The sequence below is a fragment of the Euprymna scolopes genome, chromosome 9 (assembly GCF_053919585.1).
Source record: "Euprymna scolopes isolate OS-2025 chromosome 9, ASM5391958v1, whole genome shotgun sequence".
In the NCBI taxonomy this organism is placed as follows: Eukaryota; Metazoa; Mollusca; class Cephalopoda; order Sepiida; family Sepiolidae; genus Euprymna; species Euprymna scolopes.
In genome coordinates, this window is record NC_136490.1 from 74210464 (window position 1) to 74354642 (window position 144179).

A 144179-nucleotide genomic window follows, 5' to 3' on the forward strand; every position below is an offset into this window, starting at 1 on the left:
AAGTTGTAGTCCGGAGGGAAGCAGGCAGACGGAACAGAGTTCCACAGGCGTGCAGTTCTAAGAAAGAAGCTTTGCTCATGAAATCCGCGTTTTGATTTAGGCACAGATATAGAGTGGGGGAAATTTTTCACAGTGGATTCAGCTAGACGGGTGATTTTCGTGAAAGTTTGGCGAGGGGGGACCAGGGATTGGAGTTCAGACGAGCACCTGCCATGAAAATAACGATAAAACAAGGATAGGCCCGCAACGTCTCTTCTGTGGGAGAGGGGTTGCAGGGTAGAGAAAAGGGCATCCCCCACTAAACCACTAAGTCTATTTTGTACTCTGTCAAGGCATGATAGGCTGTTTTTGGCAGCTCCTGCCCAGATATGGCAACAGTATTCTATCCTTGGCCGTACTTGGCTTTTATATAGATAGAGAATTGAATCAGTAGTGAGATATCTTCTGGAGCGGTAGAAGGATCCCACCATCTTTCCTGCGACCTTGGCAACAGACTTGATGTACGTGTTCCATTTCAGATCAGGAGTAAAGGTCAAACCCAGAAGCTTGTCAAAACACGGGGCCTCACCCAGACGAGAGCCATCCATCACAATTGATGCCAGCTGGGGATCAGAGCGTTGATGATGTAAGGATAGGAGTTTGGTTTTAGATGCATTAAAGGTAACTAGCCACATCTTCCCCCACTGAACCACGCGCTCGAGATCAGAGGAGAGAGAATCCGAGAGAACTTCGTCATTTACAGCCTTTGATGTGTTGCCGTAGATGGTCGTGTCATCAGCATAGATGTCAACGAATGATTTAAGTATGTGTTTAGGGAGGTCATTGATGTAGATCAGGAAGAGAGTTGGGCCGAGGATTGACCCCTGAGGGACTCCAGCATTTATATTGCAGGCCTCCGATTTTTGTCCATCTACCACTACTCTTATGAGCCTATCGGAGAGAAATGATTTAATGATTGAGAAAAGATTTCCAGTTATACCGTAGCTGGAAATCTTGTGAAGTAGACCCTTATGCCATACTTTGTCAAAGGCCTTTGATATGTCAAGAGCAATTGCCCTAGAAAGGAAGCCTTTGTCAAGAGATTCACTAATCCTGTGGGATATAACCGTCAGCACATCTGCGGTAGATCTTGCAGAGCGGAAACCATATTGTGTGTCACTAAGAAGGTTGTTTCTGCTGAGGTGGTTGACTATTTCTCTATTTAATATTGATTCCAGTAACTTACTCATAACACAGAGAAGACTTATTGGTCTGTATTGAGAGGGAGATGACTTATCACCCGAATTCTTAAATACAGGGCAAACTGATGAGGTCTTCCAGGGGATCGGAAAGCACTTCTCCTTAAGGCAGCGCTTAAATAGTTTCGTAAGTATGGGAGCAAGTTCTGGTTGAAGCTTTTTTAACACTATAATTGGGATGCCATCAGGGCCAGTTGCTTTACTGGAATCTAGATTTGACTTGAAGCTGACTATGTTGAAGTCAAATTGGGAACAATCCTGCAGTATTGTGTTTTGCACACTAAATGTATTTGGAAATAAATAATAAATAAAAGTAAAAATTATTTTCAATGATTATAGCAAGACAAGAGATAAAAAATTAACGCATTTCAAAAATAATTTAAACAGTGTTTTCCATTTTTCTACAGCGTAAAGATTCAGTTCATAGTTGGTATTAAAAAATGCCACTTTTAATTGAAACAAATGCAACCTGATTTGACTTTACGGTTTAAGGTACTTATGATTGTAAGCAGTAAACCTAATCTTCTCCCCGAATAAAGTACACAAAGAGAGTAACTACGTCATTTCTCCTAAAAGAGGAAGTAATGCATGTGAGAATTGTCGACTGATTGAAGAACAAATGTTATTAGCAAAGTTTTTGAGAGATTGCTCAACGGAAATCTTGTCCATTTTTTGGAAATTTTGGACTTCTTTAGTGAAGAGGCTTTTATGGTTTTCGTAAAACAGCTGATTTATTTACTTTTATAACTGAACAGATCTGCAAGTTTATGGATACTGTAACGGTTTTTGAGACTAGCTCAGAGGTTTGACGTATATTGGGATTCCGGATGGAAATCCCATGTACCGGTAGCCCAAGGTTAGGAATTTTAAGGATAAATTCTCTTCCCAAACGCACGTTGTAAGATAAAAAAAAGATATGCGGTGTATCACAACCAAATCGCACTTGCCGAGGTTCGAACAAGCATTATCGCCATGAAACACCTTAATGACATTCACGGTTAATAATTAGAATAAGGCAATAAAAATGACAATGACACAATAGGGTATGAACATACTAGAAATACATTCATTTATTTACATGAGTGTAATGCAGGTGAATGCAAAAAAAGATAAAACAACAATAATGCAAATGGGGGTGCAAACAACATTACGGGTTGAGATGAGGAGGTGAGCCGAGCGATAATAAGGTTTATTCGTGGAGACGTATTGTCTCTTTCCCCCTATTTTTTGAACGAAAATCGAGTCACAGTTATTGCTCGGAATCAGAAGGTAATATGTTTTCTTCTTTCTTTATGCATGGCAAAAAGTCAATTTATGTATAGCAAGAATAACATTTGAGCATAAGGACATGGGTTTGGGTTGAGCGGATTGGGGAGAATGAAAATTGTAAGATATTTAGCTCTGTTAGTGAATATCCATTCCCGTCGAGCGTGCGTTGTTAACGTAAATGTCCTGTCTTTCCTTCTTCGCCGTTTTTTTCCAACATTATCCCTGACGCGTGGTTTTCGGTATATAAGTCTTCCATTGAAAGGATATTCATCTCCAAGAATAATATTCGGCCGAGGTAAATCCAAGCTTTGAGTTGATTTTCCTTTTCGATCCGTTGGCAATCCGGTTTGAGTGGGCTGTATTTTATTCACCTCTGCGACTTTCTACGCGGGTGGTCAACTCTATTTTTCTCAGGAGCGATGATTTCACGAAGTGTCCTCGTTGCTTACAGCAGCCAAACTGAATTTCCCGCTCAAGTCTTCTGTCCACGTGTTTCCTTCTGAGATGGGTGTGGGTTGGGTTTTTGTCTGTCTCACATCCGTTCACATTCACCATCTCCTAGCAAGCCGATGAGATTGGTCGGAAGATCTTGTCTCAGTGACGTTCTTTGCGTGGGTGTAATGAAAAGACTTTGGGGTGGGTTTTCTATTTCGACTTGGTTTTTCAATCATCGCTGCTCGACGGGTGTAGGTTGGGGAATGGGGTGTCTGCTTATTATGACATAAAGAGAAGGGGCGTATATAGTCTTTTCTTATAACAACACTTCAGAGGAGCGTAGGGGCATTGCGTTAGGGAGAGTAGGGTCATGGCATTCGACAGAGTGTTACATCCCAAACTTCTTGTCTTTCTTTCTCATCAAATCTTTCTTAAAGTTCATATTTATTAAATCCAATACTCTTTCTGCTTCTCGCAAAAACGGTTCTCTCTATCACTGTAAACACTTTTACACACCAAAGGCCATTTTCTATTTCTATAAAAGTCTACTATCCAACTATGTATGAAGTACTGTTGTTACATTTGGTTGATTTATCTCCATCCCATATGAAGCTTCTTGATAAATTGCAGAAACGTATCTGCAATTTGATTGTTCCACCCTTTCTTTTTCACTGCAACCTCATGCTCACAGACGTGTTGTTGCTAGTCTCAGTCTTTTTTATAAATGTTATAATAGCATGTATTCTTTCAGAATTGTCTGATTTATTTCCTGCTTTCTTTTGTTCAAGCTCGTTTGACTCGTGGATCACGGGGTCTTAATCAATTCGCTGTTTTAATGCAGCTTCCTATTCTAGTAGCTACTTTTTCAAGACTTGCAAAATTCCTGAACTTTCTTCCTGCTCACTTTTTTCCATCTACCTACAGCTTTGGCATTTTCAAGACTAAGGTCACTAGCTAGTTAGCTCCTTACATTAAGTGGTTTTATGACTTGTTTCAAGCGATTTCTATAAAAACTACTCTATTTGTCCGCTCTAAAAAAAATGGAAGTCTAGTAAAAGAAAAATGCTATAAACGACCTCTATTGGCATTTGCATTCTACCTGTCCGCACAATTATTATCTTATCAACAACATTTCGTACGTATGAAATAGAGAAATCAGGTATTTTTAATATAAAAGTTCAAATTGAAGGGAAAACAACAAGAATTTCAATTATACTAACTTTATGCAGTTATCAAGAGGATCTGACAAAAAGCATTTATGATCACGTGGAGAGCTGGATAAAAACAATTTCTACTTATACGGGCTTTTACTTTCAATTTAAGATAAACTACTAATATTCAATTTTTGTGGTTAAGGTTTCTGGAAAATAGCGAGAACACTCTATCTCCCCCCCCCAAATACCTGACCCCTAATATTATACTGTTTCTATATAAGTCTCGATTATATCGAATATGTGCTGCCGTACTGAGCAATTTTTCCTGATTTTACAGAATACAAAACTGATTTACCAATAATCCCATTTCTCGCAGAAGAGACGTTCTACTTTTTTCTCTACTTTATCGTTATTTTCATGGAAAGTGCTCCACTGAGTTCCAATATCTGGTTCTTTCTTATGGAAGATGTACAACAAGACCTCGTAATTCATCGTGTGTCTAGTACCAAGCAGAATTAAGTTCTTTTCCATGAATGACGACTCTATAAAATACGATAACACGACACTGCTTCACTACTTATTGCAACATGGTCGTCTTCAAAGTCAAAGTAAACAAATACCTGTCATACATGCTTCACATGGGTAATTAAATTTTATTCATTCCATTCACAATTTTCACTGTGCTTATAATAGTTTTCCTCGTCCAATTAACAATCTGCACATCTCATTTACCTTTATCCTTTAATGTATTTTGGCTTTGATAACTTGTGATTCACTACTATTAAAGAACCGTGCATTTTCAATCATAGATGTGAAATATAAAAAATATATATATTTCATCAAAATGTGAAGTATGTCGATTTAATATATGTTTGCGGTTTTCTAACTTATAGGAAAACAGATTTGTTTTATTATTACTTTTCTTTTAAACAACTTTGTATTTTTATAAAGTATTGTGAAAACATCTTGATAATAAAAACATCCCTGAAAAGCAAAACATATTTTGGGCCATTGATATGACAAACAAATTCAAATTCGTTTTGCTTTATTGTCTTACTAGGAAAACTAAAGTATCTACCATATCCATATCCACGCCCATGTTAAGGATTTTAGCAGACTATCGTTCCATTGCACATGATCTTTTTTCAATTACAGTTTCGTTCATAGCCTTTCATCATCGTTGCAAATCTATGCATTTTACAAATAGTACAGTTTCTTCTTCTATAACTAGTCAGCTAATTTAATGCTTCATCAACTACAGGTGCGAGTTTTTACATTTAAGGCAAGTGTGAAATTGCATCACTTATTTTATGACACCTATTGCATCTATAATCTAAAATGTATATATGTTTGTATGTCTGCCTAAAACTTTCGACAGGGGCGACGGTTTTTCACGAAATTGGTGTCCTTTTGAAGATCGGCCATTCGGACGACAAATATCGAAAAATTGGCTAAAACATTAATTCCATCACCCTCAACTGGACACTTTTCTACAGGACGGGGTCGCTTTTTTTCGCCTATATTTTCGAAAGTTATCTCCTCTTTTCGATTGACAAGCCTTAATTTTAACATTCGTTACTTCCGGTTTGGCGAAGGGGGCAACAGCAAATACGTCACTTTTTTCATGTTCTTTTCATCCTTTTCAGTACGGGTTCGAGCCTACCTACTACCACTTTTTTTTTTTTTTTTTTGCTCAACGCACACTTCGAAACAGCCGGGCAACGCCGCGCACCCAGGCTAGTAGAACATGAAAGTATGAAAACGTTTCATCTAATTATTTTATAATAGTGTTCATATTATTTGGATTCTTCGGACTACTATTCTTATCTTGAGTGTCATTTTCAGAACGTTTTAGTCGATGACATTCTTCAGGTATGTCTTGTCGAATTTGGGAATGTTTCTGTCAAACATTTGAACGGAATTTCGAATGGAACTCTCACGGCGCAGTAGTTCGTAGTACTTAGAAAAATCAATTGTAAAAGTCATATTCTCCTGAAGGTTGAAGGTTCAATTCTCAGAGTGGGCGACCGAAATATACATTTACAAATTACTTGGGTCCTCTATCCAATCATGGCTGACGAAACAAGAGCACGCTACCCCCGTGAAGTAAATAAAGGGTTCCGTTCGAAATTCCGTCCAAACTCCCGAATTCAACAGAAACATTCCCGAGTTCAACAAGATATACCCGAAGAAGGTCGGAGGTTATATTGCCTGAAACGTTGTAAAAATAACAATCAAGATGAGAACAGTAGTCTGAAAATTACAAATAATACGAATAATCAATCGTCATCTCAAAAATTCAGAAACGAAATTTAAGGTTAATCTTCAAAATTTGTGAATTTTCAACCATAATTCTTCTCACTTTTTAATCGGCGTTGTTTTTTTTTTTTTTTTTTTTTTTTTTACTCAGGTTCAACAGAAAGCTATATCATATGTTAGTCAAATCGCTGACGGAGAAAAATCACGCTTGTTATTTTTTAGAACTATGGGCAAGATTTCCGGTGTTTCACTAAAACTGCAAGTATCGATGCACGATCGAATTAATCTATAGTTTTATTTGAAAAAAAATATGTGCACTTACATATATAAATGAGCACTCCGACCATTTCTTCAATACAAGAACACAACATAACACTCTTAAGGAAACATAAACAGCTATGCCTTTACAAATCGTCTTCACGCGAAAGCGCCAGGACACAAAATGTTTTCTACTACTTTTTTCTGTCTAATCTAAAAAGTGCGTTCGTTTTGCGAGTTCATCACTATCTGTCTCTTAAATTTCTCTCGTGTTTGAATGATTTTAATTTTTATCTCGATTTTGCTCGTCATGTACCGAACATATTTTTAATGAAACCCATACAAGATCGCTTTATTTCACTTTAAACATTTTTCTTCTTTAGTAAATAAAAAATGTTGCTTTAAAACAAATTTATTTTAAATTTTATTTTGAAAATTTATTTTATTTTTTATTTTTACATTACATACATTGAGATAGCTGCTTAGTGTCAGTAACAGGAGAAATACAGATAGATAGATAAACAAACAGCGAGAGAGAGGGGAGAGGGGAGAGAAAATTAAAAAAAATAATGTTATATTAAAACTTAGTATCTACTTATAACGATGTTTGTTTTTCACGTTATTTGAGGACATATTTTACTATCTAATAAAACAGACAGGGAGGGGATTAGAAACTTGGTTTTAATAGTCGTCTGGAGGTTTCCTTATTTTTATTTAGTGCTTTTAGTAGCGCTCTGGAGGCATTCTGATATTTATTTTTTTTACTGCTTACTTATGAAATTGTTTTTGTATTAATATATTTTGCTTGAAAGTGAAAGATAAACAGGTGAAAATATTACTACGTACTTACGTGTCATGTCAAAATTAGTATAAACTCTAAAAAATACGTAAAATGATTCAGTAGCAAAAATAATTACAATAAAGAATAGGTTATTGTGTGGATTGTTGATCGTTTAAATAAACGCATTTCAGGTGAAAATATTACTTTTCTACATATATAGATAAGTTATTTTGTGTTGTTTTTGTCTAACAATAAAAATAGAGTACAATACCTTATTGTTACCAAAGATAAGATAAGTTACTCTTAAATGCGAAAATAAAGTACTTGTACAGATGGCTATACATATGAAAAAAAAAACAACAACAACAGAATCTTACCCGGCCTTCTTACTTTTATTTAGTGATTTAAGTAGCGCTCTGGATGTCTATCGAGTTTTTTTCACTGCTCACTTAAAAATAATTCATATTCTGGGAGGAGACTGTTTTAGTAGTTTTATGGAGACCTTCTTACTTTTACGTAGTGCTTTCAGAAGCGATCTGGAGGTCTGCTCACTTAATTTCTCGTTTAGCGTGAGGGTAAAAATTGGTTTTACTAGTGTTTTTCTGCCTTCTTTATTTTATTTAATGCTTTCATGACAGTATGAAGGCCTCCTGAGTTTTAAGTTTTCCCTGCTCAATTAAAAATAATAATTTCTCGTCTAGGGATGCAGTTAGAAGATTAGTTTTATCAATGCTCTGGTATCTCCCTTAAACTCAATCAATAAATCAATAAATTATTAAACTCAATCAATAAATCAATAAATTATTAATATAGTTGCTAAAAAATTAACTAAATCTATTATTTAGCAATTAATGATATATATTTATAATTTTCAAAAAAATTTTAACGTGCAACAAAATGTACATAACATCACATAAATCCAAAGTAATTTTTAGATTTAATTTAAATTACATTTTTATACTATGTCAAATTTATAAAAATGCATTTTTAAATTGATAAATTTCGAATTTAATCTTTTCCCTTAATTTTTAAAGTTTTAAGTATTTTAAGCATTTTAAAGTATTTTAACAGGCATAATAGTTCCGCTACATTGATTTCTTAATTTTGCGACTTAAATTTGTCAACATATTTCAGAATTAAAATTATATAACGAATTTTGATTAAAATGAGAATACATATTATAGACATAAAGTTTAGTTTAACTATATTCTGATTTTAATACCAGTAAGGAAAAGAAAGTTACGTCCTAGGACAAGCATTTTTCTAATATATATATATATATATACTTATATATATATATATATATAATCATGGTTAAATATATGGAGCAACAATGAAAAAATCGAAACTATGATTCCAACCTTTATATTCCAAGGTTAAGAATAGTGGAGTAAACATTAAAAATCTATTCTAACAGCATTAAATATTTGGTGTGTCCTACTTTTGCCTCCATAAATTAACTTTTATTCATCATTACATATTATTTACCAAATTGTTGCAGGTTGTAGTTTGTATTCTCTGCCACTCTTCATGAAGTTTTGCTTCTAATTCTTTTTTTGATGAACAAGGAGGAAAACATGATGAACATGAAGGAGAGAAAATAGTGAGAATGCTCTCACTATTTTCCCTAAATGGGATCACAAAGTTTCAATGGGATTTAGGTCATAGTATTGAGGGGGATCACTTCATCACTGTAATCCCCTTTTCCTCAAACTAACCCATTAAAACTTTTGACTAGGGCATGGAGAATTGTCTTTGTGAAAAATTACATCACTTGGAATGTTATTATTAAATATTTTCGTCAAAAAGGTTTTGTAAACCTAGTTCAGCATGTTAGTATAAATTGTGGAGTTCATTCTGCCCTCACATGTGTACAACAATCCAGCAATGCAGCCCCAAACCATTGTGTTTCCTCCTCCAAATTTGACAGTTGAAACTACACAGTCAGGATGAGATGCCTCTCCTTCCCTAGAGCGAACATAAACCGCTCCAGAGGCGCCAAAAACCTGGTGAAAAGTAAAAGAATTTGTTACAATTTTGGAATGGATGTTATGAATGTGTATTCACATAAAAAATTTTAATTGTTTCTTCCAATGTTTAGGAAATAAAATCAGTTAACTTACTTCAAAGTTACTTTCGTCAAAAAAAACAAGTTTAGCCCAACCATCAGTTGTCCAATATTCATGATTTTTTAATTTTTAGTTCCTTTTTTTTTCTTGTAGATCTGGCTTCTTTCTTGCTTTGCAGTCTTTTAATCCCACTTTTTCTTCTTTTTGCTGTTCGAGTCGAAGAACTTTTCTTTCTATCTGCAAATGGTGCTCTTCTTAAAGATCTGTTTTCCCTGGCAAGTGTAGAATTTTAACGGCCTTGTGTTTCTATGTTTTTGAAAGACTTTGTTTCCTTGTACCGTTGTTTGAACTCACTTTCTGGAATATTCCATCTCCCTGGCAATTTTTACCTGAGAATATAGATACCAGATAAAGCAATAATGCGTGCCCTTTTAATCTCTGAAAGCTGCTTCTTTGAAGGCATTTTCAATTAAATATGCTATTATAGCACTTATAGAAATAAGATATTACCTGAAAAATAAGAAACAGCCTTTAGTATGACAATGAGTCATTTTGAATATTGGAATGAATTTAGGACGAAACTCAACTAAAACAATTAAGAGGCTTTAATGCAAAACAAATATTACTACAATCTACTGTTAAATATTTTACATTTTCTTTTAATTGTCCACTGTACAATTTTTCTTAATACTGTACTGGAGTTATCTATATTCGATATTTTTCGGGCGAAGGATGGGGCTTCAATATGATACCAAGTTTGTGTATTTTTGTTCTGTCTGTCGAAAGTTTTTAGCGGAGACACAAACACACATACATACATGCAAACATACATACACACATTTTCGCTTTTATATTTATAGATTAGCTCAAATATTCGACCAAAACCGATTAAAAGCTTGTCCTATCTCTGAATACCCTTTATCTTTTATGTTTAGACCAGAAATTGTCTGAGTAATTTGTAGAGACCCCAGTGATCATTTTTTTAAACTCTGACACCTATTATGACCCCTTAACATTTATTGTTTTTGGCTCAAATCAAGTTATTAAGTTAGATCCATGTCAAAGGAACCAATATCTAAAATTTCAAATCTTTAGACACAATATTGGTGGAGGAGTTTGGTAGAGTTCGCAAAGGTCACATCGTTGAACTTTGATTCTTTAACAGCCACATTTCTGGCCGAAAAGAAATTACATGCCCCAAATCTCAGTACCTTGTATATCAAATTTCGAGTCTGTAGACTGAAAATTAACAGAGTTATTGAATAGGGAAATGCACACACACACACACACACACACACACACACACACACACACACACACACACACACACTACAAAGACACGTTAACTTTTATAGATATACCAACATGGGTGCCCGGCGTTTCCCGGGTGTTTGGAGGTGTATGCTGAGCAAAAATGAAAATAAAAACGGTCAATTTTTTAAAAATTGGACCCTATTATGAGCCCTTAACATTTATTGTTTTGAAGTCATATCAAGTTACTAAGTTAGATCCTTGTCCAAGTGTTTAGACCCAAAATTGTCGGAGGAGTTTGGTAGAGTTCTCAAAGGTCAAAACTTTGAACTTTGACTCCTTAACAGCCAAATTTTGGCAGAAAACCGATCACAGATTTTTCCAAATCTCTGTACCGTGTATATCAAATTTCGAGTCTGTAGACTAAAATAAAAGATTGAGTTATTGCGTTGAGAAATGTACACAGACACACAGACAGACAAACACACACAGACACGTTTACTTTTATAGATAGATAGACTAGCATGGGTGCCCAGCGTTGCCCTGGCGTTTGGAGGTGTATGCTGAGCAAAACAAAAAAAACAAACAAAAAAAGGGTCAATATTTTAAATTTGACCCCTATTATGACCCCTTAACATTTATTGTTTTGGGCTCACATCGAATTATTAAATTAGATCTCTGTCCAAGGAACCTATATCTAAAATTTCAAGTGTTTAGACCCAAAATAGTCGGAGGAGTTTGGTAGAGTTCTCAAAGGTCTTTTGACCCAAATTTCTGGCCGAAAATAGATCACATCGATTTTCCCAAATCTCAGTACCCTGTATATCAAATATCGAGTCTGTAGACTTAAAATTGACAGAGCTATAGCGTAGGGAAATGTACACACACATATCCATATACAGACACGTTTCCTTTTATAGATATAATAGCATTGGTGCCCGGTGTTGCCCGATTATTTTGGGGGAGTATGTTGAGCAAAAAAAATATAAAATAAAAAAAATAGCGGATAATGTTTTTAACTTTGACCCCTATTATTACCCTTCACAAATTGATTGTTTTAGTCTCCTATCAAGTTATTAATTGACATCCATGTTCAAGGAACCTATATCTAAAATTTCAAGTGTTTAGACCCAAAATTGTCGGAGGAGTTTAGTAGAGTTCTCAAAGGTCAAATCGTTGAACATTGACCCCCTTCATCGCCATATTTCTGGCCGAAACCGATCACATCGATTTTCCAAATCTCAGTACCCTGCATATCAAATTTCGAGTCTGTAGACTAAAAATTGACAGAGTTATTGTGTAGGGAAATGTACACACACAGACACACAAACACAGATACTCAGTCAGACAGATACACAGACACGTTCACTTTTATAGATATACTAGCATGGGTGCCCGGAGGTGTATGTTGAGCAAAAAAAAGAAACGCGTTCAATTTTTTAAAATTTGACCCCTATTATGACCTCTTAAAATTCACATCGATTTTCCCAAATCTCAGTACCCTGTATATCAAATTTCGACTCCGTAGACTAAAAATTGACAGTTATTGCGTAGAGAAATGTACACCCCCAACACACACACGGATAGATAGATAGATAAAACAAAAATATATACGTATACATAAATATATATGGAAACAATATTTTGTGTCCTGTAAACTTTTTACGCAAATGTTTTGCAAGTATAATTCATGTAGAATATCTGCATGAATATAATCATATGTAATAGTTAACTAAAGATGACCACCCCATAAGAAAACCGAAAAAAAAACTAATAGGGAATTAATTAAAATGACTGTTTAAAAGAATATGCAAATTTGCTAGATCTTTTGCAGATACATTCAATTCCATGACCCATATATAAGAACATTGTATTTTCTTTTTAAATAAATAGAAATGCGGTTTTTTGATATGAATATCAATACACACAAAATAAACATGAATTTATAGGAGTATAGATAGATAGATGGATAGACTAACATGGGTGCCCAGCGTTACCCGGGTATGAGGTGTATGTTATGCTAAAAAAAAGGTCAATTTTTTAAAGCTTTGACCCCTATCATGGCCCCTCAACATTTATTGTTTTGGCCCCCAATCAAGTTATTAAGTTAGATCCATGTCCAAGGAACCTATATCTAAAATTTCAAATATGTAAATCCAAAATTATCGGAGGAGTTTGGTAGAGTTCTCAAAGTCAAATCGTTGAACGTTGACCTCCTAACAGCCAAAATTTCTGACCAAAAACCGATCACATCGATTTTCTCAAATCTCAGTACCCTGTATATCAAATTTCGAGTCTGTAGATTAAAAATTGACATAGCTATTGCGTAGGGAAATGTACCCAGACAAACATACAGACAGATGCACAGACGCGTTTATTTTTATAGATATATTAGCAGTTCCGCCCGGCTTTGCTCGGGTCTATGTACTGTTCATAATTTTATGTGCATATGTATATATTAAAAAGTGTGAATATGTAAAGTAATGCCTTTATTCATAATAGTCTTTCTTAACTACCACAGATAAAAGACAGACATTTTCACTTTTATAGATGTGCAGATAGATTTGATGCAATATATAGTAATGATTTAAAAAGTATTTAAAAAAAAAGACTCATGCGCCACCACCGAGAATCGAAACCAAAACGTTCAGCTCACGATTTATTTTGCCTCTGTCGTCAATGACTGGGCTATAAAAGGATGTTTACTGTAAGGCTAAAAATTAAAACATGAACCAATAGCTACTACGTTATGCATTATTAATGCCGGCGTTCGACCTTCACCTGTCAAATTTCATTTTTAAAAAATTTTCACACTTTTGCACGGATTTTTCCGGGCTAAAACCCAATATAAAGTTTTGTATGGATTCAAGTAACTTATATATGAAGTTTCTTGTTTGTAGACCAAAAACTCTAGGAGGATTTGTAGGCAAAATTTGTTAAACAAAAATATATACGTATACATAAATATATATGGAAACAATTTTGTGTTTACTATGAACGTTTTACGCAAATATTATGCAAGTATAAATCATGTAGAATATCTGCATGAATATAAGGACACGCAATAGTTTACTAAAGATGATTATTCCATTAGAAAACCGAAGCAACTAATAGGGAATTAATTAAAATAAACGTTTAAAAGAATATGCAAATTAGCTAGTGACTGCAATTCCATAATCCATATATAAGAATATTGTATTTTCTTTTTAAATAAAGAGAAAAGAGGGTTTTTAATATAAATATCAATACACGTAAAAGAAAAACGAATTTATAGGAGTGTAGATAGACTGGCATGGGTGTCCAGCGTTGTCCGGATGTTAGGTGTATGATTAGCAAAAAAAAACAAAAAAAAACAAACAAAAAAAGCTCAATTTTTTTTACAATTTTGACCCCTATTATGACCCCTTAACATTTATTGTTTAGGGCTCCAATCAAGATATTAAGTTAGATCCATGTCCAAGGAACCTATATCTAAAATTTCAAGTGTTTAGACCCAAAATTGACGGAAAAGTTTGGTAGAGTTCTCAAAGGTCAAATCGTTGAACGTTGACCCATTAACAGAAAAATATCTGGCCGAAAACCGATCACATAGATTCTCCCAAATCTCAGTACCGTGTATATCAAATTTCGAGTCTGTAGACTAACAATTGAGAGAGTTATTGCGTAGAGAAATGTGCACACACACACACAGACAGATACACAGACACGTTCACTTTTATAGATATACTAGCATTTCATGCCGACGTTGCCCGGGTGTTTGGAGGTGTATGCTGAGCAAAAAAACAAAAACAAACAAAAAAACAAACAAAAACGGGAGAATTTTTTAAACTTTGACCCCTATTATGACTCCTTAAAATTTATTGTTTTGGGCTCAAATCAAGTTATTAGGTTAGATCCATGCCCAAAGAACCTATATCTAAAATTTCAAGTGTTTAGATCGCAAATTCTGCTAGGAGTTTGGTAGAGTTCTCAAAGGACAACTCATTGAACTTTGGCCCCTAAACAACGAAATTTCTGGCCGAAAACCAATCACCTCGATTTTCCCAAATCCCAATACTCTGTATATCAAATTTCGAGTCCGTAGACTTAAAATTGACAGGGTAGGGAAATGTACACAGACATACACACACACAGACATACAGACAGACACACAGACACGTTCACTTTTATAGATAGATATATAGATAGACAGATAGATAGATAGATAGATAGATAGATATACTAGCAGTACCGCCCGGTTGTGCTCGGGCCCTATGTACTCTTCATAAGGTTATGTGCATATATATATATATATATATATATATATATATATATATATATATATTTATATATATTTATATATATATATTAAAAAGTGTGAATATGTAAAGTAATGCCTTTCTGCATAATAGTCTTCTTTAACTTCCAGACAGACATTTTCACTTTTATAGATGTATATATATATATATATATATATATATATATATATATATATATATATATATATATATAGATACATAGATAGATTGGATGCAATTTATGTAGTCATAATTTAAAAAGTATTAAAAAAAAGACTCATGCGGCAACACCGAGAATCGAAACTAAAACGATTCATTTTGCCTCTGCCGACTGGGCTATGAAAATATGTTTACCACAAGGCTAAAAATTAAAATATTAACCAATAGCTATTATGTTATGCATTCGCAATGCCGGCGTTCGACTTTCACCTGTCAATTTTTTCTTTTTTTTTTAATTTTCACACTTTTGCACCGATTTTCCGGGCTAAAACCCAAATATAAAGTTTTGCATTGATTCATATACCTTGTATATGAAGTTTCCTGTCTGTGGATCAAAAACTCTAGGAGAAGTTTTTTAGACAAAATTTGTTAAACAAAAATATATACGTATATATAAATATACTAGAATTTCAGCCCAGCGTTGCCCGGGTGTTTGGATGTGTATGAGACAAAAAAAAAAGTGGTGGTAGGAAGGCAGGCTCGACCCCGTACCCCGAAGAGGGAAAAGAACGACGAAAAAACGTGACGTCTTTGCTGTTACGACCACCGCCAAACCGGAAGTGATGTAGGTTTTTATTAAGGCTAGTCAATCGAAAGGAGAGGATGACTTTCAAAAATATCGACGAAGAAAGCGACCCCTCCCTGTAGAAAAGTGGCCTGTTGCAGGTGAAGATATTAATGTTTTTAGCCAATTTTTCGATATTTGTCGTCTGAACGGTCGACCTTCCAAACGATACTGATTTTGTAAAAATCGATTACTTCTTTCGAACATGCAAACATACATTTATATATATTGTTAACTAAAAATTTTCGACCCAAACCGATTAAAAAGTTTGTCCTATCTCTGAATACCCTTTATGTAAAATTCCAAATGTTTAGACCCGAAAGTGTCTGAGTAATTTGGTAGAAACTGCAGAGGTCAATTTTTTTTTAAAACTTTGACCCCTATCATGACCCATTAATATTTATTGATTTGGGCTCAAATTAAGTTATTAAGTTAGATCCATGTCCAAGGAACCTATATCTAAAATTTCAAGTGTTTACATCCAAAATTGGCGGAGGAGTTTGGTAGAGTTCTCAAACGTCAAATACTTTGACCCCTTAATAGCCAAATTTGTGGCCGAAAACGAATTACACAGATTTTCCCAAATCTCAGTCCCCTGTATATCAAATTTGAAGTTTGTAGATTTTAAATTGTCAAAGTTATTGCGTAGAGAAAATGTACACAGACACACAGACACACAGAGAGACACACACAGACACGTTCACTTTTATAGATATACTAGCATGGGTGCTCGGCATTGCCTGGATGTTTAGAGGTGTATGCTGAGCAAAAGAAAAAAGGTAAATTTTTTTAAACTTCGACTCCTATTATGACTACTTAACATTTATTGTTTTAGACTCCAATTAAGTTATTAAGTTAGATCCATGTCCAAAGAACCTATATCTAAAATTTCAAATGTTTAGACCCAAAACTATCGGAGGAGTTTGGTAGAGTTCTCAAAGGTAAAATCGTTGAACTTTGACCCTTTAACAGACAAATTTCTGGCCCAAAACCGATCACATCGATTTTCCCAAATCTCCATACCCTGTATATCAAATTTCGAGTTTGTAGACTAAAAGTTGACAGAGTTATGGCGTAGGAAAATGTAACAGAGAGACACACAGACAGACACACATACACGTTCACTTTTATAGATATACTAGCATGGGTGCATGGAGTTGCCCGGGTATTTGGAGGTGCATGTTTAGCAAAAGAACTTTCCCCAAATGTCAGTACCCTGTATATCAAATTTCGTGTCTGTAGCCTAAAAATTGACAGAGTTATTGCGTAGGGAAATGTACACAGACAGACAGATACGAAGATACACAGACACGTTCACTTTTATAGATATACTAGCATTTCGGCTCGGCGTTCCCGCGTGTTTGGAGGTATATGCTGAGCAAAAAAAAAAGCCACCCCTCCAGAAAGGGAGAAACCAAGTCTGAAACCCAGCAACATCCTGGTAATAAAAACTTCAGCAGAGGCAACTCCTGTAAGTAGTAGACCACAGCAGGTGGCTCCCAGGAGTCAACAACCCTCTCCCAGGAAGAAGAAGAAAGAAACCCAGGAAGCAGGGACCGGCAGATTGGCAACACCCTACACTGATTGGCCTGCTCTCATCCCATTAGGCAAACCATCAACCCCAGGTCAGCAGCAGCAGCAGCAGCAACATCCAAGCCAGACGATAGTGTCCTGGACCCTCATTGCCAGTGAGGAAGACACAGAATGGGGTCCACAAACCCAAATGTCCCCTCAGGAATACTGGGGTCACTTTAAGTCCACTTACAAGGACCTCACGGAAGGGAACGTCATAAAACCCCTCCCAGGCACTGCAAAGGACCTTAAGAAGAGGATAGTGTCTTTTATAACCTCGGACACAAAGAAAAGAGGCATCACAGGTGTAGACAAGGACAACATGGTAGACCTCCTCCTGGATCTGAAGACCCCAGCCAAATACATATGCAAGAGGAGCTACGCCATATGGGACGTCCTGCTCCCAAACCAAAGAGAGGCCGAAGAGACAGCCAAGAAGACTAATCTGCGCTGGAAAAACATCAAACTCCAGCCAGAATACCTTAGTCAAACGGTCACCAACGTTACCGTACTGAACGTCCCCTGTCTCCTAGGAGGAAAACAACTAGGAGCGGTCTTCAGCCAGTACGGGGGCGTGGTGTCTGTGGCCCCAACAAGCAAGAAGAGGGACATCCTGAGTGGGGACTACAGACTCCAGATGCGCCTCAACAAAGCTGGCTTCAACTAAATACCAGCGACACTGAGGTGCGAGGAAGCGACACTGTCCGTCATAGCACTGTCAGCAGAAGGGACACATGTCCAAGGATTGCCCCAAAAGAAATTCGACCAAAGCCCTTATAGCTGCCAAAAAGCTTTGTGCCCCAGAGAAGACAACCGACATATCCCCCCAGCATTGGATGGGTCACAGTCATTCGAAAGAGGAAAACAAACAATTCTGGCCAGCAAGCGGACGGAAAATCAAGCGCCGCAGCAACAACAGCCGCTGCGACCAGAGCAAAATTACCAGCAACAGCCACAGCCAAAGATGCCACAAACTAAACAGAAGCAGCAGCAACAGCAGCAGATGCAGCAGCAGAAGCATCATCAACAACAGCAAGAAGAGCAGAACAAACCACTCCAAGAACAACGACTGGCCCCACGGCTGTCGTGTAAGTCAACAGAAAGTGCTCGAAACCATTTATTATCTCTCGGTCGGTTTGTCAGGGTTGTCCGCTATCACCCCTGCTTTACCTCCTGGCCTTGGAGCTTCTGCTCCACAAGCTGAGACGTAGGGAGGCAAATTTGGCCCTGCGTGGAATAGCTCTGCCTGGCGGCCCAGCTGTCAAGGTATCCCCGTTGAAGGAAATCAAATCAAACACCGTCAATTTTTTCTTTTATCCCCTATTTAGGACACAACCATTTAGAGACTGCCCGCGAAACCCTGGTTCCTTTACAAACCAGAGTGAAATAGGTGGTCTAGCATTTCAGACAGGGTTGGGAGAACCTTACTAACCTGTTATATTTTGTTTTTTTTCCCGACACAAATGAAATTTTATTAATATTCTCATGTTTTTTGTATTTTTTTATATAAATAAAAAATGTTTTAAACCTCCCACCACACACACATAAATACAAATTTAAAAGGGTAACCATGATAAAAAATGCTGGCCGAGAGAAAAATCCTTTAACATTTCCAATAGAGACGAAATGGATCAACCAACCTCACCATCTTTTTGAGTTGACCTTGTGCCTAAGTTGTTTTTTTCCTATGAATAAAAAATTTAAAATCTCAAAGTGTAGTATCTGTTTCGGCAGGTACACCAAGCAAAGACCATATGTGGGGGCAACCCACATCTAAGTTATTGGTCAATGTAGGGGAAACCCTTCATATCAATTGTCACTATACAGCTCCCCTACTCCCCGGGGAGCTGGTCCCCATTTCCCCAATCTCTCCACATTAAAAAAAAACGTGTCCACTTTGCTCAGTGGCGAAGCAAATAAATACACCATTGTTCTTGGCCTTCGGGCCGGGATCAAAGTGTAGTATATGTTCTACAGATGCTGCACTTAAGGTAATTAGTCCTGGTCAATGGAGGTGAAACCCTCTATACTGGGATAATTATTATTTTTAGTCCCAACCAGAGTGCGCCTTTTGCCTTTTTTTCGGGGAGCTGGTTTAACCCCACATTAAAAACGACCTTGTGTCACATTTCGCTTTGGTGGGAAAGCAAATAAATACTAGTAAATAGAAAAGAGGGTTTTTAATATGAATATCAATACACACAAAAGAAAAACGAATTTATAGGAGTATAGATATGTATTATTTTATTTTATTTTATATGTGTATATAAATTAATTTATATATGTATATATATATGTATAGGTGTATTTACACGTACGTTCAGAGTTTTAAAAGCCTAAATTCGAGTCGAAAATGTAATCACTATACCGTTTGCTGCGGTGGACTTCCATCGCTTTCATGTCGATCAGACAATCGAAAATCCCAAATTGCCACTTTTCTCACCTGTTGCTTTGAATAGAGCTGAAAAGAAAGCGAAGAGAAGCACCCATATCGACGTGTCATCATTGTTTTGGGCACATAAAGGCACTGTCAAGTCAAAGGGTGGGAGCAGATAATGTTTACTTACATGAAAGATCACCGCACTGTTCACACACAAAAAGGTGGACACAGATGTTTAGTTGCTAGTATGTAATTTAACACTCAATACCAACGCGCAATCACTTGTACATATTTGATAAGTGATACGATATAGTAATAATTCGATTCGTTATATTTCAACCAGCGGTTTCAAATGGTTGCAGATAATGCAGTCTGTTGCGCGAGGAAAATCGCTACAATGAGGAATATACAAACATTGTTAAAAGTTCACTGACTTATATGCGCATACAGATGGACCACTAAAACCGTGGTGTATTGGCTTAAGAAACATTAATGAGAGGGACAAATTAAAATATATGTATAATAGTTAAAATACCACACATAAAAGCATTCGGATATGATAAAAATTAAATAAAAAAATTATAATTCAAAATAATAAAATGTATGTAAATGCAATATAAGTAAAAAAAAATGTTGAATTAAATAAAGTAAATGTAGGAAATAATAGTAAGAGAGAATAATCACCCATTGAATACAATGAAAGGACCAAGTTTTAAAAAAGTGGGGGGCATAAGTGGAATAAGAAGCTAAGGAAGAGTTCAGAGAGTAGTACTGGGACAATGATTCAGTCCAGTCAGTCAGTGCACAAAACGTTTTCAAGAATAAAAGCAGAACTATTGTGTAGTGTGTAGAAAACGCATCGCCACATTAATTGGAATCTTCAATTTTGTCCACTACTCTAATAACCTCTCTGCGCCTCCACTACATTACTTAATTATTACTTGACCCCAGTATATTCTGACACCATTTTCTTTTTTAAAGAAACTGTAATTAATGTAGATGAATTTTTATTTCATATTTATATACTAAAGCTTTTAATTTTCAAATGCTTACTCATCTTAAATTTAATCTTTCATTTAATTTCTGATATATATAGATCTGTACTTCAAAGCAACGTCTTTTTGGACTATTTAATTAATGAGTCAAACGCCTATAGATAGATAGATAGATAGATAGATAGATCTGTCTTATATGTGAAGTAATGTCATCTACATTGTTACTCAATAGATTCCGTAAAAAGTTATATTCATGAATCTGCTGCAGATTTATCTATCATTTTAGAAAATAAAATTTTAATTTGATCGCTTTCTTTAATTTTAATATTTAGCCCTGCTCAATATTTGATCGTTTCTTTTTATTACTAAAAGAAGTGGAAGTGCTCTTCACTCACTTTTTCATATGTACTCCTTCCTCTCCTCATGGGTGAAATGCAGTAAAAAAGAGTAAGACTTCACCAGGATTTTTTTATGCGGTGACAAGCGAGGTATATTGCATTGTTTGAGTGAGTTTATTTGCCAGATGTTTTAGGAATAAGATCTGATCCTAACGTTTATGTAAGATGGCGACGAAAGAACGATTATATCGTTCTCGATGCATTTGTGGCGTAGGATAGAGAATTCAGTTTTACGAAGGGTACCGTTTGTAAAGTCAAAATTATGCGTTAGTGTGAGTACTGTGTTTGAGGCCTCGTTTATGCGGGATTTATTTTTTAAATTCCATAAAAAAACCTCCCAATTCTAGATAAACTACTTCATTTTTTTACTGGATTTCACTCATGATCCATTTTCCTTTATTCTTTATTCTTGTTTCTCTACCGTTTACCATTTTAACGTCGTTATCGTACTCGATGCATAATTCTTTTTTTTTTTCAAATCGTTACGCACATGCGTTTTCTTTTTTCTTTTTCTTTTTTGTTTTTGCCGCTAATTGAATAAATTAAAATTTTTCACTTTTTCTGTAGACACTCGTTGATCCGAACAAAACCAGTGAAGGTTTTGATTTTTTAATGATATATTCCTGTGTTTAATTTGTTTTTCCTCAATTATATATCTGGATTGTATTAGGTTGATGCAAAAATAATGTCGTTTTTATATATTGTTGAACGTCAAAAACTGACATTATTTTTGCACCAATCTAATGTATTGTTTTGATCACATAGTACCAATGCGTTCAATCCAGTGTAAAGGGTATTTAGAGAGCTGATAGATAACACACGATAAAAGTGTGTAACGCATTTAATGTCTACTGCATATTAATACTTGAAATGGATTAAACACATCAAATTTTGATAATTATGAATGGCGCAAAGCAGTATCCATTATACTTGATATTAAAATGACAAATGACAGCACTTTTTTTTACAGTAACATGAGATAGAAGACTCGAAAAACTATAATACCTTATTCAGCAGGGTATAATAGAAGTATTTAATGGTAACTAGTTTAAAAGCTGTGATTCGAAACTTCAACGTTGGGTATATTTAGCGGCTGTCATTAACAAGGATTAAAACAAATAAGCGTTTAGATGATAAGCGTTTCCAGGCAAAGACAGAGAGCCTCTCTAAACATCGAAATAATTAAAAACTAGCTAATCGAATGAGCGTTACCAAAACTAAGTCGCCAAGTTTGGATTAATGGGAGTTCAACAAAACCATGAATTTTGACATGATGGCGTGTAAGCAAGAGTCTCGTTACCGTTCGTAATCGATACATTCGGAAAGTCAAGTCTCTGGATGGAGTGACCCATTTACTGACGCGAGAGATTTGTGAAAGCTTCCAGAAGCACTATTATGGGCGCTTGAATCAACTACGCATGCATCTCCGTAAGAGTTTATTAAATATTTAACTGGCTCTCCTCGTCTTTAAGCGGCTTAGGCATTATTATGAAACATGGTTATAGAGTGTGAAATCCTGGTTGCTGTGAAACAAATCAATTACAACAAACTTCCAAATGCCTTCCCTCCAAATTGTTCATAAATATCCCTACAGGTTTACAACTCTTTTTACGAATATGTTCAACAATTGATCTAACAATATAATGACATGCTGAGATACCAGCATTCATGGCTCAAACCTTAACTATACGTGTTGAACTGTGTTTGAGTCTGTTCTTCAAACACAACATCACTATTTCAGAAGAGCGCTGCTTTAAACTATGCTATATACAAGATAGCAAACGGCATTTTCTCGGTCCAGTGATATTTAATAGTAAAAAAAAAAAAATAGAATGTACGGAGAAAGTATCATACCACTTGAAATGTAGCTTGGAGGAGAGTATCTGCGCTAAACATTGAGTTTTCCTTAACTTGGCGGCTAACTCGAAATGTGCTATACCTTAATGGCGTAGGTTTCAGTACGACTCTAACGGAGATTCCCAAGATATTTCAGTATTGACAACGCGAATATATCATAGTCTATTTTGAAATCGAGAATCGTATTGTAGACAACAGGTCTGAGCGAACTCTATGGGTTTAAGTGTTTTGTTCTCATTAAGATCTAATTTGACACTTTAAGTATAAGTTTAAAATTGAAATCAGAATGGTTACATTCCACGAGATATGTGTAAAGGCCGCGTGTTTCCTCATATGTAAAGAAATCAAATGGAAATACATGTTTTTAGCTAAATAACGAAACTTACAGTCTTTAGACTCCAGAGTTTATCTCATTTATGGTTAGCGTTTTTTCCCCCCTAATTAGTTGAATTAATGTATTCTGTCCTCATTTCTTTTTGTCACTTGATCCAAGACTTCTACTCCCTAATTAAGGCCGTACTTAATAATCTCATCTTAGGAAGGTACTATTTCTGTTCATCTGCAATCTTCTATTCATTTTTAAAATCCCACTTACGAAATCAATGATGTTAGGGGATCGTGTGATTGTTTTCTCTTATAAAAACTCGGAAAAATTAGGTGGTCTCCACTTAGAGAAGGCTGAAAGCATCTCATTAATCCACTCGCAACATTTATTGCATTAGATTTGTTACTTTTCATTTTGTCATGCATACATTCTAACTGGCATCATTAATGTATGAACATCATATGGGATATTTGCTCGATAAAATGTGATATTACGGTATTTGCGCTGCGTGAAACTCGACTTGTAGAAGAATTCCAGTAGATTAAATGTATCATTTAGGTGTCTAGTTGGACAGTGCACCAGAAAACCTACGCTCCGACCGCTTAGAGAATAGTAACGCAATTGTCTCCTATACGTGAGGAGGTATAATGATAAGCTTACGCTGAAAGGTTTACTAAGCGTATGCATATATAACATTAGTTATGCATGGCCAGTTATTTAATCGTAATGATAACTAATCAGTGTTGCTTAGACAAAGCCAGCATACTAACATCGAGATGCGAACTCGTAACCACGAGCATTGGAAGTCAAGTTGTATCAACATACATATTCGCGCACCTATAGAAATGGAGAGTGGTTAGATATAGTAGATACAATAGAACCCCGGGATACGGTGATCCTGAGATACGTTTGTGAAATACGATGTTTTTCCGGCCTCTGTATTTTCCCCGCTTTATGGTTTTATTTTAATTTTATTTGATCATATACCTGTGTATTATATACTGTGCTCTATTTTGTTACTAATTTTTAATGCCATATCCTGGGGTTCTACTGTAGTTTGATATTTTCTTTATGCAAACACGGCTGTGTGTATTCATGCTGATAATTGAAGAAGCTTGTGTCTGTTTCTATAAAATTGTTTGCATAAAAATTGGGCATGCCTATGCTGACATCTATACATTAGTATACATAAAACATATTTTTACTCATACACGTGTTCATGCGTGAGCGTGGTAGAGAACCGAATCATTTTCTTTGTGCTAGTTTGCGGTTTGACAAAGCAAGATTATCATTTTTACTTTTATCCCCCTGCCTTTCCCCATTTTTCCCTCACTCACTTTTTAATATGATCCTTGTCAAACGACGATTAATTTCAAGTTATTTTTCACAAATAAAAAGGAGAAACCTCAACATTACGCCACTAGTGTTTTCTAAAGTAAGTGCCAAATGACTACGACTACTTGAAAAACATGTCTCAATTGTGCTCATTGTTCTCCTCTCTTACTCAACTCGCGACTATGCCGATCGTTTCAATATCTTCAATGCTATTGCTTCAAATTCAAATACATTCAAATGAAGTCCGCCCTTTTCTTAGGCAATGCCATTCTAACAAATTCCGGGTGAGAACACAGACGGCATTGTAATTACTTTTCTTTTACAGATTTGCATATCTCTTTTCTATGGGGGAACATACATTTATTAATATATATATATATATATATATATATATATATTAATAAATAAATATATATATATTAATAAATATATATATATGTATATATATATATGAAAATTTATTTATAATTATATATATGTGTGTGTATATATATATATATATATATATGAAAATATGAAAATGTATTTATAATTTATAATTATATATATATATATATGTATATATATATATGAAAATTTATTTATAATTTATAATTATATATATGTGTGGATATATATATATATATATATATATATATATATATATATATTAATATATAGACCGAACATAGTCATATAAACAGTAATATAGTTAAACACAGACATATACAAACATAGGCATACACATACATAACAGCGAGTATACTAAAAAGAGCTCTTGGTTGGTTTCAATAAAAAGCAGGGCAATGTTGGCAGTTGGATTGGCTGTCCCATACCCAGCATTACAATCTTCAAAGGATGAAAATTAAAAAAAATAAATATATATTCTAATCAATAACATGTAAAATATTGTGTTTTGATTGTGTATAATTCATCTATCTATCTATCTATCTATCTATCTATCTATCTATCTATACACACATATGTGTGTGTGTGTGTGTGTGTGTTATAAATATACACGTACGTATAAAATACATATACTTTCGATGCATAAAAATGTTCTAATTTTCCGATTCGAAATCAAGGAAATTTTGTACCTATTGTTCGATGCCAAAACCGATTCCTTTAATTATCTTTTTTTATTTGACTTTGTTTAAAACAAAATCTTTCACTGTTGGTAATAATAATAAAATAAAAATATTTATTGATTTTAAACTATCAATAAAACAAAAATCTAATATTTCAGCTGTTTTCATAATTGTTGTTCGTTGTATTTTTCCAGTCATTCCTTTGATTCCAATTTCTCCCATTCTTTTTTCAAAGTTTTTTGGGATTGTTCCTAGTGCCCTACTATTATAGGTATTATTTTGATTTTCTTCATCTTCCATGTCCCTTTCAGCTCTCTGGCTAACTCTGTGTATTTGCTCCGTTTCTCCTTTTCTTTGTGGTCAGCTGGAACAGCAAAGTCTACGATTTACAGGATTTTTCTTTCGTGTTAATTATTACGACATCCGGTCTTCTTGCTTGGATGGGTTTATCCGTTTGTAGTCCATGTCCCATAGGACTTTGTGATTCTTGTTTTCAAGTACTGTTGCTGGCTTATGTTTATATCACTTGTCTGTGCATTCAAGATGCATAATTCCTAGTGTACTACCCTTCCCGCTAGATCGTGTCTGTTCTTGTATTCCTTTTGAGCCAGTTTGCTGCATTCACTTACTATATGGCCTATCGTCTCGTCTCTTTGTCCACAGAGTCTGCATTTTCTGTTTTATTGTGTTTTGTCGATCTTTTCTTTGATGTGGTTGGTTCTTATCGAGTTGCCTTGTGCTGCAGTTATTAGGGATTCAGTTTCTCGGCTTATGTGTCCTTTTCACATCCATGCCCAGGTATTTTAGTTATTTTCACCTTTTGTCATCCTTCTGAATCTTCCGTGTAGTTGTTTCTCTTTCCACTTTTCTTTTCTTGTCTTATCCTTTGTCTACCTGTTTTCTGTTTTATTGATTTTTTCCGTGTCTCTCGCTGCCATGATTATCCTTTCACTGTTTTGTATTAAGTATTTTTCTAGTTCTTTTTTGCTCTCATTCACACAGTCTTCTATATTAACCAGTCTCTCACTGCTGTCTTTTCTTTTTACATAGAGTCAGTCAACATCATCCTTCAGATGTAGTGGATTGTGCATGGCCATGCGTTTCCTGGTCTTCTGATCGAGTTATCTCAGTTCATCTTTAGTCCACCCTATGAACGATCCAGAGTATCTTACTAATGATACTGCTTATGTATTTATGCCTTTTATTCGGTTTATGCTGTATAAATTGGTTTCTAGAAGGTTTTTTGTTCTCCTAAGGTATTCCTTTCCAATTCTCTTTTTCATTTTTGTTGCTTTGATAGTGTCTGCTTCCAGAACTACTAGATATTTATAGGCGTCTTGTTGCCCTAGTGCCCTAATCTCCGTTTGGTTGGGTAGTTCCATGCCTTCGGTCGTCTCTAGTTTTCCCTTTCTTATAACTAGTAGTGCGCACTTTTCCATACCAAACTCCATTTTGATATCCTGGCTAAAGATCCTGGTGGTATTTATTTATGTCTCTAGTTCATTTTTTATCCTTATGAAGAGTTTCTGATCGTCCATGTACATCAAGTGGTTCATTTTTTCCTCCGTGTTAGAGAACTTGTATCCGACTTGGCACTTTCTTAGTATATTGTTCAGAGCCTTCATGGCTATGATAAACAGTAATGGTGATAGTGAATCTCCTTGGAAGATGCCTCTTTGTATGTTAACTTCTGTTATATGTTGTCCATCAGCTATCTGTTCCAGTATTCAAGTTCTCATCGCATTTTCTATCACGTTGATGATCCTGTTTGGTATTTTATACATTTTTAAGCATTCTATTATCCATGCTTGAGGAATTCTGTCATAAGCCTTTTTGTAATCGATCCATACCATGGCTAAATTCTTTCTTCTTCTTTTGCCCTCTTTGGGATCTTTTGGTCTATGTATAGCAAATCATGTGTTCCTGTTTATCCTTTCTGTCATTCTTTCTGTTCCTTGGGGAGAAGTTCCTGATTATTCAGGGAGTGGTAAATTTGTTTCCTCAGTTGTGCTGTCAGTATTTACCACATAGTGGGTAAGCACGGGATACGCCTTTAGTTGCTGGGGGCGGTTTTTTGATCTGTGTCCTTCTGTATCATCGTAGTTCTGCCTTTTGTCATCCAAGTTGCTACGTTTGTTTCTCGTATACATCTTTTCATGTTTTGAGCTAGTCTTTCGTGTAAAGCTGTAAATTTTTTGAATCAGTATGCATGTATCCCGTCGTGTCCTGTTTGCCATTTTTCCTATGGTTTTCTTTATGGTTTATTTGCTGATTTCATTCACTGTTCCTGCTTCGATTTGTTGTGTGCACACTATACATAAAGGGCCTGTCCAAAAATATTTAAAAAATATGCTGTCCATATGACACCAGAACAATATTCAAGAGTGATTCCACTTTAAAAACCACCTAGTACGAGTCAAACTCCCGACTGAATGTCTCATGACAAAAACTGTTTATATGAGATTTAATGTAAATGTAGGAAACTATACAAGGTGAGACCGGTCGCCCCCCACGGGAAATGGTAGGAGAACACCGTAAAGCCGTGGCATGGGAAGAGATAAAAAAGTCAGAACTAGCTGATCATATCTGGAAAAAAAGCACTACCATTTGTGGAATGAGATCAAAATAATTAATAGGGATTCGAGGAGGCAGCACATATGCTAAAAAAAGAAAAATTACTCAACCGACCAAGTCTAGATTTTAGTAACATTTGGGAGCCTCTAATTAAAGAAAAACAAACATTGTATACCCTTAAAATTTTGGTGATGAAAGGCAGATAATCCCCTATCGATTTTGAAAAAATTGGTTGACAAAGAGGGAGGCAATTCTTATTGCCTGCCTTTTGTCAAACTATTTTTTCACAAATACGAAACTAAATCCAGAAAATAGAGACTAACTCACAGAACACGAAACTACCTACTGAGCCAGTAACTTTTCTTTTATCCCTTTTTACATGCCTGAAGACGATAGAAGGATAATCCGACCGAAACATTGCACTAATAACACTCAAGATGAGAACAATAGTCTGATCAATACAAGTAATATAAACAATCGGCTCTAATCTAAAATTTTCAGAACTTTAATAATAATTAATGTTAAAATAACAGAGATCTTAGAGAAATTTCGTCTAAGTTACTACCGCGTTTCTGCTTATATTCATCAAGGAATATTATTTGATAATCAGATGGTAAATGGAAACTTGTATCAAAATCTCGCACTCTTTTCTGATATTATTAACGTATAAAAACAATCATGGAAACAAGTGTCCAAGAGTGGCACGTGTGACACTCAAACTCGAAACCCGACCAATAGGAAACGAAAAGTTATGCATGTACTGCTTTATAAAATGTTAAGGAGTATCATCGGCACGGATGTGTTTGTGGTTAGAAGCTAAGAAAAAACAAGTCTTACCGTGGGTGCTCAGCGAGTGAGTTCAGGCCGAGCAAAGGAAAAACAAAGATGGCGTCCAGCATTTTATTACGCGCGTTCTCGCATAATCTTGTATGCGCATGAAGCTGGAAACTACAAAATGAGCTTTATGTCTTGGTGCTGAGGAATTCCAGATCGGACAGGAGAGTACACGCTTCGGCAGTATATAGACTGAAATTATAATCCTTTTTTGTGTGTAAGAAGTGCCCCCACCCCATTTCAGAGGTCCGCCTGTTTTGAGACTGCTTTATTCTCCAAGCTATTTCGACGATGGCAAACGCTGGCTTAAGCAACATGATTAAGCCTTTTAATGGCGACGGTGATGTGGTTGCGTGGCTTAAAAAAGTGGACCTTGTGGCAAGGATTCAAAAGTTGGACGATGTGACCGCAGCAATACCACTGTTTCTAGAAGGGGATGCGCTGGCACTCTATTTGGGGCTCAGCGAGCAAGAACAGGGTGACGTGGGCGCCATCAAGGGTCAACTGATCGAAGCTTTTGCAGAGGGACCTTTCGAGGCCTTTAATAAGTTGAAGAAGAAGAGGTGGACTGGTGAATTTGTTGATGTCTACGCGAATGAGATAAGGAGATTGGTTGAGTTGTTGGGCATCAGGAGACATGCCACGAGTCACGTAGTCAAAATGACATTCGTTACCGGGTTCCCGGAAGAGATATCGAAACGTTTCCAGCTGGTCCCGGGAGTGGATGTGAGTGAGCTGCTCAAAACTGCAAAGATCTTGGTGAGCACCCAGCCCACAGAGTCTGGAGGGATAACAGCAACGGTACAGCAGGATGTGGGCAGGAGTCTGCCGAACCCGAGGGTGGCATGCTTCGAATGTGGGGGATAACACATGAGAAGAGACTACAGGAAGGTCTTACAACGGACAGTATGTTACAAATGCAATCGAAGAGGCCATTTAGCGGTGAAATGCACAAGTTCAGGAAACTGGCAAGGGGAAGCCGAAGCACCAGCGGCCGCCCCGATTTTGGAATAGTGGCGCACTCGCAGCAGATGCCCAAACAGAAGATAGTGGTGGAAGGACGGGGAGTTATGGCCCTGATCGACACTGGCTGTACCACTACCATGGTGCACACAACCCTGGTCGGAAGATACGAAGGGAAGGGTGAAGTAGTGGCATTCGATGGGTCGCGAGTGAAGTGTCGAGGGAGGAAGACCGTCACTATTGATATTGCTGAACACCGGATGACAGTCCATGCAATTGTCACCGATCATCTGGTGCCTGGAGTCCAAACCATCATTGGAATGGATGTTATATGCCGACTTAGATGCGTTACCATCACATGCAACAACGTGAGGTTCGGACTAGTTGAGTGCACAGTGACAGAGCAAGCTCCCGGAGGGACCAACTTGGCCGGGGAGGAAAGAAAAATGTTGATCAAAGATCAGGACTTCCGAGCCGAATTCGACGGAGAGCAGTGGACAGTGGAGTGGGCATGGAAACATCAAGCGCCATCGCTGACAAACAGGGTGGCATGCTACACTAATTCACTTAGAGGAGGGGCGAGAAAGGAGTTTGAACAAGAAGTGAACCGATGGATTGAGGAGGGTATACTGCTGCCTTGGACGGATGACGTTGAATCCGGCATTTTGCCGTTGATGGCTGTTCTGCAATCAACTAAATGGAAAGTAAGACCGGTCCTTGATTTCCGAGAGCTGAACCAACATGTTGAGTGCAATACTGGAGGCGACACCGTAGATGTGTGCAGCGAGACCATTAGAGAATGGAGGCAGCATGTCTGGGTCTCGCCTCCTATCGTGGTGACTTTGATCTACGTTGGTAGATCTAAAATCTGTCTATTTGCAACTCCACATCGCTAAGTTCTGGAAATACCAGTTAGGTACAAAGCCAAAACCTACTGCCTTACACGAGTGGGGTTCGGGTTGAATTCGGCACCCAAGATCATGTCAAATATCCTCAGGATGATGCTGGAGACAATGGGAAAAAGAGATGGGGCAGTGAGTTCATATATAGACGACATTCTTGTGAATGAGACTCTGGTAACTGCCAAGGAGGTTGTGGCTCATTTGAAGAGGTTTGGGTTGGTCGCCAAAGCGCCTGAAAAATTAGACGGAGGGGCTGCTTTGGGGATAAGGCTGAAACGAGGTGCGTCGGGAAGCCTAGAGTTTTGCAGGGGGAACGAGATCCCGCAACTGAAGCAAGAGTTCAACAGACGGGAACTTTTTTCCCTATGCGGAAAGTTGATCGGACATTACCCCGTTGCTAGCTGGCTTAGACCAGCATGCAGCTACAAAAAGAGGCATGAAGAAGGAAGAGGATGGAATGATAAAGTGGGGGGAAGAACGGTCGCCATGATGGAAGAGCTCCTAAAAGAAGCAGAACGGCAAGACCCTGTTCTGAGACTGCTTTATTCTTCAGTGTTCAATTTCCAACTCGACAGATTTCTAAAACAGCCGTATAGAGAAGAATTTTTAATCACTCAGAGTCATTTTGTACGTACGGTTAATTCGCGTGTCAGTGGAAAAAAAAGAACGACAGATTTTTTATGCATGACATGGGAGACATTGTAGCAATGCTGAAGAAGCTAAGTTTGGTAGCGAAACTCCCCCCCCAAAATAGATGCTGTGGCAAGCCTACTGCCATTGTATCAGGAGTTTCGCTACCAACCTTACTTGAAGATGAGCGAGATTGACCAACTGGACATCGAGCAGATAGATTCGATTAAAGGAAGCATTCACACCTGCTGGGTTTGTAACGTGCATCCAGGAGATAAGCGCCCGCGTGTTTGCGTGTTGTGTGGGTACGTGGGAGAGACGGATGAGGGGAAAAAGACTTACCTCGAGACCAGCTCAGCGTTACCGACCAAAAATAGAAAAGAGGGACCAAGATGGCGACCGCCGTCTTTTGTAAAGTATGATGTCTCGCAAAGTCACACGAATTCTCGGAATATGCAAATTTAGCCGGCCTAGAACGACGATAAAAGCGGGTGAGGGGAAAGACGTGGGGGAGTGACGATTGAGTTGGCTGGGGAATCGTGTGGCTGTTGCTTCTTGTGCCGTGTTGAGGATATCTTACCGTGTTAAAGAGAGAGTCGGCGCCATCTTGAATTTTTCCTTACATTTTTTTTCTTACAAGCTATTCCGGCCATTTGGCCTCTAGAACTATGACCGAGTCGAAATTTGACTTAAAGCTCATACCCGAGTTTGACGGGACCACGTCCATCGTCGACTGGGTTGAAAGGGTCGAGCTGACGTGCGACCTTTGTGAGGTGAAAAGGGTACACACTGTAATTCCCCTGAGATTGGCTGGGGGTGCCTTGAGTGTATATCAGCAACTCAGTGCTGCCGAAAAGGGAGATGTCACCGCAATTAAAGCTGCGCTGTACAAGGCATTTGCCATGGATCCTTGTACGGCCTATGAAAAATTTGCTTCCCGAAAACTTCTACCGGAGGAAAGCGTGGACGTTTTCTTCGCTGAGTTAAAGAAACTCGCAGTTCTGTTCGGTGGAGGGGTGTCGGAGCGGACGCTTGCGTACGCGTTTGTGGCGGGCCTTCCCACTCGGGTGAAGCAGCTACTGAGAGCCTCAACCAGCGTTTCAACAACGACCATGGAACACTTGATGGAACGTGCTCGAGCCATCATCAAAGATGAGGAGGACCTGGGGGAACCAGTTGTGATGGCGACACAGACAGGCCAGATTGGCGCTCGGGAGATTCCGAATCAGAACCCTGCAAGCAATGGGAAATGTTTTCGCTGCGGCCGACGCGGACATTTTGCAAGGAATTGCACCAACAGGGGGCGTGTGCGCTGTTTTAAGTGTGGCGGTTTGGGGCATCTAGCCCAAAACTGTGCGGGAAACGTATCAGGGGAGAGGACGTCAGCGCCGCCCTGCTCCCCGAGCAAAATTTGAACAAGGCGCAACCAGTAATAACCGTCTACGTAAACAGGATACCCTGCTCAGCACTTCTCGACTCAGGCTGTTCGCATACTATAGTGAGCACCAGGCTGTGTCCAAGTTGGACTAAGAGGAAGATCAAAGTCACCACGATAGGAGGCGAGACCCAGACATGCTGTGGAGCTGGAACTGTCAAGATCTTCACGGACACCGGTGCAGCCACTAAGATCAATGTGCTCGTGACCCAAGGAAATCTCCTGGGGTTTGACCTGTTGCTCGGATACGATGCCATCAAGGCGCTGGGGGGAGTCGCAATTCATCGGGATGGAAAGGTGCGATTCTTAGAGGCCCCAGTGTGTGCAGCGCTCCATATCGATCGGCCGGATTTTACAGTGGACTACGACTCGCGCAAGAGGGCCTGGATTGCATCTTGGAAGTGGACCGAGGGAATGGCACCGACTAAACTCAAGAATGGGGTTGCAGAGTACCCTATACCCAGTGAGGCCCGAGCAGAATACGAAAGGGAACTAAAGGCGTGGATCCAAGATGGCTGGTTAATCCCCTACCCTGAGGACAAGCTTGGGCCTCCGAAGGGTTTAATACCCTTGATGGCAGTAGTCCAGCATAACAAGTCGAAAGTACGGCCCGTGCTGGACTATAGGGAGCTTAACAAGCATATTGAAGCCTACACTGCCGATGCTGACGTATGCGCCAGTAAGTTGAGGGAATGGCGTCAGAAAGGCACTAATGTCTCAATATTGGATTTACGAAAAGCCTATTTACAGGTGCGAGTTGATGAGACGTTGTGGCCGTTCCAGACAGTTTGGTTCCAGGGGAAGAGGTACTGCCTTACACGCCTTGGCTTCGGCCTAAATGTGGCACCACAGATCATGAAGACTATTGTCAACACAGTATTGTCCCAAGAAAAGCCCATGAGGGACTCAACGTCAGCTTACATTGATGACGTATACATCAATGAAGATGTACAGTCTGCGTCGTGTGTCAAAGAAAAGTTGGCTCAGTTTGGTCTGGAATGCAAGAATCCCGAACGTTTAAGGGAAGGAGCACGTGTATTGGGATTGGATGTTTATGAAGAGGATGGCACCCTACAATGGAGGCGTGGCAGTGAAATTCCAAGCATCCCCAACCTCGTTACAAGGCGGACCGTTTTTTCTTGGTGTGGAAAACTTGTTGGTCACTTACCGGTCTGTGGCTGGCTCCGCGCAGCTGTTGGTGTGATTAAACGCAGAGCAAATTTAACAACCACGGGTTGGGATGACATATCCGATGATGTCCTACTAACTCTGATGATTAAAGAGACACTGGAGAGAGTGAACAAGAAGGACCCTGCCTGTGGGCGGTGGTGTGTTAACGGAGACAACGTAGGTGTGTGGGTTGATGCCAGTTCTTTGGCGTTGGGAGTATCGTTGGAGCAAGGAGGAAACGTGTTCGAGGATGCGTGTTGGCTGCGGCCCGTAACAGATTCTCAGCATATCAACCTGGCAGAGCTGGACGCTGTTGTAAAGGGGGTAAATCTGGCCCTGCAGTGGCAGTCTAAGAAGTTGACCTTGTACACAGATTCTCTCTGTGTCTACCACTGGGTGTCTGACACATTTTCAGGACGGACACGAATCCGTACCAAGGCAGCAAGCGAAATGTTAATACGGAGAAGGCTAGACACGCTAAAAAACCTGGTATCTGAGTATGGGCTATCACTGAGCGTCACTCTGGTGCCATCACATTGTAATCGTGCTGACCAACTGACCCGTGTACCTCACAAATGGTATGAAGCCGCGAAGATGGGAATGGAGATTACTGCTCGATCTTGTGCAGTTGCAATCGACCCATGTCAAATACAAAAAATTCATGCACAGAGCGGACATCCGGGTATCAAGAGGACCCTTTATTTTGTGAGGCGTGCATACCCAGCAGTGACCAAGATGGATGTCAGACAGATCGTCAGAAATTGTGAGGCTTGCCAGTCTATTGATCCTGCACATGAGCGATGGCAGAAGGGTCGCTTGGAAGTTGAGAGTGTGTGGCAGCGGCTGGCCATGGATATTACCCATTACAGTGGCAAGCCCTTTCTAACTCTCATTGATTGCGGGCCTACGAGATTTGCGGTGTGGCGGCAGATGACCAGACAGGATTCAGCAAATGTTGTTCGCCACCTATCATCCATTTTTTTTTGAGCGAGGTGCGCCGGAAGAGCTCCTGACTGACAATGATGCAGCGTTTTGTAGCCAGCAAGTCCGGCAGTTGTTAGATGAGTGGGGCGTCCGTCTACGGTTGCGATGTGCGCATGTGCCATCAGGAAATGGCATTGCTGAAAGAAGCCATCGCAGCATCAAGAGAATTGCTGCCAGGAAGCGATGTACTATTGCGGAAGCAACATATTGGTACAACATTACGCCAAAGGACGGGACGTCCCCTTCAACCGCACCTGCGAATGCTATTTACACGTACCAAGTCGGAGTGAAGGGAATCAACACTACGCAGCCAACCGACAAGGGAACATATAACAGATATGAAGTGGGAGATCCAGTGTGGGTGCGGCCTCCAGGAAATCGGTGCACCGACAAGTTTAAGCGAGGACACATATCTGGAGTGATTAGCCAGCAGTCTGTTTTGGTCGATGGAACCCCACGACATGTGCGAGATCTTCGCCCAGCTACCGAGGTGCGTCATACAACTACAGAAGAAAGCAGTGAAGCGTCTAGCGATGAGCTGCCGATGCACGGATTCAGTGAGCCCCTTCCAGAGACTGATAGCGATACTTCATCTGATGAGGCGGAACCAGATCCAGAGCCCGAATCTGAAACAGTGAATGTACCTCTTCGCAGAAGCACACGCACTAAAAGCCCCCCCCCCAGTGCTCTCTATGTGATCATCAGATCAGGGGGGAGTGTAACGTGCATCCAGGAGATAAGCGCCCGCGTGTTTGCGTGTTGTGTGGGTACGTGGGAGAGACGGATGAGGGGAAAAAGACTTACCTCGAGACCAGCTCAGCGTTATCGACCAAAAATAGAAAAGAGGGACCAAGATGGCGACCGCCGTCTTTTGTAAAGTATGATGTCTCGCAAAGTCACACGAATTCTCGGAATATGCAAATTTAGCCGGCCTAGAACGACGATAAAAGCGGGCGAGGGGAAAGACGTGGGGGAGTGACGATTGAGTTGGCTGGGGAATCGTGTGGCTGTTGCTTCTTGTGCCGTGTTGAGGATATCTTACCGTGTTAAAGAGAGAGTCGGCGCCATCTTGAATTTTTCCTTACATTTTTTTTCTTACAGGGTTCACAGCCAACAGGAAGTTAATTATGGTAAAATGGATTGGCCAGCAGGTGGACGTTTATGCGAACAATATCAGACGGTTGATTGTATAGCACTGTCACTTCCACGGGGAGAGTTACTTGGTTAAGGAACGTCCTGGCCACACAACCTGCTCCCCGGATGAATAAACGATATCCCAACGATAAAGACATGGTTAGATTCTTAGTAACGGTCACATGAAGATCGGCCAGTCATTAAGGTCTGTGTATCAAGAAGAAAAACATACCTGAGATGTTGGATGGGGGTGTTTGGCTCCTTCATTCTCTCAAGATGACATCTTCACCCTGATGGCATTCTGGTCTGAATCTTCTTCCTTCGTCCTCCGGACCGCTTCATTGTTTAATGGAGATATTTATGGCAGACAGAAGAAAGCATACTATACGACACAACGTAATGTATATGAAATATAATGAACTATTTTATTTTATATTATGGATACAATGTATATTACAATACTTTTACAATTTACATACCCTACAATTGATTTTTCAACATTGCTTAAATCAACCTAAACTAGTGTTGAGGCTGGGGGGGATGTCCACTCTTGTTCATGGAGAGACAGAAATATGCGTGCTTACCCCATGCTGTCCGGACAAAAAGAGGTCGGTAGAAGAAAGGGAATTATTGGGCTGCAATTCTGTGTATCCTTCCGCCTACAGCCAAAATTACTACCTGGCCATGCAGGAGGAGGGTACATAAGTAACTACCAACCATGGCACAATTGAACTGGATGGTTGTGAGGGAGTCGGACTAGAACAACTTGTCAAACTCGTGTTTGTCATAGGGTTCCCTGATGCTATTTCCATCGATCTCTAGCAGCCACGAAAAATTAAGATCTTTATCATGTTTATCTAATAGCAAGAGCAAGGGTTTTTGACGTCAACCAGGGACTAGTAAATCTGCTGTTCCTCCCAGAAATAGTTCTGGCGCAGGAGTAAACAGTTTCAAATGTGGTCTCAATGGTCATATAGTGAGCAATTGCCGAACACATGGAACCCATAGTTACCATTGCGGCAAGACTAGATACTGAACCCAAGACCGTTCAGGAAACGAACAAATGGACAAACCATAAATGCTAACCTACTCCTCCACCAAGATGTTAATGCGACGCTCCTGGAGATTATCATCTACGTTGATGGAATGTGGTGTTCGACATTAATTGATACAGGTTGCTCACATTCAATAATAGATGCGGAACAACTTGAGGACGGCACACGTGCTGGGACTTGACAGTCTTAAGAGAACACGGTGTCCTGCGCTAGAAACACGGGAAGACAATCCCAGAAATGTTCAATATCATAACACGACGGACTGTATTTTTCTTGTCTGGAAAACTCGTAAGGTACCTCCCAGTTTGTGAATGACTGTGTGTGGCATGTGGAGTAATAAAGAGAAGATTGTGTTCAATCACAAATGGCTGAGATTGAGATGACAAGGTGACAGACTCCCTACTCCGGAGTATGATGTTGAGACTGTGGATGCAGTAAAACGGAATGATCCATCTTGTGGGGACTGGTGCGTGGACAGCTGGGAACTGAATGCCTGCGTCGATGCCAGCATGCTAGCAACTGGAGTGGCATTAGAAAGAGATGGAACCACGGTGAAGGACGCTGGTTGCTGCGACCTGAGAACGATACACAGCATATTAATCTGGCTGATTTGGATGCCGTGTTGAGGGTAATTAACTTGCTCCAGTTGCAAACCAAGGTGCTGCACTTAAATGCTGACTCTGCGTGTGTACACAACTGGGTGTCAGATACTCTCAGTGGAAAAGCACGAGTTCACAGCTAGCCTGTAAGTAAGATGCTCATTGGAAGATGACTGAATACCCTCAAAGAATTAGTAAAGGAATATGAGCTCTCGATAGACGTAACACTGGTTGCATCAATTTACAGCATGGCCGATAAATTGACGTGCATCCCACAACGATGGTTCAATAATATGAAGAAGGATGCGGAATCCGAGCCACTGATCATCAAGGAAAATTATTTGATAATCGGATAGTAAAACTGAGCTGAACGTGGCTCAGATTATGTCCATTCATAGAGACAGTGGACATATAGGAGTGCATCGCACGGCTTATTTCGCTCGAAGAGTTTTCCCTGCGACAAAAAAAGCAACAGTCAAATTAACAATAGGAACGTGCGTGGAACGTGCGTGGAATGGCAATATGTTGATCCAGTGCCAGTTCACTGGGAGAAAAGAAAGCTGGAGATGAGCAATGATTGGCAATGGCCATAACACACTATCATGGATTGTTGGCCATCGCGGTTTTCAGTGTGGAGGCAATTATCACAGCAGGACTCGGCAACTATAATTCGCCAACTGTAAGTGGTCTTTTTTTAACGTGGTCCATCTCGCGAACTACTGACAGATAATGACACAGCCTTCTGCAGCAACGAATTCAAGACGTTTGCAGATGAATGGAACTTTGGATTTCGCTGCGCATATTCCCTGGCCGAGAATGGCATAGCAGAGTGATGCCATCGCATTGAAAAACAGATCGTGGCTAGAATACACTGCTCTATACCAAAGACGGTCTACTGGTACAACGTGACTCCAAAAGACGACAAGTCATCTTTGACCTTACCACTCAATGCTATATACCAATATAAGGTCCGATCGAAAGGAATCGATGTTATGCTTCCAGTGGCAGGCCCAGATTATCGTTGATTGGTTGGTTGGTTTTGTTTTACGGCATATCAGCCCTTTTCGGGTTATTTAATGCCGAATCCAAAGATTTTGAAGAAAAACTTTTTAATAGAATATATTTGTTGTTTTCACATCGGTTTTTATTTAACCCATAGTTGGGACCCTAACAGGTACTACCACTCCGGGTCAGAGTGGACCTGGGGGCAATGGTAATTAAAGGGTGGCTCCACACTCCTCACAGCCCACAAGCTGGGGCCTCACCACTGGATATAGTTTAAGGTCATATCCAGGACCCCCATTGAGGGACTTTTACCCTCTGCAGGGGGGAAGTCAGCGTATTCTAATGCCCCACCGACAGGGTCAGATTATCGTTGAACCCGAGATTTGGCCAGGGTCGGGTAACCGAGATAATCAGTCCACAGTCTGTCTTGTTGTATAGGATGCCCCGACACGTGAAGGACTTACACTCTGATACTGTATACTCTCATCAGAAGAAGATCCCGACAGCATCATATCTTCTTGGAGAACAGGTCAGAAAGTTTGATACCCGATGAGGAAACAAACTCAGAAGATGGTTATGAGGCAGAAGTAGAAGATGCGCATGCTTCTGGTGAAGCCCACGGTTTTGAAGAGGTCCTACAATTGCGAAGAAGCACATGACAAAGATGACCACCGCCGGGATGCAGCTTGCATGATCATGAGATCAGGAGGAGTGTGACAACATCATGGGAAGAAGCGTCCAAGAGTTGCATGTGCGACATTCAAACTCAAAACTCGATCAACAAGTTATGTATGTACTCTTCCAATGGTAAGACAAGTGACTATAGTTTTTACAATGAATACAAATGTGCTTTATAAAATGTTAGGGAATACCATCGGCACGGATGTGTTTAATTTCCAACTCGACAGATTTCTAAAACCGCCGCATAGAGAAGATTTTTTATTCACTCAGAGTCATTTTGTACGTACGGTTAATTCGCGTGTCAGTGGGGGAAAAAGAACGACGGATTTTTAATACATGAAACGCTATTCGTCAGTTTAAAACTTTAATTTCAACATTTTATAGCGTTCATCAGTAGTTATGATATATTTTCCAGTTTAATTGACTTATAGTTTACGATTATCTTGATTTTCGTTATAATGTTTGATTAATACAGTTGACTCGTTGAATTTGTGTAACTTACAAAGGATTTAAAATGGATCCACTATAAGTCGTTTAATATACTAAATAATTCCAAAGAATAAGAGCTCTTCTTAGCACCACTAAAAATAATAGTAAAAAATATTTTTTTGCTCCAAATGCTGCGCCCGATTTTAGTATCAATCAAATCAAAACGTATTCTTACAAACATGAGATTTTTTCTATGTAAAATTTGTAAATGTTTTAATCTGTTTTTTGTGAAGAATTGTCCAGAGTAAATGTAATGGTGATATTTTTGTTCTTAAGTGATAAGGTAATAGAAAGAAGTATGAAATGGTTTAATGAAAAGATAGGGAGGGGACTCGGTTTTACGAATACCTAAAACATCTGGTCATTTTGGAAATGAACATCATTAAACAACAAAGATGAAAAAGGCGATTAAAAGAGAATGCCTGGGAAAAACAAGAAATATTCTTGAAACTCGATTATATAGTAAAAACCTAATAAAGAGAATAGATACATGAGACAATATCGTGAAATGATGAACTAGGAAAAAGAAGAATTCATGGACCTGGACCAACGAATTACAACATCAATGCATAACGCATTACACTCAAAGGTTGATACTGACAAGAACTAATCATTATTAAAAACTAATAAAAACTAATTAATTATTAACAATTAATACAGAAAGGCTGATCAACGCCGCCGACACAAAGTACCGTGAAGAGGAACAATGTAGCATAACAGAAAACAAACAGGTCAAAAGCAATGTAGGAATAGAAGGAGCAACGTAGACGATTGATAACAATGACTAATACAATGCCACATGGGATGACTAGCAAACGGCACTTGAACATAGAAATGGAATCGCTATTAAAACCCACACAAAACATTGCGATCAGAACGAATTATCCAAAAACTATGACAAACAATAACGAGGAAATAGAAAATGTAGAATCAGTAGACAATGAGAAAAATTAACAACTCACATCATAAGTGAATGCAGAAAAGTAGATAAAAAAGAATATAAAACTTAGACATTATTGAATCGGGAAATCTGTAGAATGATTATACTTTAATAATGCACACAGATGATACAGGCAGAAATCGGAACCAGTATTGGAAACATTCAAAATCATAAAATCGAATGGGTCATGGAAATGCAAACTCTCCAAAGCAAGAGGACCAGGCGTGATAATAGTCAATAAAAATAATAGTCAATAAAAATAATAGTCAATAAAAATAATAGTCAATAAAATAATAGTCAATAAAATAATAGTCAATAAAAATAATAGTCAATAAAAATAATAGTCAATAAAAATAATAGTCAATAAAAATAATAGTAAAAAAAATAATAGTCAATAAAAATAATAGACAATAAAAATAATAGTCAATAAAAATAATAGTCAATAAAAATAATAGTCAATAAAAATAATAGTCAATAAAATAATAGTCAAAAAATAATAGTCAATAAAAATAATAGTCAATAAAAATAATAGTCAATAAAAATACTAGTCAATAAAATAATAGTCAATAAAAATAATAGTCAATAAAAATAATAGTCAATAAAATAATAGTCAATAAAAATAATAGTCAATAAAAATAATAGTCAATAAAAATAATAGTCAATACAAATAATAGTCAATAAAATAATAGTCAATAAAATAATAGTCAATAAAAATAGTAGTCAATAAAAATAATAGTCAATAAAAATAATAGTCAATAAAAATAATAGTAAAAAAAAAATAATAGTCAATAAAAATAATAGACAATAAAAATAATAGTCAATAAAAATAATAGTCAATAAAATAATAGTCAATAAAAATAATAGTCAATAAAATAATAGTCAAAAAATAATAGTCAATAAAAATAATAGTCAATAAAAATAATAGTCAATAAAATAATAGTCAATAAAATAATAGTCAATAAAAATAATAGTCAATAAAAATAATAGTCAATAAAATAATAGTCAATAAAAATAATAGTCAATAAAAATAATAGTCAATAAAAATAATAGTCAATAAAAATAATAGTCAATAAAATAATAGTCAATAAAATAATAGTCAATAAAAATAGTAGTCAATAAAAATAATAGTCAATAAAAATAATAGTCAATAAAAATAATAGGCAATAAAAATAATAGTCAATAAAATAATAGTCAATAAAATAATAGTCAATAAAAATAATAGTCAATAAAAATAATAGTCAATAAAATAATAGTCAATAAAAATAATAGTCAATAAAAATAATAGTCAATAAAATAATAGTCAATAAAAATAATAGTCAATAAAATAATAGTCAATAAAAATAATAGTCAATAAAAATAATAGTCAATAAAATAATAGTCAATAAAATAATAGTCAATAAAAATAATAGTCAATAAAAATAATAGTCAATAAAAATAATAGTCAATAAAATAATAGTCAATAAAATAATAGTCAATAAAAATAATAGTCAATAAAAATAATAGTCAATAAAAATAATAGGCAATAAAGATAATAGTCAATAAAAGTAGTAGTCAATAAAAATAATAGTCAATAAAAATAATAGTCAATAAAAATAATAGGCAATAAAGATAATAGTCAATAAAAGTAGTAGTCAATAAAAATAATAGTCAATAAAAATAATAGTCAATAAAAATGATAGTCAATAAAAATAATAGTCAATAAAAATGAAAACAAAAACGTCAAATGTTAGATGTTGTCGTCCTAGCAAATCACAAAGTACAAACAAAGGCTACAGAAAAACTAAACAAATACAGATTTTTTGCTAGCATGGAACAGAAAGAAAATATTGTCAACAGAAATCTGTCATGTTCTATATACGTTGCATGTTTTATGTTTATGTTCGATTTCTAAAATATGTAATAGTATATCGTACACTACATTGGCATTTACAGCAAATGTATTTTTCATAGAAACCTTTTATCATATTTATTATAGGAGTGTTATTATTTACATTAAATAAATCATACGATAAAACGTCGTTGGTTTCATCGGTAAAACCAAGAAAAAAAATAAAATAAAGACTTGCCATAAATGCCAATGTACCGTATGATATATTAATTTATTCAGGTTAAATTTGAAGAAATCGAACATAAACGAACACAAGATGGTATGTTTCAAGGAGTTTTCAAACAAGTTATTGTTAGTGATTTCTCACCGGGAATAACGAGTGGTGTTCCCTGAAGTCTGAGTGACAAGTCTCCCCGCTTCTTACAATAATCGTTGCAAATAGACAGACGTTTACCATTCATTTTTTCATGATAACAATCAGTGGTTTTCGTTGGAATTGGAGTCACAATAAGCCTTTAAAAAAATTAAAGGTTTATGCTTTTCCAGTAGAAGTCTGGATAACACTCTTCATAATCGGTCTTTCCATACTCCTTGACTCTTCTAGACTATTTTGAGTGGTACCATTCGAAGTGTGTGGCATTATTTTTGGAGGGGATGATGTCTGATTATATGATTTCTGGCATTGTCAAGTTTCTTTAGACTCACTTTTTTATATTGTTAGTTCTAGTTCACTTTTAACTTAACCATGGTTACTTAGTTATGTAGTTTTCCGCAATTGAAGATTATTATTATTATTATTATTATTATTATTATTATTATTATTATTATTATTATTATAGCTTGTTCTGATCGACAACTTTAGTATGTCGTATGCGGGCAAGGATAGAGTAATTATCAGGGTGGTGCGCGGCGAGAGATGAAACTTTTAGTTAACAACGACTCTCAGTTGATTCTTCTTTTTCCCCTTCTTCAGCGGAGGATCCGCCCTGTTCTTGGATGCAATCGTCTATGCTAGTTGCTTAACGCCTTAATTGGTTCGTTCCGTATAACAGATATCTCCTTTCCTTTTTTCTCTTCCGTTCTTAATTTTTGCTTAACCTTGCAAAGGACGGCCATTATTAAACCCTGATGCTGATGGAATGAAAATAAGAAGCGATTAGAACCTTTAAGTGAGTTTGGCATTTTCATTTGCCGAAATATTTCGGGAAAATTAATGATTCTCCAATTTCGTAGCGGATTTTTTTCATCCCAGTTTCATTTTACCTACGAACAGAAAATCAATGATGAATCCAGGTTTAATACACAAAGAGGAATGTTTAATTTTGCCAAAGAAATTTTCCCGTTCTTTAACGTCAGAAACCACAAATACACTGATAACAATTGATTAATGAATGCACACACATACGCACATGCACACATACACACACGCATATATATATATATATATATATATATATATATATATATATATATATATATATATATATATATACGTCTGTGTGTAAATGTATTTGTATTTAGTATTGCTTATTCTAATCAAATGAGAAAATGATTATGAACAGTTATCGATTTTGTACAGTACCACACAAACAACGTGCACGTGTTGAGGCTGGATTGTCTATTTTACAACATATCCTCAGTTGTTGGCCTATTTAATAACGAAGCACTATAAACTATTGTAAATGGTTTATTGCATACGATTAATCAGACACTGCTAAGGTGAAAATTGTGGGTTCATACCTTTTTCTAAGATTCTTAATGATCACAATAGATTGAATAGGATTTGAACTAGGTTTTAAGCAGGTTTCGTTCTCCTTGACTACATCGTCGGTTTGTATTTCCCCAATTATTATTTCCGATATGTAGACATCATTTTTATGTTATACCAGAAATGTGGCACAGTGTTGATTGAATTGGCATGCACAATAAATAACACCAGAACATGGAAAACTATGCAATATTATAAACTTATTGTTTGTTGTATTTCCTGGCATACCAACACTTGTTTGTCACTTTATACTGAAAAGTACATTTATATTGGAATAAAAAAGTAAAAGGCTACAGTCTATAATGGTTTCTCCTTCACTGATCCTCGACATAAGAGATAAAGTGTAGCAATAGTCAAATACTTTGTTCCAAACTAAAAGGCCAAGAAGTTTGTAGGTTAATCTTTTGTAATAAAGTCTACAAACGATCGATTCTATTTAATTTATTGAGGAGACCCTGACTGATACGAGCTTTCCCGGTCACAATGACATGAGTGTTATAGCAATTATGCAGTGATTCCACATTCTCCAAATCTCCAAAATGATCACCCGATATTTTAAGGCTCCATTCAAGACTTAATATAGATTCCTAATTCGTTTATAACTATCCACATTCATTTTATAATGAAATAGTTTTAATCGTATATAAAACATGTCTTAATTGCGTTGTTTGTATTATGAGAAACGCATTTTATTTTTAAATGTTTAAATAATACAATAACTATTGGAAATGATTTATTGTAAAAAAATATATGAAGCACAAGTTACTATGTTACGTATATCTGGCGAAGTAAGCTTTAGCAATAGTGTCAGAAAATAGTCACGATAGGCTACACAAGATTTCGTAGTTCATGTTAGGCTTATCATGCAGCCGTAATGCAATTGGCAACGCGAATCTTATCATTTCGTTCTTTTTTAAATATTTCACGCGTTTCAATATCTTTTCAAACAAAACAATTATTTAGAAGGCGTTTTCAGCAACAAAATAAAATCGACGACGAAACATTGCGAAATTGTAATAGAAAAAGCGTATTTATGATAAAAAAATATATATTCGTATTCTCGAGTAGCGAGAGGTATGAAACGTGTGTAATGATCAGACAAAATGGAATAAAACATTTTTTATCAGAGTATGCGTTCATCTGAGACCTCCACCCAATCGCCATGCGTTAGTTATCGTCTGTTTTCCATCGTTGATTGTGGGTCACATTCTACCGCCACATCCTGTACTTTTTTTATCACAGAATGTTGCAAGTCATTGAACAATGGAAAGACATGTGTAAATCACCGAGCACAAAACTGGATAAAAACGAAAAAACGAAACGTTATTAACGATGAGAGTTTGAGTCAGTGATCAGATTATCTGTGAAGCATCAATACAACTTGTATTACAGAAAATTCCTTACGCAGACACTTCATATCTGTGTTGAATATTCTATAAGAATTTTGTCTGAGTTCTGATAAAAATCGGACTACGGTTATTTCACAAAGCTTGTTTTGTGGATAAACAAGTCAATTTCAGGATCAAACTAGGGATTTTAAACCGTTGTCAGCTTCACGTAGACGCAAAGAAAATCTGTTTAAAGAGTGGAGATTTAAAGCGTATGTTAAGATCAACTCTAAGCGGGCACTTTGTCGACTTTCTCAACTAAATCTCATTAACTGACTTTAAAAAAGTTTAATAATAATATACAGTGCCCCGTTTACAATACACATTTGAAACTGTCAGTTTTTATATTGCTAGCTTCCAAATGGTAATGAAACTTTTTATAAACATTTATGGTAGCACATCTAAGACAGTAAACGACCAAGTTCTCTCCAATTCTCTCTCCTCTGATCTTGAGCATGTAGTACAATGGGGAAAGGAGTGGCTGGTTACTTTTAATGCATCTAAAACCAAGCTTCTCTCCTTACATCATCAACATTCTAATCCACATTTGGCATCAATTGAAATGAATGGCTCTCGTCTTCTGGAGGCCTCAAGTTTTGACAAGCTTCTGGGCTTGACCATTACTCCTGATCTTAAATGGAACACGTACATCAAATCTGTTGCCAAGGCCGCTGGGAAAATGGTGGGATCTTTCTATCGATCCGGTAAATATCTCACTGCTGATGCTATTCTCTATCTATATAAGAGCCAGATACGTCCAAGGATGGAATACTGTTGCCACATCTGGGCAGGAGCTGCTAGAAAGGACTTGTCCTGCCTTGATAGAGTTCAAAATAGACTTCGTAGCCTCGTAGGAGATGTCCTTTTCTCCTCCTTGCAACCTCTATCTCACAGAAGAGATGTTGCGAGTTTTTCTCTGATGTATCGTTATTTTCATGGAAAGTGTTCGACTGAGCTTCAATCTATGGTCCCCCCTCGCCAAACTTTCACAAGAAACACTCGTCTAGCTGTAAACACTATCAATAATTTCCCCCACTCTTTATCTGTGCCTAAACCTAAACGTAGATTCCATGAACAAAGCTTCTTTCTTAGAACTACACGCCTGTGGAATTGTCTTCCGTTTTCCTGCTTGCCGGCTGACTACAATATGGTTGTGTTCAAGTCTAAAGTAAATAAGTTCTTGATGAGCCGTTCCATATAAGTTATCAAATTTACCAAATTTTCATTACCAATGATTACTATATTGTCCAATTTCTACTGTACACTCTTTAACCCTTATCCTTGAGTGGCCTCTGGGCCTTGATAATGTGGTGATGCCTTTGTAAAAAACAAAAAAAACAAAAAAAAACATAGAAAATGTATTGAAACTAAGATAGGGACAGTGGGGAAAAAAATTAACACAACTCGAAGAGAAAACTCAACAATTTGCACTGCAAAAGTTTACAACACATTAAATTCATTAGAATATGCAACAGTGTTGTGAGACCGGATCTCACCCGATAATGAACTCGTCCAGATCCTATATAATCAGCTCCTAAGGCTGGTACGGTGGAGCGAAATCTCAGCGGATATTGTACCTCGGGGAGAGAGATATTACTGATAACTGCAACTAGTACTATTCTCTTTATCTTTATCTATATCCTAGTATCTTTCCTTAATACACTTGTAAACCACCAACTACCTATTTTCCCGTGTCGTTCTTGTAGACCCAACTGAGCTCCATAACAAATAGACATCGAAGTAAGCAATTAGTAAAAGCATTTATATATATTATTCCTTAATTGGAATTCATTTTTGAGATGAGCATTATATATTAATTTGTTTTTATTTCGGACTATTATTCTCATCTTTATTAGTTGTTGTTTTTGATCTTTTATTGGTTTTGTTTATTCACAACGTTTCGGGCAACTATTTTCTGGCCTTCGTCAGGTAGTAACCGCGACGGATAGGATGGCAGTGATGGCTGAGAATGCAGTTAAGAGATTCGAAGTTCCTATCCGTCGCGGTTACCACCTAACGAAGGCCAGAGGAATAGTTGGCCGAAACGTTGTGAATAAACAAAACCAATAAAAAAATCAAAAACAACAACTAATAAACATGAGAATAATAGTCCGAAATAAAAATAACTTAATAGTAAAAGCATTGCTTAATTCTTTATCTAATAACCGTATTGTAACCAACTACACCATGGGAAAGAATAAACAGATTTGTCAAGAGCTCAGAAAACGAATTGTAAGTCTTCATCAAAGTGGATTGGGATACAGAACAATATCCAAACAGTTGATGGTTCCATAGAATTCCGTTGGAACAATAATTCGACACTGGAAAGTTCACAAATCAACCCTACCTTTGACCAGATCAGGTATTCCTAAAAAAATAACCAAACGTGCTGAAAGGTTATTAACAAGGAAGGTTATGAATTCGCCTAGAAATACTATTGGAGAGCTGCAGAAAGACTTAGAAAACAGTGAAATTAAAGTTAGCAAGGACGCAATCAGTAGAACCCTTCACATTAAAGACGTCTTCTCGAAATCAGCAAGGAAAACTCCCATTCTGAAGCCAAAGCTAGGCTTGATTTTGAAAATTAGTATGCAAGCAAGCGTCTAGAGTTTTGGTATGACGTGCTTTGGTTAGATGAGACCAAAATTTGCTTATTTAGCATTCCAAAAACACCGAAAGTTTTGAGAAAAAAGGTACTGAATACCAGTCAAAAACACCACTCCAACAGTAAAATTTGGAGGACGATCCATTAAGATATAGGGTTGTTTTAGTGCAGGAGGTGTAGGAAAAGTGGAAATAATAAAAGGGAAAATGAATGGAGCACTTTCTAGGATTATCTTGGAGAAAAACCTTAAAGAAAGTATGAAGTTGATCAAATTGAAATCAGACTGTATCTTTCAACGTGATAACGATTCAAAACACACTGCGGAACTCACACAAAATTGGTTTAATTCAAATAAAGTGAATGTTTTAAAGTGGCCTAGCCAATCACCCGATTTTATGGAGAATTTATAGGGAGAATTGAAATTACGGATCCATAGAAGAGAACCTTCAAATCTGCGAGAATTGGAGAGAATCTGTGTGGAAGAATGGAATAAAATAACACAAGGCACATGTAAGAAGTTTGTAGGAGATTACTAAAAACGTCTGCATGCTGTAACAATAATGGTTATGCTACAAAATATTAGATATTATTTTGTAAATGTGCTGTAAACTTTTGCGTTGCTAATTATTGAGTTTTTTTTTTTCGCGTTGTGTTAAATTATTATTTTTTATTTTATCCACTGTTCCTATCTTTGTTTCAATACATTTTCTATGTTTATAAAAAATTTCATTACCATTTGGAAGCTAGAAATACAAAAAATGACAGTTTAAAATGTGTATTGTAAACTTTTGCGGGGCACTGTATCTACATATTAATAGGATAGCGTGTGTGCTGTTTATTTTGTGTGTCACGCTTACATCCGAGTGACTGTCGTTTAATTGTTATAGACTTCTATTTCTTTTAATATTAATTTTACCTAGAATTCTTCATTAGTTTTGGTTTCGATTTCGATTAAAGCTGATGGAACCCCAGTAATCTATTTTATTATAAATAATTTTATCAAGAATTCTTCATAAGTTTTGGTTTCAGTTTCGATTATAGCTGAAGCAACTCAAGTTTATATTTATAGTTTTATATTTTTTCGCGAAGGAGGAAAAGAAAGGGGGGGAAAAACGTGACGTCTTTGCGGTTACGACCACCACCAAACCGGAAGTGACTCATGTTTAAATTAAGGCTAGACAAGGATAACTTTTAAAAATATCTGCGAAAAAAGCGACCCCCCCCCTCTGTAAAAAAGTTCCCAGTTGACGGTGAAGAAATCAATGTTTTTAGCCAATTTTTCGATATTTGTCGTCTGAAAGGTCGGACTTTAAAACGATACTGATCTCGGTAAAATCCGTCGCCTTTGTCGAAAGTTTAAGGCAGACATGCAAACATAACATACATACATTTATATATTGGTAACTAAAAATTTTCAACCCAAACCGATTAAAAAGTTTGCCCTATCTCTGAATACCCTTTACGTCAAATTTCAAATGTTTAGACCAGAAATTGTCTGAGTGATTTGGTAGAAACCGCAGAGGTCGATTTTTTTAAAAATTTTGATCCCAGTTATGACCCTTTAACAATTATTGTTTTGGGCTCAAATCAAGTTATCCATGTCCAAGGAACCTATATCTAAAATTTCAAATTGCGGAGAAGTTTGGTAGAGTTCACAAAAGTCAAATCGTTGAACTTTGACGCATTAACAGCCAAATTTCTGGCCGAAAACGGATCACAAACATATATATGTATATCAAATTTCGAGTCTGTAGCCTAAAAATTTAAGAGTTATTGCGTAGGGATATGTACACAGACAGACACACAGACACGTTCACTTTTATAGATATACTAGCATGGGTGCCCGGCGTAGCCCGGGTGTTTGTAGGTGTATGCTGAGCAACAAAAAAAAAAAACGATCACAAAGATTTTTCCAAATCTCAGTACACTGTATATCAAATTTCGAGTCTGTAGACTTTAAATTGACTGAATTATTTCATATGAAAATGTACACAGACAGACAGACAGAAACACATATACACAGACACGTTCACTGTTACAGGTATATATAATACCATTTCAGCCCGGCCTTGCCCGGGTGTTTGGAGGTGTATGTTGAGCAAAAAAAAAAAAAAAAAGCGGTCAATTTTTTTAACTTTGACCGCTACTATAACCCATCCACATTTATTGTTTTGGGCTCAAATCAAATAATTAATTTAGATCCATATCCAAGGAACCTATATCTAAAATTTCAAGTGTTTAGACCCAAAATTATCGGAGGAGTTTAGTAGAGTTCTCAAAGGTCAAATCGTTGAACTTTTACCCTTAACAGGCAAATTTCTGGCCGAAAACCGATCACAATGATTTCCCCAAATCTCAGTAGCCTGTATATCAAATTTCGAGTCTGTAGACTTAAAATTGAGAGACTTATTTCGTAGGGAAATGTACACACCCAGACAGAAACTTTCAAATGATCTGAAATAACAACAATGGGAGACTTGTTTCCTAATATTTCTCATATGTTACTTACCCCCCCCCCTCTTTAAAGTAAATTTCGTAGTATATAAAGATTATTTGATAGTGGAGATATTCATAATTGTACCCTATTTTCTAAAGAGGGGAGATATAACATATGAGAAATATTTGGAATCAAGTTTCCCTTTGTTATTTCAGATCATTTGTACCCATAGCAGCAAGTTTTAGTCCCTCTCCATCAAGGTCAGAGGTTTGAGGATATATATATATATATATATATATAGAGAGAGAGAGAGAGAGAGAGAGAGAGAGCGAGGGAGAGAGAGAAGTAGATAGATAGCTGTTCTCTTAAAATAATTGATTACATTAAAGTCTTTTCACTGCATAGCAACCGAAATCAAAAGAGAAAATGGAAAAAGTCAGCAGTTTTATTTACGCATTTAAGATAAAGTAATTAAAAAGTGTAGTTGTTTTTGTTGTAACCTAGTTACGAGTTAATGTTTGAATGGTACTGATTACAACGGTTTATTTTCTGAACTCATCGAAAAGGACATTATTTTATTTATCTAAATAGCACCCGTCACGTAGTTGAGTGTATGCATGCCTATATGTTTTATACATAGGATCCATCACTAAATGTTTTAACCCATGGTTAAGGATTTTGGAACACAACTGCTAGATGTAAGGAGTCCAAATGATATGAAAATTAAAGTAGAACCGATTTTTTTTAAATGTTCACAATAGACATTGATTGGTAAATACTCTCCAAATGTAATTAAAGTACTTTAAAGGGTCGTAGGGTATGACATTGACACAGAACATTAACAATATTTGCATTGAATGTTATCCAAAGTGAATAGACATGAATAAATCAAGATTCCGTGAATTTTAAATTTCTTCGTATAACTGCTAAAGCGTAAGATTTATATTTTAAAGATTTTCTAGAATCAAAATGATGTAATGGATTTCATTAAAATATGGAAAATTCAGATCAAACATATATTTTATCATGCTAATATATTAATTAACATACAAATAAAGGTGGCATGACGTCATTTTATCTATAAGGTAATTAAGACTGTTAAGATATTAAGGCGAGAAATGATTAAGCTGAAAAAATGTGGTTCCTTCTGATTTGTCGGAAAATAACAAAAGAGTCTCAAAGAGAAAACAAGAATAATTCATATTACAATTTTCTTATTTGTACTTTTCTTCAAACTGAATTCATTTCTTATGTTTATTCCAAGTTCATCGAGTAAATGAATAAGTCCAACCTGAGTTGTCAGTTTCTAAAGACAAAATAACCGGCATCATAGCCCGAGAATTAGGAAAAAAGTTGAGCAAATAATTGATCCTACTGAAGAGAACTAATGGCACTCTTTAGTTCCTCTAGACATTAGGGTAGACCAGTCTCATCTAATTGGGATCTTAATGGAATTATTCTTAGCTAGTGCGCTTAAGGAATTGAATGCTGGTGGTTAAGCCTTGTTCAGGTGTGATATGTCTTTATTGTTATTTCTTCTACAAATCCACGCAGCAAATATCTTACTATTTCCTAGTAATATATCTTACTATCTCAGATCAAATTTCCCTGATGTTCAGTCCTTTCTCTGGGATAAATCTACTCACATTCCTGCTGTTCATGAGACTAATTTAGATGCTTCTATTGATAAGAAAACTCTACATGTGAATGGTTATTTACATCTTGTTTCCTTTCATGGTCTTGCTCTGCCTTGTTAACTATGTATAGCACGTCTAGAATCTCCTTGGTGTTCATTCGTCTAATCTGAGGCTGTTTCTTTTTTATATTCCACTTCCTATTTGTTCTATTTGTACATTTTGGTAATATTTTCTGTTGTTGATTCTTGTTGAACATCATTCATGATAATGATTTGGTTGGCGTTTCCTTAATATATATATATATATATATATATATATATATATATATATATATATATATATATATATATATTAAGAGTGTTTTAGAATATATACGGAAGGGACTTCGTGAATATTGCCAACGTCTCAAAGGGAGAGTTTTTCTGTGGAATTAACTGTGTTTGAACTTGGCGCACCCAGATTGTATGTCCACATCGTTAACTACTGAGCCACCGTCACCTCCCTGTTATCTATTCTGTATCTAGAAGTATTGATAACGCATTGCCACTTAATTCGTAAAGTTTTACCTCTTTTTTAGTGACTTCAGTGCTCATCATTCTTATTAGTTTCCTTTCTCTAATCTCACAAGTGAAATTTATTTGAACTTATCTCTTCTCCAAACCTACAACTTCCCTAGAGACTTTCTTGATAATGATTTTCATCAACCATCATTAGTTGATCCTTTTTTCACTTCTATTCCTGACTCATGCTCTATTTCCTTTTGTCTTCAATTTGGTTCTTCTAATCATGCTGTTGTTAATGTTTAGGTTTATATTTGTAAATATTCCTATTGACCGAGGCGTTTACAGGAAGGCTGATGGCAAGTGGCTTCACAATTTTTTATGTGTTCTTCCATAGGGTTCCATCTTTGATATGTCTCTGAATGATGCTACTAAGCAGGTTACTGACTGGCTTCTGGTTGGAATAAACACTTCTATTCCTCATCATATGCTCCAAACCATTCTCCTCCCCGATTTTCATCTGCTTGTGCTTCTGCCATTGCCCACCATAACCATTAATTTTAACCAGTATCTTGGGATGGTTCAGAGAAGAGACAATATTCATAAAAAACAACACTTCATTCTTGCCTGTTATCATGTTGACAAGAGCCAACATAAATGTAGACTATGTTGATAAATAGACAAAATAGTAAACCTACCATAACTGAATAAAATACATTTATTCAAAAGGTATTCCTTTCAAGCTATATTTTTGCATTCACCTGGCCAAATATAGAAATAGACATGACTAGATTGTGAAGGCAGCTCACTGGGAACTGTGATAACGACTGCACTTTGCATATATATATACATATTGTATCGACACAACGTAGGGCAAGTATTACAAAAAGAAATGCATAAAATTCTATGGCAAAATAATAGTCCAAACGAACAAAGTCCACCAAGCAAAAGAAAACATAAAACAGACATAATAATAGTTAATAATGATAATAGTCAACAATAATAATCAATAATAATAACAGTCAACAATAATAATAGTCAATAATAATAATAGTCAATAAATTATTATTATAATAGTCAACAGCAATAATAGTCAATAAAAAGAATACTCAATAACAATAGTAAACAATATTAGTTAATAATAATAATAGTTAACAATAATAGTCAATAATAATAATAGTCAACAATAATAATAGTCAATAATAGTCAATAGTAATAGTCATTAATAATAATAGTCAATAGTAATAGTCAATAATAATAGTCAATAATAATAATAGTCAACAATAATAGTCAGTAGTAATAGTCAATAATATTAATAGTCAATAATAATAATAGTTAATAATAATAGTCAATAACAATAATAGTCAATAACAATAATAGTCAATATCAATAGTCAATAACAATAATAGTCAATAATAATAGTTTACAATAATAATAGTAATTATGATAATAGTCAACAATAATAGTCAATAATATTAATAGTCAATAGTAATAATAGTCAATAACAATAATAGTCAATAATAATTGTCAATAATAATAGTCAATAATAATGGTCAACAATAATAATGAATATTAATAGTCAATAACAATAATAGTCAATAACAATATTAGTCAATATTAATAGTCAATAACAATAATAGTCAATAATAATAGTTAACAATAATAGTAATTATAATAATAGTCAACAATAATAGTCAATAATATTTATAGTCAATAGTAATAATAGTCAATAACAATAATAGTCAATAATAATAATAGTCAATAACAATAATAGTCAATAACAATAATAGTCAATAATAATAATAGTCTATAACAATAAAAGTCAATAATAATAGTCAATAATAATAATAGTCAATAATAATGATAGTTAACAAGATGAAAGATCTGTCAAATAGTAAATGTTCATGTTCTTGGATTAACGTCAAGAAAATAGAATAATAAGCAAATATATAAAGATAGCCAGAGTGTTGCAAGAATATAGAATAAAAAAAAAAACTACATTAAGCCAATAATTCTTGCAGCACTAGGAACAATTTAGAAGGCTCAAGGAAATATGCGTGAAAATTTAGAGATTAAAGCAAGGATTGAAACCATACAAAACAGCTCCGATGAAAAGAGCTGCAATATTGATAAAGTTTTTCGATTGTGGAGGCTAACCCAAATATTTCTGTTAAAAAAGAACAATGCTGTGCAAGACTACTAGAAATACAAGAAAAAATTACATAAAACAAAAGGAAAAGAAACTTCCAAGCAACATACGAGAAAAAAAAATTCCACACGATGACACATCTATTCTGCTCTATGTATTAGCGTCGTTTAGTAAAAGAGGACATAATCGTAAAGGATTTAGGATGCTGGGAAGAATGAGGAGGGGTGTATGATTTAAACCTTTACTGAAACATCACGGAGAATATTGGAACTCTGATACAGTTTATTGGAACTCAGATTTCAGATGAGAGCCAAATGCTATAGGCGAACACCCAATGATGAACGGCTGTTGCGAGAACGCAAAGTTTAGCAACGATAAGTACCGGGGAGATTTTTGTCACTCAGACCCCAGAGAACACAACCTGTTGTTGTCAGTAAATAATCACTTTCAATGACTAGTTTTAGAACTTCTAGAAATAATAATAATAATAATAATAATAATAATAATAATAAAATAATAATAATAATAATAATAATAATAATAATAATAATAATAATAATAATAATAATAATAATAATAATAATAATAATAATAATACATCAATTAATTACTTTTTCTTTATGAAAACGTCGCAAACGAAATGGGCTAATCAGTCAAAACGAAATGAATTTTTAATCAACTCAAAAAATTCATCATCCAAACGATGGGTAATAATTTTTTATTTTCCCTCTGCTGCTTGTTTTACTGTCATTCGCAAATGAAGCTAAAGCACTGGTTGACCTTTTGAAATTAATGTTCAGCTTAGTGAACACACCATCCTTCACCAACTCCTCGTCTGCCTCCTCCTTTCTTTAGTCATGTGATCGATTCATGCATTTCTTTCCACGATGGTCACGTGACTTTGATTACATTAAAAAGCAAATCTCTCGATTAACTGAGCAGTCTATACATCGTTCTTTTCTTGGCATTTCAGATTTGCCCACTTGTTTTCGATGTTCACTGGATGTTATACGTTTTAACCGTTTTCCATTGGGATAGAATTCCGAGTTTAATTTTGCTACATTTTTAGAATATAAATTCAATTTAGAACTTTGCACTGGAGCCGCCATTGTCAAGCTTAACATTAGGATCGAGGATTGGAATAATAGGAAAAATTCAAACTAACCAAAACTAAATTTTGTAACTGTTGTTGGTTTCGATTGGTTTGTCTGTTTCACGAGAATGCACCAGTTTTTAAGGCATTCGATTAATTTAATAATATTCCAACACAATTTCTAGTGCATACAATGATTTTTATGCAATTAATGGAAGACATTTGCAATTTGGTTTTACATAATTGAAGAGAGATTTGTGCATTTGATAATATGATTTCAAAATGACGTTGCCAATTTCATAGATTGAGATGTTATTTTTTAAACAAATAACGCACATCTTCCCCACGAAGAAATTAAAATGATTAGTTCAGGGTAATTTCTTATGACAATTCAACTGAACAATGATTATTCATTTAGTTTTAGAAATTGTAACCATCAATGAGTTGATATAAGCATGTTAAGCTATGTTTGCCAAGCTTGAACCAAATCTAGTATGCCTTATTGCATTCATTGCAAAGGAATGAATCAACAACTTCTCCACATATAAAAGTTAAAAGAGCAACTTAATTTACGAAAGCTATTGTGTTTTGGCGTAATAATTAGTAAAGTGTATATATGTCTGAAAATCGGCAAACCAAAACCAAATTAACAAGTGATCAATGTTTTTTTTATCAAGATCACCACTTCTCAATGCCAAGAGTCATTCGAAAATTCGATGGGATGAGTTTCTCGTATATAGTATAGACGTATAAAAAAGGGTGAACGGAATGAACAAACGTTATTACTCATGTTAACGTTTTATGACAAGTATTTTTGACATTGGATTTGAAGACGGTCATGTTGTAATCTGTAAGAGAAACCTTACAAAGAATCTCTTTTAAATAAATTGTTATGGATTTGTATCTTCATTGGACAGACACTATTTCTTTTTTAAGACAATAAATTCATATCAATCCTAAAATTAAAAGCTTTCACATGAGCTCAACTGCTAATGGTGAGTAAAACGTGAATATTTCGGCAGCGTCGTCACCCTGGCTTTCTCATACTTTGTCCTTAGGTCATCAAATTCAATAAGCCATATTTCTGATAAGGAGGAAGTATTGCTATTTTCTGGGTCGGCTTTTGTTTCAAATGAATCGTAATTAAAGATTTCGAATCCTCTCATAACATCCATCATTATTTAACTGTTAACATATTAATTTCATTAATCTTTATCCTCGAGTTATTATTGACCTTGATAAGTGGTGACTCATGTGTAAAAAGAAGTTACATATCATCTACTTTCATATCCGGCCACTGTTGACCTAAAATGTTACACCTTTTCATTAAAGTAATAACTTTATAATCCGTCAAATCGTAGGCAGACGTTTAACCTTTAAACTCTCTATCATTTATTTCACTTCATAAGTAAGAATTCATAAAAAAAAATTACAATCTAAGAAGGAAAGTCCAAAGTTTTAAAATCTATTATAAATAATATAATCTTAAGATACTGACAAAATTCAACTGGTGGGGAAAATAAAGATGGACATTAATGAACGAAATGATAAAGAAAACCAAACCATACTAATCATCCCCTAATTTTTTAACTTTAAAATATGGAGGCAAAGTTGAAAAAAACTTTAACCACATGATCTTTTTCAAGAGTTCTGTGGTGCAAGAATGCATTCTTCACGTAATATAAGCAAACAGAATTAGAATTAAAAATGCAAATTTGAAGAGCGACAACCAATTAGAGAAAATACAAATCCTCTGAGCAGACGTTAAAAAATGGCCGCCGGCAATTAGACAAAGAAAAGTGTTTTTATGCCTTGCAATTGGTTGGCAGAAAATCAATAGTTAATTAAGAAACAATCACAGAAAGATGCCAAAAAGCCGAACAAGATGGAGAGATAAATATTTAGAAGGTAAGGTGAGAGTGTACGATTAGAGTTAAACATCGCTTCATGTAAGGAAACCAGTGGAGATCTTAAACGGCTCCTGGGGCCCATTGATCGCTAATAACTTGTTACTTGCGGCCAGCCGATATTCAAATGAATTGGCAATCTTTCAATTAAAAACACGAAATGTATATATATATTTGCGGTGTGTGTGTGTGTGTGTGTGTGTGTGTGTGTGTGTGTGTGTGTGGCGTCAACGTTTGTATGAATATCCTTAATCTACATGCCCCTTAGAAATTGCGTTGGAAGCTTTTAAGAGCTAATTTTAATCGGAACATTTATTTAAATATAAGTTTCACATCGATGATAAAACAAGCACAAATATAAAACAAAATAAAATGTAAATAATTAATGTCATCAATTATCATTGGATTTTAAAACTAAATTCTCCAATTTAATTTTGCAGAATCATTTTTACTTAGATAGCATCTTTCTTCAGTTAACAGGCGCATTCTAAGGTTTACGTCGAAATTTAATCCTTTTCAATATAAAATTATAAATACTGCATATATATAATTTAATGCTCCGCTAATCATCAGCATCAACGTTATTATTATTATTATTATTATTATTATTATTATTATTATTAGCAGTAGTAGTAGTAGTAGAAGTAGTAGTGTTAGTAGTATTAGTATTTACTCACTATGAGTCATTACCAGTGATGACTAATTGACAGAAATAGGTGGTTTTCCCTGGAGTTAGAATGACAAAATGTGTTACCGATTTCCTGTACTCTCTTCTTTCTATAACCGTTACAAATAACTTAGCATTTTCGCAACTGCTGTTAAAATATTTTTGCTGATAACGCTCATTAGGTTTTACTTGAGTTGCAATAAGCCTTCTCGGGATTCCAGTGGAGGTCTTCATTGCACTCTCTCTCCTCGTCTTTCCCATCTTATTACTCGACTTGTTTATATGTAATGATTGTCAACGAATAAAGAAAGAAATAAAAGATCCTCAGAGTATACTCATATTTCAAATTTAGGATTAATAGATTGGGTGAGTGTTCAAGAAAGTTACAGATTATTAAGGGCGTTCGTAACTGAACGAATTACATTATATATTTCATAAATAAATGCTTAATATTTTGTTTCTAACATGGTTAGTTGTTGGTTTTTATCATTAACATGCAGTAAAGCTACAATGCATAATATAATAAGAAAAGGAATTTCTATTTTGTATACTTAAATATAAAGCAGATAAAAAGGGTTATTTTAACAGTAAAAGGGATTTAGTTTTAGCGTGTGACACACATATATATTGGCTATATATTGGCTCGCTGTTAGTTTGCGACATTATTATTTATTAAATAAACATTCGCCGATCGCTTTTACAATGCTAGAGTTACTAGTTTATTTACTAGTAACTCGAGCACTATAAAAGCCTTCAGCGAATGTTTATTTAATAAATAATAATAATGTCGCAAGCACATAAAGTTAATCTTGTACCCACAATATATTTATTAGATATTGCAAGTAAGAAAAAGCTTCAATTCTTATAGTATCCAGTTAAAATAAAAGATTGGAAATAAATTACAACACTTTATTATATCGCTTCCTCTTTTCTCTTTCCCTCTCTCTCTCTCTCTCTCTCTCTCTCTCTCTCTATATATATATATATATATATATATATATATATTAAGAGGTATATTTGGTAAAAAATAAAAATAAAAAGTGCCTAATACGTTAGTAGAGCTAAATGCTTAAACCTCGGGTGTATTAGCTTACTTCATCACAAGTTTTTCAAAAGAAAGGATAAAGATTTTCAGCCTATATCATCAGATGATTAAAGTTAAAGTGTGACTTTTATAATCTGGTGATATAGGCGGAAAATCTTTATCCTGTTTTTTGAAACAACTTGTAATGAATTGAACTGAAGGTTGAAATAATAAAGCACACACATACACCCCCCCACACACAAACACACACACACATATATATTGATTATTTATATATATATATAAACATATATTTTGGCTCGCTGTTTGTTTATAAATAAACTATAAACTCGAGCACTGTAAAAGCGATCGGCGAATGTTTATTCAATGGACATTTGATGAAATCGTTTACGAGCATCGATCCATGGTCCAGTGGTCAGAACTGCCGACTATCAACGCGATGGTTGTAGGTTTTATCCACGGCTAGGAAAAGGTGCTGCTCTAGCCGCACTGATGAGTATTGTATGTGGATGACTCTTTATATATATATATATATATATATATATATATATATATATATATATAATCACCCAGTGGTTGACCTTGTTTCCTGCTGACTAAGGCAATCAACGCCGCTTTTCCCCGCTCCCGCCATATCCCATCCCCCTAAACTGGACACAGTGGGGTGCTTCAGTTCCATATATGTCGGTGCAGTTGGACTGGGCTGGCTTTGCCTAATGGATTGAAAGGTACCGGATTGACAGTTCCTGGCTGCTGTTTCCGACTGATATTACAGGAGTCCTAACTCTTTGGTAGCGCTTAGAACGGCTGCTCATTCAACAGTTGTAAAATATCGGGATGTTTGTAGTGCCATGTGGCGCATGGAAAGGGACTCTGCTCTCATCCCCGGTGCGCTTTCCTGAGGCCACAATCCTGTGGGTGAGGACAGCTGATTGTCTACTTGTATTGCATGTCTGGTATTCTGCACAACTACTTGTCCAGCACCCCCTCACTCACTCACCCTAACTGAAACTTTTAAATAAAATAAAATGAAATGACAGCTCAAGCAAAAGTTACGTTTAAACCAGGACCAAACTCAAAGAAAACCAACCTGCCTCCTCCCTTGAGGCTTGCACTTACTAATATCCGCGGGCTTAGAACTAACTTAGATGATGTTGAGTCATTTCTCCTTGTAAACACCCCGGATACCTTAGCATTAAGTGAAACTAACCTTCACTTCTCCATTCCCTCTAATCACTTTAACATGCCTGGTTATCTCCCACTCTACCGTAAGGACTCGGACAGACATATGCATGGGCTTGGAGTCTATATTCGTAACACCCTCCACCTGACTAGAGAAATAAAACTAGAATCAGACGATCAGGCCTTTATGTGCTTCAGACTTAATATGCAACACAATATCAGCTACTTGTATTTTCTCTACTGCTCTCCCTCAAACCAAGACTGTACCCTAATAAACAAAGTCTCAGGCAGCATAGATATAGCACTCTCCCTCGATACTAGCGCACAAATACATGTATTTGGTGACTTCAATGTCCATCAGAGTAACTGGCTAGGATTCTCTAATCACACAGACGTAGCTGGTAGCACAACACATAGCTTCTCTATACCCCATTCCCTATCTCAGTTGGTTACATTTCCGACACGTTTCCCAGACCAGCAAGATCAACATGCCTCACTTCTAGATCTCTTTCTGACAACGGTTCCCAATGAGTGTACAACAAATGCCCACAGCCCATTCGGGAATGCTGATCACGCTGTGATAATGGTAGAAATCAGCCTAAATTCTCGCCCTAAAACTGAAGACCCACTACTCAAAACAACGAGGTATTACAAAAAGGCTGATTGGGAAGCCATCAGGGAGCTCATCAGAGATGCCCCATGGCAAAATATCTTTACTCTTCCAGCGGAATAGTGTGCAAATGAGACCACTGAATGGTTCAAAACTGCAATTGAAGCACATCTTCCCGCACGGAAATTCTATAGCAAGCCCCACTCTCCCCAATGGTTTACTTCTGCCATTTGTCAAAGGCAGCATGCGTTCCGCAGATTCAACCGACATAAGTCCAGCTCAAATAAACAGAAGTTTATAGAAGCTAGAAATAATTTTAAGAGAGTTATACAGACAGCTAAGACAGATTACTCTGAAACCACCAGAAAACGCATCGAAGCACAGAAATTAGGAACCCGAAATTTTTGGAAAATTTACAACAGCGTAGTAAATAATGGACAGTCAACTATTCCCCCACTATCAAACAATCATGAGGTTGCTTGCACGGCAACTGACAAGGCTAATCTGCTTGCCAGTAAGTTTGCCTCAAACTCTACACTGAACTCGGTACACCACTCCCTCCCTGATTTTCCTCTGCGAACAGACGCCACACTAGACGATTTGAAAATCACCCCTTCTCAGGTACATGCTATTATAAAAAACCTAGACACCTCAAAAGCATGTGGACCAGATCTCATCCCGGCTGTGCTATTAAAAAAATGCTCTGCCGAGGTTGCTCCAATTCTCTCCAAACTTTACAATAAATGCCTTAACGAATCTTGCTTTCCCGACTGCTGGAAAACCGCCTCTGTGGTACCAGTCTTCAAGAATTCTCGTGAAAGAACTGACCCACTAAATTATCGCCCCATTAGCCTCCTTCCGCTTTTCGCCATAATATTTGAGTCCTTAGTTAATCAAGCCCTAGTCCAGCACCTAACAGCTGCTAAACTCCTGACTGACAAACAATATGGATTCAGGCAAGGCCGTTCAACAGCAGATATCTTAACTGTAGTTTCTGAACGTATATACCGTTCATTGGACAAAATAGGGGAGGGTAGAGCGGTGGCCCTTGATATATCTAAGGCTTTTGACAGGGTATGGCACGATGGTCTTCTAAGGAAAATTAGATCATATGGAATCACTGGAAGAATTCATAATGTAATTAAATCCTTCTTAAGTAATAGAAAAATCAAAGTTGTCCTCGACGGTCGTACATCTAAACAATATGACATAAATGCGGGAGTACCTCAGGGGTCTATCCTTGGACCTTTATTATTCCTGATATTCATAAATTACCTCCCTGATAAAATTGTTTCGGGGATGGGTATATTTGCCGATGACACCACTCTCTATAACAGATATGAGGGGAAAACAAATGAACACATATCCAAGGAAATGGCAGAAACACTAGAGAATGACCTCCAATCTGTAGTGGAATGGCGGCAAAAATGGTTGGTCACATTCAATGATGCTAAGACTAAGCTTGTTTCCTTCAATAACTACAAGAAACCTCCTCTACCACCAATAGCAATGGCCAAGAACACATTGCCTGAAAGTACTTCTTTTAAACTCCTCGGCCTAACGTTTACAGGGAATATTAACTGGAATAGATACATTTAGAGCATTGCCAAGGCTGCTGCAAGGAAGGTTAGCTCTCTCTACCGTGCTAGAAAACTACTTACGCCTGACAGTATCCTATACCTCTATAAGGCCACCATTCGCCCATATGGAGTACTGTTGTCACATCTGGGCTGGTGCATCTGCTGCTTGTCTCTCGCTCCTGGACAGGGTTCAAAAGAGAGTCGCCAACCTGATAGGTTCTGAACTGTCATCTAGGCTTCAGCCTCTGTGCCATCAACGAGATGTTGCATCCCTCTGCCTGTTCTACAAATACTTTAATGGTGAATGCTCTGACGAACTGCAAACACTTGTACCTCCCCGACGTAACAACCCCCGACAAACCCGACAAGCTACTAAATCTCATCGATTTACAGTAGAGATCCCTAGGTGCAAGAAAACCTTTTACTCCAATAGTTTCTTCCCCAGAACTGCGGGTCTTTGGAACTCCCTTCCGGGATTCTGCTTTCCCAACTGAACTGATATGCAGAAATTCAAGTGTAATGTTAACAAACATCTTTCTACTCATCTCCCTTCATAATGACTCCGCTAATTAAGTCCCTGATAGTAGCCCCCTGCTTCAAAGTGGCACTGTACCTTGTTTGGGGTTAAAATTGAATAAAAAACAAAAAAAAACTACTTAATTTACTCACATAAAATTAATACACGAAAGTATAGATTTATGCGTAAACTTTAAGTATTTACTTCAAAAGTGCTCAATACGTAGGTAGAGCTAGTTAGTAATTTATAAAATATATATGGCGATTAAGCTACACTGAATATTCCGCGTTACATCCACTCTAGGACTCTTCAGGCTTATGCATAAGCCTGAAGAGTCCTAAAGTGGATGCAACGCGGAATATTCAGTGTAGCTTAATCGTCATATATATTTTATATATATATATATATATATATTGTGTACAGAAAGTTGTTAGATGAGACAAGTCATTGGTACCGTCGGTTTTAAGCCCGATAATTAGGACCGTTTAAGATATCCTTATCAAGCTCCCTTCAGCCAATCATGTTAGCAAATAGTATACAAAATCTGAAAAAAAAATGTGCTGGAACAGATTAGTTAACAATGCTCGTCACATGTCAAGAATGAGTTTCTGCATAATAATTTTACTATCTATAAAAACAATTCTTAACACTCTTAGCAATCGCTATCTACTTTTCCTCTCTAAAAATATTCATATCGATGTGACTTTAACAGGGAAAAACTGATTCCATAATCTGTATCTGTTATGCCAGTTAAGCACATTTCAATTTTAATTGTTTGAAACGTATTCTTTCACACTATGCATCTATATTCAATCACATGAAACTATTTGAAGCATTATTTCGCATGCAATAAATGATTTCATATTCCTCTCATCGTGTTCACTCCTGTCTGTGATTGTCTTTCAATTAATCCAACAAAGTCATTTACGACAATCACACTAACACATTTTTAGCTGTTCATCTCACCACATGAAAAACAAGAACACTAATTAATTCAAAGAAAACACAATTCGGATTTAAACAATAAATTCTTGAATAATTACCTAATTACCTACGCATGCATGTCCAAGTGCACATTAGACTCCTCGATTTGTCATCTATTTCCATAAGTTTATTACCGATTAATCATAAATTATCGAAGAAAAGAGATATAAATGAGCTTGCATGTGTGTATTATTAGGCATTAATTTGTATTCAATTTTGTATTAATTTGCAAGAATTAATTCTTACTTTGCATACAATTAGATAAGTAATTATATGTAATGCCTAATTCTTTGCTGGTTCATTTTCCTTAACAGCACGACGCCAAAAAGCAATGCACATAATTGCTCAATATTTAATCAATGGCAACGATTGAAATTACTCTTTGGATGAAAACGAGGTATTCATGCCTTATCAAAATCTGTTTTACTTATCGTTATTTACGCATTAAAAACGATGACTGATTTCAAGTAAACTACCTTATAGAATTAAATTGTACAGAAATCAGGTTTATGAGATAAAATACGATTATTATGCTTCATATTTTCTTTCTATTTTTGGACAATGTTTTCGTTCTGAACTGCTGCTGTAGTTGGCTGATTGGTTTTTGAAATAATCTATGGTCAGCTCAAAACTTTCAACACAAATAGCATGGTTATTTACGATCTAATAACGTTGAAATAATGTTCGGCTAATTGTATACAATAAATTGTTGACAATAGAATTCGGTATAAAATTGTCGCCCTAAAGAAAACAACCCTACAGCTTTATTTTAAAACTTTTATTAAAAAAAAGTCAATTCAGGTAACTTGATTATGTAGTAAAGCTGACATCTATTCAATGTAGCCGCCTTTAGTCTCAATCAACGCCTCGATACAGATCCGGAACTGGAAGCATGCCGTTTCCACAAGCGTCGGCGGGAGCTTGGCAAATACTCAGCAGATGGCTGGGATCAGGCTAATTTTGGTGTTGTGGGAGGTATGTTGGTGATATTATCCACGTATGACAAAACGAAGTAGTCCTGTAGGTTCAGGTCGCCGGAGGAGAGGGACACTAAGAGAAGAGTACAAAGTCATAGCACATCACACTCAGGTACACTTTGGTGTTGACTTTCAACCCGACTTCGAAGATTTGAGGTGACATGATGTGGCCCTCACTTAAAAACACATCAAAGACTACAACCGTGGGTCGTCCGATGCGTTGAGCTGTATTCTCAAGCGTTGAACCGCCTTGATTTGCATTTTGAGGGTGCTGGTAATGGTCCTATTGTCATAACTTGGATCGGTAAAGAGCATGAGTTGTACAGTAGCGCATTTCCTATCTCGCTCGTTAAACATTGTTTCAGACATGATAGAAGACTCCCATCGCTCGTGGGATTTGTACACAACTGGCCGACTAGTAGAAGTCAGCAACAAAAACAAAGAAAACCGATTTTCATCAAAACGGAAATGGAATCATGTCGTTTTTTCTATGGCGATAATTTTATCGTTCTCTCTGTATACAGACCACTAGAATAGATTTATATGCCAAAAACCAAACAAGTCAAATCTAAATTGATGCTAATTATGCGATATTAGAGGATAGCAAAAATTATGAGTGTAACTTTTCAACGCAATATGTAACAACCATTAATATAATTCAAACAGTAGAAAGACATTTTGACATATGTATATATGTAACCATAGATCAAGAGAAATCTAGATTCATACCCCTTCAGCCATACTAGTGTGGTAATGAACTGAACTAGGTTGGACCTGTGTACATTGATCATCACTACGTAATCAGTTCGGCATATTTGTTTATACTGCTCTGATTGGACATGAACTAAATTTGGTGATAGTGTATAGATGAGCTGTAAACGCACCAACTGAAGTGAATTTTTAGTGATTCATTTTCATTGCTAAAATTTTAGTGAATTTTTAGTGATTCATTTTCATTGTTAAAAATTTTTAGTGATTCATTTTCATTGTTAAAAATTTTTAGTGATTCATTTTCATTGTTAAAAATTTTTAGTGATTCATTTTCATTGTTAAAAATTTTTTAGTGATTCATTTTCATTGTTAAAAGTTTTTAGTGATTCATTTTCATTGTTAAAAATTTTTTAGTGATTCATTTTCATTGTTAAAAATTTTTTAGTGATTCATTTTCATTGTTAAAAATTTTTAGTGATTCATTTTCATTGTTAAAAATTTTTTAGTGATTCATTTTCATTGTTAAAAAATTTTAGTGATTCATTTTTATTGTTAAAAATTTTTTAGTGATTCATTTTCATTGTTAAAAATTTTTAGTGATTCATTTTCATTGTTAAAAATTTTTTAGTGATTCATTTTCATTGTTAAAAATTTTTTAGTGATTCATTTTCATTGTTAAAAATTGTTTAGTCATTCATTTTCATTGTTAAAAATTTTTTAGTGATTCATTTTTATTGTTAAAAATTTTTTAGTGATTCATTTTCATTGTTAAAAAATTTTTTAGTGATTCATTTTCATTGCTAAAAAATCTTTTAGTGATTCATTTTCATTGCTAAAACAGTTTCTCTGTATGATCCACACACAATGAATTACTCTCAAAAATATGCTATCAACGATTACCAAATATAACATGATCATTTTAGTGTAGTGAAATTATGTTAACTTTGTATCCTAGGAATCATACAACAGTCAGTTATTATTATTTGCAAACTTTCAAACCCTGTCCAAGTCCACAGACATCAATTGTTACTTTCAGTTCACGGTCTTACCAAATATAACGTTGAGACCAGTCGTTTATGTAGTTCTTTAGTATTCGGCGTCAGGTATTTATCGTGACCTTCGTGACAAGACCATATTGTGTTAGTTAGATCGGCGTCACAAATCACTGGGGATATGACGCCTACAGGTTCGCTTGACCAGACAATTCATATTATTAGTCGTCTCTGTGGTCAAAAATGATCAATCTTTTCGTTACATTATGCGGCGTCTCTATCATACAAAAACATTCCGTAGTCGGTGCTGAACAACTATTGCATATAAGACTACTGTAAAAGATATTCACAATATTCTAACAAAAGGACAGGGAAGAAAGAATACAGTATAACAATAGGGACAGGAAAAGAAAGGGCAAACAACACATCCTCCTTGGTCCGTGTTAGGCATATATATTGTAAACAACTATCAACAAAGCTGTACAAATGTTCTGTTCGACAAAAAATATAAAAATGATGAAATAATGAAAGAATAACAAAAAAATTATAATGATGAAACAACAAAAATAATAATGATAAAAGGAAAACAAAAGAATTATGAAACTAACAAAAACAATAATTATAGAACACTATAAAACAATGATAAAACTATAACAAAAATATGAATGATAAAACATTAACAAAACATGATGAAACAATAACAAAAAACTGATGAAAAGATAAAAAAATAATAATTAAAAAGCCTAAAAAGTAATGACAAAACAATATTAAAAATTATCATGAAAGACTATCAAAAACTAATGATGAAACAATAACAAATAAATAATAACAATAAACAATATAAAAATATAATGACGAAACAATATAAAAATAATGATAAAAAGAATACCACAAAATAATGATGAAACAATAACAAAAATAATAAAAAATAACAAAAAATAATAATGATGAAGCATAAACAAAAAATAATAATGATGAAACTATAACAAGAAAGTAATAATGATGAAACACTAACAGAAAATGATGAAAAAAGTGCAAAAGTAATACGATGAAACAATAAGAAAAACTATAATGATGAAAAAATAAAAAATAATGATGACACAATAAAGAAATAATGATGAAACAATAAAAGAAATAATGATGAAAGAATAAGAAAAAAGATGAAAGAAGAACAAAAATAATGAAACAATAACAAAAAATAATAATAAAACAATAACAAAAAATAACAATGAAACAATAACAAAGATGGAAGAATAACAAAAATGAAAACGCTGTAACAATAACAAAGCATGATGATCAGGAATAATAATGAAACAATAACAAAAAATGATAAAATAAAACAAAAAATAAAAATTATGAAACAATAGCTAATAATGATAAAACAATAACTAAAATGATAAAACAATAACTACAATGATTGAATAATTACAAAAATATGATTAGACAATACAAAACAAAATATGATGAAACATAACACAACAATAATAATGATGAAACAATAACAAAAATACTAATGATGAAATAATTACAAAAATAATAATGAAACAATAACAAAATGTAATAATGATGAAGCGATAAATAAAAATAATAATGTTGAACAATAACAAAAAATAATAATGATGTAAAAATAAAAATATAATGAAACAATAAAAAATACTAATAACACAATAACAAAAAATAATGATAGAACAATAAAAAATCAAATGATGAAAGAATTACAAAAATAATGATGAAACAATTAAAAAATGATAAAACGATAATAAAAATGATGAAACAATAACAAAAAATGATGAAAGAATAACAAAAAATAAAGATAAAAAATAATTAAAAATAATGATGAATGATTTACATTAAAATAATGTATATTATTCAATTGGAATTTATTATTGAGATGGGTATTATTTATTTATGGCGGACTATTATCCTTATCTTTTTTAGTTGTCGTCTCACGATCGTATCCCGTCGCGATTACCACCTGACGAAGGCCAGGGGAATTTGTAGCCGAAACGTCGTGAGACAAGAACTAAAAAGATGAGGATGAGACTGCAATAAATTAAAAAAAAAAATGATGAAAAACTTACAAACAAACAATGATAAAACAATAACAAAAAATAATGATGAAGAAATAACAAAAAATACTGATAAAATAATTAAAAAATGATGACAAATATATTAATAAAATAATAAATATGATAAAACAATTACAAAAATGATGAAACAATAACAAAAATGATGAAACAAAAAATGATGAAACAATGACAAAATAATGATGAAGCAATAACAAAAAATGATGAAACAATAAAAAATACAAATGATAAACAATAAAAAATTATGAAGCAAATAAAGATGAATAAAATAATGATGAAACACTAATAAAAAATAATGATAAAACAATATTTTTAAAATAATAATGAAGAAATAACAAAAATATGATGAGACAATAAAAATAAAAATGATGAAACAATAAAAAAGTTGTAATGATGTGACAATTTAAAAAAAATAATGATAATACAATAAAAATTAATGATAATACAATAAAAATTAATAATAATACAATAAAAAATGATGAAGCAAATTCAAAAATACAATGATGATGAAACAATAAAAAATAACAATCACAAAACAATAACAAATAATGCAGATGAAACAATAATAAATAATAATAAACAACAACAAAAATTAAAAAAAGAAGAAAAATCAAAATAATGTTTAAACAATAACAGAAAACAAATTAAACAATAACAAAAAATGATAACGAAATAACAAAGAATAATGATGGAACAATAACAAGATAATTTGGAAACAAAAACATATAATAACAAAAAAATAAAACATAAAACAATTAAAAATATTATAATGATGAAAGAAAACACAAAAAAATTATAAATAAAACACACAAATGATTATACAATAAGAAAAAATAATACTGATGAAACAATAAAAAAATGTTGCCATAATATCAAAAAATGTTGAAACAATAATAGAAAATGATGAAAAATTTTAAAACAATACCACACATAAAATGATGAAACATTAACAAAAAATGATGATGAAACAAAAAAAATATATAAATATAAATGATGAAACAATAACAAAAAATGAGGAAACAATAAAAAATATAATGATTAAACAATAAAAAACATGACGAAGCAATAGCAAAACATAACACAATAATAGCAAAAAATGATGAAACAATAACAAAACTACTGATGAAAAAAATAATAATGATGGAATGATAACAAAAAATAATGACTAAACAATAACAGAAAAATAATGATTAAACAATAACAAAACTATTAATGAAAAACATAATAATGATGGAATAATAAAACAAAATAAGGATTAAACAATAACAAAAAATAATGATTAAACAATAACAAAAATTAATGATTAAACAATAATAACAATAATGATTAAACAATTACAAAAATAATGATCAAACAATAACAACAATAATGATTAAACAATTACAAAAATAATGATTGAACAATAACAAAAAATAATGATTAAACAATAACAAAACATAATGATTAAACAATAACAAAAGATACTGATTAAACAATAACAAAAAATACTGATAAAAGAATAATGTTCAAGTAATAACAAGGAATAATAATGAGGAAACAATAATAAAAAATAATGAAACAATAACAAAAAATGATTGAACTATACACCAAAAATGATAATGATTAGACAATAAAATAATAATGATGAAATAATAATAATAATGATGATGAAACAATAAAAATAATAATAATGAAACAACAACAAAAATATGATGAAACAATAAAAAATTAAAATATGAAATTATAACATAAAATAATGAAACTATAACAAATTTATAATGATGAAACAATGAAAAATTAAACAACGAAAAAAACTAAAACAAAGTAAATTGTTCTCGTGTTCTTTTTCTTTCTTTCCCTCGCTTACCAAGCCCGCACATCAATAACTGTTAGTCACGAGTTCGAGAGAAGGGGGGAGGAATTTACTTACTCTCTCTCTCACTACTTATTAACAAAGTCGTCGTACCTTGCACAGTACAACTACCTTTTTTCTTCTTTTGTTCGCTGCAAACATAACGTATACATTTTTTTTACTTAAAAAGGGTCCTAATCAAACTTTTTCGGGTATTTTTAATCATTGGCTTGTTAATTTTCGTACAGGAACGGGTTAGTCTGTCAGTTCATCGATCCTCATATTTCAAGGATTTTATAATGAGTTTTACAATTTTCAAATTATTAGCTTTGCTTTCGTCTTTATATTCATTCGTACAGGCTTTTAATCAGAATGCGGATTTTCGAGTTATCTTTAACAGAATCGAGGATGTGGTAGGCTTTTCATTATGATGGTTCTTGTTTCTACCTAGAGCTGTCTGCTCATCTCTCTGCCATTGGCTGCAATTGGACTGAGATTCTATCTTTAATCTCGAGCTCGGCTGAACTGAAACTGAACTGGGACTCAACTAGAACTCTCTGAAACTCCCTAAAAATATCGGGAACTGACTAAAAATGTGCGTGCAATCTTTTTTTTTTATCGAGAGCGTGCATAGGTTGGTGACGAATCAAAGTTTACCAGGCGACTCTCCACTGGAGAACGATTCGTCAAGTGCCAATTTCATGCTCCTCGCATTTATATTAGGCTTCAAGGACTTTTTGCTCTCATGACTTGTCGACAGTTCGAGGTCACCTAAGATCATTCTTTAATTCAGCCGCAATTGGCATGTTAGCTCAACCGAACTGATATTTTATAAAACAATTGTGCTCAAATCCTCACTTCTAAGCAAAACAATTGTTATTCTTAACTTTTAATTGTCCATACAACACAGTTCGTAATATTGTATTAACTTCTAGAAGCTGAATTTTACTGTACTAGCCACGTACATGAGACATCTTTCATGGTGACCTGGACGACTCCAGCGCTCCGCCGAAGTGGTCACGCTACAACATTAGCTAAATTTCGAAGTGCAGAAGGTGAATGTTAATCTGAGTAAGTGTATTTAAAATAAATTGAAAACGTGAACTAAATTAATAATGTGGCTGTTAGAATTAAGTACAAATTATCCCTGCGTGTTGATGCATTTTAGTTTCAAATTTTGATTTATGTGTACATTTTCTAAAACTTATACAGAAAAAGTAAGAAATTTCAGTTGCAAATGAGACGTTTTTGTTTTTAATATTTTACAATAAATGAATGTCTTATCCTCATTGAGGATTTTGGTTTATTTTTCGCTTTGGTTTCAATTTCTAATATTCTGGACGGGGTTACTTGTTTTTTTTTGTATAAGGAGTAAGAAAGTACGTTATTATAATGTAAATAACATGGCACAACGAAAATAAATTGAATCAAATTAAATAAAATTAGAATCAAATTAAATAAAATTAGAATCAAATTAAAATAAATTGAATCAAATTAAATAAAATTGAATCAAATAAAAGACTATTTAAGTCCAATTTTTAAAACATCACCTACTACTACTACTACTACTACAATAATAACAACACTATTTACTACTAGTAGTAGTCTATTACTACTGCCAATAATACTACTACTACTACTACTACTACTACTAATAATAATAATAATAATAATAATGATAATATCTAGAAGACCAGGTAAGCTTTTAAGAAACCACAAATGGTTTCTTAAAAGGCCTTAAGTTCAAAATGAGTGAATAATAAAAAAAAAAAAATACAGTACTTTAATACTAGCAAAATATATCGGATACTATACTTTTATCGTGGATAAAAACCCAAGAAAATGTATTTTAGTCCGAATTCCAAATCGAAGACAACAACAACAACAACAACAACAGTCGATTCGTTGCATTTTGGTGATCAGGTGATTTTCTTACAGAAGGCCGAAAGGCGGTGTAAGGGTGCATATCGACCGACCGTACAACGAATAAAGTAGACACAAGGCAAAGACGAAATGGCAACAACAAAAAAGATGACAAACATGGATGTCAGGTTAAAGATGATAGAATATCGGGTTTTAGTGTTTGCCAATAAAAGGGTAAAATGTACGACAATGGATTATGGATCAATTAGAGCGAGAATCGGAGTCTCGTAAAGCTAAGACTCTTGGGTCGTTGAGGTAGGACATGATAACTGGATGTCACTGGACACTGGTACGGGTAGCTGAGGGTCAGTGGGTACTGGTACGACTAACCGGACGTTAGCGTGCACTGGTAGCTGGTGACTGGGAGTGCTAGAGTTGTATGAATGATCTGGAGGCTGCAGGAAGTGAGTTGGAATAAGCTGGAGAACCGCTTGAGTGAACTAAAACGGCCGGTCGCTGCAGGAGTATTCTGGAGTCGTTGGAAGCTGTAGGAGTAACCTGGACTCACGGGAAGCTGCAGAAACTGGTGTGTATAGGCTGTAAAAGGGTGGTTTGTGACTCGCATAATTAATTTGTTGAGTAGCCCTGAACAGCACTAGTTGGATACTGCTGCTACCCCTGGTCACCACATTGATGAGAATCAAGTTTGGATTTGAGAGACTTCTAGCTTGCGAGTCGAGTTGGGGAGTTGCTGTAAAAACCACCTTTTTCATGGAGAGGTGTTCATGCTATAGTCGACTAGCGCGAGAAACAGTGCTGTAATTAATTTTAGACGGGATTTCTTACCAGCAAAAATATATGTGGCGTTTATTGCCAGTATTTATTTTATAATCGGTTTAAAAGTAAAAGGTGTGTTATTTTGTTTCGTTGCGAAAAAAATGAATTTTGTGTTTTTTCTTTGTTGTTTGAGAAAAGTCGTAGCTATTCATGGCAAACTTGGTCGTGCCGTATTTCTGAGAATGTTCAGTTTCAGCCGACGGCGTGTTTGTTTACAAAAATAGGAGTGGTTATCTGGCTAACCATAACAATCTCATCATTTAATAAATTGGTTGAAACTGATAACGCCTATACAACCATAAATTTGCTTTTGTGAATAATTATATAGATAAGCCTAAAAATCAAACATAATCCCAAAATATGAAATAGAATATATTAAAACAGAATTAAGAGAACTGAATCTACCTTGGTAAAATCTGACGGTAAGTAAAAAAGGATTACAACTTTCCTCTTTTCCCTAAAGCATCAAAAAATAAAAACGCAATAGTTCCTAAATGTACACGAATAACCAGAGAAGATAGAAATATCAAGAATACATATACACACCCAGTCTGTAATACAATTGAAAGGTAACCGAGAGTCTTATTGTCAATCAGATTCTAAGAAAATAAAGATACACAGTCAATAAATTAGGAAAATTATTAGTAAATAATTAACTTCCACAGAAAATGAATTAGTGATACGATAATAGCAATTTTTACTTGGTAAAATTTCACTTATTTCGAAATACTTCCGCTATAAATGAATCCATCTTAAATTAAAATTACTATTCGTGTTTCGAACCACAACGAAACAAATTAAATAGAACATTCCTATAAAACACCGACGAATAAAAACGTAAGAAAAAATGTTCGTTTTCAGATTGGTCTCTCCTCGGCATTTAAAACCCACCACCCTACCAACTGGGCTAAACATGCACACATTCATCAACGCAAGGAAATGCAGCGCGGTAACGTAACGATTAAAAAAACACATTACCTTAATTGAACAATTTCTCGAGCAAAGGGAAATGGTGGTAAAAAGTTAGTGAAATCAATAAGATTTAATAAAACGAAAATGAATTCCTTAAATTAACATGCAAAGAAAGACATACATGTACAAATGTTCAGATGGGCACTTTCGCATGTACAGGCACCAAAGTGGGCGTATGTAATAATTCACAGAACCACCGCCAATAATAGAATCATAGATTATTTGCGTTACATTCATATCTACACAAATGACTGGAACGTATATACAGACCGAAATAAAACGAGTCGACAATATTCGTTAGACTTTAATATTTTCCGACGAATCAACACACGTGGATCATAGCTGGTTAAAATTTGCACATGGTATTATAAGGCAAACGAGTGTATATTCATCATCAGAAATGATGGAAAATAATTGTGCTTCATCAGTGTTGGCACTAATATTTATATAAAACTAGCTGTATCCGCTAACCGGTAGAAGCATCCTCCTCGAATAAATTAAATTACGGTTGTTGTTGTTGTTGTTGTTGTTGTTGTTGTTGCTGCTGCTGCTGCCCAACCCTCAACCTCCTCATGTTACGAACGGTTTTAGTAAGACACTCCAAGCTCCTCATGGTAAGAACGGCTATCGGAATGGATACCCCCAAAACCCCCATGGCAAAAACGGGCGTAAAGAGATGGTGTAGTAAGGGTATTGAACAAGGCACAGCCGAAAAAATAGCAGCGAGGAGAGAAAGAAAAGAAATTAGACGCAATAGGCAACCCGGGTGGATATAGGTATAATAAAATAAAATACAAAATAGTAGGCAAGCAGGCTCGAATCTGTAAAGGAAAAAATAGCCCCCCCCCAAAAAAAAAACCCAACCATCGCATCCACAGGAATAGGAAAAAAGGTTTTTCATCTCAAGGCATATGTTCACTTTTGAGATGGATCGAGCGAGCGAGAGAGCGAGAGAGAGAGCGAGAGAGAGAGCGAGAGAGAAAGGGAGAGAGAGAGAGAGAGAGAGAGAGAGAGGGGGAGGAGAGTCGGTAATTTGTGACGGAAGAAATTCGTCGTGTTTTCAATAAAGAAAATAAGGCAAAAGTTAATCGGACATTTAAAACTCTTGTAGCTTACAAAAAGATGTGCCTCATTAGTTTGGCGTGTTTTTAATAAATCAAAACATAAAAAGAAAGCAACGAAGTTTATTATTTGCTGTAATAAAGTCGATGAGAGTAGTAACACAAAAAGCGAGAGAGAGAGAGAGAGAGAGAGAGAGAGTTAGAAAGAATAAGAGAGAGAGAATAGAAACTGGCATCCAATGAGAATAGGTGGAATTTGCGTAGGGAGAAATCATTGCTTCCTGAATCTGTGAATCTGAAGTGAACGTTATTTATATGAGTTTATGATTCAGTTGACAGGGGAGACGGGGTAAAGTCTACTATGTGTAATTTTACGCGGTGTACAGGAGCAGTTATGAATTAGAGGTAAAATAGGAAGTACTTTCTCTAATGAAAATGGCGATAATGATGATTTTTCTCCCAGGATGAATTGTAGGACTTTATCATAGGACCTAAATCTGTTTGTAATGAAGTTGTAAAGTTACATAATGTAGTGGGTAATAGTCTAGACACAATCAATTTTAATGTGGCATCTTTTATTACAAACTTACGGTAATTTGGTCCAGAGTGGAATTTCTGCAATCAAAATATTATGTACAGGATAATGTTTATATAGGTAAAGTTAGAAAAGAAAGAAAAAGAAGGACCTCCAAAACTAAACTAAAGCTAAAAGAAAAGGGGAAGAAACAACATATCAAGTGATAAAGAAACAAGAAAACAAACATCTTATTATGGCAATCAAATGAAGGATTTTTTTCAAATACATTTCAGACAGCGGATGTTGTTTAACTTGCTATTCTTTCTCTCTTTTTTCTTTCTTTTTTTCTCTCTCTCTTTCTGTCTATCTATCTATCTATCTATCTCTCCCTCTAAACACGTGAAATGGTCCCATCCCGATTTTTACCCAGCCTACTTATTGTCAAGTACATACATACATGATGATTGCAACGGCTTGTCAGACGAGTGTCACTCCCTTAGACACTGAAAGTCCATGAGCGCGAAAATGACTTATTTAATCCTGCGACGAATTCACACGGTCAATCAAACATGACACTTAAGACGGTTATTGGTATACATACATATATATGTACATACAGGCATACATACATATATACACATACATACACATACACACATATATATCTATAAAAATACACACATATATACATACATGCATACACAATACATAATACACATGCATACACATGCGTATGCATACATATACATACACACATGCATACATACACATATACATATGTATACACATATATACACACATATACAAATACAAACACACTGCTCCACTGCTTGCGATCATACGCTAGGGACTCCCAACTGTCAACAGGAATATGAAAGCTCACCAGACTCTCCTTGATGCTATCACGAAAACGTTTTTTGGGCTTGTGCTGGGGTCTTTTTCCAAGAAAGAGCTCACCATAGAACAATTGTTTTGGGAGACGATAGACTTCAAACCGGATGAGATGACCCGCCCAACGCAACTGGTTTTTAATAACAATGGTAGCAATACTGGTTGTTTTGGCCTTTTTAAGACATATGTATCAGGGACAAAGCTATACCACTTTAAACCAAGAATGTGTCTAAGGCAGTGCTGATGGAACCTCTCGAGCAATTCTATATGTGACCGGTACAAGGTCCAAGTTTCAGATGCGTAGAGTAGGGATGGTACTACACATGCTTGATATACTGAAATTTTAGTTGTCAGAGTCAGATCACCGTTAGACCAGACTCTATCTTGTAAGCTTCCAAAAGCATTAGATGCCTTGCTGATTCTCTGTCTTATTTCCGCATTAAGAGTGCCATCATTTGATAAGGCACTCCCAAGGTAGACAAACTTTTTTACGACTTCAAGGCGCTTTCCACAGACGAAGATATCAGGTTCCACATACAGATCATTGGGAGCGGGAGTGTACATGACTTTAGTTTTCTTAATGCTAACTGTCAATCCGAAGCAGGTACAAGCATTTGTAAAGAGATCCATCACTATTTGCATATCTACTGGGGAGTGTGTTACCAGGTCAGCATCATCAGCATACAACAGTTCCCTAACAAGTCCATCACTAACAAGTGTTTTGGCTTGGAATCTTCTTAGGTTGAACACCTTTCCAGTCGTTCGGAATCTAATATAAACACCCATATCACAATCGTGGAAACCATACCAGAGCACAGCAGTCAAATAGAGCGAAAACAATGTTGGTGCAGCTATATCACCTTGCTTCACACCATTGTCAATGGGGAATTCTTCAGAAAGCTGACCATTGAAGTTGACGCGACCTTTCATACTATGATGAAGTTGCTTGAACTTGTCTGTAAAAGCAGGTGTACAGCCAAATTTTTCCAGCACTTTCCAGAGAGCCTCACGGTTGACTGTGTCAAACGCCTTGGTTAAGTTCACAAACACCTGGCAAAGAGGCATATGCTGTTCAATACATTTTTCCAATAGCTGTCTAGCAGAAAACACCATATCCACAGTTCCTCGCCCACCTCTAAAACCAGACTGGGATTCCGGAAGGATATTAGGACATACATACTTTTCCAATCGGTTTAGCAAGAGCCGGTGCAAATACCTTTCCAACCGCACTCAGCAGCGAGATACCTCGATAATTTCCACAATCAGATCTTATACCTTTTCCTTTGTACAACATAACCAAGATCGCATCTACCCAATCTTGGGCAATCGGGTCACCCTGCCATACTGACAGTATCAAAGAGTGGACCACACAATGTACAATTGACACCACCATGTATCAACAGCTCAACAGGGATGCCATCCAACCCAGGGGCTTTGTTCGAGTTTATCTGTTTTATGCAGTCAACTTTTTTCTACAAGAGTCGGTTCAACATCAAGTTCCGGACAAAAGGAACATTGAGGGATACTTTCTATTGCAGCAACATCAACATCGGATGGGTTATGAAAAAGATCATGAAAGTGTTCATGCCATCGATGCTTAATTTCATGAGGTTTTCAGCAAGGTTTTCCCGTCCTTCGCCAGGAGTGGTGTAGTTGAAGAGGATTTCGAACCATAAGCCCGATGAAGCAAAGTGTAGAATGTCTTGACATCTCTATGATCGTAGGCAGTCTGTATCTCCCTGGAGAGGTTAGACCACCATTTGTTTTTTATTTGGCGCACACAACACTGAACCTCACTCCGAACAGAAGAAAAGTGGGCAGCGAGCGTTGGCTCATTCAGAGGTGAAGAGTTGAGAAGTTTCAAATAAGCTTTCCGCTTTCTGTCAATTTGAGGCTTAATTTGATCGAAATTATCAGCAAACCAATCTCTATGTCTGGGAACCTTCAATCCAAGAACTTCAACACCTTTTTGGTATATTGTATCTCTTACTGTCTCCCAGCCAGAATCTGAGAAATCCACCTGGTTGAAAGCAGATTTTAAGGAACTTCGTACGACTGGATCCTTCAATTTGGAAACATCAATACGTTTAGGCACTTTGACACCATTGAAACGGCTTTTTTGCGAACTGTAATTTTCAGTTTAGCTCTGACCATTAAATGATCAGTGCCACAGTCAGCACTACGCATTACTCTAACTTTGCAAAAATTTCCAAGATCACCACGTCTACACAGTATGTAATCAAGCAAATGGCCCTGTTTAGATTGGGGATGGAACCAGGTCTCCTTGTGTTTCTGGTGGGGAAAAGTGTTGGTGATAACAAGATTTAGTTCACTGCAGAGATGGAGAAGCAGCATACCATTTGAATTGACTCTACCAATGTCATATGGACCCAATGGAGACCAAATTTCATTGTCTGATCCAACCCGGGCATTGAAGTCACCAAGAACCACCAAACTCTCAGCGCTTGGCAAACCGGTGATAACAGATCTAAGCATATGAGAAAAGGACGTAATATCGTCTTCAGATGAAGTAAGAGTTGGCGCATAGACAGAAAGAACATTCATATAACGACCAGCAGCAAGGGGCATTCTCAATGTCATTGCACGGTCATTTATGGCTACTGGCTGTTCGATCTTATCAATTAAGGAGTTCTTAACTGCAAAACCAACACCAGCCTCACGCCTCTCCTTTTCAGCTCTACCAGACCAGAAGATCGTGTAGCCCGACTCGCGCTCAACCAGTTGATCCTCACCTGCGAAACGTGTCTCAGAGAGTGCAGCAATGTCTATATTGTATCTTTGCAATTCCTTAGTCAAAATTGCAGTCTTCCGTTCTAGTCTTTTACCATTGTCAATAAGTGTTCTCACATTCCAGCAACAGAGCGGGAGTGGGTGTCGTTTAGCATAATATCTTCTGTTCCTGTTTATATGGACAGCCATCGCCAATAGGACTTTTTTTTAACAAATGTCTGAGGAAGTATCTGTACAAAGATGTTATTCCAGAGATTTAGCTTTGTACGACAGCTAGTCTCTCTCTCGGTTCAAAATGTTGATATCCAGCAACAAGCAGGAGCAAGATAGCCAGCAACAAATCAAACTGCAGACCAGCTTAATGCGGGTACTGGTCTTCCGCTTTGTATTTTTAGATCAGAGATTTGCTTCTCCTAGAGAGGCTTCCTTCACCATGGCTTTCTGGAGCCCTCTCCACCCCAGATAAAACAAATCCCACAAAAAAAAACGCATACATACATACATACATACATACATACATACATACATACATACATACATACATACATACATACAGCACGCAAACATACATACGCATGTATACGGACATGCAAAAATACACATATAGAGGCACACATATACACATGTATATACATATGCATATACACACGTACACATACATGTAAAATACACATGATGGAGCGTTCCAAAAGTCATAAATCCTCAATGGTCAGGATGAAGGTGATGGGTACAATTCAATGAGTTTAACATGAATAAAACAGAAAAACAATCCAAAACAAACAATCAGTCACTTGTTGAAGTGTTTGTGCACCTTTACAAATGAATGGACGTAGGAATCAGACGAAAACAAATCCAGCAGATCAGTACTAAAACGCCTGGACTTTTTTTTGTTTTTTAAATAAAAGGTTTGTTTATAAGACTCACACTTCTACTGTAGATAATGATGATGATGACAAATTTCACACAATATTTTATAAATAAATGGACGTAGGAATCAGACGAAAACAAAATCCAAACGATCAGTACTAAAACGCCTGGACTTTTACATACATACATACATACATACATACATTTGAATATATATATATATATATATATATATATATATATATATATATATATATATATAAATGCACATAGATCTTAATTATATAAAGAATAGGCACAATAAACCTGATTTAATTAGAATTTGCTACAGCAAATTCTAAGCGTCCGCGTGGCTATTCATCAAGCCAGTTATGCGACCCCAATCAATACGTACCTATTATGATCGAAAAAGACATGCATGTATACACTTTCGGTAAAGGGACCCGCATTCAGAAACATAGAAACATACTTTCTTAGATATGCTACCATTAAGCATAATCAGTATCGTATATAATTTGGGACAACGATATTCATCAATAGAAAATATCCTAAATATAATCGATTAAGCATATAATGATCCAAGCTCCAAAAATAAACAAATGCCTTATAATATACTCTACCCCTAAACTGACAATCTCTACATATAACCCTTATTCTCTAGAAACTTGATAAGTGAGGACAAACACCCTAGGTTTTGTCATATACTTTCATATATCTATAAATAAGTTTAATCTGAAAGAAAGTCATATTAATGTACGCAAACCGAGAAAGCACAAATCACTACTTTACGTTTTCATAAATGGTTGGTTTTAACGGAGATACAATGTGAAAATGTGAGTAAAATTATACAAAGATGAGAACAGAACATCAAGTCTGAAGTTTCTGTTTTACCTCTATCTTGAAATGTGACTATTAAGGCATGCGTGATTAATATTCATCACAGAATAATAACGCGAAATTCTGCAAGTCTTGTTAAAATTTTGAAATTATTGAAATCATGTTCAAACGAATATAAAACTAAAATTCTACAAATGAACCAGTTTTGCAAAGTTATTTGATTTGGACTTTGGAGTAATATGTCTATTCTTCGTTCATATTCATTGGAAAGGGTTTTACTGAAGACCTCCGTTCTCATTATCTGAATAATAATAATAATAATAATAATAATAATAATAATAATAATAATAATAAACAAGAGAGAAAAATCCTGTCAAATCGTAGACTTTGCTGTCCCAGCTGATCACAGGGTGAGTATGAAAGAACAGGTGAAACGAATCAAATACACAGAGCTAGCCAGAGAGTTAAAAGGGATTTGGATGATGAAGAAAATCCAAATAGTAGGAGCACTAGGAACAATTCCGAAAAACTTCGAAAAAAGATTGGAATCAGAGGAACAACTGCAAAAGTACAACGACTAACGATAATGAAAACGACTGAAATATAAAGGAAAACCCTTGAATGCGGAGAATAATACAAGCCAATATAACGAATAAGCGTTACAGAGAATGAAGAACACCGAAACTGTATATTTACAAGTTTTACACTCCCCATCATGCATCCCCCCGATTGTTTCCCCCCAATAAAAAATGATACCAAAGGGTCGAGAAGGGTCAATAAGGACTGAAAGACCGAGGAGCAAGCACCAACCGGACCTCGGCTGGACAAGTGCAAAGAAAACTGGGACCTTGGGGAGGCTGAGTGCCACTCAAATTCCAGTATAAACCAATAGCCACTACCAGCGAGAAATCAATGGTAAGCGGCTGTTGAAATGATGCAAATTCATTTGCAAATGCTATCGAAGGAGGTGAAGAGAGCTGGAGAGAGCTGGACGTCTGGGGAAACTTGTTGTCAATCAGCCTCCAGAGAACATCACAGTTTTTCAATCAGATCTTTTGTTGACTTGTATGAAAGCTCCATGTGCCCCAATAATAATAATAATAATAATAATAATAATAATAATAATAATAATAATAATAATAATAATAATAAGGAATACCTCAGGAAAACAAGAAAACTTCTGGAAACTAAATTATATAGTAGAAACCTAATAAAAGGTATTAATACATGGGCAGTATCACTAGTAAGATACTCTGGACCGTTTATAGGGTGGACAAAAGAAGAACTGAGACAACTCGACCAGAAAACTAGGAAACTCATGATCATGCATAATGCATTACACTCAAAGGACGATATTGACAGACTCTACGTGAAAAGGAAAGACGGTGGGAGGAGACTGATCTCTATAGAAGACTGTGTGAAGGACACGACAAAAGAACTAGAAAAATACATAATGCAAAACACTGAAAGAATAATTATGGCAGCGAGAGACATTGAAAAAAAAAATAACAGAAAACAGAGAGACAAACGACAAAACGAGAAAAGAGAAGTGGGAAGAGAAACAACTCCACGGAAGATTCATAAGAATGACGAAAGATGAGAATAACGAAAACACCTGGACATGGATGCGAAAAGGACATATAAACAGAGAAACTGAATCTCTAATAACTGCAGCACAAGATAACTCGATAAGAACCAACCATATCAAAGCAAGAATCTATAAAACACAAGAAAACAGCAAATGCAGACTCTGTGGACAAAGAGACGAAACGATAAACCATATAGTAAGCGAATGCAGCAAACTTGCCCAAAAGGAATACAAAAACAGGCATGACCAATTGGGGAGGGTTGTACACTGGGAATTGTTTAAACGACTGCATTTTGAGCGTACAGACAAATGGTACAAGCATAAACCTGCAACAGCACTCGAAAACGAGAACCACAAAATCCTATCGAACATGGACATACAGACGGACAAACCCATCTAAGCAAGAAGACCAGATGTCGTAATAATTAACAAGAAAGAAAAATCCTGTCAAATCGTGGACTTTGCAGTCCCAGCTGATCACAGGGTGAGTATGAAAGAACAGGAGAAATGAAGCAAATACACAGAGCTAGCCAGAGAGTTAAAAGGGATTTGGATGATGAAGAAAGTCCAAATAGTACCGAGAATAGTAGGAGCACGAGGAACAATTCCGAAACGTTCGAAAAAAGAATGCCAGAAATTGGAATCAAAGGAATAACTGCAAAAGTACAACTACTAACGATAATGAAAACGACTGAAATATTAGGGAAAACCCTTGAATGCGGAGAATAATACGAATAAGCGTTACAGGGAATGAAGAACACCGAAACTGCATATTTACAAGTTTTACACCTCCTCCATCATGCATTCCCCCCATTGTTTCATCACCAATCCCCCCCCCCCAAAAAAAAATGATACCAAAGGGCCGAGAAGGGTCAATAAGGACTGAAAGACCGAGGAGCGAGCTCCAACCGGACCTCGGCTGGACAAGCGGAAGCTGAGTGCCACTCACATTCCAGTATAAACCAATAGCCACTACCAGCAAGAAATCAATGGTAAGCGGCTGTTGCGATGATGCAAATTCATTTGCAAATGCTATTGAAGGAGGTAGAGAGGGCTGGACGTCTCGGGAGACTTGTTGTCACTCAGCTTCCAGAGATTACCACAGGTTTCCAATCAGATCTTTTGTTTACTTGTGTGAAAGCTCCATGTGAGCCAATAATAATATCAACAAAAATGAAAGACAAGAATAAGAAAGAATATTTGAGAAGAACCCGAAAACTCTTAGAAACTAAATTATATAGTAGAAATCTAGTAAAAAGAATAAACCTTTGGGTAGTACTACTAATAAGATATTCTGCTGCATTTATAGGCTAGACAAAAGAACATGCATTTTTACCTGAAGAAACTAATAAGCTGCATCCTCACATAGGAATGATGTAAGATGAGAACTGGTAAATATAGGTGGTTGTGTGGATGTCACGTAAAAGGAATTTAAAAATGCATAACATAAAGGAGGCAGACTGATTATTGCAGCAAAAGACACAGTCAACATGAACAAGACAGGGAGAAGCGAAACGAAAAAGAAAATACGCGAAAAAGAAAATGGGAAAGAAAACAATTACATGGATTATTCATAAAAAGGGGAAGAGAAAAGACGCATGGAAACACCTGAACATAGCTGCGAAAAGGGAACTGGAACAAAAAACTGAGGCTAGCAGCTACACGGAACAATGCGATTAGAACTATCTATATCAAAACCAAAGAAAACAGTTACTGAAGACCCTGGAGAAAGAGACAAAATGACAAATCACATAATGAATTGTTCCCCCAAATATAAGAACAGATACGGCAGTATGAGAGGGTAGGTTAATAACTATGAAAAGTAGTGCATTTTTACATGCAGACAATGATAGAACATAGAGATGGTATTGGAAAACGTAAATCACAAAAACTTATTTGACACGAAATTGCAAGCAGATAAACTAATTCAAGCTAGGAGACCAAATATCACAAAAAAATGACAAGAAAGGAAATACTGTTAAATCGTACGTTATGTAATCACAGCAGATAACAGGATGAAAATCAAGGTGACAGAAAAACGAAACAAATATACGGAACTTGCCAGAGAACTGAAAAGGATACGGGACATGAAAAAAGTCATAAAAACACGCGGAACAGTCTTGAAAAAACAATTGTAAACTGATGCAAGAAATTGGAACTATACACCGTGCTGAATTATGAAAACATCTGAAATCCTAAGAAAATCTTAGAATGCCAAACCGTTAACTAGTCACATGGAAAGTGCAATAGAAATTGCAATAGAAATAGAAGAAAATCATTGAGAGAAGACCACCACATAAAGCCATGGGAAGTGAAACTACTAGAAATTTCATAAACTGTATTCCTCTTAAAATATTCTTGCAAACAATGTAACAGCACAAGTTTCTGTTGATATCATACAACATAATCATGAAAGGATAAGGATATAAGGACTGAGGGGGGAAAGAACTAAGCAGACATCCATTAGGTTTCTGAAATCTTGAGGAGGCTTATTGCTACTCCAATTCCAGAGAAGACTAATGATCTGCCAGCGAGAAATCAATGGTAAAGGACAGTTGCGAAAACGCAACATCATTTTTAATGATTGCCAAAAGAGCTGAAGAGCACTAGAAATCTGGAGAGACCTGCTGTCACCTACAAAACAAGGAGCAATCATATTATCGCTTATTTGAATGTGAAATTGTTATCCAATTAGAGAAGTTGGGTTTGTTTTCTAGGAGTTCATTTCATTTTAGTTGACGTCGATGTCATATTTGTTTGCTGAGATGGTGAATGACGCTGTTGGCGAGTTAGATGTTATAGATAAATAATATAATGTTGCTAACATCGTTGTCGTCAATTACATCTTAGTTTCAATCAATTATGAACACTTTAATCTTTTTTGTCCATATATATTTGCGATGAGTACATGAAGAATTTAAAAGGACTTCAACTCGCTTTTCTTGTTGTACAACGGCATTCTCTCGTTATCGCTGTGACGTCTCTCACGTGGTCGTGCTCTCCAACGTCATCCATGCCTCTCGCATGATCTCGATCGTTCTTTCCAACGTGATCTCGTTTTTCAAGTGTTTACTTTCCCTATCGGTGATGTCATTTCGCATGCATTTGCATACGCGCGTCCGCGCTGTTATATTACGCCCCATTACCCACTTCGAAAATGAAAATGATGGTTAGTTTAGAAGTAAATCATGTACATACACTCTATAAGCTTTTACAGATACTAAACTTTATATAAGCAGAGATATATTTATTTCGTCCCGATGGAAAAATTACATTTTTTAAATTAAAATCAAATGCCTTTGGAGCAATTTAACAGAGTTGTCTTTATCAAATCGTTACAAACATATAAATATCCATAAAGATCTACATTTTTTCAGTTACTGTTCAGACACTGCACCAAATACACGTTTCGCATGTTTGTTTTAACGAATACACAACTGCATAGATGCATTAACACTTGTGCATTGGCACAAATGAATGGCCTATTCGTTTGATTCATTGTATCGAAATAGTTTCTGAAAATGATTTTGACATCCCGTAAATGCAATCAATTGCAAGACATAATTTTTTTTCTAATTTCCAGGATCGGCGAGAGTGGTAGTGTCGGAGTGATGGCTATAATAATTGTCCTGATAAGTAGATGAAGCTGTCATTAGACGTTCACTTAATGCAAGTGCGTTTTTCTTGTTAATTTTCGGTGTGCATTCTGATTTGTTTCATTCAATCAAAATATTATTCCGCACACAAAGCGAACCGTCAACAGCCACCACCTCACTCACTCAATCATTCAGCCAATCAATCACACTCACTCTCTCACTCACTTACTTTCACACAATCTTCTCCTCCCTTTCTCTCTCTTTTAGCAAACATATTACGCATTTCCTTTCCATTTCTTTTAAGGGAAATTGTAATCCACACAGAAATGACAGGGTAAGCATAAAGGCAGTTGACTCTGTTTAATATTCCAAACTGCTTCCTCCTATTCAGTCATGGTTTCCACCAATTCTTTATGTTTTCATTAGAAACTGCCATTCTTCCCATCCAACACCAACCCAATTAAACGACTCCTCACAAATTCCAAAGACATCGAATATCGATTTCAATTAAGTAATTTCTTTTACAGATCGAATTAATAATTGGAATAGATCAAAACTACGAATTTTGAACTAGAGAGTTCCTTGCATTGTTTCATTTTGTTAATATTTCGATGTCAAATCTTTGGAAACATTTTAACGTCTTTTTTTCTTTTTCTCTGATCAGAGAAAATATACAAAGAAATTATATTAAAAAGTTCAGACGGGAGACAACATACTTTGACCAGACTCTCAAGAATTATTCATGCCAGTGAACTGTAACTATGTCTTTCAAACATGTTGTAGCACCTTTTATGTACCTATTTACTATGCCTCCCCACGGGGCAGAGTTAGACACCAGGGTCGTTTTTTAACGTGGAGAAAAGGTACAAAAATAAAAATTGTCTCAGTCGTGGAGGATTTCTCCTCCACCGAAAAAGAACAAGAAATGGAAGTGCAGCATCTGAAGAACAGATACTACACTTTGATCTTGACCAAAAGCTTTTATGTACGTCAACATCTTTTAAAATCTCGCTGTTCCACCCCTTTACCAAACGAAAAGTACATTTCAAATTATGCTGATTAACCAATGAAATCATTTGATCTTCATTAACCAATGAAAATCATTTGATGTTCATAATCAATGAAAATTATTTGATCTTCATTAACCAATGAAAATCATTTGATGTTCATTAACCAATGAAAATCATTTGATGTTCATTAACCACTGAAAATCATTTTTCCTTATAAGTTTATGTACTTTCATTATTCTGATACACGTTTTATGCTGGCAAATTTAAAGTTGATGGACTTTAAAACTTGAATAAAAATATTTGCAAAGCCTTACAAAATATTTCATGTTACTTATCGTTATTTAAATGTTTTCGACTGCTTTCCTAATCTTGATTATAGGCTTTTTGTGTAACGTTCTACTTTTACACAATCTTTTTGCTACCAATCGGAAATGGTATCATTTATTTAAAGAGAGAGAGAGAGAGAGAGAGAGAGAGATTGAGAGAGAGACAGGGGGATGAAGAGACAGAAAGAAAGATAGAATTTACATAAGATTCCAACCGTTTATTTTCAAAGAAAATAAAATTAATTTGAAGTTAATATCAGACAAAAAATATGAGCACTTACTACTTTTTAGTTATTAGAGCAATTAATTTAAAATTTGCTATGGTAACTTTCCTATTAAGATTATCCTTAAGGGCATCATATTATTTATCTTTCTTTTCAACATGTCCACGAGTTAGCGAAAGTTATTCTGAATTTCTTTCTATCTCTAATTTGAATGAAATTTCTTTTGACCTCTCATTTGAATGAGATTTGTTTCTACTTCTAATTTGAATGAACTTTGTTTTGATCTCTTATTTGAAAGAGATTTGTTTTGATCTCTAATCGGAATGAAATCTGTTTGACCTCTTATTTGAAAGAGATTTGTTTTGACCTTTAATTTGAATGAAATTTGTTTTGACCTCTAAGTGAATGAGATTTGTTTTAACTTCTAACTTGAATGAAATTTGTTTTGACCTCTTATTTGAAAAATATTTCTTTTTACCTCTAATTTGAATAAAATTTGTGTTGACTTCTAATTTGAATGAAATTTGTTTGGACTTCTAGGTTGAATAAGATTTATTTTGACCCTAATTTTAATGAATTTTTTTATCTCTAATTTGAATGAGATTTTTTTTACCTCTTATTTGAAAGATATTTGTTTTATCATCAAATTTGAATGAAATTTGTTTGATCATCTAATTTGAATGAAATTTATTTTGGCCTCTGTATTGAATGAATATTTTTTTACCTCTAAGTTGAATGAAATTTCTTTGACCTCTAAGTTGAATGAAATTTCTTTTGACCTCTAAGTTGAATGAGATTTGAACATACTAGATTTAATAGATTCTCAACATCTGAAAAATCACTAGTTTAATATAATGTAATAACTTCTTAACCCGACAAAATCAAACCACATAATTTGATCTGAGTATTCTATTTTGACACTATTTTCACCATCGTAATCGATATGTTAGTTGAATTCAAACATTTTTACAATTTGGTATTTTGTACTTTTCTATAAGGTCTTTTTTACATTTCATTTGATGTGATTGTTTATTCGGAAATCCCTCCCTGCAATTTTTTTCCTCGATCGTACCAAGATATAGACATTTAAATGTAATGTGAACAAATATGCTGCTGACCATTTACACATCTTGTTTACTCTTTACAAATATGACTCATAGTTCTTACTGATCAGTGGTAATATATCTTGTTCATAAATTTCGTTTATTAAATTAATTATTATTTCACTAATTTAATATCCTTTACCTATATTATTATGTTTTTAATTGGTTATGAAAATGTTAGGACCTGGTTTCTTTGACATATTATATGTCTCAAGTGTGTGTTCAAACTATGAATACACTGCGTATCAAATTATTAACGAGTTTACGTTTTTAAAAATATTTAAGGAATGAGTGAATAAAAATCCATGAAACTTTGAGAAAGTGCTTACAATACTATTCAGTGACTCTAGTAAGAAAATGAAAGTATTTAAAGCATTCTCAGCGAAACTATGGCAAAATATCTATGGCAGAATATCTATTGATTTCAGTGTGTCAAGTTATTAACGAGGTTGAGAAAAAACACAATATACTCATAACTTGTTTATTGAAATAATTTTCAAACATTAAATGAACTAGAAAAAATCATTAGATCACAATAACTACATAGCAATTTCTACTTTGACATAATTAGTTGAGGATATGCGATCCTTTTTTATGAATGACTTGTAAAAACGTTGGTCCACAGAATTAGTTAAATTTGTGATTTCGTCAACAGTTATTCCTCGCGATACATCTTGGAAAGCATCCCACAACTCATCTTTGCTCTTAAATTGGCGTCCACTTGTAAAGAGGTGTCGCTTCATGATACTCCAAAGGTTTTCAATTGGGTTAAAATCTGGTGAATTCGCAGTCCACTCCATCTTCCGTAGCCCAGAGAACCCCAGTTGTAAATAGTTTTTGCTTTTGTTTACTGCATGCGAGGGAGCGTTATCATGCATAAAAATAATGGTTCTTCTGAACGTCAACCTTTGCTTCTTCAGCCATGGTTCAAAGTGCTCCTTCAGAAAAGAGATATAAAAAGATATGCATGTTTTATGGTATTGAGCAAGTAATAAAAGAAATGATTTCTTGAAATGGGATCAGTTTCGATTCTTTAACAACGTCCTCTTGAGTCAAACATTTTCAATATAACTCAACTTATTCTGTGTCATCCCTGTTTGTAAAGATAAATAAAATTGATCTATATTTGATCTGATCCCCTCAAGAGCACATTTTTGTGAGAAAAACGGAAGAAATAAATAGAAAATATTCAAATAAAATTTCCATTTTTTTTTCTGCATTTCATTTGCATGAAAATAATTACTGTCTACTTATCTTAATGACAATTTTTGCGGCCATCTTTTTGATGATTTTCTTGAAGAATCACAACCGCTTGACATAGTAGAGAAAAAAGAAAGAGGAGATTTATGTCTTTATGAATACTTCTTTATACTATATATACTATTAGTTATACATGGACATGTTTCGATTATATATATATATATATATGTATATATATGTGTGTATATATACGCACACACATACATATATATATGTGTGTGTGTGTGTATGAGTGAGTGAGTGAATGAGTGCGTGTGTGTGTATGCATTATGGATCACACGGAAGTACGTAATTTCTGACAGAGGGGAAAGTAAAATAACATATTATTCACAAGGATAAATTGATCATATTATTATTATTATTATTATTATTATTATTATTATTATTATAATAATAATAATAATAATAATAATAATAATAATAATAACTAGCAGGACCCGTGGAAATTCCACGGTAGTTAAAATCTTTTAAAACACATCAGTAAGAAATTCCTTGTTGTTATATTACAAAAATTAATGTATGGAAGCAAGTAGAACAAACAAAGAACTTTAGTTTAAACTTTTATTGAAGGTCAATGCGATCGTAACTGATGCTGTTGATATTGTCAGGAAGTGCTGGTGATGATTGAGGCGGTGACAGGGACGTCGATCAGCTGCTTGGAGTGAGAATAGTGGTCAGTCAGCAGGTTCTGGGGAGTTAGACTGTAAATTTTAAAAAACTGTGTGACATTGTTGACATCGATTTTGTGAAAGTTCTGATGACCCCAAGTTGTTTAATATTTCAGGAAATTTTGGATTACACGTGTGAGTAATGAATAGGTCACAGAAAACTGCCATTGCATCTTGATAAAGCTGTTGTAGATTCCTAGGACTTCCTGTAAATGTAGATGGTAGAATAACTGGTACACCAGAATAACCATCTCCATTCCTTGCTAAATGATCCATTAAGCCAGAATATTGAGCAGCTCTCAATAAACTTAGATAGCACTATTGTAAGAATCATGCTGAAAGCCATTCTTAATATGGGGAGGGGGTTAACTATTCTGAAACTACACTTAACAATGTAAAAAATAAATAAAAAACTATAAATATTAATATAAAATTACACATAAAACATAAAGACGAATATGGATAAAATATAAAACAAATTAATAATAATAAAAAATATAATAAAAATAGATATGGCGATCACTGGAAAGTATGCAAACAACAGCATCTTGAGCACCCAGACAAATGTTACAAGCAGAAACAAACAACAATATTTGGAAACTGAAATCACAAACTCCTATGGGCCATGGACGTACAAAGAGGTAAACCCATCCAAGCAAGAAAACATGGTGTCATAATATTTAACAAGAAGGGAAAGTTCTTTAAGATCGAATATTGTAGCAGGCCAGGGGTGAATATCAAAAAGACTGAGAAACGAAGCAAATATACGAAACAGGCTAGAGTCTTAAAAGAGATATGGATAATCAAGAAAGTAATGATAACACCAAGAGTGGGAGAGATTGGGATCAGAAAAAGAAGATACAACGAATAACAATAATAAAAACGTCTGAAATATTAAGAAAAAAAACTTTAAATACAGAGGCTAATACACTTGAGCTAGAAACGCTAATCAGACATATAGAAACTGCAACAGAAGTAAAACGAAAAGATACAGGAACACGAAATAGAATTAAGGAAACTGTACCAGTCTAGTTGTAAGTTACCCGACTCAATCCCAAAACTTATAGTGTCAATATCAACTGACATAACACCAAATAGTAAGGGATCAAGGGGGATGGAAAGACCGAGGAGAGAAAGCACTAACTAGACTTCCGCTGGATGAGTGCGAAGAGGACCGGGGAGTTGGGGAGGCTTATTGCCACCTCAATTCCAGTGCAGGCCAATAATCATTACCAACAAAATATCAATGGTAAACGGCTATTGTGATAACGCAAATTCATCTGCAAAGGTTATTGAAAGAGATGGAGACTTTAAATAGAGATGGATAATTTTTTGGATGGAATGGGGTAACTTAGAATTAGACTGGTACTCGTACATTTTCTCAATTTTATCTCGTGTTCCTGTATCTGGGGAGACTCGTTGTTACCTAAACTTCAGAGAACACCACAGGTTGCTGACAGAGGGAAATATTTGATGATGGTCACAGTGAAAACTCCTAGTGAGTATAATAATAATAATAATAATAATAATAATAATAATAATAATAATAATAATAATAATAATAATAATAATAATAATAATAATAATAATAATAATATTAAAACAACATTGACAGCAATAATAATCACAACAAAAAGCATATAAAATTATTAAAAAACTAAATGAATAAAACCTAAACAACTTCTTTAGCGAAAAAATCTGTAATGCTTATAAGCTTTTTATAATATGGCATCAAATGTCAGCGGTAATATAAAAACTTATATCAAAAACAAGCAGGTGGACTCAACGTTGCCCATGATTGAATGATGATAGACGAATGTTTCACACTCCCATACTTTATTGTCATTGAAATCGATGAAATCGTATATTTTTCAATCAAATCGATTGATTGCTGCTTTAGTTGGGGACCCATCGCTATGCACCGAGAGGGATCTCCACATGCTTCCCCACAATGACTTAGTTTACAACACATTGTAATCTACATTGCACAATAGAGAACCTACATTGGATTGTATATTTTTTTATATATATAATGAATGAAAGTTTAAAATAAAAAAAGTCTAGTATCATGATGCAATTGTGCTCTAAACAAACAGTCATCTCGAATGTGTCCCTGCCATAGTAAAGAACCTACTGCTAATTTTATTTCGGCTTGTGTGGCTCTAAAACTTCCAAAATGCAGTTGCAATGTTAGGCTCTGTAGTGTTAACTTTGGTCAAAATCGCCTGTTTCATCGGATAAATTTGATTATAGATCATCGGTACTTATCGAAGACATTCCGATACAAAACCTTTCTAAGAACACTGTCAGGAACATAATGTACCTTCGTTTCAAATTTCATAAAAATAGACCCAACCGTTTTGGGATCCATAGAGAACGAACTCACAAACACACAGACAAAGTTGTTTTTTTCATATAATAGTAAAGATAGAGAAGAGATTAAGAAAAGAAATATGAAAATTATTTTTTTTATTTATTTATTTTTTTTATTACATTTTCACCCCAAAAAAGGCACACTGCCACTTTGGTGTAGGGGGCTACTATCAGGGGAAACATCTACATGTAGGGATTAGGGCAGCGAGATGTTGGTTCACGTTGCACTTGAACTTATGCATGTCAGTACAGTTGGGGAAGCAGTGACCTGGAATGGAATTCCAAAGTCTAGCAGTTCTGGGGAAGAAACTACTGGAGTAGAAAGATCTTTTACATCTAGGGATCTCTACAGTGTGGGGGTGGGATTTTGCAGCTTGTCGGGTCTGTCGAGGGTGTTCATGTCGTGGGGGCACAAGTGCTTGCAGTTCTTCAGACCATTCACCATTATAATACTTGTAGAACAGGCAGAGGGATGCAACGTTTCGACGATGGGACAGAGGCTGAAGTTTAGATGCCAGTTTAGGGCCTATCAGATTTGCGACTCTCTTTTGAACCCTGTCAAGGAGCGAGAGACTAGTAGCCGATGCACCGGCCCAAATATGACAGCAATACTCCATACATGGGCGAATAGTGGCCTTATAGAGGTACAGGATACTTTCGGGTGTTAGAAGTTTTCTAGCACGGTAGAGAGAGCCCACCTTCCTTGCAGCGGCCCTGGCAATGCCCTCGATGTAATTGTTCCAACTCATGTTTCCTGTGAACGTTAGGCCAAGGAGCTTGAGAGACGTACTCTCAGATAAAGAGTCGTTGGCCATTGCTATAGGTGGTAGAGAAGGTTTCTTGTAATTATTGAATGAAACCAGTTTTGTCTTGGTGGCATTGAATGTTACCATCCATTTTTGTCCCCATTCCACTACTGATTGGAGGTCATCCTCTAGTGTTTCTGCCATTACTTTAGATATATGTTCGTTTGTTTTCCTGTCGTGCCTGCTATAGAGTGTGGTGTCATCAGCATATATACCCATCTCAGAGGCAATCTTGTCGGGGAGGTCATTTATGAATATCAGGAACAGCAGAGGTCCAAGGATAGATCCTTGGGGCACTCCCGCATTTATATCATATTGTTTAGATGTACGACCGTCGAGGACAACCTGGATTTTTCTCTTATCTAAGAAGGATTTAATTATGTTTAGTATTCTACCAGTGATACCGTAAGATCTAATCTTCCTGAGGAGACCCTCATGCCATACCCTGTCAAAAGCCTTAGATATATCTAGAGCAACCGCTCTGCCCTCTCCCGCTTTGTCCAGTGAATGGTATATGCGTTCAGAGATTACAGTGAGGATGTCTGCCGTGGAACGAGCTTGTCTAAATCCATATTGATGGTCGGTCAGAAGTTTAGCATCTGTAAGGTGCTGGACTAGAGCATGGTTAATTAAGGTCTCAAATATTTTGGCAAAAAGTGGGAGGAGGCTAATAGGGCGATAATTTAATGGATCAGTTCTTTCGCCAGAATTCTTGAATACTGGTACTACAGAAGCAGTTTTCCAACAGCTCGGAAAGCAAGATTCATTTGTCTTAACTTCCATTTAATCAATTCATTAAAACAAATCGAGGCCAAAAGTCTTAAACTTAATCAACCTTTATTTCTCTCTTCGATACAATCTTAAAAAACATTTAAAAACATGCACTAAAAAGTTACAGGTGCAGAAATAACTAAGGTAAAATAACCAAAGAACATAACAGCAAAAACATTCAATAGTATTACACCAAAATACTAATGAAATGAATAAGGTTGAGGAAAAATTGCTTGTAACTCTAATAAAAAATGATTTGACAACAACAAAAATATTTATCAACATTTATAGTTTACAAGTTTCAATTACACGTACACAAAATCAATCAGAAAATACATTTTATAAAGACATTGCCAGAAATATCTCCGAAGAAATCTTCAATAATTACAAACGTTGTTTAATGATACTATTTATATACATAAAATTTCATTAGCTCACCATTTTTGACATCTAACAATAAATCATAAAACACCAATATCTCTGATAGATATTAGAAAAATTTGCACTTGTACATCCTTAAAACATTCGGTTACATTTGTTTGAATTTTAATCTTCAGATAATCAAATGTAGCGAAAGAAAAAGAATCCATTAAATTGTGCATAATAAGATGTGCATTCCTATTAACTTGCATACAACCCATAAATCTCTAAGACTTCCACTCAGACTATGTAAAATAGTATTTTTCTTTTAATTTATTGATCTGGAATCTATGGTGATGCCCCCACCCCATTCGTATCCTTTACTGAAACATATTAGGCACCAGTGTGTTGTTTTCGGTATACACGTGTTGTATTACGTGTTTTATATTTATTTCTATATGTATATAATGTGTTGTTTTCGGTACACACGTATTGTATTACGTGTTTTATATATATTTATTTATATATGTAATGTGTTTTCGGTAAACACGTGTTGTATTAGGTGTTTTATATTTATGTATATATATGTAATGTGTTGTTTTAGGTATACACTTGTTGTATTACGTGTCTTATATTTATTTATATATATACATATATATAATGTCTTTTATTACGTATTTTATATTTTTATATATATATATGTAATATGTTGTATATATATAAATACATATATATGTAATGTGTTGTTTTCGGTATACACGTGGTGTATTACGTGTTTTATATATATATATATATATATATATATATATATATATATGCGTGTGTGTGTGTGTGTGTGTGTAATGTGTTGTGTAAAGCTATCCTGCAATCAATTTCATTTTGAAATGGATTTATATAGTTATATACATGGCGGTGGACTTGCTTTTTGTAACATACTTGTTATCTTTACCCGTGTTGTATGTACCCAGATTTGTGACTTATTTCGTTTTACCGGATGCAGCCTATTTAACTGAGTATGTAGCTTGTTATGTTTTTTTTTTAAAATATGTTAGGTAATGTATGTGAATTAATAGCTTGATATAGAGATGGGTGCATTCTGACTGGAAACCTACCAATATCAAATCTTCAAATTGTTCAGTTTATTATTATTAAAGAATGCCAGAAGAGATGATATATTGAACGAGCTGTTTGCGTCGCCTCTAATCTTTTTGTCCTTACCTAAAATATACTACTGTAATTAACCTCTTGTTATATTCCAAGTTATCTAGGTTGACTATTTCCTTCTTTTTCACATTTTTCTAAGTCAGGAGTTCTTGGTGCTCATTTCTGGTGAATTTTCATGAGAACATCCTCATCAAACGTTATTTTATAAAGTTTATGAAAAATGAGATCGCTTTTTCTGCCGTCTCTTTATATTGGCAGAATTTTCTGTTCATTTTGTGGAGATTTGGAGTAGGGGTAAGGCTTGGATAAGAGAGGATGCGAAATGTCCGTGTCCTTAAGAGGGGGAGACACTTTGGAGTCTGCTTAAAAAAAGATAGTTTTCGGTGAAAGAAGCGTTGCTTTCGTAAGTGATCCAAAAGATTTTAATTTTTATCCCATTATCTAATAGTATGGCATCTTAATAAATGCTTCTTTGTTGAGTAGAATTCAAAAGTCCATAATATTAATCCAGATCTATTGACGTAATGTCTTCGACTTAAAATATATAAAAGTATTCACCGAGTACAACGCTGGAAATTTGGATACCGACACGGTTTTCCTTGCGTCCTATTTTTAAAACGAAACCTTTTGTGGTCATCTACGCCTTTATACTTTCTATTCTTTCTTGTCTTATACCTGTTGTCCTCATAAGCTTGCTCACTTAGTCGCTTAATCAAGTCGCGAGTCAATAAGTTAAAGTTTTTGATTTTCTGTCAAGAATTTTCTAAACGGACGATTCTAATGTTTATTACATTAGAATCGTTCGTTTAGAAAATTCTTCCAGTCTTGACAAGTCTATAAGAATTCCGTTTTCCAGGATGAAATCGGTGCAGGATGTTGCTTTTGCAATAAACTTGTTAATATCTATGAAGAATGATGAAGGCTTTTCAGCTGGATGGCGAGGAGTTTTTCCTCGATTGCTTCCGGAGCACGCAGCTAGCAGTAGTCATGATGAAAGTAAAATAAAACAAAAATCAAATTTCAATAATATAGAAATACCAGGAACAAAACAACAAAGAGTAGCAACATTTAATAACGAGCATAACAATAAAAATAACTTAATCCAACGTAACTTCCTTGTCAATTAAACGTTTTCAAATAAACGGATGTCACATTTAAAAATATATTTAAGTGCATATCGTTTTAGCTGACGGGTGACATAAATTAAGCTTACAGCAATTCGTTGAAAATAAGTAAAATCAAATTATTTTTAAGCTTAGAAAAATCACATTATTCACCAATCACCATCTTTGAGTGATCTCAAATATGAGATATGTGTGAAAGTCGATAACATACGTACAACAATGAAATGCCCCAGCGCAATGTTATATAGATAACAATACCAGACAATCCTTAGAAAATAGATAATAATTTCCAAGAAGATGTGATAATGCGCACTAATAATCTACATTAGTGATTATAATTTAAATCGAAACATTATAGTCCTAAGATGAGTCCAGAGCACCTGCATGTTCAGCGATGAAAATACTATTTCAACCTTCCGCCATGCGAACATTTTGGAATTTCCCAGCATTATTAAGTAAAGTGTATTGTTTTCGCGTTATATTAAAATACCATCGATAAGACCGACTGCGAAATTCTCTCAACATGATATCAATTTTTTACAATTTATTAAAACTAGCACTTAACATTTGTTTGCGGCTTCTTCCATATATATAATAGCACTTCGAAAGAATATATGTTGAATTAAACTATGTGTCTTCCATGTTCACATTTACCAATTTTCTTTTGATCGAAGTGGATGCGTGTTTGCTTTTCTTGTAAAGTGAACCGTATTTTAAACTTTTTCTTTCGGATTTTTTATTTACAACGTGAAACGTGATTATCACGTATGTATTTAACCCTATTCACAACAAAAAGTAGATATTGGGCAGAGTTAGAGAATCTTTGTTTGTCTTGTTACTTTCTTTCGATTCTCTGTAAATGAGAAATATAGGTCCCTGTCCAGACACTCTCATGAACTCCCCATAAAAAAGAAATATATATTTACGTACGAGTGACGGAACAAAAATATCGTACACCAAACATCACATAACTTAATCTAATAGTTTTATTTTCAATTAGAAAACCAGATTTATGGCTTAATCTCATGCAATTATCTCGCGTGGCTATGTGAAAAACAGTCTGAAGGAACAAGTCAAATAACGTCAAATATGTCAAACTTTTGCTAGATTTTAAAAAGCCATTATAAACGTGAAGAAGGGACTTTAGAAAAATTAAAAGTTATTTAAATGTGATTTTCTTTGTAAAAATAAAACTACTTGATCGATTTATGTAATTTTTGCTATCTAACATTATCTTTCCGTCACGGTTACGTACATTATACATATTTAAAAAATTGGTTTTGTGATGGGGATAGTTATGGACGAGCACCGAAATATACTTTCGTTATGACGTAGATTAATTATTCGACGACATTGTTTCGGTATATTGCATTGTTTGCGTGTCCTATTTTCTCTTCAAGTAATAAACCTTGGATATTTGATGTCATGTTTTAAAATAACAAAGGTATTTTATTTCTCGTTGAGATCATTCTTAAGTGCTAAAATTAGTTAAAAAGCAACACTCATCTTGGCCATATTTCCCTTCGAAGACTGAGTCTATACTCTATAAGTACCACACTTTCCTCTTTTATTTTTACACAAGGTAATTTTAAAAAATAAGGTAACTTGTTTAATTAGAATTTTTATGTAGATTAATTTGGCGGCGAAGATGAGATTATTTAGATACTTTCTTTTGCACATACAGTTCAAATCTTTACAAAAATCTGTCAAAATATAAAATCTAGCATTTGAGTTTTGGTAATCTTTTCAATCAGTTGATTAAAACATTGAGTAATATTAAAACATTGAGTAATATTAAAACATTGAGTAATATTAAAACATTGAGAAATATTAAAACATAGCCCGTTTTTAGTTTTTAATATTCAAAAGTGTATTTAAAATATTTAACAATTTTAATAACTTAAAATCAATGGATTTTCTTAACCTTATTTATGATGATACAGCAAAATCACGGATTTTAAATTCAATTTTTATTATAAAAACGTTCAAAAGTGCAAATTCCAACCGGCCAGAACTATTTCTAGAAAATAGGGATTGAAAGCGTATAATAATGCTTGATTATATATATATATATATATATATATATATATATATATGATAAACATATTACATTAAATTATACTTGCTGCTGCTACAACTAACTAAATTTATTAATTTTGTCTTTCCTAAACTGTGTGAGTAAAAAATCCCAAATTAGTGTAATTCCACGAATCAAACACTCACGAACGTTAGGTATTTCAACTAGTTTCGAGTTTAAAGTTTAACATCTCTCAGGGAACTTTTGTGTTAGACATGTAGGATGGCAATTTGTTTTTTATTTGCTGTTATCGCTTGTTTTTTCTATCTTTTCTTTCCGGTGGTAAATATTGTGTGGCTTTTAGCCATGTGTCCGATTGAGAGAGAGAGAGAGAGAGAGAGAGAGAGAGAGAGAGAGAGAGAGAGAGAGAGAGAGAGAGAGATGGAGAGAGAGAGCTAGAGAATAAGAGCAACGACTGTACAGAAAAGAGGTGTGCATGTAAGGAGAGATAAAGGTGAAAAGCGAGGATCAAAGATAAAAACGTGGTTGAAATGAGTTTTATGAACAAAAAGACGGGATCTCTTGCTCTCATAACTTTGAAAGGAAATAAAGAAAAATAGTTTTCACGTGAGAATAGCGCACGTAGGCACACTTACTCGATTTTACTCTTAAAATGAACTCACATAAAAACAAAAATAATACAAAAATATAATGAGTATGGACTTTCTGACGGATCACACGTGGATACAAGCGAGCAATAAACATGCGTTGTCCATTCGAAAATGACGCGTGTTTTTATGCATTTAACTATTATTGACAGAAAATGTTTTAAACAACTTCACAATTTTATTTATTTTAATATTTTATTGTATTTAAAATATAATAGAAAAAATATGGCACTCATCCAACTGGGTTGGATTATTTAAAACAGGAAAAGTAAGTTTGCAAAACCGGTTAACTGTAAAATAAAAAATAAAAAAAAATAAATTGTAATTTAGTTGCTTTCTGTTCGATATATTATTTTCTCTTTCCCGTTCGAGTACAGATTAAATATAGGTTAACTCTCTCTTCTTATACTAAAGCCGAGTTAATGTACAGATGCTTTTGTATATTGCACAAAATATATGCCAATATATGTCTACGTTTTCGGATTGAGTTATGCTTGAAAAATCCATGTTGGTTGTTCTTTAAAATATCACCAAAAGATAAAATAGGGAGAATATTTATTAATTTATGTCAAATAATTTTGTTAAAATGCTGAAAAACCAGAGTATTTAAATATTAATGAATGATTATAAAGAGATTTTTCGCCGATTTTTATAAAACTAAATCAAGCTTAATATAGCTCACGTTAAAACACCTTACGCCTAGTAATGACCACTTAATTAATAAAGGAGTGAATTCCGTACATGCAAACATATAAGTACATGCCTTTATTAAACTTAATAGAGACCATCTGCACAGAATAAAAGTGCATACAATTCCATAATTTCATCTGCTGTCAATAGCGAATTTGTTGGCGTATTCAGTATTGTTTCAACTGGTTGTTATGTTTGTTTTCCTGTGTTTGTGCATTTAATTTTTGTGTGCTCAGAAAAATTGAATGCATGCTCGTGCAAAAATTAAATTTTAATATGATATTCATTGTAAGCATACCTGTAAACATCGTCAATTAAAAGGAAAATATTAAGGCGGAAACCAGATAAAAATTGATCAAATATTCAACTTCAATTTATAACATATTTTTATTGATAAAAACAAAACAAACTGTTAGTGTTTGTGAATGACTACACATCTGTATTTAAAAATAAAAAGATTGGTAAATTTTTCGAATATATGTAAATTTCATATGTCGAGTCACACAGAAGAGTTGTGATACAACGAATAGATATGCAAGAAAATATAACTTTACATAACACAACGATTTGTCTGCAAGTTAATTTGAAAAGCATTAAAGAAGAATTGTTGTTGATGTACACTGCTTAAGGTATCAGGGAACAAAATTACCGGAAATCATATTGAGAAAGACAATATATTTCAAGCAGCAAAAAGCTACAAATCATGTTAACATACGAATACAAATCATGTTAACATATGAATACAAATCATGTTAACATATGAATACAAATCATGTTAACATATGAATACAAATCATGTTAACATACGAATACAAATCATGTTAACATACGAATACAAATCATGTTAACATATGAATACAAATCATGTTAACATATGAATACAAATCATGTTAACATATGAATACAAATCATGTTAACATATGAATACAAATCATGTTAACATATGAATACAAATCATGTTAACATACGAATACAAATCATGTTAACATATGAATACAAATCATGTTAACATACGAATACAAATCATGTTAACATACGAATACAAATAATGTTAACATACGAATACAAATCATGTTAACATATGAATACAAATCATGTTAACATACGAATACAAATCATGTTAACATACGAATACAAATCATGTTAAGATACGAATACAAATAATGTTAACATACGAATACAAATAAGGTTAACATATGAATACAAATCATGTTAACATACGAATACAAATCATATTAACATACGAATACAAATCATGTTAACATACGAATACAAATCATGTTAACATACGAATACAAATCATGTTAACATACGAATACAAATCATGTTAACATATGAATAAAAATCATGTTTAAATTCGAATACAAATAATGTTAACATATTAATACAAATCATGTTAACATACGAATACAAATCATGTTAACATACGAATACCAATCATGTTAACATACGAATACAAATCATGTTAACATACGAATACAAATCATGTTAACATACGAATACAAATCATGTTAACATATGATTACAAATCATGTTAACATATGAATACAAATCATGTTTAAATACGAATACAAATCAGGTTAACATAGGAATACAAATCATGTTTACATACGAACACAAATCATGTTTAAATTCGAATACAAATCATGTTAACATATGAATACAAATCATGTTACCATACGAATACAAATCATGTTAACATACGAACACAAATCATGTTAACATATGAATACAAATCATGTTAACATACGAACACAAATCATGTTAACATATGAATACAAATCATGTTAACATACGAATACAAATCATGTAACATATGAATACAAATCATGTTAACATATGAATACAAATCATGTTAACATACGAATACAAATCATGTAAACATACGAATACAAATCATGTTAACATATGAATACAAATCATGTTTAAATACGAATACAAATCAGGTTAACATAGAACACAAATCATGTTAACATACGAATAATACAATGTTAACATAGAAATACAAATCATGTTAACATATGAATACAAATCATGTTACCATACGAATACAAATCATGTTACCATACGAATACAAATCATGTTAACATACGAATACAAATCATGTTAACATACGAATACAAATAATGTTAACATACGAATACAAATAATGTTAACATATGAATACAAATCATGTTAACATACGAATACAAATCATATTAACATACGAATACAAATCATGTTAACATACGAATACAAATCATGTTAACATATGAATACAAATCATGTTAACATACGAATATAAATCATGTTAACATATGAATACAAATCATGTTAACATACGAATACAAATCATGTTAACATATGAATACAAATCATGTTAACATATGAATACAAATCATGTAAACATACGAATACAAATCATGTTAACATATGAACACAAATCATGTTAACATATGAATACAAATCATGTTAACATACGAATACAAATCATGTTAACATATGAATACAAATCATGTTAACATACGAATACAAATCATGTTAACATACGAATACAAATAATGTTAACATATGAATACAAATCATGTAAACATATGAATACAAATCATGTTAACATATGAATACAAATCATGTTAACATACGAATACAAATCATGTTAACATACGAATACAAATCATGTTAACATACGAATACAAATCATGTTAACATATGAATACAAATCATGTTAACATATGAATACAAATCATGTTAACATACGAATACAAATCATGTTAACATATGAATACAAATCATGTTAACATATGAATACAAATCATGTTAACATATGAATACAAATAATGTTAACATACGAATACAAATCATGTTAACATACGAATACAAATCATGTTAACATATGAATACAAATCATGTTAACATACGGATACAAATCATGTCAAGATACGAAGACAAATCAGGTTAGCATACGAATACAAATTATGTTAACATACGAATACAAATAATGTGTGGCTTTTAGCCATGTGTCCGATTGAGAGAGAGAGAGAGAGAGAGAGAGATGGAGAGAGAGAGAGAGCTAGAGAATAAGAGCGACGACTGTACAGAAAAGAGGTGTGCATGTAAGGAGAGATAAAGGTGAAAAGCGAGGATCAAAGATGAAAACGTGGTTGAAATGAGTTACAAATCATGTTAACATACGAATACAAATCAGGTTAACATAGGAATACACATCAAGTTAACATACGAATACAAATTATGTTAACATACGAATACAAATCAGGTTAACATACGAATACAAATCATGTTAACATACGAATACAAATCATGTTAACATATGAATACCAATCATGTTAACATACGAATACAAATCAGGTTAACATACGAATACAAATCATGTTAACATACGAATACAAATCATGTTAACATACGAATACCAATCATGTTAACACATGAATACAAATCATGTTAACATACGAATACAAATCATGTTTACATATGAATACAAATCATGTTAACATACGAATACAAATCATGTTAACATACGAATACAAATAATGTTAACATACGAATACAAATCATGTTAACATACGAGTACAAATTATGTTAACATACGAATACAAATCATGTTAACATACGAATACAAATCATGTTAACATACGAATACAAATCATGTTAAGATACGAATACAAATCATGTTAACATACGAATACAAATCCACTTGAGCCACAGTTATAAAAGGGAAAGGAGAACACCCTTCAAGTCGGTAGTGAAAAAAAGCAGAAAAAGAAAGAAGGGAACTTAATGCGAAAAATTCCTGATAATACTCTCATAACAAAGTTAGTGGTGAGGAGTCAACAAGAGGAATTGTGATGAAAATTCTACAAGAGCAAACAAGTACCAATCAAACTACGGCTGCACCTTTTTGACAACGAAATCGTTTACAATGTTTCACTAAATCGCGTAATCCGTTCGCATTGTGTTGGTCGTATAACCTAAGTTTCTACTGTATCATATTGTAAGCACAATCATGGCCAGGAGATACGGGTAGCATCATGACGAAGTACTGTAAATAATTGAAATTCTATCTGAATCGGCTGTATGTAATAAGAAATGTCAATCAGAAAGTACCACTAAGATACGAGCAAAAGAAGAACCCATCCCAGGACAGAAACAATTAATTATTTAACCAACTTTTAGATAAAAGTACACTCAGGGAAACAGCTTAAATTCTTTCTAGAGACCACTTGAGGATAAGGGTTAAGACTGTAAAGTAGCCAAGTGAACAATATAGTAATCGTAAGAAATGGACATTCTGTAAATTTGTTAACTTAAGTAGAACGGCTCATCAAGAACTTGTTTACGTTGGACTTGAAGACAATCAGATTTTAGTCAGCTGGAAAGCAGGAGAATTGAAGACAATTCCACAGGCGTGCACTACTGAGAAAGAAGCTTTTTTCATGGAATCTACGTTTAGGTTTAGGCACAGATAAAGAGTAAGGCGATTATTGATAGTGTTTTCAGCTAGACGAGTGTTTCTTGTGAAAGTTTGGCGAGGGGAGACCATAGATTGAAGCTCAGTCAAGCACTCGCCATGAATATAACGATAAAGCAGAGACAAAATAGCAACATCTCTTCTGTGAGATAGAGGTTGCAGGAAAGAGAAAAGGAATCTCCTACAACGCTACGAAGTCTATTTTGAACTCAAGGAAAGATAAGTCCTTTCTAGCAGCTCCTGCCCAGATGTGGCAACAGTACTCCATCCTTGGACGTACCTGGCTCTTATATAGATAGAGAATTGCATCAGCAGTGAGATTTGATGTAAGTGTTCCATTTCAGATCAGGAGTAAAGGTCAAAACATGAGGCCTCCCCAATTCGAGAGCCATTCATTTCAGTTCATGCCAGTTGGAGATCAGAGCGTTGATGATGTAAAGATAAAAGCTTGGTTTTAGATGTATTAAAGTAACCAGCCACTTCTTTCTCCACTGTACAATGTGCTAAAGATCAGAGGAGAGAGAATCGGTGAGAACTTGATCGTTTACGATCTTAGATGTGCTACCATAAATGGCAGTGTCATCAGCATAAATGTGTACGAATGATGTAAGGATGTGATTTGGAAGATCATTAATGTAAATCAGGAAGAGAGTTGGTCCCAGGATGGACCCCTGACAGACTACAACATAAATACCGTGAGCTTCTGATTTTTCCCCATCAACCTGATTTAATAATTGAAAAGATATTTCGAGCTATGGTATAGCTGGAGATCGTGTGAAGTAAACGTTTATGCCATACCCTATCAAAGGCCTTTGATATGCCAAGAGCAATTTCCCTAGAAAAGTTGCCTCCGTTGAGAGATTCGCTAATACTATGAGATATAACAGTAAGCACATCTGCTGTAGATCTAGAAGAATGGGAAACATATTGCGTGTCACTAAGAAGGTTATTTTTGCTGAGATGGTCTATTACTTCTCTATTTAACACAGATTCCAACAACTTACTCATGACGCATAGGAGACTTATTGACCTGTGCTGAGAGGGAGATGAGCGATCACCTGTATTCTTAAATGCAGAGCATACTGATGAGATTTTCCAGGGTGATGGGAAGCAGTTCTCCTTAAGACAACGTTTAAACAGTTTTGTAAGTATGGGCGCTAGTTCTGGTTGAAGTTTTTTTAGTACTATAATTGGAATACCTTCAGGGCCGTTTGCTTTACTGGAATCAAGGTGTTTGATTATCTTAACAACGTCACGGATAGATATTTGTAGCATGTTTTCTCATACAGGAGGAAATATTGGGGGTTGGCGGCCTCGGCCGCTTTGGGTAGAATTAGCTGCACAGTTCTTGGCAAAGAGTTTGGCTTTGTCAGATGTTGACGAGATTACCTCAGGTTATTGATGATAGTTGGGATAGAGCACATGCTTCTGTTCAGGATTCTGCTTGCTATTTGCCAAAACTGGTGGGGACCAATACGCTGCTCAGCTACTTTGAACTTGACGGACTGAGCATACAACTCTCTTGCGTTTTTTATTACTTTATTACAATGGTTGCTGGCAGCCCGGAAAGCGACTTTAGTATCAGTACATCTATTACGTTGGAAGCAATGGAAAATATCATTTCTGTGCGCAATGGCAGCAGCCCATTCTGGAGAGAACCATGGCTGGCTGTTAGGTTTTTGCTGGAATTTTCATGAGGGTATGAAACGGTCTATGCCTACAACTAACCATTCCGTCAGGTCTGATACTATAGGCAACACACCTTTTTAAACATGGAACGCAGAGGTAGATCTGATATAAATGTATGGAAGCTATCCCAGTCAGCCATAGTGTACCGATGCATTTTACGATGGAGAGGTACGTCTAAGGACTTATTACATTTCATTTTTGTCTTAATTGAAACAACAGAGTGGTCGGAAGATTCAAGTGGAGACAGAACGGAAACTGAACATAGTTCAGGGCAATTTGTGAGCAAAAGGTATAGACTAAGCTTGTTTTCTTTAATTCTTACAAAAAACATTATCAACCAGTAATAGCTATGGCTGATGATCCATTACCTGAAAGTACTTTGTTCAAACTCCTCGGCTTAACGTTCACAGGGAACATGAATGGAAAAAAAAACACCGAGGGCATTGCCGCAGCTGCTGCAAGAAAGGTGGGCTCTCTCTACCGTGCTAAAAAGTTACATATCCCGAAAGTATCCTGTACCTCTACAAGGCCACGATTCGCTTATGTATGGAGTATTGTTGTCACATTTGAGCTGGTGTATCTGCTACTAATCTCTCACTCCTAGAACGGGTTCGAAATAGAGTCGCTACTCTAATAGGTCTTAAACTGTCAGCTAGGCTTCCGCCTCTATCTCATCGACGAAATTTGCCTGTTTTACAAGTATTTTAATGGCAGATGCTCTGATTAACTACAAGATCTTGTACCTTCTCGACGTAAGTACATCCGACAAACCCGACAAGCAGCAAAATCTCACCCCTAAACAGTGGAGATCCCCAGCTGCCAGAAAGTCTTCTACTCCAATAGTTTCTTCCACAGACTTTGGAATTCCCTTCCAGATTACTACTTCCCCGACTATACTGACGTGCAAAAGTTCAAGAGTAATATAAACAAATACATTGCTGCTCAACTCCCTACATAGTATCCTTGCAAGTATGTACCAGATACATCAAAGTGGGACTGTACCTTATTTGGTGTGAAAATGCAATTAAAAGAAAACAACACACAATTTCCATTAAAGCATTAATGACGGGCGTTTGCTCAATGAAAATAGATTGATCAAGACTATCACGATCCCATTTTTGCAAATAAATTAGTTTCTTTCACCGAGTAAAATCAGTTTTAATCTACTTCGCTCTCAAATCTGTACATATTTAGACCTTCTTCTACTAAAACTAAACTCAGCAAACTGTCGTCTCTTCAGCTGACAAGCGACACTGTATGTTTTAATCGTTTTGATCTAATTTGAATTCTATAACTAAATTCGTCAGCAACGTGTGATTATCATGTATTACTTTCTCGAACCCATGCGTGGCATATCATTGAATAGTTTCTGACTGTTTACTATATATGCCCACTGATTTGACATTTAATGGTTGTGTTAATTGACAATGACCTTGATGTAGTTTAGCATACTGAAGTCAAGGTTGACTTTGTGACTGGGTTTGAATCTCTCGATCAGCAGCAATTATCATTTCTCACACTGATGATTGCGTATAAATATAATTGTTAATGTTAATTTAAAAATATAGTTTTGAAGCAATTCATTTCCAACAATTCTTGTGTTAACTGCCGGTTGGTGACTGACTAAGTTTGAATCTCATGACCAACAGTAATTATCAATCAATTCCTACTCTGACGATTGCGTAAGTATGAAATACTATTGTTTATAGGTATGAAAATAATTGTTAATATTTATTTAAATATGATATATATATATATATATATATATATATATATATATATAAAAGTGAAAGCGTCTGTGTATCTGTGTATCTGTGTCTGTGTGTCTGTGTACATTTCCCTACGCAATAACTCTAATAACAATTTTTAGTCTACAGACTCGAAATTTGATATACAGGTTACTGAGATTTGGGAAAATCGATGTGATCAGTTTTTGTCCAGAAATTTAGCGATTGAGGGGTCGAAGTTCAACGATTTGACCTTTAAGAACTCTACCAAACTCCTCCGACAATTTTGGGTCTACGCACTTGAAATTTTAGATATAGGTTCCTTGGACATGGATCTAACTTAATAACTTGATTGGAGCCCAAAACAGAAAGTGTTCAAACCATCATTTGTTTGCAAACAAATAAATAGTGGGCTTCGCTTAATTGCTTAAATACGCGTCGGGTGAAAATATATTTACAAAGTGCTCAACCTAAAGAGGGGAGGGGGGCTCATGTTTTATGTTGATACGAATGCGACCTGTTGAATAAAACGGAGATGGGGCGTCAACAATTTAAAATATATCTTACATGATCTACGAAGAAAGTCATCTGATATGTTTGGAACCATTCATTATATTTCTTTCGCATTCTAATAGCCAAATAACAAATCAGTTAATCACACTTTTAAAAATGCGACCAACTTATTAGCAAGTTTCAGTATGTTGTTCACAACAATACGCAAAATAAATGAATATATAAAAATAACACAAGAAAAAATTAGATATAGATTTAATTAATGTGGGTTCTGTTCACCCTCATGTTTTCGTTATGCGTGACATGCGTTGTTGTTTTTTTCTTTCTTTGCCGGGTCCGTGTCTAGTGGCACGGATCAGGCATTCGGTTCACTCTGCCTCACCAAATGAGGCTTTTTACAGCATCAAAAGACCTTTCTGTCACGGTATTTAGTTGTCGAAGAAGAGCCTCTACAAACGACGGCCTTCCATTCTGAGATGCACACCAACCATGACTACTGATTACCGTTCTGCTTGGCTGCGGCGATTGAGGCTCACCTTTATCTGGGATGGACACGATTATTTCATTGAGAAACAAATGAGCCATTAATGCGCTTAACCGTCTTCTGCTTTCTGTTTCTTCTCCAGTTAGTTTACTCTCGGTTGGAGGGCGCTTTCGGCCGATTTCTTACCGTGTATATTTTCTTCAGTGACAGACGATTTCTTTGCGGATTTATAAATAAGATGCATTTTAATTATAAGCATGGCAATGATTCGCTAAGTAAAATAAACACGTAAACGCAAAGTATTACACAGCAAAGCATGGGGAAACTGCAATTAACTACGTTATCACTCACTAGTTAATAATGTTTATTCTTAAGCAATTTTCTTTCGAAATACATTACGTTTATTTCGTTTTTGGTAATCTCTACGAAAATGCAGCGATTTAAAATGTGTTTTCTTATAGCTGATTAAAATACGTGGATATGTAAACAATATATATGTATTTATATATATATATATATGTATATGCTTTTACCATATATATATATATACAAGCAAATAGATGTACTATCTTACACACACATATATGTATATACATATAATGCATACAAATGTTTATACATATATATTTATATATGGTAGGTTACAAAACATATATGACAATTAAGCAACACAGAATCGTCTGTTTTATCCCTGTAGGGAATCATCAGGCTAAAATGCCACTATTTAGTCTGACGAGAATCTGCGTGAATAAAATTCTGCATTGTTACATGTACATTATCATAATTAATACGTAGCTCTACTCATGTATTAACTATTACTGAAACATATACTCAAAATCGACCTTGGCAACAAATCTGATTTAAATCTTCCATTTCAGGTCAGAAGTGAAGGTCAGATCCAGAAGTTTGTCAAAGAAGAAAGATTCTTTGAGATGAGATCCATTCATATCAACTGGAGCCAAATAGGGATCAAAGTGTTCATCGTGAAAAGATGATAGCTTGGTTTTGGATGCGTTTAAATTAACCAACCATCTTTTGCCCCATTGGACAATGTACTACCGGTCGGAGGAGAAAGTTTCAGATAGATCTTAATCATTATTAGCCTTTGAAATGTTGCCATAGATGGAAGTGTCGCTTGCATACATGCAGTGAATGAATTTAGAATGTGAGTTGGGAAATTATTGATGAAGGTAAGGGAGAGACCAAGGTCCAGAATAAGTCCCTGAGACACACCAGCGTTGATACTTTTAGTTTCAGCCTTTTGGACATTGACGACTACTTGTAAACTCTACTGTAGAGAAAATATTCGATGGTTAGAATGATATTTCTAAGAAATTCCAAAGCTGAAAAGTAGACTTTAATATCAAACCCTATTAAAAGTCTTTGATATGTCAAGAGCTAATGTTCTTGAGCAAAAAATCTCCGCCGACAGGCCCCCGTTATTCTATGTAAAGTTATAGTCAGTACATCAGCTGTAGATCTCATTGGACGGAAACCATATTGCTTTTCGGAGTAGGTTGTTTTTACTGAAGTGGTTGACAATTTTTCTATTTAACATAGATTCAAGCAACTTGCTCATAACAGACATGAGAATAATTAGTCTGTACTGAGATATAGAAGACAAATCCCCATATTTTTTTAATACTGAGAAAACTAATAATGTTTTCCAGTGTGTTAGGAATCATTTCTCTTTTAGACAACGATTGAATGCCTTGCAAGAATGGGTGCTTGTTCCCCAGTTGCAGATATTTTAGTACTATAGTTGGAATATTGTCAGCACCAGTTGCTTTGCTGCTTTTCTTAGTACCTGTTTTATTGATAGGAAGGGATGCGTCAGCTGAGTACCTGCTACCTCAAAACCAGTAGGCCTGGGTGGATGGTAATCAATAATTCGGCATCTAGAAGGAAACTCAAATTGCAAACCACCACTGTCTTATGGTTCTCTCATTTGAAGTGAGAATTCGGGAGTCAACCCTGTGGTTAAATCCGGAATCGGGGTCCCTAAGTTAACTTCGTTCTGGTAACTTCTGCGAAGTCGTCAGTGCCGTAAAAGCCTAGGCCTAAGCCTTTTCCATAAATAACACTGTCGATATAAAGAGGGGGATATGTTGTATGGACAACATCCCTTTACTTTAGCATAAAACCCAAACACTGTGCCTTGGAGAGGACACTTCAGCGTCGTACTCTTGCTTAAATTGGCATAAAAAGACACTTAGAGAGTCATTTCTGTCAGTGGGAGAGAGCATCGTATTCTCATCAGGTTGCTCATAACTGCTAATCCAGAAAGCTCATGGTCAGTTAGATGCTACTTCGTCATGGATTATCTGCATTACTGTTTGTTTAAGGCTTAGGACTTAGAAAAAATTTGGCAGGTGGTCTGTAAATCAAACAATAAACAATCAAGAAACCTGCTGTGAAACTCGCCTTTAGTGTCGATGGAAACTTGCTTACATGTGAGCATTGTACGACGTTTGCTGGACATTGGTCATCAGCAATAAGCTATTGAGATTTTGAGTGGACATCGCTGCATTGCAAATAATCCACTGTTAGAGATAGGTTCACCCCCAAAGAAAGAGTACACCTTCATCTGACATGCCAACTCGGCTGATGAAGCCAGGGAGCATAGCGTTGGTTTCACAATGATGTAAACCCACTTCTCAGCATGATTGATCCTGCCAAGAAAGTAAGACAGGATCGTATCTCTATGCTGAACATCAACAATGGTCAAGTCACCCTTTTCAGCATGTATGCTCTGACCCTCTACTCTACCCCAGAGATGAAAGATCTTTTATACAACCAGCTACAACCGATAGCCTGGTGATCCTTGGTAACTTCACCAGATGAATGAGAGCAGACAACACCCCCTAATCCAACGCTTGAGCATTTTGGCATCGAGAGCATGAATATAAACGATCAATGTCTCCTTGAACTGTACACCTTCATAACCTGTGTATTACGAACAGCGTTTTCATGTGATACTATAAAGTGGCCCTGGGGTGGATTTGAGCCACTAAGTGCTTAGAGGGGGGGGTATAGACAAAGAAAGAGGAAATATCCTACAATAGACAAAGGGATAGGAAATGGCTTAGAAAAACAAAGAAAGAGAAAATATCCTACAATCAATCATAACAATAGAAACCTACTGATAAAACAGGGAAGGGCAGCTTCCGGTAACCAGGATGGGGTGGGCGACCAGTGATACCAACGTAGAGGGGACAGCCAGTTGAGATCGGGATGCGCTCGAGAGCGGATGGAAGTTGAACAATCAGTTGACAGTTAGATGCCCGTCGCAGCGGATGGAAATTGGACAGTGACAGTTGAGATCTAGATTCGCTAGACAGCGGTTGGAAGTTGGACAGTGATAGTTGAACAGTTATAGAGTTGACTGTGAACTTGAGACGTGGACAATTTTGGAGTTGATTGTGAAACAGAGATAGACAAATGTAACATCGATAGAACAGGGGAAGACACACACACTCACAAGTCCAATAGTCAATTTATATGTGAACATTGGCGTTTTTGTTTTTCCTTTGTTTGTTCATATTTCTATTTTGTGAATCGCGTGTGTTCTCATCGACAGTCGCCAACGGGAAAAGGATGATCCGGCCATAAGAAGAACAGTCGAACGAAAAATCCACGGTACACGACTTTGGGAGTCGACGATTGTCGAGGAGCCACACACACGTGGGGTTATATTCAAAACCAAACTTAACACAAGGTCTTTTGGTTGTATCCCCGTTCGGAGCACTGCCACCAACTGGTCTTGATCCTCATACAGCGTTCGCAGTTGAGGAATGTTCTCTCCATACGCTCCTACTACAGCACCTCGGTGTTTGGCAAGCTTTGCATCGAGCGAGGCCACCAGGTAAAGCAAAAATCAACACATTTCATTCGTATTTTAGATTATACGAAAGGCGGACTATGCGAATTGGACTGATTTTCAAAATATTTGTCTTCAATTAAGGAAGGTTAGAACAATTATACATACCAAATTTGTCAATTATTTATGATCACAAAAATAGAAACCTTGTATTTGTTGAAGTTAAATTATTCAATCTGAAAATGTCTCTATTCACAAAAGATGGAAATATATGAATCACACATGCAAAGAAGACGAAAACTGCACAATTTTCGCGTACATAATTAAAAAAAAAACGCTGCTTTCTCCCTCATTTCGTCGAGGGGAAGCCGGCTGCTTTTTCGTTCTGTTTACAAGTACGAACTCATTTCTATTTAGTTTATTGTTGCTTTCACTAATGTAGGGGAATTTGTCGAGTTCGTCTTTTTGATGGGTACTTGCCTCTGAATGTAAGTGAGGATAAGAAAGCCCGACTGATCCCTTACCTTATTGTCCAGCATTGGACCTGCTACTTTTTAAAAAAGTTTCTTTAGAGCCATTCGTCCCCCACCCTGCAGGTCCAACGCGAAGGTATCACTTTATCCTTTACTTGCAAATAATAGTGGATTTCATTAAAAGCCTGCTTGTCAAGTATTATCTCGAAGTGTTCATGTAGAGAGGTGCTCGTCGCAGGAGATTTTCGTGATGAGAAATGCTGCTACACGAAAGGTAACATGAAATACCGCCAACATATAAAGTGAAGTAGCAGCCACTTTTTTTCTTCTCTTCGTTCTTTTTATTTACACTAGATACTACGAGCCGCCGAGAGAACAAGTTTAAAGCAATTTTTTCAGACGTTTTCGAGATTTCTTCTAATTTCGTAGGTCAATTAATAAATCATTTCTCCATCACGAGCTGGTTATATATCTTTGCTCGTTCTACTAATCTTGAAGATCAATGATTAATTACGAGAGTTTGTTCCAATATGGAGGAAGACTGCCCGATGTCAGGTGGTCTTGACTAAACCCTGTGCGGAGAAAACTTTGACATTCGTTGATCATGTAGACACATTCATCTGAAGGCATTCATTGTTTCTCCAGAAGGCATTCAAATGTTTTCCACTAGGCATTCATTTTTTCTAGTAGGCATTCATTTTTTCTAGTAGGCATTCAAATTTTTTTTTTTCGAGTAAGCATCTAAATTTTTTCCAGTAAGCCCTGTGTGCTTACTAAAAGAGAAATAGAATTGAAAGATTAATTAACAGGTATATTATCTGGGATTTTATTGTTATTTATGCTTTGAAATATTTTGTTTACGAAACGTAATTAAAGGGTACATGTTTGATTATGAGCATACATGAACGTTTCAATATATGCGTGGGTATTTATACACTACCTGTGCATAACAGTGCATGAGCCTTACAAAATATTGGCTTATTAAATTTGAATCTTATACAGTTTATGCGCGCACAAGCACATAGATAGGCGTTTGGAAATGCGTCTATGTGCGTGTGTGAGTCTATTAACTGTGTACCATCCTTGAAAAGCTGTTATTGAAAAGTTTTTTGCTTTGAAGAATAGCGCATAGAGGACCGTGTGAAATATTTTGGTGGAGGGGTCAGGACGTAGGACAGCATAGCCGTGCGAAGGTAGAGTATTTACTTTTCAACGAGATACCTATCTCTTATTTCTATTTCGACAATATTCTTAACTCAATATGTTTGTCGAATCAGTTAATCTTGTTGAATTGATCAATAATCAACGGCTGGAAATGAAAACATATTTGTATGAAAAAAAAATGAAAAATGAAAAATCAGTGAGAAAGATTATGCGAGAGGTAGACGTAGTAGGATACAGAGAAAACAGGAAAGAAAAAATGCATAGATAGTGGACAAACAAATGGGGTATATATATATATATATATATATATATATATATATTATGTAAGAAAATATGTATTTATGTATATGTTAAAAAAATTCACGGAATTTTTTTAACATATTACACGTAAAAGTTAGATAAATATAAGCATTTAACAACAGGGTGTATATAAGTAAACCGTGATATTAAAATGTTTTATTACCAAGCCTTTGTTCATTAAAAAGAATAATTCATTGTAAAATGATAAACGTTTCACCCACAAATAAACACCCAGTATAAACATACAATTACCAGAATCTATCTATTATACAGCTCACCAGAAGAAATCCTGATGCAAAATAGATGCTTATCTATAAATGGACGTGTTGTAATTGCTAGTAGTGAAAATTTGGTAAATTTGATTACTTAAGGGGACGGCTCATCAAGAACGTTGGACTTAAAGACGACCGTATCGCAGTCAGCTGGAAAGTAGGTAAACGGAAGAGAGTTCCACAAGCGGGCAGTTCTAGGAAAGAAGCCATGTTAATGGAATCCACCTTAAGGTCTAGGTACAGATAAAGAGTGAGTGAAATTATTGATAGTTTCAGATAGACGAGTGATTTTCATATAAGTTTGTCAAGAAGGAACCATAGATTCCAGCTGAAGCTCAGACGAGCAATTACGATGAAAATACCGATAGTATCGGAATGTTTTTGATAAGTATTGATAATCAATAATCAGAATAATCAAATGAAAGAAAGAACAGGCAATTTTAATAAAAGTTAACAACTTACAAAGCCTTAAATCACAAGTGCATTGGAAAAGTTTTATTACCACAAAAGCTGAAAGGTTCGACATATAAAATCAACAGCAGGTTCGTTGATATGACAGGGACGCGTTCGAAATGAATGTTTATGTTTAGAGCACAACTGATGCATGATACTTGACTTTTGCATTTTAAACTTTAATTCATTATTTAATTATATATAAACAATAATTTTATATAATCAACAGTAGGTTATCTACAGTGCAATGTCGACTACAATCTATTGTGGACTGAGTCACTGCAGAGAGGCATGTGAAGCTTCATCTCGGTGCACCACAATGCGTCCTCAGCTAGAGCAGCAAATCAATAGATTTGATTGAAAAATTGGCGATTTCACCCGTTTCGATGACAACAGGATGACAAGGTGAGTGTGAAACATCTGTTGATCATCATTCAATCCAGGTTAACGTCGGGCATATATATATATATATATATATATGTGTGTGTGTGTGTGTGTGTGTGTTTGCGATGTACATATGTGTGTGTATATATATATATATATATATGTATGTACATGCATATATACATGTGTGTGTATGTATATGTATGCATATATCGTTTAAACACTACCGTGTTTGAATATATGGGTAAGGGACAGTTTTAGCCATTTAGAACTGCTTTAAAACTTCACTGCTCACTCATTTTTCGACCAGATTTCAACCAATTATTACAGTTTATAGATCACCTTCTCAGCTATATTGTGAAAAAAAAAAATCAATTTTCGTTCAGTAAAACAAAAGTTATAATGAATTATCTGGTGTTCAAAATCGTAAAAATATGTTGGAGGTGAGCGACGCTTTTTATGTCTGGTTTCCATAGCAACCACGTAGCTTCAGCGACTATTGTTGCTATTAATTCACTACTGTCGCGGAAAGAGAATAACAAGTGAAACAGAGACAATGAAAGATGAAAGGGGGATAATTAGAGGTATTTTATTAATAGCAGACGGGTGATGTACATTGTTATTACATATGTGTTTATAGGGGCAAAAAATAAAATTGAAATTGAACAAAAAACAAGTGAATTCATTGGAAGTTTGGAAAACTTACGGATTACAATAGAAAAATGCGAGCATTAAAAGTAATATGGTTAAGCTGAAACACGGAAAAGTAAAGGCATAGTTGTTAAAACTGGAAAAAAAGGACAAGATATTCTAGTAAAAAATATAATAAATTTATAACTTAAAATATTGCAGCATTAAGAATTAAAAAAAAAATTAAATTTATAGCATTATATAATCAATTTTACGTTGAAGTAAAATGTATTCGCTCTGACAATGGTACAGAATTCATAAATAAAGACTTTGAACATTTATTAATTAATCATCGTATCAAGCACGAAAATCGGTCCATAAATCACCACACCAAAACAGGATTGCGGAAAGATCATGGCGGACACTTTTTGACATGACAATATGCATTGACTCATTGAATCAAAACTTTCCAAAAAACATCTGGACGTACACACTTTTGGCGGCTGCATATATACGCAACCGGTGCTTTTACAAAAGACTATCGTAACCCCCAAATGAAGCTTTCCGCGGTAGAAAACCAAATTTAAGCAGACTGCATGTATTTGGTTCAACTTGCTTCGCATTTATAAATAAAAAGAACAAATTAAATATTAAAACCGGTAGAGGTATATTTCTAGGATACGATACAGTCCAGCTAATTTAGTATTTTTTCCAGAGAAAAATAAAATAAAAAGAATCAAATGTGTAAAATTCACAGACACGTTTAATTTTAAAGATGAAACTCCATCATATAAAGAGGATGAGATTATATTTTTTCTAATTAGTAAAACAAATGACGACAATGAAGTTGACGGGGACAAGAGTACTGATGACGATGACGATGATGATGATGATGATGATGATGATGATGATGATGAAGAAGAAGAAGTCGAACGATACCCTAAAAGAAGTAGAAGACGGCCCGTTTTTTGTGGTCAACAATTTGAAAGACTATAAAATCGACTATTGCTATTCCATGGATAATACGCCAAGAAGCTTTAACGAAGTAATTAATTCAGAACATAGTCAACAATGGAAAATTGCAATGAAAATTGAAACAGATGCTTTAACAGAAAATAATACCTATTCGGTAGTACCTCTCCCAAAATATAAACATGTCGTTTCTACAAGATGGATCTTTACAACAAAAACAAAAAAAAAAACAAAAACAAAAACAATAAAAACCAACAGCATCTGGCGTTGAACAGTGCAAAGCTAGATTTGTTGCTAAAGGATACTCTCAGATTTACGGTATAAAATATTTTTCTACGTTTTCACAGACTACACGACAATCAGAATTTTATTGCAAGTCGCATCGCAATATGACCTAAACATCCATCAGATGGACGTAAAAGAATGCTTATTTAAATGCCCCAATAGATTGTGAAATTTATATTACCCCTCTAGAGGGATTCATAATGAAAAATAAAGATAAAAATGACGTGTGGCGGCTTAACAAATCACTGTATGGTCTAAAGCAAAATGCTCAGTGTTGGAATACAGTATTTCATGATTATATGATTGAAAAACAATTTAAACAATGTCCAGCTGCCCCCTGTTTATATACCCCCAAAGGCAATAAACTTCTAATTTTGGTTTTATGGGTCGATGATATTTTAATCGCATCAAATTGTTATATAATGTTGACCGATATTAAAAACAGATTAAATAAAAAATTCAAAATGGCCGATCTTAGTAAAATATCATGGTTTCGGGGAATAGAATTTACTAATAAATAAGGACTTATTACGATAAATCAATCAAGATACATTGACAAAGTACTATTGTAATTTGGAATTGGAGAGAGTAGGAAACGCTCTACACCGGTCGAAAATGATATTAATAAAAATCGACACACTGAATCTGAAATAATAGACGATAAATTATACCGAGCAATTATAAGTCTTATCTATTTGATGACTGCTACGAGACCCGACATAGGCTACACAGTAACAAAACTATCACAAAATTATCAAGACCGACAATGAAGGATTTAAATAGAGCTAAACAAATCCTCCGTTATTTAAAAGGAACTAAAGAACATAATTTAGTATTTAGAAAATCAAAAATTCCCCTAAAATTAGAAGAATTTTCAGATTCAGACTGGAGAAACAACGGAGATCGAAAAAGTATATCTGGATATTGTTTCAGATTATCAGAAAATGGACCTATTATTTCATGGAAATGTTAAAAGCAACAGATTGTATCTCTTTCTACGTGTGACGCTGAATTTATTGCGCTTGCACATACTGCGCAAGAAGCACTTTACCTACAAAATATCCTAAAGACTGTTTGAGAGCCACAATTAACTAAAAAACCCGTAGTAATTAATTGTGATAATCAAGCCAGCATAGTCCTAGCACATAATTCACTAAAGATCTAACCATATTGATATTAAACACCACTACGTCAGGAATGAGGTGAAAAAGAAATCCATTATTTTGAATTATATATCATCAGAACAAAATATCGCTGATGTTTTCACAAACCCCGCAACAAGAATAAATTTATGGCGTTTTGCCTTAAGACCTGTTGGGGGATTTGGCTTTGAATAATTTTTCACGGGCCTATATATATATATATATATATATATATATATATATATATATATATATATATATATATATATATATATATATTTATATATATATTGAAATTTTTTTTAGGCCAGACGTTAAACTACATCCATTTTGTTTTGTATTAACATACTAATGCATAACTAATACTTCTACTGAAATAAAAAAAAAAAAAACTAATAAAAAACTAAAAAAAAGAACTCACTTTTTGGAAAACGTTTTTTTGTATATTTTTTGTTGCAAAGACTTTTTACATGCTTATTTTAAGGCGCGCATAAATTACAATTGACTTTTTTACTTTTATTTTATGCACATTAGTTTCTTTCTTATTTGTCGAAAATGTCCTATTCTTTTTGCATTGTTTTAATTAACAAAAAAAAAAGCAAGAACCTCTTTTTAACGCATACATATTGCATGTATATTTATTTATATTTATATTTATTTATATATATATATATATATATATATATATATATGCCCACGTTTTTTTAACGAAACTGCATAATCAACTTTAAGAAATGGCTTCCTTATTCACATGCCCACTTTTTAAAGGTAAAACTAAAATCCATTTCTTTTATTTCTCTTTTCTATACACATATGTATTGTTTTGACATTTGAACAAAATTAAAAATGGCTTTCTTTTTACATGCTCAAATTTCAAGATCCAAATGTAAAAAAATATATATGTGTATAGATTTCAAGAAACCTCTCCCCCTACTCACAACCCCTAATCCCCATGATTAAAACAAATTCTATGTTTGCACCCTATCGCTCCCTTCACGTTATTATTTCCCGATATCAAACCCATTAATCACACTACTACCACGTATATCTACTATATGATATCCACAATTTTCTTCTTTTATCGCATAATTACTTCCTACCTCCACAAATTCTTTACCATCTCCCTCTCACACCTCATTATTTCGCTACTAATGTAGTTATCGCTAAACGTCACATCTCTAATATATTACCTAGCATATTTTATTCTCTTACGATTAGAAGCATTAGGCTTTTAACAATCTTCGTATAAAGAGCATATTTATCCTGCCCTCCTCAAGTGATGTAACTTCCCTACGATTAAATTTGTATGCATTTGTATATATTTTTAGATTGTCATTCTTTTATCCTTTCTCTTCTATATAAGCTCTTTCTCGGTTGTTGAACATTGCATTATCCCGTTAAGTCTTATTTTCAAGAATTTCTCTAATTCTCTTTGGCTCTCTCCTATATGTATCTATGTGTAAGTATATGTATATGTATATATATATATATATTATGTGCATATATATTTATGTGTATGTATATATATATATATATATATATATATATATATATATATATTTACACGGACTTTTCATCTATTCGCTTACTCCAGCTATTTTTTCAAAAGATGCCAAAGGATATTGTACGGAATTTCCTTGGGTTTACTAATCGTCACACTTATTGGTAAAATTGTAATCTCATTGGATATTTGCAACCACACTTATTGGATTTTGCTGAATATTATTTTCCATTTTTTCTATAAACTATTATTTTTCTTCCAACTTTTCTTCTCAATTGTTTTAACAAATTGGTCTAACCAGCAAAAATAGATATTTATCTATACGTAACTTTTGCTAAATGTTTTCCCCTTAGAAAAAAACCCCTATCTTTTTAACTCCATAGAATAAGGAAACTTTCATATTTCATATTCCTTGTTTTGAATAAAATATTGTGAATTCAGTTGTACAATATCTTGACATTTTCAACTTACTATATGTATATATATGTATTATACATATATATGTATTATATATATATAAAACACACACATAAATGTATTATATATACATAAATACAAACATATATATATACATAATACAAACATATATATATATATATATATATATATATATATATATATATATATATATATATATATATATATATATATATATATATATATATGGTTATTCCAGCTTGCAGCACACGGATACATTAGATGACCGGCCACACTCATAAATCCAAATACTGTAAAGTTATCTTTCTGTACAACTACTAATTTAGTGAAAAGTGTAATAAGTTTTTACTGTGCAAAAATAGGGAAGGAGATAAAGAAGGATGGTGACTTAAAATCTAAAAGCCTGAAAAGGAATTACTTTGTAACTGTAGAAATATAGACTAATTTGGTCTGGAAGGTAAATACATTATTTCTAATATAATATACAGAAATTAAGAATTAATACATTGACTACAAATGGTAATGATAGGAGGTATTATTAAATACTCACCAAAGAATTTTGTCGTTGCAACCTTTGCAATCTAGAATCATATCATATAATTACATTGTTATGGGGTTAGATGGTAATTTACGAAAGGAACACAGAACTTTTAAGAACGAACATGTATTCACATATATTACAGGCAGAAACAGGTGGAGCAATACCTTTCCTCAACGGTTGGGTGTTTGCACCCGATCGCCTAGGTCGCGTACCAAACTCAGACTGCCAGGCACCGTTACTTCATACAGAAAGTGACGTCACCAAGGGAAGTGACGTCATGAGTTAGTCCATTAATCCCATGGAGGGGCGTCTCCAATACCCCCTCCCAAGCCTTTTGTTCGTAAAAGCTGTCAGTACCTCCTCCTTTTAGGGGTTACCACCAATGGCTCGGTAACATTTCTCTTATGGAACGACTGCCGTAGTTCAGGTGTTGGTTGAGGCGGTTTAAGATCAAATGTTTCGAAGACAGTACGTATCGGCTCATCTTCCAATTGTAGACTGTCGTTGGTTTCAACTGATCAACATTTCAGCTGGTTCTGGTGACGTTTGTGGGTATATGTTGGTCATTGGATGATATATACAATGTCACTGACTCTCTTAGTGATTGTACCCACCTCCCAGAATGATGTGTTGTTTTTATAACTTTTGAAAAACACTTTTTCACCGGTTATGAAACGTTTACTGTGTACATAAGTGGTCACTGGTGGCTTTGACTTGTCAAAAACGGATCTCACTTTTCGCGCAAACATCGTTTCTGCAGGTGAGACTGCTGTTGGTGTGTTCGGGTTGGGTGTAATCCTATACACGTGTAGAAATTGTTACTTTGGCTTGGGGAATTCTTTTGGCGCGGGATTTTTAGCTTCCGGCTTTGCAGTTTCAGTTTTTTCTGTCTCCTTTGGCAGATTCCGTTAAAGTTTTCTTTTTCGATTTCTCTGTTGCTGCAAGTGGGACGTTACATTTCTTCTTGAAAACGGACAGAGTGTTTTCTTTTAGCTCGAACCTTGCTATAGCCTTTGTACATTTTCCTAGTCCTGGTGAGAATACTTCTGGAAATTACTGTTTTAACTCGTCCTTCAGTTGTTGCGCTTCTGTAGACGAGTCTTCTACCCTATGACAGAATTTATTCATAGGTTGGTCCCACAATTCGAATCGCTCCATCCAGTCCGTACCGAACAGGTTTTCGGATGTCCTATATAATACACTTTCACTTTTTAGCAACACCATTTAAGGTCACTGGGAGCGTGAGCTTTCCCTCAAATTCCACTTTATCGCCTATCGCAGCTCGAGCTGATTTGTTCGTCTTCCGCATGGTTGGTTCCCACGTCTTAAGATTAATGGTGGACAGGTCTGATCCGGAATCCAATTATAGATGCACAGTTTTATTTGCGATGTTAACTTTGACATATTTGCGCCGGTTCTTATCCGAATCCAAGTCGAATCTAGTCTGTTGGACGCTGTTCTTGAACTTGTTCTTCCTGCACTGAGTCTCTTTGTGGTCCTTCCTGCCACATTCGTTGCCGTACTTATCTTTGTCAAAACATTGACTTAACCAATGTGTCCTGCCGCATCGATAGCACGGGCTTGTAGGGGATCCGAGTCTTGTGACTGGGTGGTACTTATTAGATGTAGCCTGAGTTTTCTTACTTCCAGCTTTGCTTTTTCGGGGTGAGTATTTTTCCGGTCTGAAGTTCGTCCTTCTAATGAATGTTGCGCCTGACTCCTCGACATGTCTCGAGTTGTTCTTTACGCAAACTACACGTTTACAATATTCGGCCAACTTCTGGAGGGTGAGGCCCTGTTCGCTCTAAATCTAGAGAAAACACGTCGTCTAATCTCAGCGTTTTTTGATGAGACTAGACCCTGCGCCAAAATTAAACACTTGAAGTCATCTGTCGATAAGTCAGATAGACGGAAATCATCGCGATGTTTATTTACCACAGACGCGAAGGTCAGGTAATCGTCGTCGCTTTTTTGTAGGTTCAAGCACTTCCATCTTCGATGAAAGAGCGAAGAATTCGAGCTGAACAGTTCGGATAAAAGTTGACTGCTTCAGATTATTCACTCGTTTTCCTGGGGAGAATATAATCCACAAACTTGCTATGTTCTGTGGTCTCTAATTTCCTCAAAAGTAGGCGAACTTTCTTAGCGTTACTCCACTCTTGACAATCTACGGTGAATAGGTCCTTATATCTCCGATAGAAAACGTCAAACATCCCCTCCAACTCCGGTTGGTAGTTGAACGTTTCTATAGCGTACTTTGGGAAAAAGCAAAACTGTTGTCCCTGTGTTCCGTTCTATCGAATATTTTTAACAATAGCTCTTCTTGTCTGTTGTTGAAGTAGCATTCTCTCCTCCAACGCTTATTGCCTTTCTTGAAATTGTAACTGGAGCTGTTTATCACGTTCTTTTAAATTTTCCTCAGCTTTCTGCTGCTGGTTCATCTGGGCTTTAATTAGCTGTATTACTACTGCTTTAACATCCTCCATCTTGTAATGGTTTTTTTCCAAACGCTCGAAAAAAATTATTTCCGTTTTTGACTTTTTTTTTTTTTTTACATGGGTGTCACCACTTATCAAGGCCCAGAGGCCACTCAAGGATAAGGGTTAATAGGTATACATTAGTCATTGTGATTTTAGCATGGAGAAGAAAGATAAAATAATAAAATTATAAAAAGAAACTCTCCTTTCCTTGAGTGTATGCGTATGAAGAGGGAACAATTTATCCCTTGCTTCTTGGTAAACACCTTAGAGATAACCCAATATGAGGTTGGAAAAAATGTTACTTGCTAACCAAAAAGACACCAAAAAAAGGTACTGTGATACAATACAGTTGCAAAAGAATAAAAATAATTGTGGAATTTCTGGCAGTTAACCAAAATGGCTGTTTTTATATGTGTGTGTGGGGGGAGTTGTCCCATCCGGAAGAAAAAAGTTTTTCACTTTAGAACCGACAGTTAAAAATAGAATATTTCAGAAAATTCCACTCAATGAAAAAATATCTTTCTTTTAGTCCAAGTAAAACGAAAAAGGAAATAAACATTTCTCTCCCGTTAAAATATTGCGTGAAGTTAGCAGCAAAAATAAAGGCAAAAACTTTTCACTTCATTTGAAAAATGTTCAAATTTGCATAAAAATATACAGCCGACGAGTTACACTAGAATTGTCCTCGCAGTGAAAATTGGGTCAACATTTTTCTCTTTTTTCTTTCTTCTTTTAATAGGCAACCAAATTATTTTTTAAACATTATAAAAATGCGCTTCGTACAGTTCTTTTCAATTTAAATATAGAGACAAACAATTACTTACAACTACGTCGAAAACTTTGCCTTGTGTTCGTTTCTGTTTTTTTTTTTACTTTTGTTTTTAGAACGTAACTGCCAGCCGACTTCTTAGCTTGTAAATCCGAAGTTATTTTTATATTAATTAGAATTTTGTATTTTTTTGTGGAGTTAACCCGTGTGAAAGTCGAATCCCTCGTCGCCAGTTGTTTTGGGGTTAAATGGTAATAAAAGAAACGAACACAAGACTTTTAAGAACGATGATGTATTCACATATATTACAGGCAAAAGCAGGTGGAGCAATAGGGCAGGTCGATTTTGGAACCCCGGTGAGGCAATGGTGATGATAGTTAGGATTTGACAAAGAAAAGACCTACACGAAATATTTTTCTCAAAATCGTTATCTTTGCTTGAGGAAATGACTTTAAAAGTTGAAAAATTGAAGCGATTAAAAGTTTTTCGGTGAATTGTCAAGAACGTCCCGTCATCAAAACAATCCGTACTGTTAAGAAAATGGAATCATTATTTAGAATATATTTTAAGCTATATTTTTAAATAAAATGAGTGAGGATAATGAATTAATAAAATAAATATTAACTGTAAAGGCAAAATTATATTTTTTTAAATAATAACGACCAAAGTTCGCTTTTTCATTTCAGGAACATTTTTTGGGTGGAAACATTTTAGATTTCACCGTCGCAAAACACGCTCGTTATTGATATTGAAAATTAATGTTCGTTTATTATTTAATTTGAAAACATAACGATTTAGGCTTAATTATTTCGAAAGGAAAAACGAAAACGACTTGTTTAAAATATATATTATTATATTTCAGTTGTCTGCAGTTAATTTAAACATATTTGATTTATCTTTTTTAATTGTTTTTCTATTAGGTTGGTGCAAAAATAATGGCATTTTCTGACGTTCAAATGAACGTCAAAAACATTATTTTTGCATCAACCTAATATTTCACATCAAATTCTATTTGAAATTTTTATTAAAATATGGTAATACTCCAGTTTTATATTAAAACAAAACAACAAAAAATAGCCCATACAATTTTATTCTATACATTCTTTACGAAACATAACCACATTAATCTTCAAGTTTTTCTACTCAATAAAAAATACTTTGCAGAAAATTAGTGTCAAATCTTAATTTGTATATTTTTAGGGAGTAATTTTTTAAGCAGTGTTTTTCTTCGAAAATTATAGTTTTAAAATCAGATAACCCACAAAGATTAATACGAGTAAATAAGGACACTCCTTTAAAGGGTTTTCGTCATTTGTGCATCTATGTTATTGTGCTAAAATAACGTTGTTATTTAGAAAGTCATTCTTAATATGGGAAGGAGGTTGTATTGTAACTATTCTGTACTTTCACCTAAAAAATTAATAAACAAAAGCTTCATAAAAATTAAATTTAATTTGAAAATACTATTAAAAATAGCATAGTAACATAGATGCACAAGCACCGGTTTTTCAAACTCTAAACACTAAACACTCGTTTAAAATGGCACAGCTACAGCAAGAATGAATCTTTTTATGGGTAAATTCATGTTATCGAAGGAGGAGCTAAAATCTGCTAAAAATATCTAAACTAAACTCTACTATGCCTCTGATTTGGTTTGCTCCTCTCTCTTCAATACATCTAATTCAACTCTACAAAGTTTTTCATTATTTCTTATAACTAGCACTTATTTTTTTACGTATGAAACTGGAAGATAACCTAATACAGTTTCCTTCAGTTATGATCCATTTATTTATTTTACTTTTCAGATTAGAATGTCAGTAAAAGCACGAAGTTCAGTTTTAACCCGTGGTTCACAAAATTTGCTGGTCCACCTTGTCATTTGGATGAAACAGCGCCCCCAACTTCACAAGTCATCCAGTTTAGTTAGTTCCTAAAAAAACAGTTATCCCCACTTAAAAAATAGAGAGATTTCTAAGTTAATTGCCAAGGAAATAATTAGTATTTGGCAAGCAGTCAATCCACAATTTCCCTTGTTAAGGTAATATTATATTGGACAGAAGTTCAATATATTTTGCGATAAGAGGGCCAAACAGATTGGTAGGAAATTTCTTGCAGCAATCAAAGTGAAATGAATGAAGGAACAGCTAGAAGACTGTTTGATATATTTTCTTGTAGCTGTAAACTTTCTGTATTGAGAAGTGATGACTTTGCAGTAAAGTGCAAGACAGAAAATTGTCAAACAAGGCACATAATCTGCACTTGACCTCATAACAAGGGGGTAAAATTAATTTTAAAGATTCACCTGCAATTATATTCCTTTTTGTGGAAAATAAAATAATATATTGGTATCTATTATGTAATCTGGCTCTGTTATTAAACATGAAAATTTTCCAATTTTCAGGTTCCACTAGAAGAACTGCCATTTACAGCAATTTTTAAATTAATTGATGGAACAAAAAAGGCATTTACTGGTCCTTTGGGGGAACTTTGTATCAATAATTATCAACATTTGCCTCAAGTAGAATTCTAAAAAAATAATGTCCCTCCCGATCATCTTTATCTGACAGCAGAAGAAACAAATAATTTAAGTGTGAAGACAAGAGGCTACTTTTTGAGTATGCCGTTGGTATTTCTTGTGGAGAAATTAACTTAGAAAATTGGGCCCTTGAATCAAGGAAGATGGCTAACATAAGCCACAAGATTAATGTGTTTGTGGACTAGAGTTGTCTATCCTCAAACACTATGATAAATTAAACATTTTGGTCAAATTTATCATCCAAGTGTATACAGTTAGTTGGTTTGAGATCAAAACCGACAATATTTTTTAAACCAACAACAGTATATTTTAATATGATTCAGAGAGCAAAACAGTTAACTGAAATCAAAATTACTGTTTTAAACAGTTCAAAATATAGTGCTTTTGCACTACTTCCAGAAAATATAATATCGATAATAAACTCAGATGAATTGTATGTGAGAGAAGAGGGCATTCAAATGATTTTGTCCATTAGTTAAATAAATATTTATCCATTAAATTTTATTAGTTTTCTTAATTTACCCAAACAATAGTTAGTTTTATTCATATTGCATCGCAAAAATATAAAAAATAAGTGTTTTCAAATAATTGTTTTTTTGTGTCATTTTTTTTCTAGAAATAGTGAACAACTCAAAAAAAGAAAATGAAAAAGATTACTGCTATCAATTTTGCATCCACACACTGGTTAAATTGGATTGATTTTTCTCAAAAAGTTGTATATGGGAAGGAAGCAAGACATAGACACATTATTACAAAGTCATCGTGCCAGCAAATTAGACCTTCATTTTCCTCAAAAGGAAATTATACAGAACAACTTTGTTCTATTATAAGTTTATATTATTGCGTTTAATAAAAAATTAAAATACACGATTCTGTAACTTGTATTAAGTTGTTATATTGTGTAATACATCTCCACATATCTTTTTGAATTGTGAAATTTAAAAGACTTAGTTGCTAATTAGCTTTTTTTACATTTTTTAATCAATGCAGTAAAAGTTGAGATATTTCGCTAGTTGTGATTCATAATTAAAATTATAATTCATGTATTTATTTTTCTTTCAATGTATTTCATATAAATATATCAATTTTAATTGGATATTTTATAAAAATAGAGAAATTTCAAAGTCAGTATTGTGAAAAATGCTATGAAAATGAAGGATTTTTTAGCGTTTTTCTACACGATTTTTAAAATTAAATGCTCAATTTTCTGTTTATGATGGGAATCTAATTTTTGGTATATGTTCTTATCACATCAAATCTCAAGTATCAGCCCCAGTGCCATGTTGATTTTCTTAAAAAAAGTTGCAAATCGACCTGCCCTAGTGGAGCAATAACCTTCCACAACGGTTGGGTGTTTGCACTCGACCGCCTTGGTCGCAAGCCAAACTGACTGCCAGGCACCGGTTCTCCATACCGGAACTGACGTCACCAAGGGAAGTGACGTCAAGAGATAGTCCACTAATCCCATGGATGGGCGTCTCCAAAAATCATCTACTAAACAAATGACAGGGGGTAATTCAAAATTGTTTGCATAGATCTAAGTATATTCTGTCTCGACTAAAACCTGATTAGGTTCAACAGAAGTAATTAACAACTTGAATTTTAAGAGGAAAAAAGACATTAAATAAATAATAAAAAGAAAATAAGATGAATCAATAATTAACAAACAGACCTGATGAGAGAATTAGCAATATAAAGTCAGATTAACTTAAATTAATAACGTAAATGTAATAACAGAATGGTGACCATTAAATTTTCAGTTATTACGGTATATATTTTTAGTAAACCAGAATACGTAATGTATCTTAATTGCATTTAACAACATTTAGCCATTTATTTAAATATGAGAATTATAGGAAGAAAATAAATTTTAAAAGATAAAATAAATAAAAAGTATGATGGAGGTAAAAATATTAAACGATAATAACCCAAATAAATAGCCTAAATATAATAATAGATTGACATTGAATTTTTCATTGTAATCTATTTAATATATTGAGATAAATAATTTATAGTAAATAAGTATCTGCTTAAAAATAAATAGAAATAGAAAATTGATATATATATATATATATATATATAGTTTCAGCAAATTAGTTTGGTCAGCATATAGATGTTTGAAGGTTACTATCGTTCTGATTGTAGTATTTGTATAATTATGAGTTGAAAATAGTAGCTTTTAAACTTATATAAAAATAAAAATAAAACAGGAATGGGGGGAGCTAAAATATTAACAAATAATGACCCTAATATAATAATAGACTCACTGGCATTAAATCCTTAGATGTAAATTTATATATAGATTGAATTAATACAAAATAAGAAATTAATAGTAAATGATAAATGTATTTAAAAATAAGTGTAAGTACAAATAGAAATTTAACTTCTTAAAGTAGCATAAATTATGTTACGAAATTTAACTTGTTTTTTATTTTTTAGATATATAGTGGTGTTAACGTTTGGTTTATCGTTATGAACTTGTTGGCATCGTGTGTATACCAAATCTTTTGAGGGTGTTGCAAATTGTTGTGTTATTATTATGGGTTGGTATGAGGAGATATCTATTTAGTATATTATGTGTCAGGTATGCCATGTTTCTGTTTTTTATGTTAGAATATATTCTTTGTTACTTTTTTATTCACATTGGTAATGTAATAAGTCGAATATTGTAATGTTTTTGTGCGTTGTTGAACTTTATCATAAAGCTATTGGGGACTGCAAATTCTGAAAGCACGTAAGAAAAAAAACGATCAACATGTTAGTCTTTAGTAGTGCGAGTAGTAGCGTAAGTAATCGTTCTTATGTGTATTTTTTCGGTGTATTTTAAACAATATATCGTTTTCTGATCTTATAAGTACATCTAGAAATGATAGGGAGCTTTTTTGTTCAGATTCGTGTGTTAATTTTATAGAGGGTTTAACTGAATTTAGTTTATTCTTTAATTGTTCTATTTGTGCACCTTCGTTGAGAAAAGTAAGAATATCGTCGATATATCGGTATGTAACGTTTGCAGGTAATCTAAATTTAAAGGAGCTGGTTTCTACAAATTCTAAAAATAAACAGAATAGTACCACACTGAGGGGCCTTCCCATGGGGAGTCCGAATTTTTGTTTGTAAAAAGAATTGTTGAATTGGAAATAGGTGATGTCAGTAATGAGGTTAAATTATCTGTATCAATGTATCAATATATCCAAACTGTGCATGTTTTTGTTACGTATGTTGATATTTTTATATTTTATTTAGAAGCTCGCCAGAGTTTTTGACATGTGCAGTGCTTATTAATGGGGTAAGATGTGGGCAATAGCTCGTGCTGTAATACGATATCATGAATCGTATGAGGATATTTTTGTAAGAGTATCTTGTGTAGGAGACGGTGAGACTCGTCGTGGGCGACAAAGCGTTTCACTGAAGAACCACGGCAACACACAGCAAACCAACAAACAATGACAGCCACGGCGCGAAGGCAACTAACAAAGCTCTGCTGACTGCACGAATAGAAACGGAACCCAACGGTCACTGTACTGATCGCCACGAACGTCAGAACCCGACTGACTCGCACCTCCAATGGACCGATTTTTATTACTCAAGATGGCCTAGCTAATTTGCATCCCCGCGAGATCTCGCGCGATCCTGCGAGATTCCGTCTCTAATAAAACAAGGCAGGCGCCATCTTGAAACTCTTTCTTCCGCTGCCCCGACCACAGGATCAGCCACCACCCCACACGCCAGGCACACACGGACCCTCTTGCGCCGAGGGCTACGGTTAGTCTCACACTCCCCCCTGGTCTCCAGATCACATACGTGACACGGCGGACGTGGCCGTTTGATTCGAGCACTCCTTGACCACTGCTCTTACTGCGCTTTTTGGTATTGATGGTCTAGCCAACTTCACAAAGTAGTAGGTCCGTTGCACTCCGGGGTGCCCACTGTCGTGATGTATCTTCCTGATTTCGTCCTCCTCGACGGAGGCAGCACATAGAGGCAATGGCTTAGCTTCTTTCTTCATAGCCTCATACCATCTCCGTGGTACCCGAGTGAGCTTGTCGGCGAGGTTGTAGTCCGAGGTGACGAGCACTACGTCTACGGACAGGTTGTACTCCGTCACCAGTTTTTTCACAGTCTCGAGCCTCCGTCTTATCAGCATTTCGCTGGCTGCCTTGGTGCGTGCCCTGGCCTTGCTCGTGAGTGTGTCCGACACCCAGTGGTGCACGCAAAGTGAGTCAATGTGCACACGCAGTTTCTTCACTTCCCATTGAAGTGCCAGGTTAATGCCCTTTATTACAGCGTCGAGTTCTGCCAGGTTGATATGGGCAGCATCATTCGCCGGTCGCAGCCAGCAGGCATCCTCAACTACGGCCCCATCTTTCTCCAAAACTACACCGATCGCTAGAGAACTTGCGTCCACCCACACGCTCAGTTCGTCTCCCTTCACGCACCAGTCCCCTGTGGCGGGGTCATTCTTTTTCACACTAGCGACGGTCTCCTTTAACATTCGAACCAATAGTTCGTCGGTTATCTCATCGTCACAGCCTTTGCTGACCGCATTTGCCCTCCTTTTTATGACGCCTGTCGCTGCACGAACCCATCCGCATACTGGAAGGTGCCCCACAAGTTTCCCGCACAGGGAGAACACGGCACGTCTTGTGTAAACGTCGGGTACGTAGGGAACTGCGGTTCCACGCCTCCACTTCAGGATCCCTCGCTCCTCTTGAACGCTCAAGCCCAATACGCGGGCACCATCCTCAAGCCGCTCAGAGTCCTTGCAGTTTAGACCAAACTCGGCAAGTTTGGATCTTACGCGTGAAGAGGACACGATATCTTCGTTCACGTATATATCGTCAATATACGCCGATGTTCCCTTTCTGATCCATTCTTCTTGTGACAACACGGCATTGACGATAGCCTTCATTATCTGGGGTGCTACGTTTAGCCCAAATCCGAGTCGCGTAAGACAGTATCTCTTCCCGGAAAACATCACTGTCTGGAAAGGCCACATCGCCTCGCCGATCCGGACCTGCAAGTATGCTTTTCTCAAGTCCAGTAGGGACACATTGGACCCCTGCCGGCGCCACTCTCGCAGCTTGCTGGCACAGACGTCGGCGTCCGCTGTGAACGCATCAACGTGCGCATTCAACTCACGGTAGTCCATTACCGGCCTCACCTTTGACTTGTTAGGCTGGGCAACTGCCATCAGCGGTATCAGGCCCTTGGGGGGTCCAAGTTTGTCGTAGGGGTATGGAATCAGCCAACCGTTCTTAATCCATTCACAGAGCTCGCTTTCGTATGCAGGCCTTATCTGGTCGGGCATACGGTACTCTGCCACTTTGTTTTGTAGTTTGGCCGGTTCCTTGTCTTCTGACCACCTCCAAGTGGCGGTCCACGCCTTCTGTTGGTCGTCGAATTCCGCACTGAAGTCCGGCTGGTCGACTCTTAGTGCTGCGCACACCGGGGGCCTATCCTGAAACTCTACAACGCCAGCGCGCGTTATGCGCACGCCGCCCAGGGCTTTGATGGCATCGTAGCCTAGCAACAGGTCGAAACTCAGCGGCTTTTCGCGTGTCACCAGCGCTTCGACGTTGGCCGAGTTCCCAGTTCTTGTGCGAATGTGTACCACACCCACGCCGCAACACATTCGTATTTTTCCAGTGATGGTAGTTATCCTGACGTTCTTCTTTTTCCACGCCCGACAGAAGTCCGCACACACTATGGTGCGGGAGCAACCGGAATCAAGGAGGGCTGAACATAACGTGTCATTAACTCGAACCTGAATGACAGGGAGCGCCTGTTTATTTTCTGTTCGGGGAAGAGGTCGGCACTGGCACCTTGTCCCCGTCCCCGTTTCCCGCACAGTCTCGGGCCATGTGCCCAGTCTTGTTACAGCGGTAGCAGCGAACAGCCGTCGACCGCCTTCTACAATTTCTTGCCAGGTGGCCCCGCCCGTTGCATCTGTAGCAGATGACATCACCTTGCGGGCTGGGTCCCTGAGACGGTCCTTCGCCACTTGGTGGGGCCTGTGCGACGGCGACTACCGGTTCCTGCACCGTCGAGTTATCCTTCATTATTGTCCTGGCTCTGTCCACTAGGTCACTCAGCGGTAGTGAGGACATGGTAGAGGTTGCTCGCAGGAGCTGCTTTGCTCCAGCGGGGAGTCCTGACAGGAATTTGTAGGCTAGGGCCCTCTCGGGAAGACCGCCGAACAACACCGTCAGCTTCTTAAGTTCGGCGAGATACACGTCCACAGTTTCGCCCAAGCGTATAGACCTCGTCTCAAACTGCTCCCATGCAGTGGCGGGGTCAGTGGCGAACGCCCTGTACAACGCCGCCTTGATACTCGAGTAGTCACACTTCTCCTCAGCGCTGAGTTGCTGATATACAGCGAAGGCCCCGCCGGTCAGCCGCAGAGGAATCACGCGCTCGACATTTTTCACGCCGGACAACTGACAATGTAACTCGACCTTCTCAACCCAGCTGAGTACCGGGTCGGATCCGTCGAATTCCGGTATCAACTTTAGATCGAACCTATCCGCCATTGAAAAAAAGAAAACCAAGTTCGGAGTGGGGAGGCCGAAATAGCTTGTAAGAGTATCTTGTGTAGGAGACGGTGAGACTCGTCGTGGGCGACAAAGCGTTTCACTGAAGAACCACGGCAACACACAGCAAACCAACAAACAATGACAGCCACGGCGCGAAGGCAACTAACAAAGCTCTGCTGACTGCACGAATAGAAACGGAACCCAACGGTCACTGTACTGATCGCCACGAACGTCAGAACCCGACTGACTCGCACCTCCAATGGACCGATTTTTATTACTCAAGATGGCCTAGCTAATTTGCATCCCCGCGAGATCTCGCGCGATCCTGCGAGATTCCGTCTCTAATAAAACAAGGCAGGCGCCATCTTGAAACTCTTTCTTCCGCTGCCCCGACCACAGGATCAGCCACCACCCCACACGCCAGGCACACACGGACCCTCTTGCGCCGAGGGCTACGGTTAATCTCACAATTTTGTTCATGTGTTTTGGGGCGACCATAAAATGTGGGGATAATGAGATGGTACTCGATATATGTTGTCCATTTTTTATCGTTCTTTATAAGATTTTTTAAAAAGATTTATTGAAAGTTTCAATACCTTTATGTACGGTATTTAAGTTTGTGGGAACATATGTGTCTGTGTCTGACAGTAGTGTATGCAGTTTTTCTAAATATGTTTTTTTGTCAATAATAAGTATGCCTTCGCCTTTATCTGCTTGCGATATAATATAATATAATATAATATAATATATATTTATATTGTGATAGAACATGGATATATATATATTGTCATAAAATATATAATGTATATTTATGTACATATTTATGGATGTATAACTGGTTCCCCCACCAGACTTGTTTGGTGAGGAGGGCGGCTAGTCCCTCTGAAGGATTAAAAACAAGACCTTCCAAAGGGCGAATGAACTCTTTTTCTGGGTCAACGGCCAACTAGCACCGTGTATATTTGTGTGTGCGTATATGTGTATTGGGGTGGAGAGGGCCCCCGTAAGCCGTGGTGAAGGCAGCCTTTCTAGGAGAAGCAAATCTCTGATTTAAAAAACCATAAAGCGGGAGACCATTACCCGCATTAAGCTGGTCTGCAGTTTAATTTGTTGCTGGCTATCTTGCTCTTGCTTGTTGCTGGATCTCAACATTTTGAACCAAGAGAGAGACTTAGCTGTCGTACAAAGCTAAGAATCTGTAACACCATATTTGTATAGATACTCCCTCAGGCATTTGGGCTCATGGATTTTAAATGTCTGAGGGAGTGGCACTCGTCTGACAAGACGTTGCAATCATCATATATATGTGTATATATAAGTATATATATATGTGTGTATACATGTATATGTGTATATGTATGCATATGTATATATGTATATATATGTGTGTATATATATGTATGTGTGTTATATGTATATGTATGTATATATGTATATGTATGTATACATGTGTATATAAGTAAAAATTTAGAATTAAATTCTGTAAATTAAAATTTGCAACAAATTGAATTTTCAAGAAGAAATAAAAAGATTCAAATACTATTTTCTGATTTTCTCACACGCACGCACACACACACATACACACACACTCACACACACATATATATGTGTGTGTGTGTGTGTGTGTGTGTGTGTGTGTGTGTGTGTGTGTGTGTGTGTGTGTGTGTGTGTGCATATATATACGGCATAATCGCGTTGACACACCGGTTCTCCTCAGATCACTGAAGTTAAGCAAGGCTGAGCCTAATTAGTGACCATTTAGGAATTCTAGGTGCTGTATGTGCTCTCCGCACATCCAGGTATTTGTTTCCAGTTGTCCTGTACATTCACTTTACTTGCCGGAGGTATTTTACAATGTAGACTCAGGAGAGATGTGGTTGGAGATTGTGCACCTCTTCCCACAACAATTTTACGTGCAGATATCCCTTCGTGGGTATCCATAGTCTCTCAAAGACTGAAGATCCTATGTATATATATATATATATATATATATATATATATATATATATATATATATATATATATATATATATATATATACGCGTGATATCTAGGTATATTAGTTACTGACAGTATCATGCCTTGCTTTCAGTGAACAAAGTTATGCAATAACGTTATATTGATATATTAGTTTAATGAATGCAAGACGAAACAGTTTGTTTATTACTATTGTCGCTTATATAAATCGCGTTCTCTCTCTCTCTTTCCTTCTGAATTCCTGGCTTAAATATTCTTAAAAATGTAAGCCACTGTGTACGTGAAAAAAATTACAATTAACCCTAAGAAAAAAGGAGTGTTGAGAGACAGAAAAAGAATGAGAAGATAGTAGAGAAAGAAAGAATCGGAAAGATAAGGGCGAAGAAATGATATATTGTTGAAAGAGCAACAATGCTGATAGGAAGTAAATATAAAAAAGCTCAAATGAAGACAATAAATGATTTTATTTGCCGAAAATCGATAAAATGACAAAAGAATAAGAATATACAATTAGGAATGATCTCTAAAAACAACTATCCTCTGAAGACCTTATATATCTTATTATTTTGTGATTTTTTTTAATCTGTAAAAGCGAAACGGACGTAGAATGTATTATCGATCCAGCCTTGTCGATGCGTTCATCTCTAGAGGCGTCATCTTGCTGGCTTGTCAACATCCCATTTGAACGCCAAGGGACATCAGCGGCATTATAAAGCCGCATTGGACCTGATTTATTACAATTTTTGTCCCTGTTTAAATATTCCTATCGCCATTTTACATCTACCTCGACTCCCTGCACTTGCATAAAAAAATGGGAGAAATACCGCATCGGCACCAATTTATACACAGAAACATATGTCAAAATATAAACAAATATTCTTACAGGTGATTTTATATATCTATAATATAAAGCTGAGTGTGTGTGTATGTGTGTGTGTGTCTGGTCACGAATAGGCTCCTATATGGTTGACTATTTTAAAAAACCGCTTACATATAATGATAGAAGATGTATCGAGACACAGGAATGAGTATGCTTGATCTGGCAGAACGGTGGTCCATTAAAACTGTGGGGTCTGCGTTCGTGCCTGGTCCACAAAGTATGGAAATAAAAAATTTAAAAATTAAAAAACAAACGTTTACAAGTGTTTTTGATATAGATGTACATAATAATACTTTGATAAGTATGTTTTAACTTAAATAGGGATAGTATAATAAAATTGTGGGGTCTGCGTTCGCATTTGGTCTACATAGAATGGAAATAGCACAAACTTTGATAAATACTTTTCATATCTTTCTGCGTAAGTATACTTTGATAATTATGTTTCAGTTTGAAGAAATATGGTATAATAAAATTATGGAGTGTTCGTTCGTGCCTGATCTCCATAGAATGGAAATATGTCACAAAGTTTAACAAGGTTTTTAATATAGATCCACAGAATATTGTGATAAGTGTTTCAGTGTGAAAAGGTATGGCATAATAAATTATGGGGTTATCTATTTTATTTTTACTTTCATTATATTTTGCTTTGGTTTTGATACCCCAAATTCGAAGCTATCTTTTTACAACCCTTCCTTTTCATAACCTATCAGACTTTAATAAATAAGAGTCCATTTTCTGTAGGCTGTTTTTGAACCCAGTCAACGACGTGTACTTTTGCTAGTATATATATATATATATATATATATATATATATATATATACGCACACATACACACATATATATATATGTGTGTGTGTGCATGTGTGATATGTGTGTACGTGTGTGTATGTATGTGCGAGTTTACAAAGTTATGTTTATACGTTTTTGTATTCGTGTGTGCATTATTTATTCGTAAACTAATTAACTGATCATTATGCTCATGAACGCAGCTGTTACGCAGCAGAAGTCCACATATGGGCTATATATATTTTAAGATATTTTTATACAAATGTTGTAAAAATAACACGAATTCCTTTCATAAAAATTCAAGCATTTTCAACTTTTGTCGAAATATTTAGAATAATGATTAGATATCAATTTCTAAAACTCTTTGGAATATTTTAAAGGGTTTTCAAGTCATATTTAAAATATAAGACTTGGATTGCATCAGTATTCATTGCACATTAACTATGCCAGTTTCCCTTGATTTCAATTCCTTAAGTTTGCTTATAATCATATGCATTAAATTTTAGATATTTTCTAGAATCGAAGTATGCAATGAATTTTGATAAAAATTGAATCAGTGACCATGTAAAACATTTTGAATAATTTATTAGAAAATTTTTTAATAAAGGAGTTTTTTTTTCTTGTTCTAAATTAAAAACAATAGCATGTCTTTCTCTGTTAAGTAATCTAGAATTATTCCCTCATCTCTATAAGATTAAGATTGTTTCAAATAAAAAAGCGTAACATGATAATATATATATATATACATATATATATAAATATATATATATATCCTAGTTGTATCTATTTATTTGGCTGTGCAAAGAATTCTGAATCATTATTAGCCTTGTAAAATATTTACAGTTAAGGAAAAGTTAATAAAATGTAAGATTCTATGTAAACTTCTTTTATAATATACAATCGTTAAATGGCATACATAACGCAGAATCATATCGTTCCAATTATATAAAATAAAATCGTTTACTAAAGATTAATCTACATATTTCAACAAAAGAAAATAGAATACATTTGAATCATATTATACCATATTATTAACCATATTATACCGTACGCGGACTTATGTGCACAAGTGGATTTTATTTTGTTTTATGCGAGTACACATGAATACTTTTGTCGAGTTTTATCTTCAATATTAACGTAAAACTGAGAGATCACCTCCTGTTATTTATAGTTCAACATTTCATTCTTTAAAACGATACTTATCTATATAATATGCTACTTGTTCCTTCCTGATTTAGTCCCTACGGTACGCTTTTTAAAAAAGCGAAATACAATTTCTAAATGCCAAACTGGTTCAAAAAGGCCAAATTCGCGAGATTTGTCTTTGAAAAAGCTAATCGAGCAACCCGGGAAAGAACACCAGAGTGATGTCACTTTTATGTAGCCTCGTTTTCGAATATCATTTAATAATAATACATTATCATTGTTGTAATGCCGTGAGAAAGACTCGTAAATAATTTCGACGTGTAACTGTTCCTTACCGAAGAAAAAGTTAGCGAAACTATAGGTAAAAAAGGAACATTAGAAAGAAACATGGCAAAAAAGAAAATTGTCTCCCAAGAAGGGATGAATTAAAGGAGTAAAATAAAGATTGTCTTTTACATTGTGATTTATTATTTATGTGAAACTATGTAGCACAGTATTACTCTCTGAGTATTAATTATAGTGATGGGACGATTCTAAATTTTTTCCCCGATTTCAATCCAGTTACCGATTCCGTTCTAAATTTCCAATTCCGATTCGATTCCCGATTCAGATTCTTTTAATATTTCTAAATATTTAATTAAATATTTGTTTTATTTATTTATTTATTTATTTTGTAAATTTTCAAATTATTACATAAACCTCTGGGAAGTTTCCAGGTATATTTTTTCTCAAATGTTTTCCTCGTAACATATTTCAACTTGAAAGACAACAAAAGGTTTATTTTGATTTTAAACAAAGCCAAATTGTATCAGTTCGTCGTTAGTGTACAACATGCTACTTGAAAGTTTTCATAAACAGTTGAAAATAGTCGATGATTGGTAGGTAAAATGAGAAACGATGTGAGAACAAAATATTAACAACGCTTCCCTCTGATTGTTACGAACGAATTTCTAAATAATGATGTTACTATTTAGAAAACCATTTTTAACATGGAGAGGTCGTTGGACTTCGTTAACGATTATGTGCCTTTCTTCTATGAATGTTTACATTTTATTTTAATTATATAAATTTGGTTGGATTTTTAATTGATTTGCTTTGCTGTAAAAAACAAGAAACAAAAGAAAAAAACAAAAACGAGATGCAAATAATAACAACTAGCAAGACCTGTGGAAATTCTACAGGGGACTCATTCATATGTAATATATTGATGTTGGTATTCATGGCGAAAATAGAGATGCTCTGATATTATTGTAACTCTTGTTAAATTGCAAAAGTATTTATCTAAGCTCACAGGGACGCCCGGCGTAGCCAGGTCATAAAATACGCTTAAATATGATATTTTAATTCTTGCAGATTTTGTAAATACCATCGATTTTTATATATTATAAATTTGCGATTTCAAAAATAAAAAATAAATCCATATGACTTTGGTGCATCAGCTTGAGTTTCTTCAGCTATAATCGAAACTGAAACCAAAATTTATGAAGAATTCTTAATAAAATTATTTATCAAAAAATGGATCACTGTGTTCGATCAGCTACAACCGAAACCAAAACTTATGAAGAATTCTTGATAAAATTATTTATTATAAGAAATGGGATTCCATAATTAAACAACAGTTAATCAGATGTAATCGTGACACACAAAATAAATAACACACACGCTATCGTATTAATATATAGTATTGTTAAAAGTCATAAAAACCACGCTCCTTTCCAATTACTAATCCTAAGTACGGGTGGCAATACGAAAAATATAGCAATTACATGTGATTTTATGATTTTGCTGATCGGCCTTATTATTAGTGGTAAAAATTATTTAACTGCTTAAAAAGTTATAATGTACCGAAATAGGATCAGTTTACATTATATTTATATGCACAACTAAACCTCCATTCTAAAATAACGTTTCAGTGTGCTCACATAATTGCCTAAAAAGTATTTGGGATATTTTAAATGTAAATGAAAGTTTCTTTGTAAATTAACAAACTTCTCTATGTTTGCTCTTTATGTATTCTATCCAAAGTTTTGATAAATTTGTGAGATTTTCATCTATATTTTCACTTGTGCCAAAACTAAACAAAATATAAGGAAACATGAAATATTTCAAAGGATGTGATTATCAGACGAAACCAGCGCCAGAAAAAATTCCAAGCATGTTAAATCTTTGATATTCAAGTGTGAAATATCTAATAGACACCATATGGCAATTTATCAAATAGGTGCGAAAAGCTTTTTTTAAATCTGTAATATTGAATTAGCACGTGAGCTCTAGAATATTTACTTTGCTTACAATAAAAACTAATAAAAACAATTAAATTAGATTTGGAGAGTCTGCATCTGGGAATGAGTTTTCAAATAAGTTTGGAATAACAATTGCCATAGCCGCGAAGGATTTCCTTGTGCCCAAAAAGGTGCCATAAAACTTTAATTATTTCAGAAAAAGGCGATGACAAACATCCCAATGTATTGCTAACGCCAACGAAATTTAACCTCCCCAGCCCAGAGCATTTAAAGCTTTTTAATAATCATATGAACTCCCTCGGCTGAGGGCACATTGTAGCGAATAGATGCAAAACGATTACAAAGGCAATAATCAATTATAAATGACCAATAAATAAAATAAAATAAACTCTACTAATCAATGTTAAATCTGTAAATGAGATTTATAACTTATTCTGTGATCTTTCTCAGTCTTATTTTGTAAAGGAACGACTTCTAATAAAAACACAATTTGTGCTTGTTTCATTTTTTATCTTAAAATTTTAAAGAATCGGTTTGGAATCGGAAATTATACTATAATTCTTCCCGTTCCGATATCGATTCTGATACCCCCAAAAGTTCCGATTTTTCCGATTCCTGATTCCGATTCTGATTAATCATCCCAACACTAATTTGTTAGGACTTATCAAATTATCCCATTTGAGTCAGTTCTATAGTTAAAATCAATTAGACACAGTTTTCATAGAAATGTTAATAAACTCGCATTTTCTGTGTGCTATTGGGTTTTGTATTCCCAAAACTGTTTGTGCACTACCCAGAAAAATATCAGCTGCATCGACACATTCTTTGATTAAATACATTTTTACTTCCGTGGAATTTCCACGGGTACGGCTAGTGTGATAATATTACGACAATTTTCATGTCTAATAAATTTATTTATTATTAATCGTATTTTATAATTGTCCAGGAAAGTTTGTAAATTGCTCTTACCATAATTGGATTGTGAAAAGGGCGTAAGTTTTAATTAATTTAAACATTGATGATTCAATAAAATTCCCGAATCTAAACGTATGTCTTACGTACAACTGACAAATGAACATAGGAATTAATTTTATTAATTCAATCACAGCACATGTGCTTTTTACCAAAATCCAATTTTCATCAATTATTTTCAAATAGATTAGACATTCTGTAGAAATTACGATTTATGTCTAAAATATTATACTAACGTTATCACACTTGCAATTATAGTACAACTCGCAGCAGAAAATATTTGATAATCAACTGTCAGTATTTAAGTATTTCTAAACGAGAACCAAGCACAAAAAGCAACGATTCTATGAGTGATTTCGTGCGTCACATCATTAAATACTTCACACCGACAAAACTTGCTCTAATGCATAATAACCTTTGGCGTTACCCATTAAGGTAAGATAAAATGCAATCAGGCGAATCATCACGAGAATCAAGTCTTTGGTTAAGCAAGTTTCTGTCGATAGTTAGCAAACTCAAAGGCTTTTTCATAATGAAGCAAAACTAGAAAAACAAGTTATCAATTATAAAGTCATTCAATTATGCTACTATTCAACAGGGCCATAATCGTCAGGTGTGACTCTTTATAGGTCAGCTTTAAATCGCCAAACAAATGTATGTCTTTA